This window comes from Tenrec ecaudatus, chromosome 16 (assembly GCF_050624435.1).
Source record: "Tenrec ecaudatus isolate mTenEca1 chromosome 16, mTenEca1.hap1, whole genome shotgun sequence".
Classification (NCBI taxonomy): domain Eukaryota; kingdom Metazoa; phylum Chordata; class Mammalia; order Afrosoricida; family Tenrecidae; genus Tenrec; species Tenrec ecaudatus.
The window spans coordinates 78,319,650-78,441,545 of NC_134545.1; the positions used below are offsets into that span (position 1 = coordinate 78,319,650).

At 46.2% G+C, this 121,896-nt stretch overlaps 1 long non-coding RNA gene across 1 annotated transcript; it reads left to right on the forward strand.

The window, feature by feature from the left end:
* Positions 1 to 3,127: 3,127 nt before the first annotated feature.
* Positions 3,128 to 121,689, forward strand: LOC142429918 (uncharacterized). Its single transcript, XR_012780439.1, has 3 exons — positions 3,128 to 3,336; positions 58,645 to 58,711; positions 121,586 to 121,689. It is a non-coding gene; the product is annotated as an uncharacterized LOC142429918 (long non-coding RNA).
* The last annotated feature ends 207 nt before the right edge of the window (positions 121,690 to 121,896 follow it).

A 121,896-nucleotide genomic window follows, 5' to 3' on the forward strand; every position in this document is an offset into this window, starting at 1 on the left:
TCTTGCTAGAGTACAAAGAAAATGCTTTGGAAAATGATGAGGGCAACACATGTACAAATGTGCTTGACACAATGGATAGATGGATGGATTGTGATAAGAGCTGTAGGAGCCCACGATAAAATGATTTTTAAAAAGAAATCTCTTGCTAGATACAAACACAAAGAAATGCCGCTGGCCTTGCTTCTCTAGAGAATCCAGCCTCACATACCGTCTCAGCGAAAAGAGTGCTCTTCAGAACAGCCTGTCGCTCGCCCTACTAGCCAGAAGGTTGCCACCAAATTTCTTGCATACAAAAATCCTGGAGCCAATTAAGGTTGAGGAGTCATTGTACTGTATTTGTTTGAGTGCCGGCCCTCATAATCTCTGTCAGGGCACACCCTGAATCTGACTCCGGCTGTGCATTATTCGGTGAGCGTGGCGATGGGGTAGCGATGGGGAAGGAAGCCCGAACAGAGGTTCGTGGAAGGCAAGGTGCAACTCCCTAAACAACTCCCTTTCTTCCTGCATGGTCTGAGGATATCTGCTATTTCTGTGGTTTGGGAATTTTGTTGTTTCTTTCTTTGTTTTATTTTGGTCACCGGTATGTTATTTTTCATTAAGAAAAGAGATTTTATTTGGCATATGCAGAAAAGAGAATCCCCAGATGGGGGATGGACAAGCATGTCACCAGAACAATGCCTGCCGAGCTCTCATAGATCACGTCTTCTCTTGTGAGTGGCTCCGTTCCTATTTCTATTGGCCCAGGCTTCTCCTCAAGTGCCCATCAACCACCACCCTTACTGAACTCCGACCCCGTGGCTGCTGCGGATCTGGGCCCTGATTGCTGGAATTCACTCCTGATCCTCTGCATACAAAGGATAGTCATGCTGGGGTGCTAGTCAGGAGACTGTGCGAAACTCTCACTCTTCAAAATATACATGTTGTTTAACTTTACTCAGTGTAGGCCTCCTCCGTCCAACATCACTTCTCTCACTCCTTCTTTGAGGTCCCTGCTTCTATTTACCCTTCTTTCTTAACCCTTCTGAGCTTTGTCTTGGGGTCCATGCTGCCCTTTTGATCTCAAATGGTTGACGACTCTAAGGTATTCATACTTCAATAGAATGATTGTCCCCCTTATATTGTTTGGATGAAAATGGAGCCAGGGAAGGGGGCTTAGCGATAGACTTCCACTAGTCTCTCTTCAACTAATACGCCTGGATTCTTTTAGTAAAGAAATATTGAACTCAATAATCTATTTAACATAATAAATATTGACTCTTCTTATTTGAACCTAGTTTAGGTAAAGAATTTTGTAGATGAAGTAATTCAATTGAATGTCGCTGCAATGCATGCTAAGAAATCAATGCACACATTGGCAACCTTAGGCAAGCATGCATGTGAGGACTGTTCTCTCCGCCAGTTCTTGCTCCGTCTTCACCTCTATTCACCAGACAAATTCGTCCTGAGTCCGATTGTGCTCATACCTGCACCATGATGGCTTCTCCCACGTAGAGGGACCATGTCACATTTCGTGTATTTTATTTTTCTTGAAATCACATTTGATGTGTTTGTGATCATGGCATTGAGAATAAGAACTCCTGCTAGCTCACCTAGTTCTTGGTTGCTCTTGAAGTCTACGTTGAAGTGAGCTATACTGAAACAGTTAAAAGTGTGTATGTATGCAAAAGGCTATGAGAGCACTCAATAAAGATTTACCAGACCTTCAACTCCTCAGGTACGGGCATAGGATATTCCTGGCTTACTTGGAGAGGGGTGGGGAATTCAGCGAAATAGGAACAAAGATAAGGCTGCAGAGGATGATGTGACCCTGGTGATCTGGGTCTTAAGGAAGGGTGGAAGTACATTATTGTGGACCAATGGGGACCTTTGAAAATAACACGATACGATTATTTTTTCACCAATGTAATTCTGGGCATGGTGAGCGCTAATGGATGGTTTTTGTATGATCCTATCCTTTGTGTGTTTCAGTTGGAAAGGGCTAAACTTCCCCATTGGTATTGTATCTGCCAATCAAATTGGCAGTCCTACAAATCACACGTGGACACAGTCCTACAAATCACATGCAATTTAGGGATGCTCTCTTGGCCAGAAACCAGAAGTGGAATGGAAAACTTTATTGTGGTGTAAGAAATTAGGGTCTAGGAAAATGTCTCAGGTTTTTCACCAGGAAATGTTAAAGTGAACAACAAAACACAACAAAGTGAACCAACTGGAAGGCCAGAGGACAGGGTTGTGTCCAGAAGTCATGTGCCAAGAGACAAGAGAGAATTAATAGAAAGGTTGGGAGCTAGCCAAGAGGTTGGGAAGTTTTGCAAGTGTCCAGAAGCAGTTTCTTTTAAGATTGCAGCTGGTAATTTATGAAGATCTTTGTTGCTTCTAAGGGAATTCTTGAAAAAGTATTATGGTGTGAACTTCAGAACAAGTAATTGTTAATGTGTACCCCCCCCCCATGGTTTCTTTGGGTAAGTTCCTTAGTTTCTAATCCTCAATCTCCCAAATGGTATAGTCACAATAAAAATACCTCACATGCAGGATGATAAATAATATATTTATAATTATAAATAATATCTGTATAAGCATTTAGTAAAATATCTGAAATGCAATTACTTCCGAACCTGAGCTTTACTATTGTTGTTAACCTGTCCTTTACATTTTTGATTCTCTCAAGAGAGAAAGCTGTCTTGGAGTCTGTTGTCTGTGGATGGGGCGGCAGGTTGTTCACTTTGAAAGGCCATCCCTTTGCCAAAATGAATTCCCTTCAGGGGGTGGATCGGGGTTCTCACGATGCATCTTGTTCGTAGAAGGTACTGGTGGACGTAGGCTCCCGTTGTGGGCTTCCCGGTCTAATGAGGCCTCTGCATAGTGTGACTGTGGGAGGCCTGGCCGTCAGTTTGGTGAATTCTCAGCGTCCACTAAGACTGCTCCTGTTTGCGGCTTGGCCTCTGTGCCTCCCTCCCCCTCCCCTATGAGGAGCCGCACTGTCTGTTCTCTGAGCCAAGCCTGTCTGCTGTTGCTGCTCCCTGGGAATTAGCTGCTTCCCTCTTTTGGGGCGGCGGGTGGAGGGGGGCATATCCTCATAGCGTGGATGACTGCCACTGAGAAATTCACTCTTGCCTGAAACAAGACAATAGCTCTCTGGGCAGCAATGTGAGAAGGCAAATTATAAGCTGAGTGAACCTTGCTGAGTCTTCGGAGTGTGTCTTCCCGGTCAGCCAAGGTCGATACCCATAGGGGGCTGAGAAAGGAAGGGGAACTCAAGTCACCATGAAGTCTTCTAGAGAGCCAGCTGATGACCAGGGCTTTTGTCATGGAAGAAGAATGTACCCAGGTTGTTGAGTAAGTATGGTGAAAGGAAACAAGCCTAATGTATACCATCCCCGATTTTAAGTTATGCGTATCCTCTTGTTTTGGCCAAACCGCTGCCTCTTGGCCTATGTGCAGACAGGCTCCGTTGTTGATTGTTTTTAGCTGTCAAAGAATCAGTTCTGACTCACAGTACAACGGAATGAAACGCTACTCAGTCCTATGGCCTCCTTACAATTATTGTCATGTGTGAGCCTCTTGCTGGAGCCACGATGTCAGTTAATCTTGCCGAGTGTCTTCCTCTTTTGCATTGACCTTCGGTTTTATGAAGTCTGGTCTCCTTGTCTAGGGGTCACTTCTCCAAAGTACAGGCTACAAACCCTCACTAATCCTCTTTTCTAAGGAGCATTCTGACTGTGCTTCTTCCAACACAGTTTATTTATTCTTCTGACAGTTCATGGTACTTCCAATATTCTTCCACGATACCATAGTCCAAATGTATCAATTCTCTTGCAACTTCTTTATTCAGTGTCCAACTTTCACATGCATATGAGGCAATTGAAAATACTATGGCTTGGGTCAGGTGCACGTGAGTCCTCAAAGTGACAGCCTTGCTTTTCAACACTTTAAAAAGCTCATGTGCGGCAGATTTGCTTAATGCAACATGTCATTTTCTTGACTTACAACACCTAATAGTTCCAGAACAGTTCGGTGAAAGCACAACTCCGTGGGGGTGTAACTTGTCTTTTCTCCTCTTACATAATTCCACGCCAGGTCACCTCTTATATTAAAACGTGCTTGACCTGCCTCATTCAGTCATAAGCTGTGATGGCTCCAGGTCAAGTCAAGAAAAGTCAGGTGGACCTGATGCAAAGGGCTTAAGTGGAGAGCAAATGCTATGAGAATGATTGGGGCAGGGAATGTATGGATGTGTTTTATACAATTGATGTATGTATATGTATGGATTGTGATAAGAATTGTATGAGTCTCTAATAAAATGTAAAAAAAGAAAAGAGAAGAAAAAAAAGAAAATGATTAGGGCAAAGAATGTACAGATGGGCTTTATACAATTGATGTATGTATATGTATGGATTGTGATAAGAGTTGTATGAGCCCCTAATAAAATGTTTAAAAAAAAAAAAAAGAAAAGTCAGGTGGAACGCAGTGAAAGTATTTCCATTTTTCTTAAGAGAGATAAATGTACAGACTGCTGTTTCAGATTCCTTTTCATACTGGGATTTGCAACCTGTTCAACCTCACATGATACTGTTTCCAGAACATTATGACAAGAGGGTGACTATGTAGTCATTGTCTATATATATGTGTGTATATATATGTATATCTTGGGAATGCCTTCTTCCATGAAATGTGTACTTAAGTGATGAGGAATGGATAGTGATTCAGTCATAACTAAGCACCTGTGCTCTTTGGCAGTATGTGATTCTATCTTTATCATTTAGGCCTGATCTTCACAATGTCCCCAAGTGTTCTGTGAGTCTGGTTGTACAAAAACCATGGAAATAAGAGCATATCAATCACCACTTAAAATTCCATCAGCTGGAGGACTAAATTCGAACTCTGTGACAAGATCGTTTATGGCTTGGGCACTATCTTGTAGCTTTCATTTTTCATCCTTGGTCTTCCCCATCTCTTCCTAAACACACCACGGACACATACCGCGTGCACACACAAACGTCTGTATCATTAATCTCACCCCAGTGACAGTTCCTGGAAATAATATCATCAGTGTTTACTCAATGAGTGGCCTCATGTTACAGCTTAGGAAACTCATGTTCAGAGAGATAAGGTGTACAAGTGGTCAGGTGGGGCTTTGGGACTAATCAAGAAGGAACTTGGAATTCAAATTTCAGCTGACCCTTATTATCTTTTTAACATTGTCTTGAACTCCATTCCCTGTCCCTGCAGGCACAAAGGTCCCTCTCAGATTTCTGGAATTCCCAGAAGCGTACACACTCATGGTCACCAATGGCTCCCAATCAGCCTTGGGCTTTTTGGGTCAATATTATATTCCACCAAACAAAAGGAAAATATATATACTTAATATGTAAATAAATATATTTAATATATAAATAAAGCTAAAATTAAAATAGAGAGAGAAGAATCAGAGCCTTGAAAACTGTCCAGATTACTTTAAAATAGAAAAAGTACGCCATTGTTTTCTGGAATGGGGCGTCTAGGTGTGGTTTTCTTTGACTTGTTCTGTCCCTCAGGGTGTTAGATGTTTAGGCTAATGTGCTTAGTCTATTTAGGGAAAATTTGAGCCAATATTTCTTCAGGTATTTTTTTCTACCAATTCTCTCTTTTCTCCCTTTGGGGATTCCAATTATATGTATGTTAGATCAGTTGATAATTTCCTATAAAGTAATTAATGTTTTATATTCTCTCTCTTTTAAAAATCATTTTCCCCTCTATCATTTTCTATAATACCTTTAAAGCTATCGTCAAAAATCATTTTCTCTGTATTGTAAACTTTGTTGCAAATCTTTAATGACCTTATTACAGATATTATGTTGTTCGGTTCTTGGTGTTCCATTTGATATTTATTTTTTTAAGAGTTTCTGCATCTTTGCTGAAATTTTCCATTCTTGACTCATTATGTTAATCTCCTCTTACAAGTTCTATAGCATGTATATCAGAGTTATTTAAAATTGTTTGCTAACTCTCACATTTGATCACCTCTGGATGTGTTTCTATTTTCTTTGTAGCTCTTGCTTTTTCATAATCTAGTAGTTGTTGCTACCCGGTCAGACATTGTAGCGAAGCTGTGTTTCATTGTACCATTCTGGTTCCTTCCTCAGAGGAGTAACTGGATTAAGGGTTCCCGGGGGGCACAGCAAGGGAGGAGAAGGGGAAATGGGGAGCTAATAATACAAGTGTTCTCAAATAGACCGTGGTAGTGATTGTACAACATTGATTGATATGATTGAGCTATTGAAATGTACGATATTTGTAGCATGACCCAAGAAAACTGTTTGTACATATATTTAAAATGTTCAATTTAGTTATAGCAGGCAGATGACCTGGTCATAAAAAGGCTTGGTTCATACTTTGTTAGAACAGGTATATTTTGACTTTGTCCTTAGTTTTAGAGTATAGACTAGAAGTGGGATAAAATCCTTACTCCTAAGGCATTACCTTGATTGATTTCAAAGTTGTTCTCTTCCCCCCCCCCCCAATTCCCCATAACTTTCTGGGATTTGAACTCCAAACCTTAGATCTCCATTCCTGGGGAGCTGCTTAATATTTAAAACTGCACTGTTGTCACTTTTCACTGGACTCCTTAGAATCTTTCCCAGCTCACAGTGCATTAAAGGTTTGAGATGAGTTTATATGTAAAATTCTAGGCTCCCCTCTATCATTCACGCTGAGATTTCTCCTTTCAGTTTTCAGTCGCCATGACTGGGGTTCACACATACTGCAAGGGCTCTCTCTGGGACTAGTTGTTTCTAAATTCACAAGAGATGATACGTGCCGTTCAAAAATAAAATCCTCATCTGCCCTCTACCAACCTCACTCTCAAATGCAATAAAAAATTCAGTTGCAGGAGGGGTGGTGGTGAAAGAAACAAAAATGACAACACACTAGATTTGCACTAGAGGTGAAAGGATTACACCTTTTACAGTCAGGCCTTCTGATCCCGAGTCTGCTCTTGGCAGCCTTGGACATGCCAATGAAATCACCTTGGCGCCGTTTCTTCAGGAAAGTGCGGCCTATCCTACTTGCCTCCGAAGTGGATCATTGTGAATAAAACTCCCTCTCTTCCAGGTGGAACTTTCTGTCTGTGACTCAGGTCCCATGTGCACAAGCCAGCCATGCAGCCTCAAATCCAACCTCACTTAGCCCACCATTGTTCATTGGCAGTTAAGGAAACTGAGTCACGGAGAATGCCAAATGTGTGATCTCAGGCAAGCCAATGGCTCCATCTCTGGGGCCTCGGTTTGGCTCCTGAGACACCGGAGCCAGCAATGGCAACCCCAGAAGTCTTCCAAGAAGATTGAACAAGAGCACTTGGTAGCAATTGGATCTGTTGTAGTGATGATTAATTGTGAAATACGTATAAATGACTCCGTGCAGCGTCTGAGGTCTCATCCACTCAGCCCGAGAGGGGCTGGCAGGCTGCAGCCAGAGGGTCACACACCCTGGCCTGGGGACTTGTCCTGGGGAGACCTTCCCTGGGGGTCAGGAAGAGTTCAGCGACCTCGCAAAGCAGTGTGATTTCAGACTCGCTCTAAGGTGCGTCCACTCCTCTCCCCTCCCCTCCCTCTGCCGGTTATTAAATGGTTATTAAACGGGTTGATTTTACAACATCAGTAAAGAACTTTCCTACCCAATTACCCCAGACAATAGGCTACAAAGCAGTTTCCACTATGAAGACTCCGTGTTGGGTTCATTTAGACTGTTTTGCTGTGTCAAGCCCTCTCTGGAGTTCAAAAGTTCAGCCGAACCATGAACTTTGTAATTTCACAGCAGGCAGCTCCACACATAGAGTGGAAAGCGGGAAAACATACCCTCTTTACGGTGGGCTTGTCCTGCTGGATAGACTCTGGTTAGGATGGGGTGTGCATAAGCTAGCCCTTAGTTGCCGGCTCCGAAAGCGCAAGGAAACAAAGTGAAATCCACTGCCCTTGAATTCCCAAGGAGCACGCACTCGGTGACTAATCACTGGTGGACAATCTAAAGCCCGCTAATCTCCTTAATAAATGGTGAAATCTTGTCTCCCTCCTGGTTTCAGGGGCGGCTTTGCTGCCTGTCTGGGACACGCAGCGTATCCAAACAAAAGGGTCACGACTGGATGTGTTTGTTGAAGTTAGAACCCACAGTCTCATGTCACTCGGGCTGGATGTGACCTGGTCACACAAGTGTAGGCGGAGCGAAAGTTTTACAGGCAAGAAAGCAGAGCTGTGCTTTCACCTAGTTGACTATTGATAAGCACCCCGCTCCCCCCCCCCACAAAGGAAGTTCAAGGGCCCCTCATTTTGGAAACCTTTTGTTTGCTCAGCTTCCTGTTCAAGTGTAAGGCAAATGCGATCACCAACTCACGGGGGAGGGGGGCGGTGTTCAGGGTGTCTTTCAGCTTTTACCCAGTGAAACCCTCACTCTGTGAAGGAGATTGTCTGTCGCCGGCACTGAGGCTTGGCTTTTCTTGCTGGTTTTGACGTGGCAGTTTGCAGAAGTAAAGGGACAACTGGAGGTGGACAATCAGAGGAGAAGGGACAGAAGGAGCCCATAGGCAAGATGTGTTTGTGTACAAGTGTTGATATGCTCCTCTGCTTAGGAGGAGGCTGGTCTCCAGGGTCACGAGAGAAAGGCTAGGCTTGGTCATCTGTGTATCTGTGGAAAGGACAGGGTGAGAAGGTCACGTCCTGTGACAGACGGCTCCTTATGAGTTCCGTGGAACTGGTTTCTCGAAAGCAGCATCCCCTCGTCTGGACATTTCTCTCAAAGTGACCAGGATTGTAGCTCTAAACAGCCCAGGGCACATTTTTGAACAAACAGCTCAGAGGAGATGACCTTGGGGTCTCCCCATGTCCTTCCCGGCGTTTCCCCTTTCACTTCAGTAAGTTGCTGGTGAAACATCCAGCCATCTCCAGACATAAATCATCACAACACATTTAGCGCCTCCCGCCGAGAACCCTGATCATACAGGGGGAGAGTGTTGTGAAGACTGGAGTCGGGTTGACCTAGTTAAAGGTGGTCTGTCTTCCTGGTGGGGCTGGGCGGCTGGCAGGGAAAACAAGATTCCCTGCCCAGATGTTGTAGCTGTTTCTGGGTGACCTGCCCTGGATGGCGGGCCTGCATGGCTCTTGCTGAGGCCAGGGTAGGAGGGAAGTTGGTGCGTTCTTGGGAAATGCTTGTAGGGTAGGACTATGGACAGGAGGATTTGTCCATTCAGAAGGCATGAAGGGAGAACTCCCTTCCAGGGACAGATAGCCAGGGACTGGTCAGGGAAGGTCGGGGGGTGGGGGGAATGGCCTGGACCCATTGGTCTTACCCGTTGGAGGACAGTTAGAAGGGGCTATGAGTTCTCAAAGGACAAAAGTCCTTTGAAAATCCTGTGGATGGGAGGCATCGAATTTAGTGTTGCTACCACATAAATGCCACAGATGCGAGGGTCTAGCAAGCAGGAAGGTCTTTTCTCACAGTTTGGGAGGCTGGAAGTTCAAATTCGGGGGCTGGCTCAAGAGCAAGGCTTCCTCTCTCTGTTAGCCCTGGAGGACGGCCCTTGTTTTGGTGAGTTCTGCTCCTGGACAATCGTCATTCGTCTCTCTTCCCCCTTATTTGCTTCTTTCACTTGTTTGTCTCAGGTCTTTCATGTCTCAGAAGGGAGTGACGTAAGGCATAATTCATGACGAAGCCCATCGCCATCGAGTTGGTGCTGACTGCTAGCTGCCCTACAGGACAGGGTGGAACTGCCCTCGTGGGTTTCCGAGACCGGCACCCTTCATGGGTATAGAAAGCCCTGCCTTTCTTCCGAGGACGGCTGGTGGTTTTGAGGTGTAGACCCTACCAATCGCAGAGTGACCGTTTTCCCACCAGGGCTCCTGACTTACCTTATGCCCATCCTGTCTCATTAACATAACCATTTGTAGATGGAATTATAACCCCAGACATAGAGGTTAAGATTCTGGGGATACAATTTAATCCATCACAAGAGACACTGACCTTGAGTGACCAGTGGTGGGATATTGGGGGAAAAGATAACCCTGATGGGGGCACAGTATGAGGTCATCAATATGATTGCAATGTGATACACACAGTGGCATTGACTTTGAATGTGGATGTTTTGTAGGTCAATGTTTTAGTGCATCTACTGTAACCATCATGAAAAATGAAACCGACAACCCCAGTGGAGCACAATTGTACTCTGACACACATGGGACCGCCAGGAATTGGAATGAACTCGGACAACTAGTTTCTCAGGATTTTGCACACGCGTGCACATGCTTGCACCCGCGTGCGTGTATGTGTGTGCGTGTGGGTGTATGTGCGTACATGCTGGGAGGATGTGCAAAAAGGTACAACACATCAGATACAAAAAGAAGTCACATGTTCTCTGAGCTTGGATCCCTAGTATATTTGTGTGATTCTCCTGCGTATACTCGTGTGCATATCACTCTGAATTTGCTATCGGGGCCCAAACACAAGTCTCCATGACTAGCATTGCCTTGCCATTCTCTTTGTGCCAACATTATATACATATATAATTAATATAATGGGATATGAAATATAATCCTCAGTGATGCAATAGTTAATATTCAACTGCTATCTGAAAGGTTGGTGGTTCAAATCCACATCACGACTCCTCAGAAGAAAGATTTGGTGACCTACATCTATAAAAATTACAGCAATAAGCTCATCGTTTTCTTGTTTCTATAAAAACTCCAGCCAAGAAAACCTTGTGGGACAGTTCTCTGACTTGTGGGGTCCCTGTGAGTCAGAAGTGACTCACTGGCACCCAGAACAGCAACAATAGGAAGGTCTTGCAAAACATGTGTGAGGATCTGTGGTTCATGATGGAGAAACCGGAGGCGCAGCGGGTCCACTGTGAAAGTGGCAGGGCTAGTGTAGCAGTGGCGGAGCAGAGACGTCTGCTCTTCTCTAACTCCACAAAAGGTAAGAAGAGTCAAGATCAACAGTCCCGGGCTGACTTCCGTTCTCCAAACCTTTTTGTTTTTTAAACCAGTTCTGACACCTATCATTCCTACCACCACCACAGGCACTCAACTTTTCTGCTGGGTGTGCTTATCTGTGGTGACGGCCCCACAGACTCACAGACAATACTCATGACGATGGGGCTCATGAGAGAAATAGTAGATTACAATGTAGGTTCAGGAACACTCAGTATGTAGTTCTTCGACCAGGTTAAACTCTTCTCAGGCACATCTCCCTCTGCTTCTTGGTTTCCAAGGGGTCTCTTGGGCCCACCCAGCTGCTGCCCTAAGTGTTCTGAAGCTCTTTAGACCTGCCGACAGGGCCCGAGAAGCCCCCGCTCTCTACCAGCAAGCCTTCTGCCCAAAGATGCTCGGCTTTCTCACTCAGTGCACCATCTCCTGATTCTGCTGCCTCTGCTGTTCTCATTCCTCAGCCACCATTTCTCACAATTTCTCACCGTCTCTCCGGTGGTGTCCCTCTCTCTTTCTCTGTCTCCTGGGTCTAGGCGGTTCTTAGCACATGGATCCTGGGGACAAAGTTTGTACTCTGCTCTTGATGCTTTTTCTTTGTGATCATGGGGTCCTCCTTCCTGCCTCCAGAACAACTCATTTTAAACCAGTTCAATGGCAAAACCGACCAATCCCCACATTATGTTTTCCTATTTCTATTACATGGTCCTGTCCCCACAAGGGTGCCATACCACTTATTTATATCATAAAGGGATATCCAGTCCCCCTGGTGGGCTACACATGCAATAACCAGGACCATACCAAGTCATTGACAGCATCTTAGGTAGGCTGAGGCATCTAGGTGATGAGTATAAAGGGTTGCTTTTGTGGGGATCCCCAGGGTCTCCTGGGAGGATTGCTTGGGTCTGTACCTCTAGCCTGCCCCCGGGCTGACCTCCTTTGGCAAAGATTGTAGCAGCGTCCCTCCTACAGCCACCACAGGCAAGATGGACTCCTGTCCAACAGGGCGGTGTAATTAAGAACATAGCTCTCTTAAAACGGACTCATTGGGTCACGGGCAATGTATGAGACTTGTCAGCAAGCACCAGTGAAAAGGGAGCTTAATTTGATGCACATTTTCCCCCCACCCCCCAATTTTATATTTTCAGAGACATTTACCTGCCCTTCATGGTACCAAGCAGAGGCCCCAGATAACTGTTTGAATCATGGGACATGCCCTCCAAATCAGAGTGGATTAGACCCCAGGGTTGAAAAATAGGCTGGGCCTTTTGGGGAGATTTGGCTTTGAGCAACTGATGAACTGAGTGAGCATTTAGGAGAAACTGAAGCTGACAAGGTAGGATTTAGAGGAGTTGAGAGACAAGAAAGCCATTCTAGATAATGGGAACAGGGTGACCACGTGTCTGGGCTGGCAGCTGGCCGCTGGAAGTTGAATAGGGCTTGGCTCCTGGTGGGGTGAGGGTATGTCCTTGGACACAGGATAAGGAGTTTGGCTTATAGACTCTAGAAAGCCATTGAAAGTGAAATGGTAGGCCAGCGTAACAGGGAACACCTTTTTACAATTTTAGTCTAGTGGTAGTGTGCAGAATAAATTGGAAGGATGTGAATCTGATAACTAATTAATGTCAGACAATAATAAAATTTCATAATCACCGTTTGGGCTGCTTCCTGAGCTAACACAAGGATGATTATTACATGAGCCACTGCGTCTGCTGTCTCCTCTGTTCTCCAGCTGATTGCTGGTTTCTATTCATTCACCACATATTATTTTAGCGCCTCTTATATTCTAGCAACGTGTTTGTCCCTCTGTTTAGCACTAACAGCCTTCTGCGTCGTATAGCAGCTCTTTATATGTCTGTCTGCTCCCGGAGGAATCCGCATCTTAAACTTGGGTTTGTTTCCTAGAGCATGCCTGGACTAAGATTGCTGGAGCCAGAGAGATCTCTATCAAAGAAATAGCAACCCTGCCTCTAGTTCCTGAACTTGGCTTCCAGGGTGGAATCTGTTATTAAATAAATAAAGTCTTCACCAAATTAAACAACTTGTAATGACCCAGGGAAAAATATTTCAATTCACAGAATAAAGTCAAGAGAAGTGCAGACATTTCAGCTACGCAGCTCTCCGGGAAGAAGCTAGAGCAGGAGTGTTTGATGTGATTTCACAGGTACCCTTGCAAGCCTCCTGTGCAGTGTCCTGCGGAAGAATGGCATCCTGCCTAGCAGACTGAGTTTGCCCGTGCTTGCAGATGAGAAAACGAGCAGAGCCCTGCCTCCCTTCCTTCACCCGAAATGAAGTGAGCCTCTCAGGTGCTGGGCATGATCCTAGACCTCGTGTGGGACAGCCTCAGGAGACAGACAGGTCAACTAACCCGGTGTGACGGAGCGTCTCACGGAGGTAGATTTGAAGGAGCATTGGGAAGAAACCATCAGTTGTGCCCGTGGGGGAGTAGAGGAAGGGGTGGTGGGTAGACTTCCTGAACGGGGGACGATCAATTTGGATCAGGCCTTTGAGAAAGTTGGATGCAGTTGGGCGGTCACTGGAGGGAGGAGAAGAACATTCAAGTCAGAGGAGACAGCAGGAACAAAGAAACAGAGGCATGGGTTCTAGTTCAGTGAGGTGCCAGGGTTTTCATCGAGGCTGTTACTGGTGTCTTCGTCAGCACCATGACAGGACAAGAAGCCCTGTAGCACAATGGTTAAGCACTTAACTGCTAACAGAAAGGTCAGCAGTTCCAACCCTCTAGAGGAGGGTTCTGTGGGAGAAGAGACTTAGTAACCTGCTCCAGTAAAGACTAAACATGAAAACAAAAATCAAACTCACTGCCATTGAGTCAGTGCCAACTCACAGCAGCTCTATAGGACAGGGTAGAACTGCCCCTGTCAATTCCTGAGACTGTAACTTTAGGCTAGAGCCTAGGCAGCCTGCCTCCCAGGCAGGTTTACTCCATCCTACAGGGTAGCTATGAATCAGAATGGACTCAATGACACACAACAGCACCATAGGAGGCATTCCACTCCTGGTCACACTGCAAACAGTCTACACCCTGCTCCTTCTACCCCTCACAGTGAAGCAAGGGCTTCCAACCATTTCTAAAGGACCCTGTACTAGCCTGCAGGAGAGCCACTGCAGGGAGGTTGAGGATGAGGCCTGAGGGGGAGGCAGGCGCCATTGTTGCATGAGCTGGAGAATAAAGAAGTTGAACCTTTTCCTTGAAGAGTCAAAAGAACTAGTGAAAAGTTTAGACAAGGGAATGACTTGATGGGCTCTGGGTCTGTAAAGCTTACTCTGACAACAGGCTTCAAGAGTTCTGGGTGGTGCAAATGACTAAGTGCTCAATGACTAGAAAGGCGGGAGGTTCAAATCTACCTAGGCACACCTTGGAAGAAAGGCCTGGTTAATCTGCTTCTGAAAGGTTAACCCCCAAAATCCATCGCTGTAGAGTTGATTCTTATAGTACATCCAGAGGGCAGAATAGGATTTCCAATGCTGCGAATCTTTATGGAAGCAGACTACCACATCTTTCCCCCAGTGGGTTCGAACCACTGACCTTGCTGCCAAGCGCTGTGTACTTAACTAGTGTGTCATGGGACTTCTTTCTCAAAGATCACAACCTGGAAACCCTATGGAGCGCAACTGTGAGTGGATGACCATGACTGAAAATGGATCCTTCACAAGCCATTTTTGGCTTGTAGACACAGACTGAAGACTAGGTTAGAAGAAGCAAGAGGCTGAGGCAGAACCATACAAAGGAGAATTCTTTTTAAATTTAATGTGGTTCTGTTTGTACCAGGATCGCTGGTAACACAGTGAGTGACTCACTGAGCTGGTACCCCAAGGGTGAGCTGCTTGAGTCCACCAGCCCCCCATATGGCCTTCTGTTTCTGTAAGGGTTAGAGTCTTAGAACCCATAGCTGCGTCCAACAGAAGGAAACCCTGCTGGTGGTGCGCCGTCCTCACAATTGCTCTTGGGTTTCAGCTCATCCATGCGGCCATGGTGTTGATTCATCTTGTTGAAAGTCTTCCTCTTTTTCACTGTCCTGTTATTTGACCAAGCATAACGCCCTCCTCCATGGACTCGTCTCTCCCTATTAACATGTCCAAAGTCCACGAGACGCAGTCTCTCCATCCTTGCCCCAGTATACAAGTTCCTTGTTCTCTCCTTTCTCTTGGCCATTCACTTGTGATTTTCAAAGAATGGAGCTTCTTCCTCGTGAATTGCTATGCTTCCTGGAAAAGTGTACCCCCCCTCCCTCCCCAAGTGGTTGTCAATGGTAACAGCTGTCATAGCTTGTGGTCTCGTGTGTCCTCCACTGGGTCCTGTCTGACCTTACGCTCTCATCCCCGTTGAGCCCAGTCCGACTCATAAAGCAGCACCATGGACAGAGTAGACAACCTGTGGGTCTCAGAGGCGGTCAATCTTTACCGGAGTAGAAAGTCTCCTCTTTTGTCCATGGAGTGGCTGGTGGGGTCAAACTGCCGATGTTATGGTTTGCAGCCAAATGCATAACCCACTATATCACCAAACTAAAAAACAAACAAAAAAATTTACTGCCATCCAATGGACTCTAATTCATAACGACCCTATGGGACAGAGTAGAACTGCCCTTCTGGGTTTCTGTACAGAAGTAGAAAGCCGATTCTTTTTTCCCTAGAGCCACTGATGGTTTTGAACTGCTGACTTTGCAGATTGTGCAGCCCCGTGTGTATCCCATGATGCCACCGGGAAGGCAGGAATGGTGATACCTATTACATGGGTGAGGAAACAGACATAGGTCTAAATCTAAACCCAGAACTTTGAACCACTATACTGTACGAACCGGGAGTTTGGGCTGGCATTTCACTAGGAATTTGAAAACCAACCAACCAAAAGCCAAATTGTTGTACCCACCGAAGCATCTCCGACACATGGGGATTTGTTCTCCCCCAGCTTCCTCTTCCACTTTTCTGTGTCTTGAAAATTGTCCCCTGCGAGCCTGTGTTAGGAGCACCTTGCCTTAATGTGAAAGGCCCCAAGCCTTTCATTCCTCTTTGGGGAATATTTTTTCCCCTTTTTAACTCAAAATCACTCGTTGCCCCAACATCTTTAGCCAAGATGTTCTCATTGTCTCCGAGCCAGAATAAGCTGGCCCGGTGCGGAGTCCCCGCCCGCTGGGACCCTCGTGTGCTTCCGCTGGCCTGCGAGTGCTAGACCGGCCATCGCCTCCTGCAGCCCGGCCTGATTTATTGCTCCCGTCTCTGGCCCTGGCTCTTTGCTAAGATTTCCTTCCAAAATCTTCCCCGCGGATCCAGGAGGGTCCATGTGCGTTTTCACTTTGCCCCTGTTGACGGAGAGCTTTGGGCAAATGCCCTGACACCACCCACGCCCACCCCTGTCTGCAGGAGCCATCTCTAATCTGTCAAACCCAGATCTGTCCTCAGGCTGTGAAAGGTGGCACCTTTCCAAAGCCACTTCCGCCTGCTGCCCCTGGCCGCCGGCCCGCGGCTGAGCCACCCGCTTCAGAGCTTGGGGCCGGAGCCCAGCCTCTGTCTCCTGCGTGAGATCTCCTGGTACTCGCCCTGGTCAATTGCATCAGGGATCTCGTATGAAAAATGTAATAACGTTTGCTCAAGAGAACAAGAGAAGTCATTTATTTTGGCTCCGCCATATCGATTCAAGGAAATCTCTTCTTTCTTCTTTAAATTGTTCCTGGAGTCAGCAGCGTCCTTAGTGTGCCACTGCTTGCCCAGGGCAAACCCATCTTCCATCCAACACCCCTTTTCCAGAAGTGGGGAACCACTCAAGCAAAATACCTTCCCCCAATTAGTGAAAGTCTCTTTTTGAGGATCGTTCATAAAAATCAGGCATCAATTTGGGGGTAAATTTACATTTCAGAAGCCAAAGTATAGACTGGCTTTTAAGACAGGCAAGCCTCACTCACACAGGCCTTCCCCGGTGGTTGGTGGTTGGCCGATCACCGCAGAGAGGCGCTGTGACCCAGGCCCGTCTCCCGCTCCCGCTCCCGATAGTTCACAGAGCCCTGTGGTCCCTATGTCACTCCTGCGAGATTAGTATTGTTATTTTTGATCTCTGTGGGGATTTTTTTTTCTTTTAGAACTTAGAGACTGTAAAGCTGGACTTTGAGTTTCCATGAGAACAAAAGGACCCCCCCACCATCAAAACAAACAAACAAACAACAATAAGAAAAAACAAACAAAGACAATTCCCTCACCTGGTCCCAGATTTCAGGGAGCTCACACTTGGTCTTGGATCACCTTGTTTCAGCTATTGCCACTCAACTTCTATCTTTCGGAGTGGTGGGGAGGGCAGGTTATGTGAGAATTCACATGAATTCTTGCCATGATTCTGATCAGTCTCATGCCTGGCTCACAGAGATGGCCAGGTCGAAATAGTGAACTAAGAGTTTGGTCCCTTTGATGAAATTCATAGGGTTGGGTTACGGTTTCAACTCCACAGCTTCAAATTGTTTTGACTTAGTCAAATAATTGATTGGCTTGATTATAGATGGACATTTCTATATGGCTATTTAAAGTCCTTCCATTTTTCTGAGAATTACTGCTCTTTTTGTTCTATTTGGGCTTATATTCCTTGTGATAATTTTAGTCAATTGTTGACCGTTTGGAGTGCCAGATTCTTTGTGTGAAAAATGGGAGTGATATGCACCTTGCAGGCTTGTGAAGATTAGAGGCCGTATATGTATGGAGGCCACAGCAGCTGTACGTGGATCAAGAGGCATTGCCTGGTTTAAAATTAGGACAGGTATGTTAGGGTTGTACCCCCTCACCATATGTATTGAATCTGCATGCTGAGCAAATCATCGAGAAGCTGGCTTCCATGCAGAAGAATGCGGTATCAGGCTTAAAGGAAGTCTTATGAACAATCTGAGCCATGCGGATAACACCAAACATGCTTGCTGAGAGTGTGGAGGACTTGAAGCACTTACTGATGAAGATCAAGGATTGTAGCCTGATGTATGGATCACAACTCAATGCAAGGAAGACAAAAATCCTCACAACTGGACCAGTTGGTAACATCATGAGAAATGGAGAAAAGGCTGAAGTTGTCAAGGATTTCATCTTGTTTGAATCCACAATCAGTGCTCATGGAAGCAGCCGAGCGATCAAGCGACACATTACATTGGGTGAATCTGCTGCACAAGTCCTTTTCCAAGTGTAAAAAACTAAGGATGTTACTTTGAGGATTAAGGTATGTCTGACCCAAAGCATGATATCTTCAACTGCCCATTTTCAATTGCATGTGAAAGTTGGACTTTGAATATAGAAGACTGAAGAAGAATCGATGGGTTTGAATTGTTGTCCTGGTGAAGATTATTAAAAATACGCAGGACTGCCAAAAGAACAAACAGATCAGTCTTGGAAGAAGCACAGCCAGAGTGCTTCTTAGAGGGAAGGTTGGTGACACTCCATCTCGCTCACGTACTTTGGACATCGTGTCAGGAGAGACCAGTTCCTGGAGAAGGACATCACCCTTGGTAAAGTAGAAGAATAGGAAAAAAGAGGAAAGCCCGCAACCAGAGAAAACGACGCAGTGGCTGCAACAATGAGCTCACGTATAAGACAAATTGGGAGGATGGCGCAGGACCGGGCAGTGTCTCACTCTGTTATCCATAAGATTGCGGTGGTTGGAACCCACTTGATGGCAACTGACAACCTAACAAGAGCCCTGGCGGTGTAGGTTGTGGTTAGGCGTTTTGTGCCTAACGGCAAGTTCAGCTGCTTGAAGTCAAGTGCTCCTCGGGAGGAAGGTGAAGCTTTCTGCGCTCATAGAGGGTTCTAGTGTGGGACACCCACAGGGAACATTCTTCTCTGACCGACAGGGTCACTATGAGATTCAGAATCGATTCAATAGCAGTGGGTTTAGTCTACTTATTTTCTAAACAGTTTTTTGGCACATAATTCACATATCATACAATCTAATCGTTCAATCATATTACAAAAAGTTTTATTACAACAAAAGGTTGTAAGCAACGGATTGATTTAAACAGAAAAGGAAGTCATTGAAAGGAAGCATATAGAATCGTGGAAGGTGGTGCACACAGGCCAAGATCACTAGGCAGGGACAAAGGCCTTTATACGCTAGGAACCATGGGCAAATCCACACTGCAGAAGCATCCCGATACCATCAATGTTGAGCACTGCTGCCACCGCCGTTGCTGCTGCGGCAGAAGAAATTCTTTCTTTATCTTGTTTCATGAATCACCAGCTCCCAATTCTGAGTCCAGGGCAGGGTCGTCTGCTTACCCATGTATACTATAATGGGACAATAAGTGCCTGACTTTTAGAAGCAAATATACTTACTTCCACGGCATATATGATGGGGGAATTTCCTACAATGGGAAGGACAGTCAGGCACTAAGATGGCCCCAAGGCCGTCCAATGTCTACCACATTGAGATGTTTGAAAATTATCGCCCACCCTTGACTTGCCTGAGCCTCCCTGACCCTGGGGTATGTGAAGTTTAAAGAAACCCTAGTGGTACAGATGTTAAAATGCTCTCCTGCAAACCTGCCGGAGACAGGGATGACAGGCTGTCCTCTGATTTGGTAGTCACACCTCAGAAGGCCCCTGGGCAGCTCTCGTCCTTCAGAGCTGCTGGAGTCGGAACAACCGGATGACAATGGGCTTGGCTTTTTGGTTCTCTGTGGTTGTTATTTTAAAATTGAAGCTCTAGAGCAGACAGATCCCAAGTAAGTCCTGGAATTCAGCAGCTATATATTTGTCTTTATATCAATATCAGTGCTTATAATCATAACACAATAATCCAAGCAGTGTTTACTATCAGATGAAAGACATATTAATAGTGTCCCCCAAAACTTGGTTACCAAATGAATGAGGAGAGCTAGAGGTTAGAGAGTCATGGAATATCTGGATGGACAGTATTTTTCAGGTTGTCTGACTTACCTCTTCATGCATGCAGGAGAACACGATACTGCGGACTCCATTGACTGTCGCCGATATGTCACTCTGTGGCTCTACCCTTAGCTGGAATCTAAACTTACAAAGCGCTCTGCGGTAAGGAAAGTAACTGTCCTTTAAAAACAGCACCAAACCAGCAGATAGGCAAGAATTGGTGCAACCCTCCTGGAGGGCAATTTGACAATATGAATCAAGGGCCTCAAAAATGTTGATATATTTAATTCACTGAGTTTTCCTTTAGAACTCAATCCTGGAGAAATATAATCAGGTGTAGAGAAAAGTTATGTTACAGGATGTTCATTTATAACAGGGCAATTTATACTAGAAAAATATTGACTCTGATTTTTTAAACTACATACCCACACCCACCTAGATTTATATTTTAAAATAACTAATATGAAATCCACCAATCATGAAATTAACACCGGGTAGAGGAATTATTGCTGATCATTTACATGGTTCCCTCCCACCTCCCAATTACATTTTCTTGGGTGTTCCACAACTTTCTACGATACACATGTATTTTTTTGATAATTAAAAAATGATGTGCATTACTTTTCAAACTCCATCAGGTAATGTCATCCGAAAGGAAACCAAAGCAGGAAAAATTAAGCCAGTTTTCAGTGGGGGAAGGGCTGTTCCATGAATCCTTCGGGGTCATCTGGGTAAAGGACAAATTAAAACCTGAAAGTTGAAAGTCAATCAGTGTGTCTTAATGGCCCTACTTGGGGAAAACTTCAGTCATTTCCCTTGCCTGGCACTCTTGTGGTCGGAGGATGAAATCCAATCATGGGGTCAGTTGGGTTTATACATTCCATGGCAAACCAATTTGGCCATTTCTCTGCATTTCCCAAAAGTTCTCTGACTTCCTAGACAGGAATTGTGAGCACAGGGAGGTCTTTATGCGGGCTCCCGCGGCACATCTGGTTTACAGCACGCAACCGGATGGGCTTCCTTCCATCGGGGGAGGGGCCCGAGGGGACACCTGAGCTTCTGTAGGTCGAAGGAGCTTCCCCAATGGAGGCTCTATTTTGTCGTTAAATGATTCAAGTTGAGATTTAAGTATGTGTTGGTGGACCCACAAGGTTATTTATATTTAGGGGAATATGCTTTCCATTAGTCTGCTCTGCTGACCTTTAAGTTCATTGCTCAGACCAAAGACTCTCTGGACAAGTTGTTAGTTGGTTTCTGTCCCCATCATGCATTACATGAATATTTCTTGAGCATCTATTTTGTGCCCTAAATGGTGCTCTGCACCGAGGAGGCACACATGTGGTCCCTGCGCTCACGGAGCTCATTTCCATTAGTAAGAAGGTACATTGCACCAGGGGAGTCAACTTGTACTTGGGGATAGACTGATGACTTTCTATGCTAATTACCATACATAGTCGTGTATAAGCCGAGTTTTTCCAGCAGTTTTAAATGCAGTTTTTCTGGTAATAGTTGCCTCGACTGATATTTGGGTTGACTTATACTCGAGTATATAGTAACTTCAGTCTGTTGTGTGGTCCATTCATCCACCTTCTTACCTGATATATTGACTTCCTGTTTGTGCCTACCATTCTCTGAACATGCTGGGTTGAAAGAAAAACTCTGAAAAATACCTGTCTGTGAGCCAAATAAGAGTGAAAGGGAAGATATTGATGGGAAAAGGTGAGTGGCTGGACTGGTCCAGGGTCGAGCTTAGAGAAGAACAGGCTGAGCTGGTCGAGTGACCAAGGCTAACAATGAGAAAAGAAGAGAAGAGAGACAAATGCCACTGCAGCCAGCTCAACATTTGGTCAACCTCTTTCTAGGAACTTCTCCCAGCTGGGCTTTTGCTCATTGCATTTTGTTAGTCTGGGTGGACCAGAGAAACAAATCCAGGGAGACTCGGATGTGTATAAGAAAGAGCTTTATATAAAAGAGCAATTGTGTATTGAGAAAACATCCCAGCCCAGTCTAGATCGAGTCCATAAGTCTGATATTAGCCCATATATCTGATACCAATCTATAAATTCTTCTTCAGACTCACCCAATACATGTAATGATGCTGGATGCAGGAAGATCACAGACCAGTGAGTGGAAAGTCTTGGGGATCCAGTGGGTGGAAGCATTTCAGTGCTGGCTGGGGCCTTCATGTGGCTCCTCCAGCTCCAGGGCTCTGGTTCTCATTGTAGCTCCATGTGTCTTGTCAACAGGAAGACGAAGCAGAGAGTCTGTGTGTTTCTGGTCTTCAGTGAGCTATTTATCTCCATGGTGCCTCCAAATGAGGTCATTAAGCTGTGACTTGATTGACAAGCTAGACTCCACCCCTTCACAAGTTGACACCAGATTATTTAACTACTACGACACTGTTCTGGAAGATTCCCCTTTCGTTCCCTATATTTTGTTGAAACTCTGGGAGAATAGCTCCTTTCCCTGTTAGTTGGTTATAATTGTTAGTTGCTGTCGAGTTGAATTTTGATTCAAGGAAGCCCCTGTGTGTGCAGAGCAGAGCGCCCCACAGGGTGTTCCAGGTAAGGCAGATCACCAGGCCTGTCTTCTGAGATGCCTCTGGGTTGGTTCAAACCACCAAGCTATTGCCTAGGAGTTGAGTTCTTAATCATTTGTGCCACCAAGGGACCCCTTCCCCCTTTTTCTATCTCTATCAGTCTCCCGCCACTAAAGCATTCTCTTAATCAAAAAGGCCTCTCTGCCTTCACTGAGGCCCTGACCTATACAAGCAGTTCAATTGCTGGTCACATCATAGGACGTGTCTCTTGAAACCGCACAGCGAAGCCTCACTGCTGAAACGCTCACCATACTCTGTAAGAGTTGATGTCCTTTACAGTAATGGCTGCAAGACTTTGTGAATGCCGGCAATGATTTTTGCATTTATCAAAGATAGATGAAATCAGTCCCTGGCAAGTTTTTGGTGTAAATGCTTGTGGCAGTTACATAATCGGTTGACAATTTGAGACTATTAAGAGTTAAGGGGTGGAGTTTAGTCTGTCAATTAGGTCGCAGCTTGATGACCTCATTTGGAGGTGCTAAAGAGATAAATAGCTTACTGAAGGCCAGACACACGTTCACTCTCTGCAAGACGTTCCTATTGATGAGACATATGGAGTTACTCTGATGGAGCCAGAGCCCTGAAGCTGGAGGAGACACATAGAGACCCACACCAGCACTGAGATGAGTTGCTTCTACCACCATAGGAACCACAAGACTTCCCGCCCACTGGCCTGTGATCTTCCTGCATTTAGTGTGATTGCATGTGTTGCATAAGACTGAAGAGGAATTTATAGACTGGTACCAGATATATGGGTTAATATCGGACTTACAGACTTGATCTGGACTAGGCTGGGATGTTTTCTTAATATACAATTACTCTTTATATAAAACTCTTTCTTACACACCTATAAGTGTCTATGAATTTGTTTCTCTAGTCAACCCAGACTAATACAATGCTTGATGCCATTCATCAATATTTTTTTTCCAAAAATGTGCTACACTTTTATCTCTATCTCTGGTACAAGGCAGTCAAGGTCATGGTAGGAAACAGAGTTAGGCTCAGATGGTTCACATGAGGAGCGTCTGGGGGAAAGGACCACTTACAGAGGGGTGAGCAGGACTTAGGGAACCCACAAGGGAAGTTGAAGCATCTAGAGGCTAACACCAGTGGAGATCCATTCCTGCCCTTGCTTGGGCCTGAAGGGACAAGAAGAGGATGACGTGTTACTGTGACATTGAGAGATGCAGCCAGGGAGGAAGAGACCATTGGGAAACCTAGGCTTGGACTGATGCAACCTCTGCCAGACTAGGGTGTCGAAGCAGAACAGGAGCAGGGAAAGTCAGACACAGACCTAGCATCTTTCCCACGGCAAGGCCCAATTCTTCTCCTTCCACCTGCTAATCTCCATTGAAGGTACCCAAGCAGAAGCTAGTCAGAGGTGAAGGCAGGCAGATGACGCAATCTTAGGGGGCAGCTTCCCAGGGCACAGAATAGATTGGGTGGAGCAGGTGTGAGTGGAATTCAGAGAATAACCCACGTGGATATTAAACTCGCTCTCATATCCACAATATGGAATTACTTAGAGCCTTGCTTTTGCCTCACTCTTGCAAAATGCCATTTGATGGGTCAAACCTCCCAAGAGTTGTGGGTGAGGATGATGATTTTTTCCAATAAATGATTTCTGAAAATCTTGGCAGGTTGCTCCTGTGACATTATCATTTTCATTTATTAAAAATATTGCTGGGCACCTACTATGTATGGAAACAATTGGGAGAAGGCCCCATTTGCTCTCTGCCCCCATTCATGGGGATTATTTTACCTCTCATCTTTCAAAGAAATTCCAAATAAACCTTTCCAGTTAGACTAGTGTTTATGCAATCCCATCAGCTTTACTTTTTTGGTAAATCCCAATTTTATTTGACTTGATAGACTATCCTGCGCAACTGGACCCAAAGACTCTCAGGATCTAACAGAAACTTGATAGTTTTTTCTGGGCTACACGATTCAAGTGGTTGGTGGCCCTATTTTTTTTAAAAAAAGAAGTCCTGGCCAGTGCTTTTATTTTATGAATAACTTTCAAAATAAAATATATTTTTGTTGAATATAGACTATTTTACCAAGAAAATAGAACTTCCTAAGAATTCATCTACATTGGTGGCTTTCAATTTTTTTTTAAACTGCAGCCCACAATTTAAAAAATAGTTATATCAGGGTGCAGTGTAGCACTAATGAAACACACAACATTCCCCTAGTTCTTTAATGCTTCCCCCCAACCCCCTCTCCCGCCCATCATGACCCCAGTTCTACCTTACAAATCCAGCTAGATCAGAGCATGTACACTGGTACAGTTAAGAGCTCTCGACACATGGAATACAGGACAGATAAAGTCCCCAAGAACAGCAATGGGAGTAGCGGTGCCATGAGGATAGAAGGAAGGCAGGAGCAGAAGGGGACAAAGGGAGAACCTATTGCAATGGCTGATGTATAGCTCCCCTCGGAGGAGGACGAACAACAGAAACATGGGTGAAATGAGACAACAGTTGGTGTAAGATATGAAAATAAAAATAATTTATAATTTATCAAGGGTTCACGAGGGTGGGAAGGTGGGAGAGGAAGGGGAAAAAGAGGAGTTGGTGCTAAAGGCTCAAGTAGAAAGAAAATATTTTGAAAATGATGATGGCAACATATGCACACATGTGCTTCATATAGAATGATGTGTGGATTGTTATAAGAGCTGTAAGAGCCCCCAATAAAATGATTTATTAAAAAATAAATAAAAAAAATAGTTATGTCTTAATTAAGCTTCATGAAACAATACCTACTAAACTGACCTTGTTTGCAGCATTCTACTATTTTCTACCCCATTTCTTTAAAAAATGCAGATATCAACTCACAGCGTAGCAAAACAGTATAAACTGATTTAATACTTTATTAAAAAGATGCACCCTCCCCCAACAGACTGGACTAGAAAACGCTCCTAAGGGCCAGCAAACGATCCTTGAACTAACTACAAGCTTTTCTCTTGTGAAAAAAAAAAAAAAAGATGCACCCTGCAACCTGGAAAACAATGTTCTACATAATATTTTGAAAATATTTTAAAAACAGACCCAGAATTGGAATGCACCATATATCTAACCTGCCATTGAGTCCATTCTGACGCATAGAGACCCTCTGAACAGGGTAGTTTCTGAGGCTGCAACTCAGTAGCATCCCTCTCCTGAGGAGGGAGGTGGGTTCCAATTGCTGACCTTGAGGGTGGTAGGCCAGGACGTAATCCATTTGCCACGCAGGGCCCCATGTAGTTAGTGGTTAAAAAAATCCAGTTGTTATCAAGTAGATCTGTTTCCAGTCATGAGGATTCCATGCTTTGCTGAGCAGAACTGTACCCCCAGGATTTTCTAGTTGGAAATAGACCACCAGACCTTCTTCCCCTGGTGCATGAGTGGGTTCGAACTGCCAATCTTTGGGTTCATAGTTGAGCACTTGGCCGTTTGCACAATCTAGAACCTCCTAAATTATCATAGGCTTCATCAGGCATGTCAATCTCACCATTTTCCTTTTATTTTCAGGAGGTCAGATGGGTTTGACCAACATCACTCTTCTCTTTCCCTCTTGTCCCCACCCCTTTCTGGCCAAGGGTCCTGCTTGGACTGCCAGTTGGCTGTGGCTGGAACTGATTGGCAGGAATGACGGACAGCAGTGGTTTACCAAACCCTCTTTGTAAACACAACCAGTGTGTTTGAGTGTGTGTTTCCTTGTTTAATTTGAAGAAATCTGCCTAGGCTTGATGTGCATCGTTGGGGAAAGTTTTCACCGCAAAGACCGTGCAGGTGGTCCTTGGTGGGCACCTGCTTCAGGAAGACTCATTGTAGAGAGATGGGTGGGTTTAGATGGAAAGGGTGTCTTATCCTACCCTTGAGACTAATGGGAGAAAGGGTCAAACCAAGCAGGGAGGGAAACATTGCTGTCCAGCAAACTCTGATCTATAAGAACCCTGTAAGACAGTGGTACTCAACTGTCCTCATGCCCCAACCGTTGAATACAGTTCCTCATGTTGTGGTGACTCCCCAGCCATAAAATTATTTCCGTTACTACATCATCACTGTCATTTTGCTACTGTGATGAATCAGGTGACCCTTGTGAAAGGGTCATTTGAACCACAAAGGGGTCACGACCCACAGTCTGAGAACCGCTGCTGTAGGATGGAATCTTGACGGAAACAGCCTGTCCCATCTTTCTCCTGCTGAGTGGCTGGTGGATCGGAAATACTGACCTTTAGGTTAGCAGCCAAACACTTTACCCACTGTACTACCAGTGCCCAGGGGTGGGGGGCATAAAAATGATAGCTGCTATTCATGTTAAAACCGTTCTCTATATTATGTCATTTGATACTTATAACATCCCAGTGGGTAGGTATGATTTCCATTTTAGAGCAGAAGAAATTAGTAGTGTGGTAGTTACATAATCTGGTGTCAATGTGAGGATTCCGAGTGTAGGGGTGGAGTCCAGGCTGTCAATCAGGATATACCCAATGAGGCCTCTGTGTGGGCAAGGCCTTCCCCTAAGGATTCTGGGAATTCCTGTTTTTTCTTCCATGGAGGCGGGAGATACTTCTCTCTCTCAGCTGACTCCCTTGGAGACTTACTCTGCTTACTTTTGGTGAGACATCCCTGAGGAGAAGCCACATGGAGACCCCTGCCAGCGCTGAGATTCTTACAATACCACTGAATCCAAAGACTTTCTACCCACTGGTCTGTGATTGTCCTGCATTTGGTGTTATTGCATGTGTTTTTGAGTCTGAAGAAGACTTTATAGATTGGTATCAGACATATGGGCCAATATCGGACTTATGGACTTGGATTGGATCGGGTTGGGATGCTTTCTTAATGTACAATTACCCTTTATATAAAACTCTCTCTTATACACATATGAGTTTCTATGGATTTGTTTCTCTAGTCTACCCGGGCTAACACATTAGTATTGCCCCTTTTTCTTTCTTTCCTTTCTTTTTAAGCGCAAAGAAGTCAACTGCCACTGAGTTGATTCGATGATTTGTAGTGGCTGATATGTTAGAGCAGTTTGTAAGACCTTGCTTTTCAGGTTCCTCTTGGAAAATCTCGGCGGGGGTGGGGGTGGGCAGTAAGGTAGCGGGACAGTGAAAAAGAGGACGGCCCTCAGCAAGAGGGCTGCAGCGGCGTCAACACTGGGCTCAGACGTCACAATGTTGAGATGACACAGGCAGTGTTTCATTCTGCTGTACACAGGGTCCCTGTGGATTGGAACCTACTCGATGGCATCTAACCTAATGGACTAGGACCTCCACCTTCCATTCAGTAGCCAAGTATATTCAGCCTTTAGATCAATATTTAGGGACTTCAATATTGCCCTTTAGGGAGGAAGAAACTGAAAGTCAGGGAGGTTTAGTGACATCCTAAAGATACCAAAGTAGTCTCTGAAAAGAGTTAAGAATCACTTACATCATTTACTCATGATGCCATAATTCTTCATCTTTTGGCTCTGTTCTGGTAAGGTCAAGAGGGACAGATATAAACATTTCTCTTTGCTACTTGAACGTTAGGTGTCAGATTCAAGGGCATAAATTCCCTTCTAACCACTGGGGTTGTGAAAAGTGCCATCCCTGTGTCAGATTTCTCTGTCAGATTTGGAATTCCAGACAAAATAATTGGAAGCTAGAGGACTATCATTCCATCTGATAATAAAACAAACACACTTCTAAGAGTCATTTACATGGTCTTTCTATATTGCATGGTTCCTATGGGGGGGTGGGGGTGGTGCACATACATTCTGAATGACATTTTTGAAATACATTTAATTTTTCAATTAGCCAATGCATTTGTCTAATATAGCTAAAGTGTGATACCATGTCTGGTTTCGTTTTGCCCTCAAATGAAAATGCATCCCTCACTCACATTGCCTAGGGAAGGACAATGGAAGCTACTCAAATAACCCCAGATTGGAGGCTTTGTCTAGAAATGATAGAACAGGTATGGGGTGGCAGGGATTGCTTCTGGAGCTGTCAGGAAGACTTGTTGAGGCTGCTTCAGAAATTAGCAGAGATGTGATGCTCTGAGAATCAGGGATGAATCGGAGGATGGCCATTTAAGAGACAACTCTTGGTCTCGACTTCTATGGAGCAAAAGGGAATGAAGGGACTCAAAGGGACTTGCAGAAGGAACTAGGCCCTGGAACCACTAGCAACTTCTCTCACCAAAATCGGATGATACCTGGCTACCACTACCTACTGTTCTGACCAGGGACTTAATGGAAGGTCCTGGATAGAGCGGAAGAAAAATATAGAACAAAACCCAAATCCCTACAAATAAGCCAGGCTAGCTGGACCAATAGCAACTCGAGGAATCCTCTGAGATTCTTGCCCTCAAATAACCTTTGAACGTGGATTTGAAATTCCTTTGTGGATCATCTTTCAATAAAATAATAGATTGACGTATAAGGTAAACACCAGCATCTGTGAGTCTTGGGCTCCACTCAACAATTAACTGGATGAGAGCAGACTGTCAACATTTACCCCAAATCAGAGCTTCGAAGGCAAGAAAGGGAAGGGTAGTGAGATCAATGGAAACACAACAAGCAGAATGGAAGTAATGAGAAGGCAGGCGCATGGTTGAAAGCGTAATTGCATCATGACTCTATTCAATACTTGCCTCAGGAAGGGAACCCAGGAGACACGGGTGCTAATGCAAAATGTGGTGAAGAAATTAGATGGTGCCTGGCTATGGGATAAAATGGTGTCTGGGGTCCTAAATGCTCGTCTCCAAACCAACAGGCTTCTATAGGAGATGCCAACTAAGTCCATGTGGAAAGCTCACAGCATCAGTCACGGAAGGACTGTAAATCATATCACCGGAAGGCAAAGGAGGAATTAGTATCAGGCCCTAACTTGTGAGAATCCGTTTTGCGGAAGGCTGTGGATGACAGTAGGAGTCCAAGATTCATTTGTAGGAACAACATAGGAAACAAGTCTCTGGTGAATTCCCTCTATCCACAATTGAGGGATGGGAGGAAAGTGGTTACTAAACAGAGTGTATTGGAGAGATGAGTATAGAAGATCAAAGGCATCAATCTGACTTGAACAGTTAAAACTTTGTCAGTTGATCCCCCTTTGATGCATGCTGGACCTGATCTGGTTTTCAACACTTTCTGTATTTTTGTTTGTTCATGTTAGAGTGTATCTCAGGGGAGTTATGTCATTGGAGGTCACCCTCATGAAGTTGTGTTGTATGTTTTATGTGTTTCTGTATATGAAACCCAGGATTGATGACCATATAGGGACAGCAAGTAGAATAAGGTTTTTGGTGGGAAGGGTGGGTACAGTGGTGGTAGAGTGTAAAAGGGAGACAACCAGGAAGAAAAAGAGTGTTTGAAAACTGATTCTGGTATCAATTGGACAATTCCGCTAATGTGATTGAACTATGGAATGATGTGATATATGTATTTACTCCAAATTAATAATAAAAAAATTAATGTAATTGATGGTATGGAACCATTTGTTTATGTATTTATACATTGCTAAAGGGTAACTTAATTGACAGTGTAAGCATTTCCCTAAAACACAGACCCCCAAATAGAAACAATAATGACAAAGGAAGAAGCAGAGCATGTACATACAAGACACTATGGTAAACCCGATTAATTCAATAGTGCTCAGCAACCGCTATGGGCTGTTCGAATCAGAGCTGCAGTAGAAGAACCCAAATAGAAATGGAGAAAAATGTGGACCAGAACCTCACATTTCTAAACAACAACAACCACCCAGGCTTACTGGATTTGTTAGAACTAGAAGACCCCGAGACAGTCTTCAAACTTTCAACTGAAACGATCCTCTAAGGTCACTTTGTAACTAAGAGAAACCAAACCCAAACCCACTGACCTCTACCTAGGGTGTCCAAGGCTGTAAGATTTTACAGAAGCAAGTAGCTTCCACTTTCTTCTGAGGCGTTAACACCACCACGACCCCGAGTCCTGTCACCCATAATTATTGTGCTCCTTTCAAAAATCATCTCTGAGACCGAGCAGTCAACAGTTACCGTCAAGTAAAGATGAGAATATGAGAGGTCAGGGAAACTAGATTAATAGAGATGGAGCAACCAGAATAGAAATAATGATAATGTCCATGCATTGTGAAGTATACAGCCAATGTCACTTCAATAATTTGTGCAGAAATTGTTGAATGAGAATCCACCCTGCCACAAAAACCTGTACTGAAAACACAATAAAATATTTCTAGATTTTTTAAAACATTGTGGGCAGCTTAATAGTGTTAATATGTTTTGTAAAGATTTTCTTTGAAACTTTGCTTACCTGAGCCAAGAGAATGCCAAAGCAACAGGTTCACTGTCAAGGCCAGAACCAAATACACCTTCATGGTACTTAGACTTACCAACTGTCTCTTTATTTGACCTTGTTACCCTATGTTTGACAAGTGAACCAAGCAGCAATTTTTTAGCCCAATAAATATTTGTGTTATGCAAACACTAGAGAAATATCTCTCTGCATTTTAGCTTTTCAGGACTTAAATTGTCCGTGAAATAACCATTTTGCTCATTAAATTCTCTAAAAAGCAAGGCGAATCAGTTGAGGATTATAACTTGAGATGTTTATGTGGGAATAGGGCTCTTTTTGGGTTCTGTCCCCAAACACTAAGCAGGGATGATAAAGTTGCAAAAGAAAAAATAGAACGAAGGATCCACATACAATGAAAAAAATATTTCCCTTACATAAGCAACCGGAGTTCCAGAGTTGGACCCACAGAATCAAATGCTTGTAGTGGCTGGAAGGTACTAAGCATCTTCCATCATCCAAATGGCCCTGGAAACTCCTTTCATGTTGCTGCTCAGAGAGATGCCCCAAAGATTAGTGCTTAGAACAGTCAAGGCCATGGTTGGGTGCAGACGCCTCCTCTGAAAAGCATTCAGTGACTTGCTGCTCTGCTCTTTGACTTTGGAAACAAAGTCATCTTCATTATATTTGACACACCGAGGAAAAGAGAGATGGTCAGCCTTCTATCAAGCCTCCTTTCCAGCTACCCACCCGGATAGTCTGGCTTGGGGGAGGGGCCACCGTGGCTCCGGTTCTCCAAGCTATTGCTCAGAAAGCCAGGAGACCAAGGACCAGTGTTTGGGGTCTCACCAAGGGTAACATGAAGGGGTCGACAGCCATTTCTTGGGCAAGTCATCTGAAAGGCAGTCTCTGGATTTCCCCAAACAAGTTCCATGTTCTTCTTTGTCTAGCCCCACACATGTGTAAAACGCAGGGCAGAAAACCAGGCTTGGACCCAGCATGGAGAAATGTTCTGTCGATAGAAATGTTGGGGTGATTACAAGGGCGACTCTCATTAAGTGGGTTTTACTCTCGTCCAGCTGGACATGCACAAGAGTTGGTTTTATAAAAAGTATTAACTTTTGTTCTCCTTTAAGTTTAGCCAGAGACCTCATGGAGGTCTAAACTAAAGCCAAGCTTGATCTGTTTTCATTCAACCACTGTTGATTTATGGCTTAGCAAAAAATGTCTGAGAGTGTTTTTAAGCTTTTCTTTCATTCTTTCTTTCTTTCTTTTTTTTTTTTAACTGCCAAGGACTCTCTCACATCTCAAATGCAGCTGAGGATTATTTCTCAGACTTTCAAGGGACAAAGCCATCTTTGGAATGGATGGGATTTCATGGACGCTTCCAGTCCCAGTGAGAAAGCCTGTGCAGGGTGCTATATGAGGAAAACCCAATGTGTTGGGAGGCTGTACAACATTTCACATATGTTGGCTTGATTCTCCTTGAACAGAGACTAGGACAGAAATAAGCTAGGCTGGCTGGGGAGGTGGTGCATCTTTGGAGTTCTCACCCTTCTTTCTTTTAGTCTGTGTATTAGACATGGTTCTCCAGAGAGATAAAACCAGATTGCTGATAATTATATATATGTATAAAGACAGATATACAACACAAGAAATGAACAGTTAAATTATAAACAGATATATAATACAAAAAAATGAACAGTTAAATTATAAAGCAGTACAAATGGCTCAGTGAGACTCACTCCTGTGAGAGAGTTGTGAGACACTGGCAGTCCTTCAAGTCTTGAGGACCATCAGGTAGTCCTCTGTAGAGAGAGCTAGGCTATCCCAGCACAGGCAGCAAACAGCAAGGCAGGTCACCAACTGTCAGCCAGGTCTCCAACTGTCAGTCCCCAGCTCAAGAGATGTAAATTTCAATCGTGTGGTCCTAAAGGGACCTCAACTTACAGCGACACAGTCCACAGGCTAGGTGTCCCACAGGTAGTGTAGCCTGTAAATCGAGGCACAGAACAAGCAAGGCAGCTGCACACTGGTCTGATGATCAAAGAGTGAGAGATAAGAAAGGCGAGGCTCAACGAGCCATTTATCTCTCCGCCCTTCAATTAATCCCACTTGTGTTTATCGGCCAGGCTGGCAAAATAAACTATTTCAGTCTGTCTGACTTCCTTCTTCGTTACCAACCTCCTGCTCTTAAAAACAAAATGATGTCATAGCTTTGTGGGCGGGGGTTATGGAGGCAGAGGCCTTGAGAGTAAGTGGAGAGCAAAAAATGGGTATGGGAAAAGGGAGGATGCACTAACCTATTTCCCAGAAAGTAAGACACATCCCCCGAAAATAAGACCTACTTACAGTTTTGCCTCGCTAAAATATAAGGCATCCCCCCAAAATAAGACCTCCCTGAAAATAAGGGTTTAGATTGTTATGATGATGTTCCAGAAGATGATGACATGACTGTCATTGAATCAATGAGTAAATGTCCCATAGATTGTTGCACATGGAAATAATGGTAGTAACAAGGAATTCTTGATACTGTAGTATTCACGGTTTGTCTGGTTATGCTGGTTTGTGATGACAACTACTACTGTACTGTATACAGGTAGTAAATTTCCTTTTTATTGTTGTTCAACAATAAATGTGTACCGTATTCTTCTTCATGAAAAATAAGAAATCCCCTGAAAATAGACCTAGCACATCTTTGGGAGCAAAAATTAATATAAGACACTGTCTTATTTTCGGGGAAACAGGGTAGAATGGATTGTGGTGATGTATATACAACTCTTTCTCTGGAAGTGCATGGTAGCTGAATTATACCACAATAAAATTATTGGAGGGGGTAGGGGGAACCAATCGCACAAATCTCTCTTCATCGCCCAGACAAAAAGCAATCCGTGGTGAATTTTCTGCTCTACCTGACATGTTACACAACGAGGAACAAGAATTGGACGAAGCAGCAGTTAGCAAACAAGAGAAGAAAACCAAGACTGCGTCACTGGTCCCTCCTAGATCTGACATCGTAAGAAGCCGACTCAGTTCACAATCAAGGGATCCCTTTCTGCATCCCGTGGCATCCCATCCCGGTGGAGGGACTCCACCATGCACACACTCCCGGTTTATTCTGAGAAGGTTGTATGGCTTCGTTCTTCTGTATGAGCACAGTCTTTCCCATAAGATATTAAGCTCAAGGGGCGCAGGAAACTGATTGTGTATTTTGTCTTCTTGATTTCTGCTATGATCTCCCAACCTCGCATATTGAATACAGAGACTGTCAGAGCGCTCATTCGAAGAAGCACAAGTAGAAGACATGTTTATTCCTCATGCTGAACACAACCAAGTCCATAATCCCTGCCGTTAGATTCTACCCTCTTCCTGAAGGGTCTCTGGGCCTGAAGGAAAGGCAGGCTCTGCCATGAACTCTTTAGTTAAAAATTTTATTTATTAATGTAATTTTATTGGGAGCTCTTATAGATATCATAACATTCCATAATTCAATCACATCAAGCAGCATTGTACAATTGCTACCATAATCTGTTTCAAAACATTTTATTTCTTCTTGAACGTCTTGAAATCAGCTCCCCTTTATCCCCTCCCTCCCTCCCCCTCCCCACCCCCAGGAACCCTTATTTGTTTTTGTCCTATCTTACACCATCCCATATATCCATTCACATACAATTATGTTGTTCACTCCCCTTGAGTGGCGTTATACAGCCATCAGGTCTATCAGCTCACCCTTCCCTCCGCCTTCCCCTACCTCCAGGGAACCATTACTCCTGTTACTGTTTCTGAAGGGTTATGCATCTTGGTTTTCATGTATTGAATAATCTTATACAACTGAACATATGTAAACCTAACATGATTAATGAGGTAAAACAATAAAAATCATAATAGTAAGGGGAGGAAATATTAAAGAACTAGAGGATAGTTATGTGGTTCATCAGTGCTATACTACATCCTGGATTTAACATCTCTTCCATGTGGTTCTTCTGAGAGGGACTGTCCAATTAGCTTACAGGTGGATTTTGACTCTCCACTGTATGCATGCTCCTTCACATCAATTGGTTGCTTGTTTTTGAACTTCTGATACCAATTCCCATTGACACCTCATGATCACACAGGCTGGTGAGCTTCTCCCATGTGGGCTTTGTTGCTTCTCAGCTAGATGGCCGCTTGTTTAACTTCAAGCCTCTAAGACTCCAGACCAGGCATCCTCAAACTATGGCCTGCGGGCCACATGTGGCCCGCCGAGGACATTTATCCAGCCCTTTAGTGTTTTTGCCCCATTTGGTTTTTTACATCAAAAAAGATATGTGCAGTGTGCATAGGAATTTGTTCAGAGTTTTTTTTTTCAAACTATAGTCTGGCCCTCCAATGGGTCTGAGGAACAGTGAATTGGCCCCCTGTTTAAAAAGTTTGAGGAACCCTGGCCCAGATGCTATATCTCTTAATAACTGGGCACCATCAGCATTCTTCACCACATTTGCTTATGCATGTATTTTGTCTTCAGCAATCATGTCAGGAAGATGAGTATCCTACAATGCCACATGATTATAACAAACCTTTCTTATTCTTAGCTAAGCTTTGAGTCTGCCATTAAACCCTTGTGTGCCAAGTGCATCAGGAAAAATTTTTGTGAAAAAATGTTTGGTGTGTGTGTGAAAAATTTACTGCTCTTACAGCAGCTGTCCTGAATGTTAATACACATCCAATACTTACACGGCCTTGGCTGAGACTGAGAGTGACTGACTTTCCTTCTAATGCTTTAAATTCCTTCCATGGGTTTATTTTTTCAGCTTCAAGAACAGGCTCTGCCTCTTCTCTTGTGACTACAATGTGCTCCTCAGAGACCAAGGCCACATCTGTGCTGTACATTAGCTTCTCGTCCCAGACATCATTTTGGTTGAATACGAGGCAGTGGTGTCACCGGTGTGTGTGTGTGTTTGTGTGTGTGTGTGTGTGTGTGTGTGTACGCTGTCAGAAGGAGTGACACCCAAATGACCCCAAAGTCCAGGGCTGCGGTGTTGCAAGCGGCAGGACCACTAAGGCAGTAGCGTCACTAGGGTGATGGCACCTGACACCCAGTGCAGTAATTTGCCATCAACAAGCTCCCTCTCTCCCTGGGCCCTCCCATCATGGTGGGGCCGGCAGGCTGCTGTGCTGCCTTTTGGAGAAGGGTCTCTCCGCCTTGGCCAATCCGACAGGGAGAGAGGCTGCGGGGGGCGGGGGGGGGGAAGGGAGGGGAGGAGCAGTGCTGGGCCATCTAGGCCTGGGTGCCCTTGCCCACCACGGGGATTTCCAGTCACCTCCCAGCCCACCGGGGTGGGTGGTGTGGCACCATGAGTTGCCACACCAGGTGACAGCAATCCTAGGGATGCCACTGATACCAAATAATGGATGACAGGGCATCCTGACCCCAACCACAAATGAACTAAACGGAGCAGAATCGTGTTTAAGTACTTGCCCCCCTCGTCCAGGAGAAGGAAGTCAAATTCCTGGCATAAACACGTTTGGACCAAGCATGACATTGGTATTTATAAATGAATTTACAAGAATAAAAGTAGCTGCCATTTACATTCTCCTATGTACTGTAAAGTAAATACTATCTCATTTAATCCTCACAGCAACTTTAAGAGTAATTAGTATCGACGCCAAGGTTTTATTGCTGTTGAATTTGTGCCACCCACATTCCGTCTGACTCATTGGGTTGACGTGGGTTCCGATGTCTTTGAGGTGGCTGCCTTGTACTAGGTGAAGGCTTTGCGATGCTTATTATATCTTAGGAGCCCTTGTGGCTTAGTGGGTACGCATTGGACTGCTAACCTCAAGGTCAACAGTTCAAAGACAGCAGCCACTCCAAGGGAGAACTACAGGGCTTCCTGTTCCAGAACTCACAGGGGCAGTTCTATCTTGGGTGGATGTGAGTCATCAGGCAGTGAGGGTTTTGTTTTTTTTTAATTTTATGTCTTATCTGTGGTTGCTGTATTAGTTGTTATAGGAAAGGCATCCTCAAGATTCAATAACTGAAAGAACAATGGCTTTCCTTTCTCCTTCGTGTAAAAGTCCAGGACGCAGCGTTGAGGTTGGTTGGTGGCGACGTTCGATACGGGTTTGAAGGTGCCTTCGTTTCTTCCATATAGGCATTCTTTTACCATCTCCAGGTCTGACCTGGTCTTAAGATCCAGGATCAAAGGGATATATAGCGTTCTGCTTACTGCTGAGAAAGTTAGTGACATGGCCATGTTTAATTTAAAAGAAGATCGGGGAATCTAATTGGCTGGCAGCCATGTGTGTAGCAACAGTTTCGCACTCGGAGAGAAAGGATGAACAGAATTTAGTGGAGAGTTCCCAGTGTGGCAGCGCCCTGGTGGCGCAGTGGTTAAGTACTTGGCTCCTAACCAAGAGGTCTGCAATTCAGACCTATCCCCTGCTCACAGGATAAAGCTGTGCCGTCTGCTTCTGTAAGGCTTACAGCCTTGAGCGTGCTTTGTACGGTTCTCTGTAGGCCCGAGTAAGAACCAACCCAATGGTAGTGGGTTTCGTTTCGGTTGCTACGTCTACTACATTATTTGATATGTAAATTAAACTAGATTAAGCAAAATTGGAGAGCAAAATTTATGTCTTATATATGTTTGTGGTTAAACAGATGCCACAGAAAGAACAAGTCCTTGGCTCACGCACCCCCTATTGTGTGTTGTGGTAGACATCGCTAACCCACCATCACACTCTTGCCTGCTGAACCTGGATATGCCCTCAGGATTCTTTGAGGAAGCATGGTAAAATCAGGAAAGGTGCGCATCAAGGTAGCATCCGCTCACCCTACTTATTCAATCCGTGCGCGGAGCGAGTCATCAGAGAAGCTGGACTAGATGAGGGCAGTGCAGCATCAGGACTGGAGGAAGGGTCCTTAACATCCTGTGTGTGTCAGTCTGGGTCTTGAGAGAGACAAATCCACACAGACTCATGTGTAAGAGAGAGTTTTATTTAAAGGTTAAGTGCACATCAAGGAAACTTCCCAACCAGTGCTGCCCAAGCCCACAAGTCCAACATTAACCCATTAACCCATATGTCCAACACTAATGCACAAAGCCCTCCCACATCTCACAAAACAGACACAATGACGCCGACTGCAGGAGGAATGCCGAGTCAGTGACCATGTGAACATCTCAGCGCTGGCAGGGGTCTCCACATGGGTGCTCCTGCACCCAGGGCTGCATCGGGGTAGGTCCATGTGGCTTCTCCTCAGGGATGTCTTGCAGGAATTGAGCCTTGCCAGCTGAAGCAAGGAACTGGCTAAGACAGCTGCACTCCGGTCCGACCATCAGAAAGCAAGAGACCCGAGAACTAGAAAGGCGAGGCTCACCGAGTCATTTATCCCTCTGCCCTTCAATTAACCCCACACGTGTTTATCAGCCAGGTTGGCACAATAAACTAAACTACCTCACTGTGATATGCAGATGATACAACTTTGTTGCTGAAAGTAAGAAAGACTTGAAGCACTTGCTGATGAAGATCAAGGATTGTAGCCTTCAGTATGGGTTACAACTCATTGTAATGTAGACTGATGGTGCTCAGCTATCAAGTAGAATAGCCTCTGTGGGACACCTGGCTATCAAAAGATATAGTGTCTGGGATATATATATATAAATTATATATATATATAATTTTTAAATTGTTTGTCTGGGGTCTTAAAGACTCGAAGATAAACAAGCAGCCATCCAGCTGAGAAGCAACAAAGCCCACATGGAAGAAGCACACCAACCTATGTGATCATGAGGTGTTGATGGGATCAGGCATCAGACATCAAAGAACCAAACAATCATATCATTGAGAATGAGGGGGAGTGTGGAGTGGACACCCAAAGCTCATCTGTAGGTAACTGGACATCCCCTTATAGAAGGTTTGCTGGGAGGAGATGAGCCAGTCAGGGTGCAGTGTAGCAGTGATGAAACATACAACTTTCCTCTAATTCTTAAATGCTTCCTCCACCCCACCCCACCCCCACTATCATGATCCCAATTCTTCCTTACAAATCTGGCTAGATCAGAGGATGTACACTGATACAGACAGGAACTAGAAACACAAGAAATCCAGGACATAAAACCCTTCAGGACCAGTGGTGAGAATGGTGATACTGGGAGGGTTGAGGGAAGGTGGGGTAGAAAGGGGGAACTGATTACAAGGATCTACATATTAACCCCTCCCTGGGGGACAGACATAAAAAAAAGTGGGTGAAGGGAGACATCGGACAGTGTAAGACATGACAAAATAATAATTTATAAATGATCAAGAATTGAAGAGGGAGGGGGACGGGGAGGGAGGGGAAAATGAGGAGCTGATACCAAGGGCTCAAGTAGAAAGCAAATGTTTTGAGAATGATGAGGGAAACAAATGTACAAATGTGCTTGACACAATGTATGGATGGATGGATTGTGATGAGTTGTATGAGCCCCTAATAAAATGATTTTTTAAAAAAGAATAGCGTCTGTGGTATCAACTAAGCCCACAGAGAAGAAACACCCCGACGTCCATGCACCAAGGATTGCAAATGATATCATCCAAATCTGGAGGAGGGAAAGGTATCAGAGCTTAAATTATGAGAGCCTGATTTGCAGAGGGTTACTGACAGTGGAAGCCCAAAATACACTTGCAGGATCTACACAGAGAATAAGCTTTCAGCGATTTCCCTCTAACCCCAACTGAGGGATGGGAATGAACTGGTTACCTGGAGAGACTACAGCAGAGTAAAGTGATACATCTGACTTGAATAGGTAAAATCTTATCATGTGCTCTCCTCTCTGATACACTTTCGGTTTGATGTGGCTTTAAAATATTTCCTGTGTGTGATTTTCATATCGGGGTTTATCTCTGTTGTATTTTGTCATTGTGGTTAGCCTCCTTGAACCTTTGTTATATGTTTTTCGATATACGAAACCAGATAGATGAACCTATAGCGACAACAACTAGAGTAAGAGTTCCTGGTGGGGGAGGTGGGGGAAGTGGGGTAGGTGGGGGTGGTGCAGTAAGGAAATGCTGATATCAAGAAGTTCAAGAAGGAAGAAATGTTTTCAAACTGATTTTGGTAGCAATTGTACAATACTGCTTGAGGTGAGGGAACGATGGATTAGCTCCTAATAAAATGATTTGGGGGGAAAGAAAAAAAAAAAAAGAAGACCCAAATCTTCCTGGGCCAACAGGTAACATGATCGATGGAGAAAAGATACAGCTGTCAAGGACTTTGCTTGGCGTGGGTCCACCAATCAATGCTCAGCGAAGCAGCAGTCAAGAGATCAAACGACGCGTCATTGGGCAAGTCTGCGGCACAGACCTCTTTCGAGTGTTGAAGAGCCAGGATGCTCCATTGAAAACTAAGATGCACCTGCCCCGGGGCCATGGTATTTTCCATCACCTTATATGCATGTAAACGGTGGACATTAAATAAGGACAACCTACGAAGACTGCATACATCTGAATTATGGTGCTGGCGAAGACTGTTGACAGTATTGTGGATTGTGAAAAAAAGCAAGCAAACAAACAAATACATTTGTCTCAGAAGTCCAGCCACAGGCTCCTTAGCGACAAGGAAGGTAAGACTTTGTCTCACATACTTGCCATGTTGTCAGGAGAGAACAGGCGCGGCAGAAGGACGTCGTGTTTCGTAAAGTGAAGGGGCAGCGAAAAACAGGAAGGGCCAAGATGGATGGACACAGTGACTGCGCCAACAGGCTCAAACCTAAGACCAGTCATGAGGGTGGCGCAGGACCTGGCAGCGTTAACGGAGTGGCCATGAATCGGTACCGACTCCGCGGCTCCTGACAGCAACAAGGAGCCAGGTGACTGAGGCTGCAGGTCCTGGAATTACACTTTGGGCACCACTGCCTTATGGTAACTCATTGAGAAATCCATTAAACCCCGTGTTCTTCTACCTACCCAGCTTCTCAGATGGGGAGCTGGGGAATCAGAACCCGCACCCTGATCGTGTCAGGGCTGCGAATGGAAACCAAGACTATTTGAACCCAGGTTCTTGCTGCACCTGCTGAGGATGCTGCCTGCCTCTGAACAACCAAGCATCTTACTCCTTGTTGACAGACAACAACCCCCCAACATCCGACACCCAAATAAAAGGTGTCCGAAAAATCCCAAGAAAACCTGAGCATCGGCAGCCTTTCTGCCCTAGGTGAGGGAGCCCGGTGTGCAAAGCAGAGCAGAGGTGAAAGGAGAGTGATGTGGCTGCAGGGAAGAACGCCTCAGTGTGGCGCCCACCCTCCCCACCCCCCAGCCGCAGACTTGAACTCTCCGTTGTTCCCTCTGCCAGCGTTTATTTGGGTTTATTTGGCATTCCGTGGGTCTCTTAAGCCACAGTCATTAGGATGGCAAAAGAGAGAGAGAGAGAGAGAGAGAGAGAGAGAGAGAGAGAGAGAGAGAGAGAGAGAGAGAGAGACAGAGAGAGAGAAAGCTTTCTTCAATGTTGACTTTTCTTTCAAATTCATGACGATGTGGTATCCTTCGGAATGACTGTTTTCGCTCTCTCCCTCGTGTGAATTCCCAAGTAAGTAGCCAGTGATTTCAAATGCATGCCGACTGCCGTGGACAGCTGCCAGAGAGGAGGGAAAATAAACTGGTGACAGGAAGTGTCACAGTTCACAGAAAGGGCAGCGAGGATCGAGTGGAGCGGGAGCCTGTGACACTTCTGGGTCCACACGCTGAAAGACTTACCCGGACAGTCTGGGCAGCTACAAATCTTGGGTAATTCATTAAGGGGAACTGCTCCCAGAAATATTTCTCTCCTCTCCTAACACCCTTTGTCTTCTCATTTCCAAACTCCGGGTTCATTGCTATGTCAAGCCAGCCTGGGTGGGTGTCTCCAACCCACCCCTTCGTTCCTTGATGGAGCACGCACGGCCAATGAATCCTTTGACTTTTAAGTGTTTTAACAGGCTGCAGAGGTCTCCAAGCCTTAGGGTCTCAGGATGGATATATGATCGGTGTGAACTAGAAAACAGCATGGAGGGTGGTGGAGACGAAAGTGAATCCTATGGAATTTTGCCCAGACACTGGTTTACAAAGCTGAAAGAAAAGTTCAAAGGCTAAACATATAGAGAGTGAGTCACAGATGATATAAGATGATGGAGCTGAAGTCAAATATATCAAGCATATCATTACAAGTCATTTGAATTGATATTTTCCTATTAGCTTTCTCTCTCTCTCTCTCTCTCTCTCTCTCTCTCTCTCTCTCTCTCTCTCTCTCTCTCTTTCAGTTTGGTGAAAGCAGCAAAATCCAGTCCTCTGTTCTACATGAGATTCATCTAAAACAAAAATATCCACACGTTTAAGAAAAAAGAGATTAAGAAATGTTTTTGAAATAAAAGGATAGAGAAAGATATATAAGAAAATTAAACTGAAAAAGCGGGTTGAAGTCTTGATAGCTGACAGAATGGACTTCAGAATAAAAACATTAAAAGATAACAATGGGAACAAGATGAAGAAAATGCTCTAAAACTGATTGTGGTGGTGATTGGACAACTCTTTCCCCCTTGTCTTTGTTCATATATTACTGTCCCGTCTACAGATTACCCAGACAGATACAATTATGATTAAATCCAGCCCATTTTGCTATTTTGCTATGAATTACCTAGTTTCATTCCTTTTAAAATTTTGTCAAAATGATGGTATGTTTGTGAAGGTCAGGGACTGAGATATTTTATTTAAGGTGTATGTCCTTTAAAAAAGAACTTCCCATACATAAATTGCGTAAAGCACATTTGTACATTCATTGCCCTCATCATTCTCAAAACATCTGCTCTCCACATAAGCCCCTGGCATCAGCTCCTCATTTTCCCCTCCCTCCCTACTCCCCTCTCTCTCATGAACCCTTGATAATTTATAAATTATTATTTTGTCATATCTTGCATTGTCCAACATCTCTCATCACCCACTTTTCTGTTGTCCATCCCCCAGGGAGGAGGTTATATGTAGATCCTTGTAACCGGTTCCTCTTTTCTAACCCACACTCCCTGTACCCTCTCAGTACCACCACTCTCACCACTGGTCCTGAAGGGATCATCCGCCCTGGATTCCCTGTGTTTCTGTACCAGTGTACATCCTCTGGTCTAGCCAGATTTGTAAGGTAGAATTGGGATCATGATAGTGGGGAAGGAGGAAGCATTTAGGAAATAGAGGAAAGTTGTATGTTTCATTGTTGCTACACTACACCCTGACTGGCTGTCTCCTCCCCGATCCCCTTCTGTAAGGGGATGTCCAGTGGCCTACAAATAGGCTTTGGGTCTCCACTCCGCATTCCCCCCCTCATTGACTATGATATGATTTTTTGTTCTGATGATACCTGATACCTCGTGGTCGCACAGACTGGTGTGATTCTTTCATGTGGGCTTTGTTGCTTCTGAGCTAGATGGCCACTCGTTTACCTTCAAGCCTTTAAGACCCCAGATGCTATATCTTTTGATAGCCGGGCACCATCAGCTGTACAACCCTTCTTAAGGTGAATGAAGTATTGAATCATGTAGTATGTGAATTACATGCCAATAAAACTACTACCAAAAAAGTATAATCCAAAGGGGAAGTTCTACCCTGTCTTATAGGATCAAGATTGCAGCTAGTGTACTAATCTTATGACTTTTCTTTCTAACAATCAAACCCAAAGATATAACTAATCATAAAAATCTGATAAATCAAATGGCATGAAATATACCTTGGAAAATGTCCTCCCAGATGCAATAAGTTGTACAGGCGAACATGGTTGTAGTAACAAACCATCTAGATTCCCCCCTCAATACATAACAAAAAGGATGAGATTTTACATATATCTTTACTGCTCTTTGAGGTGTTCTTGGTCCTCCACAAAAAGCTGTTATAAATTTTCCTTTTAAGCAACTGGAAGACCATTCTGTAGTTACCTTTTCCTCCCAGCCCTTAGATACACTATGCATAGCACAGCCACAGACTGCCCTGCCCTGTGTTTCCCTGACATGGGTCTCTATGATTTGAGCCCAGACGTGTGGACAATATGTCCATCCATCTTTTGTCCACGATGTCCTTCACCAAGACACAAAACCTGCAGGCTGTAATTTACCAATGCAACTGCTTTTGGGTGTTTCCTGTTCCATAAAATGGACCATTTGATCTAAAAAGTAAAAGTATTAAAGGAGACAAAGAACAAGACTGTAAAACGATCAAAGCAACAATTCAGGAATATCCAAGCCAAACCGAACTGGCTGCCCTTCAGGCAATTGTGACTTGTAGAGACCTCCTAGGGCCGAGTAGACCTGCCCCTGTGGGTTTCCATGGTTGTAACTCTTTATGGGAAGTAACTAGGCTCATCTTCCTCCAGTGGAGGGGCTGGTGGTTTTGAACTGCTCACCTTTCAGGCTAGCAGCCCGGCAACCCAATGTGTAACCCGATATATCACTAGGGTTACGTGACAGTGAAACCTGCAAAGGCCAGAGCAGATGTTGAGAATGCAAATGTTTTCCACTAACGCGGCGGAAACGTGGTAAGAGCGAACTCAAAAGCAGGGCACTTCGGAGGCCTGGCACAGGCAGTGTGCTGAGTTCCCACTGTCACAAGGTTCACTGTGAGGGGCAGTGGGGTCCCTTTCAGAGAAGCAACTGGTTTTGAAGGTAATATAGGACGTAGCAGAGCTAGATGTCCTTGAATACCGGCCTTGTGTTGAAGACAATACAATACAAGCTCCAGAGGAGCACTCTGGCGGTACGGTCGTGATGAGCTGGCCTCCTAACGGGGAGATCAGCCGTTTTAAGCCACTAGCCACTTCACGAGAAAAGACCGGACTTTCTACTCCTGTAAAGAGTTACAGCCTCAGGGGAAGGGGGAGCGGGGAGGGAGGGGGAAAAAGGAGGAGCATATACCAGGGGCTCAAGTGGAAAGCAAATTTTTTGAGCATGATGAGGGCAACAAATGTACAGCCGTGCTCGACACCATGGATGTCTGTGTGGATTGTGCTAAGAGTTGTACAAGCCTCCAGTAAAATGATTTAATAAAAAATAGTTTAAAAAGAGTTACAGCCTCAAGCCCCATGGGGACAGACTACTCTGTCCTATAGGGTCGCAAAGAGTTGGCATCAGCTCAATGGCAGTGAGTTTGATTTTGAGAATGACTAAAATTTCAGAAAGAATAAAACTCCACTCATCATAGGAGAGACCGTCAAATGGTTATGTGCTGACCTAGTAGGCAAAAGGTTGGCAGTGGAACCACTCCAGTGTCTGGGAGACAGTTCTGGCAGTCTACTTGCCAAAGGTCACAGCCTTGAACACCCTGTGAAACACAGTTCCACTCTGACACACCTGGGGTTACCCCACCAGGAGTCGGAATCCACCTGTTGGCAACTATCCACAATAATACACGCATCTTGCTCCATGTTAGATGAAGTGATCAGTAAGGAATTAGGTTAAAATATACAATCAAGACGTAGGCCTGGTAGTGGAGTGGGCTCTCTGTAGGACTGCTAACTACAAGGTCAGCAGTTTGAGCCCCCTAGCTGTTCTGAAGGGAAAAGACGAGGTTTTCTGCTTCTGTAAAGACTGGCAGCCTTGGAAACCCACAGGGGGAAGGTCTAATCTGTCCACGGGGTCACCAGGAGTCAGAATTGACTCAGTGGAGTGAGTTTGGTGCATTTTTGTGTCTTGGTTGGGTTTTTTAAACACACGATCAGTAAGATTTTACATATATCTTAGTCCCCAAAGTTAGGATAGCACCTTCTTAAATGGACCACAAAAGAAACGAGTCAAGAACATAAACACTACCCAAATGCTCTAGTCATAATACGGAGAAAAAACTAACAATTTCTGGCAGAATAAAAGACAAATGTTCACTTTATCTGAAATTAAAAAGAAAAAAAGAACATGTTAATAAGCTGCTTGCTGGTCAGAGGTAAAAGAACAATATGATGTTATAGAATTTACTGAAAGTAACGATGGTAGAAATATAATTAGATATGTTTAAATATATTAAAAGATAATAGAAACATAATAAAAGCATTAAACATACTCTACAAGTTAGCTAAAGTTATTTATTAAAGAAAAACATTGAGAATTAAATATTTCTTTTTAGGAAAAAATGAATCAAATATCTCACTCAAACAACTAGAAAAGAGCGAGAAAGCTGACAAAACGATCTAGGACGAAGAGATGCAAAGATGAAAACAGAAATGAAAAGAACACAGACAGTAAAACTAATAAATAAATCAAGGCTGAAACAATCAACAAGCTGTCCAAACTAATCGAGAGAATAATAAGCGGGGCAAAGCAGAAACACACGGACTGAGCAGTGGTGGCAGTGGCTATTGGAATAAGCATCAAAGCAGAGGAAGCCTAACAGAAAAGCATGAGATTGTTTTGTTCGATTACCTGCAGCTGTATTTTAAAACCCAAGCGACGGAATAATCTCCTTGAAAAATGCAATTTACCGACATGGAGCTCAGTGGAGACAAAGTCTTAACTGACCGATTGCCACCGAGGAGACAACAAAATTAGCTGACGTGATTCCTTGCCCCAAAAGCACCAGGAGCAGACAGAGAGCATCGTAAAGTGGATTGTGGCAGATGTCCTTAGGTTAAGATGTGACACCTTATCATGTGATGAGCTCCCTTTTGACCCTTTTAAAAGTTGTTTCCGTTTTTAATATTTTCTATTTTTTTTAAATTATTAAATAATTTTATTGGGGGTTTGTACAACTCTTATCACAATCCACACATACATCCATTGTGTCAAGTCCATTGGTTCATTTGTTGCCACCATCATTCTCAAAACATTTGCTTTCTACTTGAGCCCTTGGTATCAGCTCCTCATTTTTTCCTCTTTCTGCTTTTTATAATTGAGGTTTTTCTATATTTTATTTAGTCATTATAATTGGTTGTTGCTGCTTGTTGGTGGCCTCCTGTTTATGTTTTGTATGATTTTCTGTGTACAAATTCCAGACCGTAACTGGATTGATAATTGTCTAGGGGCATGATAGGGGAGGATGGGGGAAATGAGGAACTAACAACAATGAGTTTCAGAAGAAAATGTTCTGAAATTAATGTGGTGATGTGTGTACAAACTTCTTATTGTGGTTGAATGATTAAATTGTATGATATGTGAGGTATATGGCAATAAAACTGGTAATAAAACAAGCACCAGGCCCAAATGGTTTCACAAGGGAGTTCTACCAAACATTTTAGACCCAATCATTCCAATGCTACGTAAAAAGCAAAGAAGAGAAACGATGTAATTTGATACAAGCAAGGGACTGAAACATGTAACATGTGTGCAGATCCTTGAGTTGGTAAGACACATACCAACGAACAATGATATTAAAAAGAAAACCACAGACCTCGTTGGTCTGTTGGAGGAGGGAGACTACCATACCATGAACTCCCGAAAGAACCCCAGATCTGCCTTGGGAGGAGCCCAGGAGGAATGCTCTTTAGAAGCAAGGATGGTGAGACGTTGTCTCACCATACTTTCGAGGTGTTATCCAGAGAGACAAGTCCCTGGAAAGGGCCTCACTACTTGGAAAAAAAGCGGGGCAGTGATCCAGGAGAGCATCCTTGACCAGATGGGTTCACAGAGCGGTTACAGCAATGGGCTCCAACGTCACCACTGTGCGCATGGTGCAGGAGCGACGGGGCTTTGTTCTGTTCCGGATAGTGTCACCGTGTGTCCGTGCTGACTTGATAGCACACACCAACAAAGTTCTTTATTTTTCAAAGCTGGCCATTCAAGGAAAAAAAAATAAAAGAATCTAGTGTTTATCTTGCTTTTCTTGAATGAACTCATTATGATAGTAAGTTTCTTTTTGCAGAAATGTTCCAGCTAATAGCTGAAAAGTACTGATAGATTTAAAATAACGCTATTTTGTAAACGCTAATGAATTTTGTATGTCTGGGTTATAATCTTCCAAATCTGCTCCATTATCCAAACACAAGATGAAGGGGAATTACATGTCTCCCTATGGAAGTGTATCACACCATCCACGGTGTACTCTTGGCACAAAATTAAACCTGAGTGAAATCTGGTCAAGCCTCTAGAACAGCTCATTTACAGGAAACAAACAGTACAAAGAAGCATGTTAAGTCAGCAACATCCAAGCTGTGGAAACTCTGTAGAGCAAATGACTCTATTCCCTCCAAAAACTCAATGACAAGGGAGTACAAAAGGGATGGATGCGCCTTGGATTCTAATTCAAACAAAGTGTAAAATTAAATACTGTAACCACTGGGGGAAATTTGAACACTGGTAAGATGGTGACATGAAGCGATCATTGTGAGACCCTGAGTGATACACACTTGGGTAGTGCTGCCTTGGGCGCTCACTGAAAGGTTGGAGGTAGTTCAAGTCCACCTGGAGTCACCTCGGATGAAAGACTGATGGTCTAACTCCACGGAGCACAGCTCTGCTCTGACATACCAGGGGTCACCGTGAGTCAGAATTGCCTCAATGGCAGCTCCTTACTCTGTGCATGTGTATTTTTTAAGCATTTGTGACTGGCTGTTAAAGTGTGGCATCCGTGTTAGTACTATATTTTTAAAGAATGAAACTATGTATGCATTTCAGAGATACATTTTGAAATATTTAGAGGTGACATGATATGATGCTGAAATTTACTCCAAAATATTGGAAAAGGGGAGTAGGAGAAAAATAGATGGAATTATAAATGAAGTAAGATTGTCCATGATATGAGGGAGACTGGGTGGGTAGGTGGGGGAGGGGGACAATGTGCTGATAACAAGGGCTCAAGTAGAAAGAAAATGTTTTGAGAATGATGATGGCAACAGATGTACCAATGTGCTTGACACAATGGATGGATGGATGGATGGATGGATGGATGGATGGATGGATGGATGGATGGATGGATGGATGGGTGGATGGATTGCGATAAGAGCTGTAAGAGACCTAATAAAACGATTCAAAAGTAAAGATTGGCCATGAGTGGGTAGGTCTTTAAAGAAGTAGAGTGATGAGAAGATCTGGGCCCTGACTATAATATCCTTTTTACGTTTGCACGTGTTTGAAATGTCCCCAAATAAACACTTCCTGGCATTGCGCTGTTGAAGGACTCCCCGTGAGAGGTGGGTGTAAGGAGCTCTGCTGGTGTCATGCTTACACCTTGGGCTTCTAACCGCAAGGCCAGCCCTTTGAGTCCCCCAATTGTCCCTCAGCTCCCACAGCAATTACGACTCAGAAATCCGAAGGGGCCTCGCTGCTATCCGTCAAATTGACTCCAGTGCTCCGCTTTGTTTTATCCATGATGGTTCTTTTTATCCTTCATATTTTTCGATCTTTTCCAAGAATTTTCACAATGACAGTGAAAAGGCATGATAAACATTCTTTGGGGGCAAGAAACCGTTACAAAAATGAGTGGCCAAATGTCTTAGAATTACATTTCGGAACGCTTGAAAACATTCAAGGTAGCCTGTTGGTGCAACTGGTTGCTAAGCAAAAGGTTAGTGGTTTGAACACACGCAGCCACTGTAGAAAAAGAACTGTTTTTCTGCTCCTGTAAAGATTACAACCTAGAAAATCCTAGGGACCAGTCCTACTTTTGTCACATGGAGTTGCTGTGAGTCAACATTGACGGACTTAATGGCACCCAACCACGCCATTTACTGAGTGCTTATTAAGTGGCAGGCCTGTAAGCGGGCTTCACAAAGTTCATGGAAGAAAATCCATGATCATTTAGTTCCATTTTCCCCTGAGCTTTTTGAAGTGCCCTCGTATTCTAAGCTCATATGTGCATTAACTTATGTCGTCTCAAAGCTATTCCTGTGTTCCTCTTCGAGATAGGAAACAGATGCCCACAGACTTAAAATAACTCACTCAAGATAACACAGCTGGTACGAAAGAGGCCAGGATTTGAACCCGGTCTGGCTCCAGATCGTATCCTCTAAACCGTGATGTTATCCCTACCTTCTGACGAGGGTAGCTGGTTAACTGAACGCTGGCATCCTCCCCCTTCTCCAAATAGGAGCTGCGCCTAGGTGCTGGGGAGCTGCGCTGCTCTGAGTCTGCCTCGCATTCTGGCATGGTTAGTCGGGGACCCTGGGTGACAGTCACTGTTCTCTGAGCTTCAATTTTATCCTTTGTAAAATGGGCCAGTTGGACTACTTGGGGCTGACTCTTTGGCACTGTCAATTAAGTATTGGATTGCTAACCGCAAGTTTGGCGGTTCAAACCCTACCAGCTGTTCTGAGGGAGAAAGATGAGGCTGTCTGCTCCCGTAAAGATTTGGAAAGTCTATATAGGTTTGCTATGAATCAGAATTAACCAGATGGCAGCAGGTTTTATTTGTTTTGTTTATTTGGTTTTGGTCTTACTACTTATTCGCTGTGTAATCATGGGCAAGTTGCATAACCTTTTTTTTTTTTTGGTAACTGATATTTTATTAGTTGTTTTGAGGATCAGGACAGAGAAATGATAAACCATTTGTACATAATTCTTTTTGTTTGTTTGGGGTCACACTGGCTATATTTCTGATGTTTGGGGTTGGGAGGGGATGTGAGGAGAGGCAGATTGTCCACTCTACTCCCATCAGCTGAGGATGTCCTGGGAAACTGACTTTGCTTGGTATCCACAGCCAAGGGAAGACAAGAGCTCTGCTCCAGATCGCAGGCCTGCAGGGACACTTTTATCAGGTTGTCACGGGAACGGGTTGGGGGGGGACAGCACAGCTGCAGGTAGCAGTTCAAGGTCTTACAAGATAGTAAACCTCTCTTGCTAATTGGGCTGGCAGAGTTTGGAGATGTCTCGGAAGAGTCAAGGTCTTGTTTGGAAAGCCAGGAGAGGGAAGCGGACAAGGGGTGGTTGGTGGCAGTGGCTAACTCGGCGCCATCTTCCCAGACGTCAACCTGTACAACTTCTTTGAACTCAGTTCCCATTCCTGAAAAAGGGATTATTAGTCAAGCTCACAGGGCAGTGAAGAGCAAGAAGAGAGACCAGTGTGAGGTACCGTGCCTGGCGCAAGATAGAGAAAAATTGTCATCCTCCTGATTCCCCTCCTTAGAGACCCTGGAGGAGTCCTGGTGGAGTGCAAGTGGTTAAGCACTGGACAGTTGTTTGAACCCACCAGCTTCTCTATGGGAAAAGAAGTAGCAGTCTGCTTCCATAAAGACTGGCGACCTTGGAAACCCTATGGGGAAATTCGACTCTGTCTTATAGGGTCACGGTGAGGAAGGGACCAATTCAACAGTAGTAGTTTTAATTTTGATTTGGGCTTTGGCTTTGGCCTTGGTAAGAGACCCTGAATTGGAGAGGGTTGGGAAGAGGGGTCATTTTTCGAGGGCAGGCATACAGGCCTGGCAGGGGATGTTGACGACCTTGCTGTGCACAGGATTTCAAGGTAGCATAGGCAGCGCACAGAGTGAGGCCAGAATCTTGAGCTGCAGAGAGCCTCAGTTTACCTGAGCAGTATGTTTTTTTCTGGGGACCGATCTCCTGATAACAAGTCCAAAGTACGAGAGACAAAATTCTGCCACCTTCATTTTTTAAGGAACATTCTGGTGTACTTTCTCCAAGACTGGTGGTTTGTTCTCCAGCAGGCAGTGATCTTTTCGATATTCTTTGCCAACATAATATTTCAAATAAACCAATTCTTCTCCAGTCTTCCATATTCTTTGTGGTGTCTACATTCATATGGGATATTGGTCTATAATGGTCAATTCTGGTGATATCTTTACCTGGATTAGGTATCAAGGTTATACTTGCTTCATAAAATGAGTTCAGTAGTATATTTCCCTTTTGATATTTTTGAAATAGTCTATGTAGAGTTGGTGCTACTCTTCTCTAAATGACTGGTGGCTAAAGCCATCTGGTCCTGGAAGATTTTGATGTTGGGAGTTTTTTAATGACCAGATCTATTTCTTCTTGTGTTATATGCCTGCTGAGGTTCTCTACACCAGTCTGTGTTAATGCCGATCATTCTGCTAGGTTTTCAAATTTGTTACAAAACAAGTTTTCACAATATTATGTAATTTCCCTTTAAAAATTTCATTTGACTCACTTGTGATATCTAGGTTTTCAAATTTGTTACAAAACAAGTTTTCACAATATTATATAATTACCTTTTAAAAAATTTCCTCTGACTCAGTTGTGATATCACTCATTTCATTTATTTGGAATATTTGTTTTTCTCCCTCTTTTCCTTTGTTAGGTTTGCCAGTGGTTTATCAATTTTGTTAATTCTTCCAAAGAACAGATTTCTTGTCTTGTTGATTTTCTTCCTATTGCTTTTTAAAATTTTTCTGATTCCTTTATTTATGCTTTAATCTTTATCCTTTCTTTTCTTCTAGGGTCTCTGGATTTGTTTTGCTTGTCTTGTTCCAATTGTTGCAGACTCTGTGGTGATTTTCTCTCTCATTATTCTCTAAAGCCAAAAATCAAACGCAGGACCTTGGAGTTAATTTTGAGTCATGGCAACCCGATAGGGCAGAGTAGATCTACCCCTGTGGGTTTCTGAGACTGTAAGCGATTATGAGAGTAGAAAGCTTCATCGTTCTCCTGAGGAATAGCTGGTGGTTTTGAACTGCTTACCTCAAGGTTGGCAGCCCAATGGGCTGTATGCCACAAGGGCTCTAGACATTTACAAATTGTTTCCCATTCAGTTGAGGACAGACTAGCAGAGTGAATATTATTAGCATCCTCATGACTGGTGAGTGGAAGTGCTGTCAGGATTGGAATCCACATTTGTCAAGAGTTCCAATCTATGCTTTTTTTCCCATTACCATCTTGCTCTGATTTTACACAAGTGGAATATTTTTATGTTGTGCACACTAATATCTTACGATTCTATTTAGCATGAAAATGCATAAGTCATCAATCCAATAGAGTTTTTAAAATCGTAAACTCCATCCAGGCTCAATGCAGCAACAAAAGCAAGACCAGAAAAGTAAAAAGAATTGATAATCTACCCCAAACCCACCACTCAGCATTCAGAGTCAACCATAATGAACATTTTCTCATCTTGTTTACCTTTTTTGAAAAACTGTTTGTAGGTTTGTCTTGTCTATTGAGGAGCTCTGGTGGTATGGTAGGTATGCTTTGGGCTGCCATCTGCATGGTCAACCATTCAAAGCCACCAGCGGCACAAGAGCAAGAGGGGGCTTTCCCGCGACCAGTTACAGACAGAACCACCAGGGGTCGCTCTGAGTCAGCACTGACACAGTGGCAGTGAGGCTTATCTAGTGACACCTGTGGGAGCCAGACCTTGGCAGGCTCGTCTTATTTGCCTCGGTCTTGTACGTTTTCTCCCTTTAATATGATTCAGGCTTACCGCTTTTCCTTTACTCATTTTGGGGTACAATACTTGATTTTTCTTTGTCTAATAGGTTTTTGCATTACTCTAGCTCTGGATCCAACTGAAAGCAGGCAGTAGTAAATAAATGTATTAAACCTAAAAATTACCCAAATAAAGCAAACTGACCTTAGCTGTAAGCTTGTCAGAGTACAGAGTCAGACTATTGAGATTGGCCTCTGTCAGTCATCTCTGACTCTCGGGGAACATTTGCTACATCAAGAGTCTTTTTTGAAGAAAGTTCTATGCATCTGTTTAGTTGACATAAGTGAGCTGATAAGGTATTAGTCCTGTGCAACTGACTCAATCTCCTCAACATACTGTGTGCCGGGTTCTCCATGGGTGGCGTTCATCAGGATATCATTTTTTTATGACTGAATAGTGTTCTCTTAGTATATATGCATGGTGTGTATCCACTAATATTGCTCCATGTTTTATGTTTCGAGAGGCATTTTTAGGGATCCCTGGTAGCAATGTCAGCAGTTCGAAACCACCAGCCACTCCTTGGGAACCAAACAGAGCTTTTCTACTCCCATTAACAGTTACAGTCTTAGAAACTCACAAGGGTAGTTTCACCTTGTCCGATAGGATCGTATGAGTCAATCAGCATCAAGTTTGAGGGCTTTTTGGAAAGGCATTTTCGGTGATTGTAAGTGGTGGGGTGCATAATGGTAGAGTCTGGGGATAATGCTAGACATTTTGCAGTGCACAAGACAGTCTCCCATAACAAAGAGTTATCCAGCCCAAATATGAACTGCCTGAGGTTGAGAACCCCTGGTCTGTCTGATGCCCCTAAATGAAGAGGCTTTGTCTATGTCAGAGACAGGCAGCTGCCGCCTTCTAGTCTCCATAGAAACAAAGCAAAAAAAAAAAATGCACAGACCCAGCTTGACTAAGTGGTGAGGGAAAGCCCAAAGCTTTGACTGTGTCCCTGAAGGGGCCAGAAGTCCATGTCCGTGGGGCTGGGCTCCAGCATGTCCCTTTCAATGCTTTTTTCTCAGGAGTCACTAGTTGACCTTTCATCCAGGGTCACTACCAGACCAGCAGAGTGGGAGACAAGCTGGGGCTAGCATTCCAAGAAGACAAGAGTCTGGATTTGGGATAAGTCAGAGACCAGAGGCACCATGGAAATTCAGAGGACACCTAGCCCCCCCTAGGGTATCGCTGTCATTGGCCAGAAGCATCCCTGCAAAAATGAGGATCTGGGGCGGGGGATAGTCAATGCCTCAGTTCCCCTGTCTTTCCCACAGGAACTGGGTAGGAGAACTGGCTTCTGATGAATATGAGAATGGGATAATGGAGATTCCCCTCATGTGGTACCTCAGGCTTGGAAAGTGGTTTCCGGGTCCCTAGTCAAGAAGGAAGATCTGAATTATTCTGACCGCTCGTGATTGGGGGGGGGGGGTTCTCCAGAGTATGGTGGGGTACAATCATTGCTCTTACCTGGAAGAGGGAAGGAGGAGGGATGCCCAGTTGGATCAAGGGGGACTTAGGAAGGAGGACTAGGTGATGGTGGTCGAGGATTTAGCCCCTGATAAACAATCCATGTGACCTCAACCCAAATGTAGCATGGGACAAAAGACGAAGAAGAGAGCTTGGGATGGCGGGATGTAACGACATTTGCACCCCAGCACACTCTGTAGCCGGAGTCCTGTGCTCTCAGGCAGACAGTTTTGCAACATACTCATGAAATAGACTGGAGATTTTCAAAATAGACTCCACTGGAGACCAGTTCTGGGGAAGAGTAAGCAGCTATTACAAGGGAGAAAGAACCATAAGACAAATTATGTTTGGAAAGAAATATTTAACTGGATTTTTGTTTCAACAGCAAGATTTGTTAGAACCTTTAATACAAGGTTAAGTCAAATAAAAATACTGCTACACAATCATAGAAACATTTATTAAACAAAGATATCAAACGCAAAGCTATTGCTTCTTGACATAGCCTCATCTAGTTCTGAACACTTCCGTAAACCTCGTTTCCATGTTCCTGGCCCTTCCCTGAAGAATGCTCTGCTCTTCAACTCACACCACGCCCAATCGGTGGCTTTAGCATCGTCCAAGGACTCAGATTGCTTTCCTTTTAAGTGTTCGTTGAAGGGAACAAAAAGAAATCTTAAAAGGAGAAGAAAAAAATAATCAAGGCTATAAGGTGGATGAGAGAAGGGTTCCCGGTGAAATTGTCCTAGGACTTTCCTGGGTGCCCGCAAAGGTGAGCAAGTGCATTGTTGTGATGGGGGAGGGGGGAGCTCCACAGTGCAGTTTTCCTAACTTTAGTTTCACGTATGAGGCTTTCCAGGGGCTTAAGACGCCTTCCTAAGAAGCCCCCCTGCTTGTCCTGTGTCTTTCGAGAAAGTCTATCAAGATGATACCTTGAGCATCCCAAAATAATCACGAAGCCCTTCCTGGGATGACCTCTCTGCCTTGAATTTACCTGGCCCCACAGATCCCCTTGAAAGCCCCTGTTTTGATTGGACCTCGCTCCCTGGACCATACTACGGTCAATCTAAGGTTCATTCTTGGTTATGATGTGCTCTGTGAAATCACCTTGGTAGCTTTGATCTTGCTCAAAAGATCAGCTCTTTGTGGTAACGAATCCTCACACGACACTTTTGGTGCTCTGCCAGTCTGCTGAGGTCATGAGGTCCACTTGCTGTAGGGAATGCCAACCATGTGAGATCCCAGCTTGCGAAGCGATCACAGCCAGGCTCCTTCGGTGGCGGTCTTCCCCCGGTTTCTGGACAGCAGACACGGTTGCCTCATTGGTCAACGTTGCCAGTGCTATTTCTCTTAGCTCATCTTTGAAGTCTTCTTAACCATCCAGAAAATACTTGACCCATCGAAAACCTGTAACTTTCTGTGGAGCGGCATCCCCATAAGTGTGTTGCAAAGCTTTAATGATTTGAGAAAATGTTCACTTGAGTTTTGTTAAAAAAATTGAGATTAGCCCTGACCTTGCTGTCATTTCCCCCCTGTCCCCACTGCACAAAAAGAATCCACTTTTCTCATAAGGCGCTATAAGGAAACTAAATGTTATTCCTGAGGGAACTTGTCTACAGCCGTCCACGGACAGCTTAAGTATGCTTTGTTTGGAATAAAGCATGCATACCTGAATTGGCATCCTAGTAGAGATACTTTGTTGACTTTCTCTCTCTTTTCTTTAAACTCTCTTATTCCAATATGGACAGTTCATCTTTAAGAAGAGTCAATGAAAATGAGCATTCAACTTGATTGGGTCACTGGAGTTTTTCTCGGGAGCATCTTGCAGGATGCAGTTTGAAGTATGTTGACCTACTCAATAGATGAGCCCGTGGTGGCGGGGAGGGGGGTGGGCAGTCACAAAGTTGGTGTATGCAATAGATAATTGTCATGGAAAATTCTGAATCTGCATAATTTCTACTTTCACATACCAATGCTAAAGAAAAAGGTATCAGTCTGAATCATTCTGAGTCAAGCTGTAAGTACCCTTGAAGAAAGGCCTGGCAAGCTACTTCTGAAATAGCAGCCATTGTGTACTCTAAGGAGTGAAGTTCTACTCCGACCCACGTGGGTTTGCCATGAGTAGGAACCAAACTCAATGGTGACGGTGACCAACAACCTGACAGTCACCAACAATGTACCTCTCATTTCCTAGGCCTTCCCGCTATCGCTCATACACTTGATTTCCTTGGATTTTGAAACAATTCTCGAAGTTTATACCATTTCCTAGGAGTGACCGACAAACGCTCTGACATTGATTACATAACTTTAAATAAGATAATTCTAGAAAGCACCACCGGCCTCCCACCATCTTTTGACATCTATCCCAGCCCGCCAGCACAGGGAGCTCTTTAAAGGGTGCTTATGTGTGTCAGCAGTCTAACGGGACTCAGAGACCCTGGAAAAGTCTCCTGGCTCTCTGAGAGGAGGACCGAGGACCTGTGGCTAATTTACTGTTCACATTTAACCCAAGTGGAATTTATTAGTTTGGATTCCCTTCAAAACATACCCAGAAACAGATAACTTCTTTGAGGGATAGCCCCCAGAAGCCTGAATGAAAAAAGGGAAAAGTGAGAGAGAGCCAGGAGGAAAGTCAGAAACAGGAATGGTGATGAGCAGGTTATTATGGGCAACTGAGGCACAGTCTCACGGGGGAGCCTCTGAGAAACTCTGGGCAGCAAGCTCTGCAATTGTGGGTGGAGCACTTGTCTACCTGTCCCCCTTTCTCACTGCTTGAGGAACGCCCCTTTGTAGTTCCCCAGGAGCCGGAGAAAGCCTTCAAGCAGAATCGAGACGTAGGCACTCCAAGTGGGATGCTGTCCATGGGCTGAAACTGCCTGCATTGCAGTGGTGGGCCAAGAGGATGGGTGTGGCCGTCGACGGTGTCTACAACCATAAGTATCCTTGGTTGTTGTGGTTGTGGTTTTTCTCACTGCCATCAAGTCAATGCCAACTCCTAATGACCCTATCGGACTGCTCTTGTGGTTTTTTAAGACTATAACTCTTTACGGGAGTAGAAAGTCAAGGTTTGCTGGTTTCGAACTGCCGACCTTGCAGGTTGCAGCCCAACTTGTAACCACTATGTTACTAGGGCTCCGTTTATTATTGAGACCGCACCGCTGCTCAGTGCATGAGTCTAGAAGGCAGGTTCATATCTCAACAGAGATGTTATCTCTTAATAGTTTCAAGACCTTGGGCAAGTTCTGTAACCTCGCCGAGACTCAATTTCCTTTCTTTGTAAAATGGACACGAGGTCAGGACCTACTTTCATAAAAACACTGTGAGTATAAATGAGTTCAGGTTTATAAGCGCCAGTCAATAAACATCAGCTAGTGTTGTTAAATATTACAAGGAGGAGAAGGACCAGTTTCGGAAGCCAACAGGCTAGAGTTTCAATTTCAGCTTTGTGCTGCAAGACTTTGGGCAAGTTGCCTAATTGATCTGAGTCTCAGTGTTTCCATGAGGATAATCAAATTTTGTGTGAAGTCTTTGCTAGTTTTAACTTTTCTCCACAGCATAAAGGAATTTTCCTGGAGGTGCCCTGTGATGCCCCCGCTCCCTCTGGGCTCGCTGTTCCAGGTGGTTCCCCTGAAACCCAGTCTCTCTAGAGCCCGGGAAGAATGCAAAGTCTGGTGGATTTGGTGTGCCTCTCTTTTTTCTGTGCCTGCTGTCCCCTCTCTTCTCACCCTCTGTCCCCTCCACCACCTTCTCACCCCCTACCCTGCATATGACTGGTGTTAATAAAGCCCAAATCCCGGAAAGGACAGGTAGGGTCTGGGCCACAGCCTGGGAGCTCAGCCACTGCATTTGCGTCTGAACTGGAAACGTGGCCTCGGCAGGCAGGAACTTTGGCATCAACCTCCTGGAAAGGAACTGCAGACCATTTCAGTGGGCTCGGTAGAGCTGCCCTTTTCTGGTTTCTCCTTGTTCTGGTCACAGCGAGGTGGTGAGGCAGGTGCTCACTGGAATGACACTAACTGCCACCCTTTCTACTCCCCCATGGTTTTGAGCAAGGGTGAACTGAGGGTCTGACCAACCGGCAGAGGGTGTGAGGATGCCTGCCACAGGCGTCCCCCCCTAAGCTAACTTCCATTTCATTTTCATTTAAAAATGGATGCTCATGTCAGTTATTGGAATAGCTTTGGTGTGTGAATGTACTTTTACAACTGTACCTTTTATGAAATCCCCACACAGATCGAGTATCACCGGGGAACGTTTCGCCTCCGAATTGAGGGATGTTGCGAGTCCTCGAACAAAACATGTAAGTGATGTCAACCGTCTCATGAGGCTAACAATAGTATGTGTCGAGCTGCTGATCTTTTAGATCGGTTGGGTTAAATAAAATATGTTATTGAAATGTTTTTTTACCTACTTTGGTTTTACTTAACCAAGTGGACCCATTAAAGCCAACCTTTCCCGTTGTGTCTCTCCCAAGTCTCATGGGCTTGAGGCAGAAGTACAGCTGCCCCATCGGGTTTCCAAGCTGCAACTTGACCTTGTGGAAGCAGACTGCCACATCCCTCTCCCAGGGAGAGCCTTCGGGGGTTCAACCAATGACCTTTGGGTTCATAGTCCAGGCTTAACCACTACACCACCAGGGCTCCCTAGATGGTCACTAGGAGATTTAAGATGGCGCCTCGGGCTCTTCTTAAGTTTCTGTTGGACAATCTGCTCTGAATGCAGAGAAGCGTCAAACATTAGATGCCCTTGGGCATGCTGTAGCACAATGACTCATTTCCAATGTGAAGAATTGGACCCGGGAGGCGTTTAAATGACCTTCCCAAGATGTGAAGCTGGGACATGCCGAATAAGCCAACGTGCCTAAAAAAGAGGCCACGGACTGAAAGCAAGTGGTTACAGGCATGTGGTCCTCGAACTAAGGAGTTTCAGAACTGTATTCTTCCCCGAGAAGCACTGTTGAACCAGGATGTTTCCCTTGAGATTGCTCCGAGGGGCACATGTGCTTTTCCGGCGTCTATTCCAGATCTGAATGGGTGGCATCGGGGATTTCATGTGGGGCTGCTAACTGTAAGGGCAGCAGTTCAAATTCACCCGCTTCTCCCATAAACAGTAACAATCTTGGAAACCCACAGGGGCAGTTCCACCCTGCCCTCTAGGGTCTCTATGGTCAGAACTGACTCGATGGTAGTGAGTTTGGTTTTGGTTTTGGTTTGATCCTGTTCTGGGGTCCGGATACTTAAGGACTTTCCAGGGAGGTCTGCTCTGTTGAGGAACAGTCTCTCCTGGGCCATGTGGGCTCAGGAAGAAAGCTGGGAGGAAGGAGCCTGAGCCATGCCTCATCTTCTAGGTCTGGACCCAGCAAAGTGCTGCCAGCTGCCCTGCCCGTGCTGTGTGCTCAGAAAGGGCTTTCTTTTCTGTTCAGAGACCATGTCTGCCCTTGGCGGGCAGAGTTCCCCGAGGCTTACTTAGTGCAGGGCCTCATTTTAGCAGGTAGTACACAAACCAAAGCAAACCCATAGTCGTCGAGCTGATTCTGACTTATAGTGACCTATAGGACAGCAGTTCTCATCCTGTGGGTCTCGACCTCTTTGGGGGTCAAGCGACCCTTTCACAGGGGCCGCCTGATTCATAACAATAGCAAAATGACAGTGATGAAATAGCAATGAAAACAATTTTATGGTTGGGGGGTCACCGCCACATGAGGAACTGTATGAAAGGGTCGAGGCATGAGGAGGGTTGAGAACCACTGGTCTAGGACAAGGTAGTCCCACCCCTCTGAGTTTCCAAGAGTGTTAACTCCTTATGCAAGTAGCGGAGGCACGTTATGAACTGCTGACCCTGCGGTTAGCTCAGGGTGCAACCATGAAGCCACCAGGTAGCATCTCTCCCATTGCTGGATCAGTGACCCTCTGTGCGTTGCCAGACTGTAAATGTTTATGGGAGTAGAAAGCCCAGTCTTTCCTGTGTTGCTGCTGGTGGTTTCAAACTGCTGACCACAACCACTACACCACCAGGAAGTATAGGCTCTGGATAAGCTCGATGAATGAACCTAGAGAGAGCCAATCAAGGATAGGCCAGTAGACCAGAGGATGTACACTGGTCCAGATAGGAACTGGAAACAGGAAATCCAGGGCGGATGATCCCTTCAGGACCAGTGGTCAGGGTGGGGATACTGGGAGGGTATAGGAAGGGTGGGGTAGAAAGGGGGAACCAATTACAGGGATCTACATATAACCTCTTCCCTAGGGGATGGGCAACAAAAAGTGGGTGAAGGGAGATGTCAGACAGTGTAAGATAGGACAAAACAATAATTTATAAATTATCAAGGGTTCATGAGGGAGGGGGAGTAGGGAGAGAGGGGGGAAAATGAGGAACTGATGTCAAGGGCTTAAGTGGAGAGCAAATGTTTTGAGAAAGATGAGGATAACAAATATACAAATGTGCTTTATACAATTGATGTATGTATGGATTGTGATTTTGTGATGAGTTGTATGAGACCCCAATAAATGATTTTTTTAAATCATTTTATCGGCCAGAAGTGTGTGTGTGTGTGTGTGTGTGTGTGTGTGTGTGTGTGTGTCCGGGACCGAAGGTCTCCATCCTAGTATCTTAAAAGCTGGTGAACATTAGGCCATCTTTGATCTTCTGTCTTCACCTCACCCACCCATTTCTCTTGCTCACCTCTCCTCTCTCCTTTCCCTCTCTCCCCTCCCCACCCTGCCCTCTTGCCTCCCCTCTTCTTCTTTCCTAAGTCTGTTGCTATGGCATTCCACACACTGGTTCCCCTCCCTCCCTGGGCCTGTCTAGGCTGTCAACAGGTCCCAGGGATCCAGGACCAGGATCAGGCCTCCCTGGAAATTCCAGGTCATTGGAAGGGAAATGAGAAGAGCAGGGAGGTCAGCGGGGGCAGCCTGCCAGGCGGCGGGCGGAGCTGTGCCCAGGCTGCAGCGCCATCAGGGGTGGGCGGGCGCTGCTCAGGCCGAGCGAGCGAGCGGGCAAGGTGGCTGGGGCCCGGCGCTGGACGGGAACCTCCCGCAGGCGCACCGCCAGGGGACAGCTCACAGCCTGTCCTAAGCTTTAATTTTCTGGGAAGGAAATCTCTTCTTCAAAGGGCTTCTAATTCCTTTCCCCCCAAAGACAAAAATTCTCCTCCTTAAGGTATTTGAGCGTTCCCTCCAAGTATTCCTCTGGCCGCCCTGGGGAAACGCTTCAGACCAGATGGCTCAAGGACATACACATGTGCAGGGCAGCTGGGCTGTTCCCTGGGAGCCTGGGGTTTTGGGGGCCCTGCAGCGTTGGCTGCCTGCTAAGGGGTCCCTGTCGATGTCCCACCGCCCAGATTCCTGAAAAGAACCAGGGTTGTGGGGCCTCTCTCTCACTCAACAGAGCTGTGGCCCGAGGCAGACAGTCCTGCTCTCTGCTCTCAGTTTCTCAGTGGCACAAAACTCCCAAACCCAAACTCACTGCCATCGAGCGATTCTGACTCATAGTGACCCTATAGCACAGGGTAGAACTGCCCCTGTAGGTTTCAGAGACGATCATTGTGTACCAGCCTAGAAAGCCCCGTCTTTTTCACAAGGAGCTGGGGGTGGTTTCGAACTGCTGACCTTTTGGTTAGCAGCCTAATATGTCACCTCTGTGTCACCAGGGCTCCTAGGGAAACAAGGCCATTGAATTAAAAAGAATTCTGAAGTCATTAAACTTTCCAATTGTTAAATAATCTAATATATTTTAAAATAATCTAATACAATTTTTCAAGAAAATAATTACTCAAAATAGCTCAAAAAATTAAATAAAAACAGCAGTTCATCTTTAATGCTAAGCCAAGGGGTATCCTAGGATGACATTGATTTCTTGTATACCCTTTTCCAGTTCCATAGAATTAATTACTGTTCTTTATTTTCATGTTTACTTTTTCTCTTTGCTTTTGGGTTTCTTTGAACCTTGAACTAAGGCTTCCCAGCTCCTCCGATACACCAAAAAAAAAAACCCAAAAAAGCTTCTCTGTATGATTTTCCCCTCAGTAAACTTGAAGGCTACGCTCTCATTGCATTTCCTCATTGGCAGAGCATCGGCATCCCCAGTCTTCCTTCCTTTCACACCCCTCTGGGGCCTGGGGCTCTCTCAGCAGGCCGTCCCTGAAGCTCCTGGTAGCCTCCTGTGGCAGTCACCTAATGTGGTGTCAATTTAAGGATGAAGAGTGTAGGGGTGGAGTCTAGGCTGTTTATCTGGTAATAGCCAATGAGACCTCTGTGTGGGCATGGCCTTCTCCTGAGAATTCTGGGAAATCTGGGACTTACTCCTTGGATGCAGAAGACACTTCTCTCTCTCTCTCTCTGCTACTTCCTGGGAGATATTGCAGAAGACAAGCCACGTGGACACAACCAGATCTCTGAAGCCGGAGAAGCCACAGAGAGACCCCTGCCAGCACTGAGATGCTTACAACGCCACTGGACCCAAAGACTTTCTACCCACTGACTTGTGATTGTCTTGCATTTGGCTTCATTGCATGTGTTTTGAGAGTCTGAAGAGGACTTTATAGATTGGTATCAGACATATGAGCTAATATCAGACTTATGGACCTGATCTGGACTGGGCTGAGATGTTTTCTCAATGTCCAATTCCTCTTGTATTTAAACCTCTCCCTTATATACACATGTGTGTCCATGGATTTGTTTCTCTAGTCTACCCAGACTCACACACCACCTGTCGGCATGCTACCTGGAGTCTTTGGCTGGACTCCAGTGTTCAGCCACTTTCCCTCACCTGTCCTCTCCAAAAGAAGACCGTGCCACCTCTCAGCGTTCAAAAAGCAAGGAGGAGCTGAGATGTTACGCTTGACCTGGGCTCTGCCAATAGTTGGAGCTGGGATTCACGATGCGGTAAAAAGCTTGAGCACAATTTGTGGGCTTTAGTTAGCCCTGGTAGTTGCGGGAATACGTTTTGGGGTGTCCTTTGAGCCTCAAGTTTGATGGTGACTCAAAAGAAGAAATGAACGGGGAGGAAACAGAACCCTCTCAGCATCCTTAGCCCCTGTGCATTTGCTTTCACTCGGACCAGCCTTGTGGTCAGTGCTATGTGGTCTGTGGCCTTGTGAGCAATGCCCCGACAAGCCTTTGGAAAAACCAGTGGCCCTTGAGTCAAATTCCAATTCTGGGAGTGCCCATGAGTGTCCCCTAGACTCCAGAGGGTTCTCCGTGTCTCGCTTGGGGAAAATAGATTGCCAGGTCTCTCTTCTGAGATGCCTCTGGGTTGACCTGACCTTCCAGCCTTTGGTTCGTGCAGAGCATCAACTGTTGGCATACCCAAGGACTCCTTGTTTGGAAAATGCTGCCTGAATTTTTGCTATTACTGCTGGAAACCTTATCCCCTATGGATCCATTTTTAAAATGCATGCTCTCTCAGAGGATAAAGACCTTAAACTGCGTTAGGGATTTGCACTTACTTGAGTGGGAATTTATATTGACTGCTTACCAGAGAGTGAGGGGGATGGGCAGTAAGGAAATCTCTTCCCTGGGGCTGTAGCCCACCACACCCCCTGCAGTAGAGCTCACATTCCAAACACCTGGCTTGCAGAAGGCTACTTAACTGCACTTTGATTTGGGCCACAAATTCAGTTCATTTTGACTGTCCACTGGCACTATAAGAAGCTTTGCCTTGAGTAGAGTGTGTTTGAAAATCCCCCAAGGGAACTTTTCCAGGGCGTGCTTTAAAAAAAATCATTTTATTAGGGGCTCTTATAGCTCTTATTAAAATACATACATATATCATGGGGTCAAGCACATTTGTACATATGTTGCCATCATCATTTTCAGAACATTTTCTTTCTGCTTGAGCCCTTGGTATCAGCTATACCCCTCCTCCCACCTCCCTCATGAACCCTCGATAATTTAGAACTCTTTTTTTTTCATGTCTTACACTACCTCTGTCTCCCTTCACCCACTTTTATGTTGTCCAGCCCCCTGGGAGGGGGTTATAGGTAGATCATTGTGATTGGTTCCCCCTTTATCTCCCCACTTTCCCCTTACCCTTCTGGTATTTCTACTTTCATTATTGGTCCTGAGGGGGTTAATCTGTCCTGGATTCTCTACGTTTCCAGCTCTTATCTGTACCAGTGTACATCCTATGGTCTAGCCAGACTTGTAAGGTAGAATTGAGGTCATGATAGGTCATGATAGGTCGGGGGGAGGAAGCATGAAAGAACTAGAGAAAAGTTGTACGTTTCATCGGTGCTACACTGCACTGTCTCTTCCTTGTGACCCTTCCGTAAGGGGATGTCCAATTGTCTATAGATGGGCTTGGGTCTCCACTCAACCCCACCCCCGCCTCATTCACATTGATATGATTTTTTGTTCTGGGTCTTTGATGCCTAATACCTGATCCCATCGACACCTCATGATCACACAGGCAAGTGTGCTTCCTCCATGTGGGCTTTGTTGTTTCTCCGCTAGAAGGCCACTTGTTTATGTCTGGCAGAATCGGGAGTTAGCAGGGCAGGCGGGCTAGGAGATAGAGCTGGTGTAAACACTTCAAGGACTCGAAGAGAGGCCAGACCCCTTCTCCCTCCTTTCTCCTCTTCCTTCTCCTCCCCTTTGATGGCCTTCAGGCCCAGGTGCAGAAGGCTAACTGTTACTCATAACTTTGAATGCTGTTGCTTATTCTAGCTCTGCAGACAACAAAGTTACAGTGGAAATTTCCCCAGCTACTCCCTCCCTCCAAACTCAGGTTAGAAAACTCTCCACCCCTCGCCTGCACAGGGTGACTTCAAGAGGCCCCAACTGGAGGTTCATCAACCTCACCCAGGAGTTCAGGATGCTCCTGTTCCTTCCTCTGCTCTCCCTTCCCTCCCAGAGCTCTGAAATAAACCCTTGAAACTATTTTCTACCTTCTCTCTCTCTCTCTCTCTCTCTCTCTCTCTTTCTCTTTCTTTCTTTCTTTCTTTCTTTCTTTCTTTCTTTCTTTCTTTCTTTCTTTCTTTCTTTCTTTCTTTCTTTCTTTCTTTCTCTCTCTCTGCCGCCAAGTCAACCTCACAGTTTATTTTCAAGCCTTTAAGATCTCGGACGCTATGTCTTTTGATAGCCAGACACCATCAACTTTCTTCACCACATTTGCTTATGCACCCGCTTTGTCTTCATTGATCGTGTCAGGAAAGGTGAGCATCAAAGAACACTGGGCTTTTAGAACAAAGTGTTCTTGCATTGAGGTGGTACTTGAGTAGAGGCCCAGTGCCGGGGCATGCTCTCAATGGGACTTAGGACACCAGGGGTGCATGGTCTGGAGTCATAACCCAGCCTAGATGGTCCATGGGCCTTAAACACTTCTCTAATGTACACCAGTGCACAGATCCCAAGCAAAGTCCTTTTCCCACTTCCACAGTCCCACCTGCAACAGTGATTGATTCATCAGTTGACAATTATGATTTTGCGATTGTTCCTTTGGTCTCTGTGTTAGTGTAGTGGTTACTTGTTGGGCTTCAGTCTGCAAAATTAGCTGTTCAAAACCACCAGCTGCTCCTTGGAAGAAAAAAAGGGGTTTTCTATGCCTGTGAAGACTTACCATCTCGGAAACTCACAGAGGCAGTTCTACTCTGCCCTATAGGGTCACCATGTGGTCGTGAGTCCTTTGGGCACCATTATGGCCTGATGCTGATGGTCTCCCTCATCCAGATAGTGTGTCTTCATATTGTCTTTGCCCCGTTTAAGACTTGGATCTCTAGAAATTTTGAGTTGGTTTTCCCCACAGAACCCTACAGAGTTAATCCTGGACCCTCTCTTGGCGGGCACATCATGGAGAAGCAATCCATAGGAGGGGACCCACATCTTTGTGTGAACAGCAGAGCCACGCTCCTTCTCTGTCCCTATCCTTCACCGGCATTCCGCACTCCCTGCACAGATATGGAATTTGCTGGCTTCTCTTTTCACTACAGCAGCATAAGGCATATATCAGAAAGGATGGAGTCAGCTCCTCTGTCCTGTCCTGCCTGTGCATGGCCCACGCAAGAGAAGAGCTAGCTCAGTTTCAGCAGGTTACAGAGAAAGTCTGATCTTGTCGGCACAAGGATGCCAGCACCACCCTGTGGCACCTCATTCGCAGGGGAAGTCTGCCCTGACCCTGCAGCTGCTCTTGCACACTCTGCCTACCCAGGGCTGCCTGGACAAGCGCCTGTCTGGGCGGCTGGAACTTGGAGCAATGAGAGCTTGTTGGGGTTCTTTCACTGTCCGCCAACTCACCCAGGAAAGACCATCTTCCCATGCAAACTAACCTCCTCTCTAAGGGAGAGAATGGACATGGAAGGTTGATCCAAGACTGATGAAGTTTTGACTTTGCAAGGTGGTATTCAGTCTCCATTGTAGTTCCATTCTCTGTCTCAGTTATTTTCCCTTCTCACCTCTAAAGGTCTCTCTCCGTCTCCCTTGCTCAGTCATTTCTTTGTCCCCTTCTGCTTCTCATGTTCCCCAAGCACACTTTCCCCTCGGAAAGCCACGATGACAACAAAAACCAGCTTCAGTCAAGTGACTCTAAGGCATGGTGATCCCATTTGCTTCAGAATGGAACCGGTCTTTCAATGGCTGGGTTTCTGAAAGTAGATCGCTAGTCCTTTCTTTTAAGGCTCATCTGGGTCAACTTGAATCTCCAACCTTTCATGGAGCAGTTAAGTGCATTAACTGTCTGTATCACTCTGGGACCGCTCTAAAAACAAGTGTTCACACATGGAGGCAACTCTCAACCCGGGAAGGTCAGGTCTGGGGAAATTGATTCAGCACTAGCTCTGCAGAAACCCGTATGTTCTTTTGAAGATGTTTTCAGATCACATGGAGGAGGTAGGAACTGACCTGTGTGCTTAGCAGCATGGGAACCCTACTACTGCCTCAGTGACTGAAAGCAAGAGTTTGCCCGAATTAGCAACATGAGTCTCGGCCCTCCAGTTTGTTGAGTGACTATAGCCTCTGAGTTGGAACCAAGTCTACAGAGACAGGAAGTGGTGAGCATAACCTTGAACGTGTAGTGCATGCTTCATAGGTGCTTGTTGTGGCTGTTAGAGTAGACCCACCCTTGCGAGTTTCCTCTGCTGTAATCTTGGCAGGAGCAGATCGCAAGGTCTTTTCTCCTGCAAGCTGCTGAGTGGGTGCAAACCACCAACCTTTGGACTAGCAGCCAAGAGCTAACTACGTGTGGCATGCCACCAAACCAAAATCCCACTGCCATTCCAATTCTTTTTTTTTTTAAATCATTTTTGGGGACTTGTACAACTCTTATCACAATGCATGATCCATCCATTGTGTCAAGCACCTTTGTACATTTGTTGCCATCATCATTCTCAAAACATTTGCTTTCTGCTCATTTTTCCCTCTCCCCCTCCCACCCTCCCTCATAAACCCTTGATATCAGCTCCTTCATTTTCCCCCTCTCTTCCCGCTCCCCTTTCCCTCATGAACTCTTGATAATTTATAAAGTATTATTATTGTGTCATTCAAATTCTATAGGATGGGAAAGGACTTCTCCTTGGGTTTTGGAGACTATAAATCTCTCCAGGAGAAGGCAGCCTCATCTCCCATTGAGTGGCAGGTGGGTGTGAACCATTGACCTTGGGATTAGCAGCCCAGTCACTTAACCCACTGTGCTACAAGTGATCCTTACATGTGTCTTCCGAGTTCTTTTATTAGAAGCTTAGTTGCACCTACCTGCAGATCACTTTGAGAGTGTAAGACAAAGAACCAGTCCAAGGAGCTTTAGAACCATGCGCTCTAATTGTCTACTTTAATTGTGGGAGGTAGACTAAGGGTTACGAACTGCACAGGTTCTTGACTTTTATTAGACAGTGATGGTCAGTAGTGATTGTGATAAAGTCATTCTGCAGTAAACAAGCAAACGAACAGGTATTTGGGGGAAGCAGGATCTTAATGTGGGAGAAGGAAATATGAGTATGAAATGGGGGATGTATGTAGAAATATTTACATATGTCATGATATCTATGACTTTCTCCCAAATGATTTGAATGGGAAGTAGATGGAGCGGAAAGAGGTAGAGCGAGATAAAGAAAAACCACAAGTATGATAAATGATTGAAAGTATCATGGATAGACCTGTCTTGGTAGAAGTACAGTCAGAATGTTCCTTAGGGGCTAGGATGGCGAGGCTTTGTCTTGTGTGTACTTGGGACATGTTATCAGGAGAGACCAGTCCATGGAAAAGGACGTCATATTTGGCAAAGAAGAGGGGCAGTGAAAACAGGAAGGTCCTCAATGAGATGCACAACACAGTCGCTTCCGTAACAGGCTCAAACACAGCAACAATTGTGAGGGTGCTGCAGGACTGGGCAGTGTCTTGTTCTGTTGTACGTAGTGGAGTCACTAGGAGTTGGAACAGACTTGATGGCGCCTAGCAACAACACGGTAAAGTGATAGTCACTAACAGTTTTAGATAAAGTGTAGATAGGCGTTCATTGTACTCTTTTTCTTTTCTCTAAAAAAAGTTTTGTAGGCTTCGTCATTTTCTAAATAAAATGTTGGGCAACAGCAAACTTGTGACTAGAAACAAATGTATGGATGCTTATTCAAGGCAAGCCAATCAACCCAGACCTCATGAGGAAGCGCTCAGTTCCATCAGTCTGGGTATGCCTTGATTGGTACACTGAGGGGGAGCAAAAACATATGTTGAACCCTATACATGATTAGTTCCCAACCACCAGCCATTGGTATTTGGTTCCTCTTGTTCCCCCAAGATGTAGTGGGGAAAGAGATCGCCCCTCAGAGTGATGGGGACCCATCTTGTCGGTCTGGGTTTTTGTGGTGGTATCAGACGACTCTTCTCAAGCAAGTTTCTGTCCATCCAACCTTCATCCCATAGAATGCCACATGCCCAGAGGAACATCTCCATCATTTACAAAAACAAAACAAACAAAAACTCCCAGCCATTGAGTCTATTCTGATGTATAGTGACCCTATAGGATAGGGTAGAACTACCGCTATGGGTTTCCAAGATGGGAGTAGATAGCCCCAACTTTCTAAGTGGAGCAGCTGGTGGTTTTGAACTGCTGACCTTGTGGTTAGCAGCCCAGTGTCTAACCATTATGCCACAATCACCTTCCTTCAGAGCCTTCAAAAACAAATTTCTGCCCCCCTAAACCCACCAGCTGTTCTAAGGGAGAAAGATGAGGCAGTCTGTGGCCAAAAAGATTTTCTGCCTTGGAAACCCTATGGAGCTGTTCTGTAGGGTCTATATGAGTTGGAATGTCTGGGGCTTGGGCTTTTCTGCCATATTCCAAAGGGCATATTGGGATGCCTTTGGGGAAGGAAGAGAAATGACAGCCAGTGTATTAACTGGTTACCTTTCAGCTAATGTTGTGCATGCTCAAATAAAGATACATGGGGCTTCAGCAACTTCGTGAAAGGATTCCGTTATTTTTCCATGCCATTTTCCCACAAACTTTTTAAAGCCCCTTCATATTTAGAGAACTACCCCCAAACCCACTGCCACTGAGTTGATTCCAACTCATAGTGAATTCATTCTTTACAGGAGCAGACAGCCCTCTCTTTTCCCCACTGGGGGGCTGATGGGTTTGGGCCACCAGCCCTGCAGTTAGTGGTTTAGCTATTGACCTGCCCATGCCACCAGGCTCCTTCGTGAACTGCCCAGGTATATCTGATTTAGAAATGGATTTTGAAACAGGGGGCCTTTAAGGAACTTCCTCACCCTTCGTGCATCTCCGCTTAAGAATCAACCATGAAAATCGAGAGAGGCTTCAGCAACAAAAAGCATCTTCCCTTGGATCCAGCTATTCACGATGGTTAAGTGTCTGATGTCTAAGATTCAAAGCCTGAAACGTTAAGTAATACTTAGTGCTTCGGAGTGAATTAAATAATCGGGCGACAGCTTGGGTCTCGAAGGCTGGAAAGGTACTTTCACATGTTGCAGACGGCGGGTCTTTGGATCAGGAATGTGGTCTGGGTGCCGCCCAGGCAGAGCTTGCTTGTGCCAGGCTGGCAAGCTCTGCGCCTGGCCCGGCCCCTGTCTCCCCTGGCTTCTGGGAGTTTGGTCTCTGCCATGTGGGAAGGAAGCTGTCTAGGTCTAGAAATAATACCAAAGCACCAAATATATCTGTGAACGCTACAAGTCTCACATCAGAGATGATTTCCAAAGGAAATGGAAATGGCTTGCTCTCCTTCACTCCCACCTGCCCTCGCCACATTGCCCAAAGTTAGTCCTTTTTAGAAGTGAGGGATCTGGGTTTCAGAAAGGGTCCTCTGTGCCTGGGAAGTGGCAGAGGCCGATTTTAATCGGTGATTCTAGGTCCAGAGGGGCACTGGTGTACCCTACAGTGTCTCGAGCATCTCCCTGCTGGAGCTAACACCTTTCGCCCCATTTTTAGGCAGACACGAAGATAATGAAAGTCAGCTATTGGACGAAATTGAAACAGCCAAATGGGCTATCGGGTTATTTAGGACAAGCTCACGATGGCAAAGATAGGTTTGATCAATTTTAGGATTTTCTTCTCGTTATTACTTCCGTGAATTGTTCCCTCTGAATGAATCCTTGAAAGTCATCCTTGAAAATCAACTCATGTATAAGAGAGAGTTTTAGATAAAGGGTAAGTGCACATCAAGAAAACACCCCAACACAGTGCTGCCCAAGTCCACAAGTCTAACATTAGCCCATAAAACCAACACCAGTCCACAAAGTCCTCCTCTATCTTACAAAACACGCAATGACACCGACTGCAGGAGGAAAGCCAAGTCAATGAACGTGTAAGCATCTCAGCACTGGCAGGGGTCTCCACACGGCTGCTCCAGCATCCAGGGCTGCATCGGGGTAGGTCCATGAGGCTTCTCCTTGGGGGTGTCTTGCAGGAAGTCAGCCTTGCCAGCTGAAGCAGGGAACTGGCTAAGGCAGCTGCACCCTGATCCAACCATCACAAAGCAAGAGACCGGGGAACTAGAAAGGTGAGGCTCACTGAGCCATTTATCCCTCCGCTCTTAATTAACCCCACATGTGTTTATCGGCCAGGTTGGCACAATAAACTTTACCTCAATTGTCATGAGCATGATTTCTTTCTTGTGATCAGGTTTCGCCCGGTTGGGGAAAACTAAAAATTAAAAAACAAACAACCACAAAGAGGAGAAATCATTTAAAATCAGTAGCTTGTCACTCCTTTAAAAAAAATGGAGGTGAGGATCCAACAATAGGCAAGAGATCTAAAAGCCCTGAAAGCTTGTTGTTGGGGGCCGTCAAGCCAGTTCTAACTCACAGCGACTACGCACAATGGCACAAAGCCCTGCTCGGTCCTGAGTCACCCACACCATCATTGTATGTTGGAGCCCATTGGGGTAGCTACTGTGTCGGGCCACTGGTAAGGACCTTCCTCTTTTTCACTGCCCTTCTACTTGACCAAGCCGATGTCCTTTGTCAGAGAACATTCTCTTTTGGAAACATGTCCAAAATACATAAGACCAAGTCTTGCCATCCTTTCCTTGCTTTTAAGGAGCATTTTGGTTGTACTTTTTCCACGACAGATTTATTTGTTCCTTTGACAGTTCGTGGTGCTCTCAATATTCTGTACCAGCACCATAATTCAGATGCCTAGATTCTTCTTTGGTCTTCCTTGCTCAATGCCCAACTTTCACATGCACAGGAGGCCATTGAAAATAAGATGGCTGCTGCCAGGTGCACGTTAGTCTTCAAAGTCACATCCTTGCTTCGCGACACTCTAAAGAGGCCTGAGCAGCAGATCGACCTACTGCAGCGCATCCTTTGATTTCCTGACTGCTGCTTCCATGAGCATTGATTGTGGGTCCAAGCAAGACATAATCTTGACCGTGTCAACCTCTTCTCTGTTTATCTATTGGTTACCTTCTGGTCCAGTTGTGAGGATTTCTGTTTTCTTTATATTGAATTGTAATTCATACCGAAGGTGGTCATCTTTGCTCTTCAGCAAGTGCTTCAAGTCCTCCTCACTCTCAGCAAGCAAACTTGTGTCATCTGCATATCCAAGGTTATTAATAAACTTTCCTGAGATCTTAGAAGTTATAATCTAGTGTAAAAATCAACTCATTGCTATTGAGCCGATTCCAACTCACAGTGACCCTATCAGACAAGGTAGAACTGCCCCTATGGGTTTCTGAGACTGTAAATATTTCCTGGAGCAGACAGAAAGCTTCCTCTTTCTCCTCTGGAATGGCTGGCAGGCTGGAACTGCTAACCTCGTGGTAGCAGGTCAACCTGTAACCTACTCTTCTCCTATAGGATTACTATGATTTGGATTCAGGCCATAGCAGTGTGGAATGAAATGGAGAAGAGTCATTGGGTAAATAAATGTAACTTTAAATATTACTCATCAAACACAATGATCTTTAGTGAAACACTAATGTACGTATTTCCATTTATAAGACTTTTAATCGTGGTTTAGGAGACAGTTTACAGAACGGATGTTTCCCATTTAGTAATTTATACTCATTTTCTTTCATGACATTAGTCCAATTCCTCAGCAGTACTCTTCCCACTTGCTCCCTGTGATCCCCTTTCCACCCATTTCCATTAGTGTGTCTCTTCTGCCCCTTCCTGCTCAAGCAGGGAAGAGGCCAAGGGGCCTCCTGGCTGAGAAGTTGAGGAGGACCAGAGATACATACCTGCCAGCATGAATATGAAAGGACACTAAAGACAAAAGAACTGTATCTTTAACATTTCTGAGTCTGACTTATAACCTGTTAACTTCTTTGATAAACTCCATATTCATGGGTATTGTGCATGAGTTCTGTGGGCTCACAGCGACAAATTATCGCATCCAGCAGAGAATTAGAGTGCCATGGGAGGGACAGTTGGTGTCAGAGTAGAGTAATGAAGATTGGAGGGTGTAGACATGTCTGACCTCTCTGAGCCAAACCACACTCACTGTTGCGGAGTTGATGCAGACTCATAGACCTCTGCATCAGTGAAATGAACCTTGGCCAATGTAGAGGAGTAGCCAGAGGAGGTCAGATGCTCACTGCACGCCACTTTCTCGGTGATGCACGTGGATAACACACTTAACTACTCTCCAAAAGACTGGGTTTCAGGTTCACTCATTGGCATCTCAGAGGAAAGGCCTGCGATCTAGAAGGAATAGGAGAGCATATCTGACAGGTTCTCTCTCTCTCTCTCTCTCTCTCTCTCTCTCTCTCTCTCTCTCTCTCTCTCTCTCTCTCTCTCTCTCTCCCCCTCCCTCCCTGTCATGACTTCCCAGTTTTTCTCCATGAATCTGCTCCCTCCCCGCTCCCCTCATGTTTTTTCTGTGTGGTTACAACTTCTTCCTCCCAAAACCTCACATGACATCTGGGCCACAAAGGTCACCCATTCTCAGTTCAGCCTGGCTTCTCAACACCCCCCGCCCCAAAGCCTGCCAGTTTGCCCTGGAGATGCTCAGTTTAAATTCATGAGAGAAGAACAGGACTAATCTGGCTTGTTTTTCAACATATAAGGTATGAATTGCTGGTCTACCCATGGGTGGCCTCCTCATTGGGTCTGACATCTTTCCTGTGCCAACTGGTTGTTGGCACCACGAGATGGAATAAAACTGACAACGTAGGACAGCGGCATCTGTAAGTGAGGCAGAGTCTCCCCAAAGGCAGTTTGGGGCAGGTTTTGGGGATTTCAGGTTAGACTCATGTTAGTATTACGGTGGTATTTGTTCTCAGTTGAGGATCTTTGGGTGTATGTATCCTTGGTTCTTCCTAACCCACCTCAGTGTACCTGTTGAGTCCTGGGTTAAATAAGGGAATGGAAGTATTACTCGAGTCCAGCGCTGGTCACAGGAAACCGGTTTGCTTTTTCTTTGTAACCCTTGGGTGCCTGGGAACACCAATAAAAGCAAGATAAGAGGAGGGGAACAAGGCTGTCTGGTTTGATCTCCTCGCATCCTCGACAGCTTTGCATCCCCATCTAGTGGCAACGTTCAGAGGAAGCTTGGGCCAGAGAGGACTTTTGGAGGTGATAAAAGGAGAGGCAGTCCACTGGAGCATTTTCTGGCCTGAGGTTACAGTGGAACATCAGTCAGAGAGCCTTATCTGCAGGCTTCTGCTTACACAGAAGATCAAGGGGTGACCTAAGCATGGCTAGTGAGACTTGGATTTAATCTATTTGGAGAGGATGGCTGGAGCCATAGGGAAGTTTATGAGGCCTCAAATTCAAGCCTCAAGTTTTTATTTTGTTGGAGAGCTGTTAGCTGAGAATTACAGCCTGGAAGTCCAAGGAGCTGGTGAGAAGATGGAATGCTTAGTTCCCGAGGCAGCAGGAAAAACAGGAAGGGCAAATGACGGACCTGTGGTTTGAAATTGGAGGCGTGACATACAGTAGGTTCTGTGAAGCCGGTGATCCACAAGATCTACCTGTGCTAATAGGAAAGTTAGGTAAGCAAGAAGTTGAGGGCACAGATGGTGGGGTCAAACAAAATCTTCTAGAACTGCCTGATTTTGGTGAACCATTGTGATCCTCCATTTCCTCATTGGCTACTTCTCAGGATTGTTGGCAGAGTCAAATATGATGTTATCTGTCATTTGGAAATAGTAGATATTATTAAATGGACTTCCATGATGATCATCAAAATATTTGTCATGGCCATTGACGAAAGTGACAAAACACATTACCATGCACTATTTCCCTTGGCTTTCTCCGTTCAGAACTGCATTTCCTGACCACAGCAAAGAGCATAAATCAGGCGAGAGGAAACCGCTTTCAGTACTTCCTCTGAGGTTAACTCTCTTTCTGTAATTCTCTTTAATCTGGGCTCAAGCCTTCTCTTCTGGGGTTGACAACTAACACTCCTGGGGTGGAGACTTGAATAAAAATTCACACTAGATTTCTAGATGACTGATAGGACTTTATTTCTTCTTCTTCTGAGAAATGTTTTTGGTGGTAAGCATAGGGATGGGAAAGAGACGATAGCATCTTAGATATTTAAAGGGAACAACATGCAAATGAAAATGGGTCAAGGGTACCAAAAATGAATCCCTTCCTTGTTCTTCAAAAGGTGCTCTGTTGTTAAATTCTATGGTCTCCTTCCAAACAGCATCATGTGAACTAGCACGTGAAAGGAAAACTGCTTCCCATCAGTCTTTTTGCTCTGCAGCCCCCGCATTTACTGCCCACAGAATGCCTTTGGGCATCAATCCTGCTGGCTTCATGAGGAACCAGTGTGAGAAGAACACAATTTGGAGATCCATCTCCATATCTAATCAAGGAAAAGATTACATTCAACCCCTACTTCAGACTTTGGAGAAGGCAGATTTAGGTGAGTGAGAGAATTGTCTTCAGATGTAACTGTGGAAGTTGGCCCAGACCATGGGACTTAGGTATGTAAGAAGAGTGGTTGAGTTCCAGGCAAGTAGATTTTACTTTTGAAAAATGGAGCATTTTGCAAAATTGCCTTTTTAAAAATGGTATTCCAAACCCATTTTACATATTTCAAAAGGTGTAATGTCAGAAGTTGATGTGGGTGTAGATGAACAAAAGTCACTTGAAAAAAGTAGACATTTACACATGTCATCACCCAAAGGCTAGGAAAGAAAGAAAGTACCAAAGTGGATGTCAGAAGAAACTATGAAATGTGCTCTTGAATGGAGAGTAGTTAAAGTGAATGGAATAAATGGATAAAATAAATAAATTGAACAGAAAACTTTAATGGGCAGTGCAAGAAGACAAAGTGCCATATTATAATTAAATGTGCAAAGTGCTGGAATTTGAAAACCAAAAAGCAAGAGCATGTTCAGCATATCTCACTCTGAAAAACTGAAGACCAAATTCAAGCCTGGAGTTATCGTGAAGGTTCTATGGGTGAAATAGTGAGTGATGCAGGAAGCATCAACAAGAAGATGCTTTTTGTCCCGGTGATAAAAAGAATGGGTGAACATTCCACCATTACAAGAGGTAGCATATGACCAACAACCGATGGCATTGACGGAAGAAGTCTAAGCTGCACTTAAAAATTTGTGTCCCTCCCCCACCACCACCACCCCCAAAAAAACTTTAGTAATTGATGAAATACCAACTGAAATGTTTCAATAAACTGATGTTCTACTGGAAGCACTCACTAATCTCCATCTAGAAGTCTGGAAGGCAGCTAGCTAGCCAACCAGCGGGAACAGATCCATATTTGTGCCCATTCGAAAGACAGTTGACTCAACAGAATGCAGAAATTATCGAACAAGATCATCAGTATCACAAGCAAGCCGCAAAGAGCGCTTTGAACAGCACATCAACAAAGAGCTGTCAGAAAGTTACCGTGGACTCAGACGAGGATGTGCAATGAGAGGTCATGTTAATGACGACATCAGATGGATCTTGGCTGAAAGCAGAGGAACCAGAAAAATGTTTACTTGTCTTTATTGATTATGAAAAGGTGTTCAACTGTGCGGATAGCAACAAGCTATGGGTAACATTTTGAAGAATGGGAATTCCAGCACACTGGATTGTGCTCATGTGGACCTACACTTAGACCAAGAGGCCGTCATTCTCATGAACAGCGGCCACTGCATGGATTAAAATCAGGAAATGTGTTTCTCGAGGCTGTATTTTTTTCACTCTACTTAATTCAATCTGTATGTTGAACAAACAACTCCAGAAGCTGTCTTGTTATGAACAGACCACCACTTCCGGACCAGAAGAAGACTCACTACCAACCGGAGAAATGCAGAGGACCCACCTGTGCTGGATGAACACGAAGACCATTTGAAGCACTTGAGGATGAAAATCAAAGATTACGGCCCTCGGTATGGATTGCAAGTCAATGTAAAGAGAACCCAAATCCTCACACCTGGACCCATCGATAACATCATGAGGAAATTAAAAGTTGACAAGAATTTCATTTTACTTGGACCCACAATCAGCACTCCTCGCTCGAACCAGCAGTCAAGAAATCAGAGGACACAGTACAGTGAGAAGTCCTGCTGCAGCAGACCCCTTGAAGGGCTGAAGAACAAGGATGTCACCTTGAGGACCGAGGGGCGCCTGACCCAGGCCTTGGTGTTTTCCATCACCTCGGATCCATGTGAATAGTGAGCTAGGAACAAGGAAGGCCTGAGAGAAACTGATGCATTTGAATTGTGTGATTGTTGACTGCTGAAAGTACTGTGGACTGTCAGAAGAACAGACCAATCTATCTTGGAAGAAGCTCAGCTGGAATGCTCTGGAGAAGCAGGAATGGAAAGACTCTTCTCATATACTTGGGACATGTGATCAGAGAAGACAGTCCCTGGAAAAGGACATCTTGTTTGGCACAGGAAGGTCCTCAGCGAGATGGGTTGACACGGTGGCTGCAACAATGGCGCAAAGATCACAACCATTGTGAGGAGGGGTCGGGGCTGGGCAGTGTTTTGTTCTGTTGTGCACAGAGTCCGAACAACAAGCACCAGGGCACAGCCATCCGCCTGGGAGATATGTGCCCGAAGACGCTCCTCCACATACGCACTAGGCGGAATGTAGAGGAATGTTCCAGACAACACTGTTTGTTTGCAAGAGCCCCACCCTAGAGATAACCAACCACCTGGTCATCAACAGAATGGGTATATTCGTGATCACATTTTCACTCATGGCTGATTATCTGGTGATGAAAATGAAGAGTCTGTGGATGCAAACAAAATGGAAAAGTCTTAGGAATATAGTGTTTGTAGGAAAAAGGTAAGTTGTAGATGACAACATGTATAACATTTCTATAAATTCAAAATGAAGGTTTGAATGAAACAACATATTAAGGAAGTAACTATAATAAAATATATTTTAAGTAATAAGAAACTTTATACATAATAGCCCCAAAGTGGAAACAATCAAATATCTTTCAAGAGATGAGTGGAGGAAGAAACCGTGCAATATGCCAACAATGGAGTGTTATCCAGGAATCAAGGAAATGAAGTATAGACACATGCTACCACATGGATGACCCTGGAAAACAGTATGCCAAGTGAAAGGATCCAGACGCAAGGACGAATGTGCAAATAAGCCAAGGAAGTGGACTGGTAGCTGCCTAGGGCTGAGGGCAGGAAGAGAGGCGGGGGCTGGGGGAACGGGCAGTGTCTGATAAAGGGTCCGGACTGTCTTCCTGAGGTGATTAAAAAGCTCTGACATTGATGGTGGCGGCGACTGCACAATGTGTAACTACATCCAACACCATGGCGGCGGGGCAGGGGGGTTGTTGCGCTGCCTGAAGTTTTCAGCGGCTGTCTCCTCACAAGTGGGAAGCCGGGTCCTTCTTTGCCATCTGTTTCTAGTCTGGATGCTCCGCTGACACCTGTTCCCCACTGGGTAACTCTGCTGGCCTTTGAAATACCAGCGACAAAGGACGGGCTAGGGCAGGAGACCACGGAGGTCCTCCACGGCGTAGGAAATGTTGTGAGGTTCAGTGTTGGTGCATGGGGAGGTGGAGTTATACAGGTATTCTTGATTTTTAAAAATATACTACATAATTTATATAATTTTTCAGAGTCACAATCTTGGGCTCTTAATCTAAAATGGCATCCCCATCATGGACTCTTGCAATGGTGTAACCTCACCTGGGTTACAGCGGTTTCTCGTTCATCTCCCCCCCCGTAGAAAACAAGCTCCATGACAGCAAAGGCTTTGTTCCACTGCTAGGTAGTCTGCCTCCGCAGTGTCTAGCATGCAGGAGGGATGCGGGAAGTACATATTGAACGGATGAAGGAATAGCCGGTTAATGAATGTATGCCGGGTTTGCTATCCCAGCTCCATCCTGGTCTAGTTACAGCATCTTGAGCAAGTGTCTAAATATCTTTGCCACTGCCTCTTCGTTTATGCCGAATATAATAACCCTGAGAATAAAAGAATCCCTCGTAATATAACAAGGAGGCCCCTGGCTGCTAACCAAAAGGTTGATGGTTCAACCCTACCCAGTAACTTCGCAGAAGAGAGACCTGGTGATCTATCTGCTTTAGTAAAGATCATGAGCCAGAGAATCCTCGGGGGCCGCTCTGCTCTGTCACACGGAGCCGCACGAAGTTGAAAAGGGACCCCTAACAACACCCACGGAGACCCCGTAGGACAGGGCCCGCATGCGCTCACAATGTCCCAGGGTGGAGACGTGCCACCATTTAACTGGTCTTCTGTATAGGTGTCTCTAAACAGGGCTTCTATATAGGTTGTAAACGTGTCTAGTAAAATGGTCTCCTATGTAGGCTATTGACTAATAGGACAGTCATGCAGAACCTTGTACCTAATGTCATTTCGCTCTTGCATGAGTGTATCTCTTGGTGAAAGTTCTGGCGATGGGATTGTTGGGTCGACAGAATGAAGGATTAGCAATGATCAGCAGAGCTGGGCCACGCCGAGAGGCGTGGCTCTCTGACGGGCTGGCCTTGCTTATTTAGTCACGAGGCTGCATGGTTGGCTGGGCCACTGGGGTGGCAACGATTTCTTTTGTGACCTGCGAGGCCCCTGCTGCTCCTGCTTGTCTAACTAAGTAGCAGACACATTTGCAAACTTCAAAATGTGCATGCAAAATATTCCCTTTTCTATCCAATTGGTCGTCCAAAGAAATGCTCTTCTAACTCCTCTTTAAACTATGAGCCTATTTTCGATGACCACTATAATATATATTTGCTGGATGTTTTCGGCCTTTAGAAAGGTATCTGGAGCATAATTTTCAAATGTTTCCAGTGTACTTTTTTTTAAAAGTGTGGTCAATTATTTGAACTCCCCTTATACATATGAAACTTTTCTGTAATGATTGGGTTGGGAAAGGTCAATAAATATTGTATTTCTCTCTTTCTTTTTAACTTAATTGATGCTCCCCCCCCTTTGCCGTGTTGAGTCTAGTCAATAATCCACATTCTACAGCCATTCAACTGTCAAAATGTTTCAAAAGTAACAAAACGAATAGAAGCGTCCTTGTTCTTGAACTTATTTCTGTGTTGCCCTGAACTGTACGTGAACCCTCTTTGCTTATAAAAGCAGCAGCTGTTCATGCGATTGAAACTATGGTTCATTACAAGCTGACCTCGGATTCAGGAGTAAGACTTCCTCTATTTTACTACGACTATTCAGACAGGGACTGGAGATAAACAATCATCAAAATCAGGATGGAACTTGACTGGGAAACCTCTATGTTCTTTGGCAGAATTATAGCAACTCTCGGATTGCCAGGAGTGAGGCAATGTGAAATGACCCTCCAGCGCTCCTTTCTGAAACGCAGTGGGCCCAGGCTGCCAACTCCCAGCAGACAAAGGCTGATTGTAATGACTTCTTAAGCATATACTTATAGAAACATTAATTATCACCCACCCGATTTTAAACATTTACAGAGAGTCGAGATGAAAGGTCCCTTTATACCCATTTTTATATTCCCCTTGCAAGAAACTATGATTACAGAGTGGGGTTCCCCCTGCCCCCAACCCTATCCTCCTTGGAATTCCTATTTCTAGGTCTTATTCCTAAAATACTACGTTTAGTGTGAGGCTTACATGATAATGCAGTCAGATATCAGAAGAGATGAAGTGACAGCAGGAACGAGGAGTGGAGCCTGCCCACAGTGTGGGAGGTATGGATGCTTGGCATGGAAATGTGAGCGTTCCATTTGCTAGGGTGCCCCTGGAAACCGAGTCTAGATGGAGTTGGCTAACGTCGACAGCACTGCCTTTCCTGCCCATCAAAGTCTTGGGGTGGAGGTGCTTAAAAAAAAACACATACTACTTTCTAGCCCCAGAGAGTTTGACTCAATAGGTCTGGAGCACGCCAGGTAACAGCTGGGGGAGTTGGGCAGTTTGGAGGCAGGTGGCTCAAGGCCACACCTGAAGATGGATTATGTCCAAGCTGTCACTCCGAAAACCACCTGCTCTATGTTAACTCAGCACACATTTATAGTCTCACTTTCCAGACCCCAAACCAAACCAAACTTACTGCCATTGAGTCAATTCCGACCGGTAGTGCTCGAGGAGAGGCTGATGGTTTCAGCCATCTATCTGGTGTTCTCTGCTTTCAGCCAAGATGCATCTGATGTCAGCAATGATATCCCTGTTCCCACATCCTCTTCTGAAATGGTTTGAACTTCTGGCAGCTCCCTGTCAATCAAAGTTCTGTTACAATAGTTTTAAAATGATCTTTACCAGCATTTGACGCATATGTAATACTAATTATACTGTTCCTTAATTTCTGCCTTCCTTTGGACTCTTTTTGTCATAATGGGTGCAAAGATAGACCTGTTGCAGCTGGTTGGGCAGCAGGCTGTCTTCCAGATTCCTTGGCATCGACTCGTGTTTTCCTCTAATGCCTCCAGTCTGGACTTCTTATTTCAATAACATCATAACATCAGTTCTTATTCACATGCTTTCTTTTGAAGTGGTTGCATGTTGACCAGTTCTTTTTCTTGCAGTGACTATATTCCCTCCATCTTCTTTTGATGTTTCTTGTATCATTGGCCATGGAATCCTTCAATACTACAACTCAAGGCTTGAATTTTTCTTCATTTCTTTCTAATTAATACATGCAGAGTATACTCTTCCTTTGTGGTTCTCTAACTCCAGGTCTTTGCTTATTTCATTATAATACTTCACTTTGTCTTATTAAGCTGAACCTTGAAACTTTCTGTGTAATTATTTTATTTCATTCTTTCCCTAGGACATTATAAATACAAGCTCTTAAAGTTTGTATGCATGATAACCATGAAGAAAATATACAAAAAATGTACAAAAAAGGAAAAACATGAATAACAAAAGGCTCACAACAATAAAAAAGCAAGTAGTATTAAAAGATAAAGACAAAGAAGACTTAACATAGGAAATAAATATGTCACTTCTTATCAATAGTTACAGTGAATGTAAATGGATGTGCCGATCAAAAGGCAGAGATGGCAGAATGGATTTTTTTTAATGGATTTTTTGTTACCAATGCAAATCATCGGTATTTTCATACTCTACTGTAGTTACTACAGCTATCTCACAGTACAATTTACACTCGCATGCTTGAAAAATGCGGGAAGTTATCGGACCCAATGCTAGATCTTAATTATTGTATTAATGTATACAAAATCAGGGAAGTTATCAGACTCATCGCTAGCTCTTAATGCAATACTGAATGTTAGGAGAGGGTTTGGTTTACAGCATCCTCTTTTGAGATATAAAAGAACAAATTAAGCAAGTAGCCAAAAAACCAGATGGGAAGAGATGGATGTGATGCCGCATGAACTTTCCAAGGAACCAGTTAAACAGAAGCTGAAACGAGACAAGACCCTTTCCCCAGAGTCAACACAGAGAGACCCTCCCCTGCATTAGGAAGTCTAGCCTGCTAACCTGTGAGCAGATACACTTCTATTTGTGAAAGTTATCCACTTGTCTTTCTGTTACAGCCTCACTAAATAACTAAGATATCAAACGAGCATTTTGTCTCAGGTTTATCTCAAACCCCCCGTCTCCCAGAACGTCTGGCAAGATGGCGGGCTTTTTCCATCCATGTTTGCCAGAGACGGTCTTCTTCCTGCCATCCAGGGTAAACAACACCGTAACTCAGCCAGACCCTCGCTTTCCTTTCCTACCATCCCAGCCGTTGGGGAGCCAAGATTGGCATCTTGTTGTCACAGACTCTAAATTGTCTAAAACCTTTACATACCAGGAGGTGGTCTGGAATCGTATCAGAGGCCATAAAGAGGACAGCCAGCAGAGATAGGGGAGAGTCTTAAACAATTAGCTAGAAAGAGGGAGCCACAAAGGGAAGTGGAGCTGCAGGTGCCCAGGCATTCCAGCTATGTGCCTAAGATAACCCCTGCATGGGATGGCCGTGGGGGTTCAGTCAATCTGCTGCCTGCCGGATAGGTTTGATTTGCTCTATTTGGAAATTGAGTGTCTCTTCCATTCTTGCCTTCTATGCAGGGACCCCAGGTTAGATTCCCGGTCAATGGAACAACTATCACACAATTGACTGTTGCTATGTATGACGCTGGATAAGTTTCAGCACAGTTTCCAGATGAAGATGAACTAGCAACAAATGTCTGGCAGTCTACTTCTGGGAAGCAGTTGATGTGGTTGCACTGTGGCTTCCAGCTGACCATGAGCGTGGCGCAGGACCAGGCAGCAGTCTCTTCCTTGATGGATGGGTTCTGTGATTTGGTCCAGCGGTAGCTGACAACAATAAGCACAGATGACTGCATATGATCAAGAAGAGACTAAGTGTCAAATCATTTTCTTGAAGAAGTATATCTCAAAACTCACTGCCCTTAAATCGATTTCCGTTCACCGCGATCCTATAAGACAGTGTAGAACTGCCTCTCTGGGTTTCTGAGACTGAACTGCTCGTCTTTCTCTCAAAGAGCGGCTGGTGGTTTCAAACTGCTGACCTGGCAGTTAGCAGTCCAACACATAACTCACTAGGTCACCGGGGCTCCTAAGAAGTGTGTAGACATGGTCCTTACTTAGCGAAGTGACCAGAGCATTGGGTCACTTTCTCACTACGCTCTAAAGAGGGTCGGTCTATGTCTCTGCCCTAGACAAGGAGAGAGTTCTCATGTCTAGGCCTCCTAGAGACATTTCAGAAGGGAGCCTGGTAGTGCAGTGGTTTCCGCTGCAAGTGAAATGGTTAGTGATTTAGACTTTCCAGCCACTCCCAGAAGAAAGATGCGGCAGTCTGTTTCCATGGAGACTCAAAGCTTTGGAAATCCTATGGGGACGTTCCCCTCTGTCCTATGAGTCAGAATGCAGGTAATGACAAGAAGGGGTGATGATGGTGGAAAGTGCTTTCACCAAGGTGTTTAAATTGCTCAATGTTCTGGGAACATCCCTCAAGACAGGCGAGTCGTCCGCGGCCTTGATTTGTGCAGCCATTGCTGAGCACTTGGGTGGTTTCCATGCTGACTCTTCCAGGAACTGATACGCAGGGAGCTTCTGATCCCACGGCCTTCCCCTCTGGTGCAAACGCATTCCTACGGGGGGCGGCCCTGGGTCAAAAACACGCTCATGGAGTTGAAAAGCCAATATTAGAAAGTGCTTGTGTGAAGTTCTGGGTAATGACAGTTACCTCAGAGGCAAATACCTCAAGTACTTTTTCTGTGAACACTCTATTTATCTGTTCTGACTCAACTTAAGGGTTCACAAGTCTTGCAACCCAATTTTCTCGGAGATTGACGTTGCGGTAAGCAGCAGGAATCCCAGGAGAACCTGTCAAAGGAGAGAAAAGGCCAAGGCCAGGGCAGCAGGCAAAACGACACTGAAGAAACCAACATAGAAAAGACATCTTGAGACCAAAGAAGGTGTGTGTGTGTGTGTGTGTGTGTGTGTGTGTGTGTGTGTGTGTGAGAGAGAGAGAGAGAGAGAGAGAGAAAGAGAGAGAGAGAGAGAGAGAGAGAGAGAGAGAGAGAGAGAGAGAGAGAGAGAATTAGTTTCTACCTGAAAAAGAATGTTGCAATTTTTTTCTTTGAAAAAACTCATCATGCTGGCAACCAGCCAAGCTCTGCTGAGAAAAGCAAGATGTTCAAGCAGGAATAGCCAGAGCCTACGGACGTTATCTCTTGGTTGGAAGCTGAAGAAATCAAGCACAGAGGGGTTACATGATTTACCCAAGAACACACAGAGAGTTAGATGCATGGTGGGGAGCAGAGCCTGGCTGTTCTTCCCCCTCCCTGCCTATTTTTCTCCACCTATCCCTCTATAAATTACTCTGCTTAAACAATATGGATTATTCATTCAGAGTTGGAACATCATTTGCTCATTTCACCGAGTTTAAATAGAGATGACAGGGTCTATTCTTAACGGTTAACAATCAAAACCAATTATGACCCCTTATTTTCCTTCATGCCAAAAAACACACACTGTCCTTGACAGAATGCACTGTTTTCATTCCCCAGCCAGTGGGAACAATCACGTGGCAAAAATACCTCCGGAGAAGATGGATACTGCCTATAATCAAGTAAACCCAGTTATTCAGGCTTGTAGAAATAACACTATGGATACACAATAAAGAATAAATATAGCTCAAAGGATACTGCATTCAAGAGCATGACTCAGGGCACGAGCATGTATGTTTAGTCCGATGATGAGACCGGCTCCAACAAGTTTAATTTTCTTCTGCCCCTTGGGCAGAAACTTCTGGATGCTCCTTGGTGCTGAACCCAAATTCCTCAAATTGTCTAAGCTAAATTACATTAGACTAGAAATTGTATCCATTTTGCCCCTGTAGCAGAGGAAAATGTAGTTACAACCCCCCTCTCAGCATCGACCCAGTTAATTTCTCATCCATCCATCCACTCATGTGCATCCATCTATTCCCCTGTGCATCCATCCATCCACCCATCCACGCATCCTTCTATCTAGTCACCCATCACCTAGCATTTGTTGTACTTCCACCCTATCGGAGTTCAATGATTGCATTTTAAAATAGCTTCCTGGTGAGAACTATCAACGGAGTCTTGCCTTGTGGCTTTACATTACCCCTGGGTGCTGTTCCGTGTTCATAGAGAGGGGCAGGTACAGACAAGCCTCTAAGGTATGGTTTAACTGTGGGATCTAGGTGGCTCTCTTCTCGTTCTTGGTGATGCTGTTGGCGGTAGTGGTGGTCTGTGCTGTCAGGTTGGTACCACTCATAGCAATCCCATTAGGCAGAGTAAAACCAGCCCATTGGGTTTTCTAGAGTGACATCTTAATGGGAGCAGATTATCAAGTCTTTGAAGCAGTGGTGGGTTTGAACAATTGACCTTTTGGTTAGCAGTTGATGGCTCAACTATTTTGCCTCTAGAGTTCTTCTTCTAGGGAGTAGACATAGAGAAAGGAAGCAAGAAGAACAATGAACATAGCAACCCTATAGAGTAGACCTGGACCCTGGGGTTTCCTTGGGTGGACATCTTTATGAGAAGAGAGCGACTGCCTCATCTTTCTCCCGCAGGAAAGCCAAACTCACTGCCACCAAGTCAGCACTGACTCATCACGACCCTATTGGTCAGAGTAGAAATGTCCTTGTGGGCTTTGAAGCTGTAACTCCTTATGGGAGCAGAAAGCCTCATCTTTCTCCCTCCGAGTAGCTGGTGGCTTCAAGCTGGGAACCGCTACATCACCCTGGAGCAAACTCAGGTTTGCTCTGAATTTGTGTAAGTCAGGGCTGGGGAACCTTTTTTCTGCCCAGGGCCATTTCAATATTTATAACCACATTTGTTGGCTATGTAAGCTTATCAACTTACAAATGAATCCGCTATATTTGATCAAGCATGTCACTTACTTGCCCCTAATACAATGACTGGGACCAGTTCCCTTTTGTGAGACGTGTGATGTTGACTGGTATGGATGCTTTCACTGGTCTTGTAGGGTCTGACAGTCCCCAGTCCTGGTGGAAGCACTGCCCACATTGCTTGTTTGATGGTCAGAAAGAACCCAAATGCATCGGAATGTATGCCCTACCTTAAAATGGCATTAGGCTTCCACTGTGGACTTCCGCCTCCCTCAATCAAGGGTTTTAGAGTTAAGATCTAGTATGAGGGGGTCTTCAAATGGTTCAAGGAAAAATTCCATTGTTTTTTCATTCCACTTTTCCTAAAGACTTTTTGAGAGGCTTCCAACGTTCTATCGGACATGAACGCCTCTCTGTCTAACCTTGCAATCTTATTCCAGCATCGTTCTTCCTCTGGTTTCGGGGCAGATGGGATGTCTTCCTTTGAACCAGCGTCACCCTCCTGGTGGTTCTTTTGACAATGCGTTGTCTTTGATCAACAATAGAAAATTATACCATTCCCCCCCCCCCTCAATCTCTTGCTGGTCGATTTAGGATTAAATGTCTGATCATCCTGAGCTAGCAAGCAAAGTCCTAACATTACTACAGCTGTGAACAGTGTAATTAGGCAAATGGGAATGTCCCCCATTGTTAAGAGTCCAAATACAGAGGGGAATAAAGGAGAGCCAGCTCCAAAGCAGCACGCTCCTATTTTTACGGTTAACTTTTGTCAGTTGGTTTTATCGCAGTGCATCCACCCAGTGAATGTAAATGTTACAGATGTTATGCTTTAGTGGCTTGGCCTTAAACTATATTTTAGTTTTCTCTCTGGGCGTTGCTGTTAGGCACGCAGGGTTGCTATGCCATGTTCTGGAGTCGATGGTGGCTCAGTATAGAAGTCTGACGTTCCATTCCGGAACCTGGGTATCATTCCCAGCCAACGCACCTCACGCTCAGCCACCATCACTAGTCACCGGAGGCCTAAGTGTTGTTGCTATGATACTGAGTTGGTTTCAGCAGCATTTCCAGACAGCAAAAGACTTGGAAGAAATGCCTGGTGATTGATGTCTGAAAATCAGTCAATAAAAACTCGATGTATCACCATGGTCCAATCTGCAACTGATCATGGGGATGGTGCAGAGTAAGGCTGGGTAGATAGCAGCTAACAACAGCATGCCATGTTTTCATTTATGTACCCATTTAAGGGATGCAGGACTCTAAGGATGGCACAAACATTAGGTACTTGACTACTAGCCAGAAGGTTGGCAGTTCAAACCCACTCAGAGATACCTTGCAATCCAGGCCTCCTCATGTATCTCTGCCTTGAAACCCCTTTGGAGTTGGTCTACACTTGGGAATGCCAGGAATTGGAATCGACTTAAGAACAACTAACAACAACAACAAAATGTGTAGTGGGTTACATATTGGACTGCGAAGCTCAAGGTCAATAGTTTGAAAGCACCTGTCACTCTGTGGGAGAAAGATAAGACTTTTTACTCCCATAAAGACTTAGTTAGCTTCTCATAAACCCACAGAGACCGTTCTAATCTGTCCTTGAATACTGCTATGAGTAGGAATTGGCTTGATGACGGGAAGTTTGGTTTTCAGATTTGAGTAAAAATTATCATTCTCTAATCAATTTTTTTCTTCTACCTTCTGCTGGAATCTCGGTGGCCTTACAGTTCTTCCAGCTGAATCCCAGGATCACAAACTCCTCTCCAGAGAATCTATGTACCTTTATTGAGCACACCTGAGAGATGACTTGGCATTCTAGAGTGGGCATGGGGCACAGGCATGGGACAACTGCCTCTCCATTCCTACCCTGCTCTCAGCCTTCCCAGATGTGCCCATGTGGATACAATAGCGTCTAAGTACCCCGTGCAAAGGCTGAGCTCCCCGCTGTCCGGGGGCTGCTGCTGGGGGCTACCTGCTTGTTCTCAAACAGTTCCAGCATCAGATGAAAGAAAGTCTCATTATCCTGCCCCCCAATTGGGAGTTCCACACAGTGCATGTAGGTGACATGGTTGCTTCATTTAGCAATTCTGAAAAACTCAAATGATTTTGCATGAAGCTCTTTAATTCGTGTCAGGAAAATGGTCAATTGCTGTTTGTATTTGGATGGATGGATGGATGGATGGATGGATGGATGGATGGATGGATGGATGGATGGATGGAGAGGTGAAGGATTTTGATCAATGACTGGTTTTCCTGGATGAGTTGGTGTCAGTGGAAGCACTGTGAGGGGGTGGGGGGCATCCTTCAGAGAGCTAAGGACTGATCTGGGAGATCAAGTGTCTTCTCTGACCCTTGTAAACTGGGTGACCTTGGGCTCTTCCGTTACTCTGAGACTCAGTTTTCCTCATCTGTAAAATGCCAGTTGCCACAGGACTACATGTAAAGCACACAGCACTTCAGGGCCCCGTCTGACACAGTGAGTGTTCTGTTACATCGCCCTGGCTCCGAGTATTTAGATCCATGGTCTACAGGTGTATTTTACTTGGACTTTATAGTGTTTCAATATATGAGTGGCCAATTGGTAAAAGTCAGAAAATTTCACATATTTTGGCTTTGGGTTCCTCTCCAAAAATCTGGCAGCACACAGCTGCTCTGGCTGTCTTTCAGGCCACAGACATCTCTAGGTGGGTGGCAGCTGTCCCTTGGGATGGGCAGGTACTGTTCCCTTTGCTGCAGGTCACACCCAGACCCCTTTGTGTTTCACATCCTCTGCCCGGCCCAGGAGATTCCGATGCCTGGTTTAGATTATCACCCTCTTGTTCTCCATGGGAATAACCTCTAACACAGTTTCCAGAGGCCCTGGAGTCAGGATTCCCACTAGACAACCTGAACTTCAGGGCAGATGATGGGGGTTCACGGTCAGCCTCTTGAGCTGGGAGCTTTAAGGTGGGAGAGGTCTTACCCAAGCATGCTCCCACCCCCACTGCTTCCCATTTCTTCCAATGCTCTGCAGGGAGGCCCAGTAGGCCTTGGCATAACTCTCAGTGTGGCCAACCGGGTGCACAGGGAGGGCATCCTCTTGAGGGTGTCTTCCTCAGTCTTCTCTCTTCCAGGGTGGGTGCACCTTGACCCAGATGTTCTCCATGACTTGGCAGCTTCTAGCACATTGGTGGAGCACACCACAGTAAAACTACAACACACCACAGAACCAGCTGAGAATAAAAACTAGTTACCATTCAGTCCAGTCTACTCATGGCGCCCCCTAGTGCCGGAGTCAAACAGGGCTCTATCGAGTTTTCAATGACTGATTCTTTAGGCGATCTCCAAGGGCTCTTCGAGGGAACCTCTGCGTGGTGGACTTGAAGCTCCAACTTCTCCAGGAGCAGCTGTACCGCCCAGAGACTCTCACGCATAATAGCTAACTCTATATAGAACTTTAACAGAGAACGCCCACCCTCTGCCAGCCACTCAGTGTGGGCTCTTTTGCTCAATCATCCCGAGGCTTCGACGCAGGCAGCACAGTACCACAATCTGAAATGCCATCAAGCCAAAGGCCAATTTATTGTTGTAACAGGACCTAGATGGATCTAACTTGAAGCTATTTTCAGTCTTGACTTACCCTGTTTCATACAAACACTCCCACATTTTGCTGCAGAAATACCAGCGTGTTTGGTTCCAGGGTACTTCCCCAGACACCGCTGAAGGTGTAGTGGTCATGCCTACAACTTCCTGAAGGACCTGTTTCCAAGGGTGTCGGCCACGTCATCTGTCAAGGGAAGGAGGGCACCACTAACTGCGCCAGCCACCTCCTCAGCTTTTGGTGGTCGAATGTAGGTCTACACAACCCTATAACAGAAGTGCAATTGGTCTTATCTTGCTGACGAGGAAGCAGAAGCTCAAAGAACAGATGCGCTGTCCACGGTGCACTCAGCCAGTGGAGGAGGCTGCTTTCGAGCCAGGTCGGTCTAACTTTCCGTGGAATTTTCATCACATTCCTTGTTGTGGAATCCAGGGGTTCTTGCAGTGCTCGAAGGAGCACCTCTGGTCCTGGTGGTGCCATGCTGAAGCGCATGATGGCTGCCCGACGCTAGGAGGTGGGAAGTCACCAGTCACTCCACAGAGAAAGGAGCGGGGAGGTTGCTTCTAGACAGATCACGGCCTACCAAACCCTGCACGGTCTTCTCGGCTCCACAGGGCCGCTCTGAGTCAGAAAAGGACACAAGGGCTGTTGATAGCAGCAACATAGCCCGCCAGATTTCCCCGCTGTTCTTCATCATTCTCTCCTTCGGCTCTCACATTCCATCGGCAGCCATTGGCATGAGAGAGGGGCCAGAAAAGCTTTGAAAATGTTGTTTACTGTCCCCTAATTCCCATTTCTCGGGGGAGGGTACCAGCCATTCAAAAATGCCCATGATTGCAGGCTTTTTGTAGGATCTCAACTCAGTGGCCTGTCTCACCCTCTTCCTGCTGTGGCGATTTCTGCATGGAGGTGCAACATTTCTCTAAGGAGACTTTTTTTTTTGTAGCCCTAATAGGTCTGGACCCAGCATTCCCATCCCTCAGTTCCTGGGAATGAGGTCTGCCCCCTCGTCCTCCCTCCATCTCTCCTGGATAAATTGTTTCACCCCTCACCCAGGGCATCCAAGAGCAATCAGAAGAACTTGGGGGCTGCCTGTGTTGGGGAACTCTGGCCTCACTGAAAGAGTTGAGGGTATGGCTTTACCAGCTCAGGAGACCGAGGGAGGCACGGACACCATGCTTTTCGACCTTCCATTGCTGGGAGAAAATAGCTCGTGGTGAGAAATACAGTGCCTTAGGAAGTCAGCTGCCTGTCATGGGTCCTGATGGATCCCCTCTCTGCCATCCATGACAGGTTGCACGGAAGCAGAGAGGAGAACTCTGGAATCTTGTATTCCTCTCCTATGATCTTTAACCCTCTGATTTGGGACAAGGCACTTAAATTCACTGAAACTTTATTGTCTGAGAAATGGGGCCAATAACCACCAGCTCTGCCTATCTCAAAGGACTTCAGGGTGACACCCTTTGCAGACATCCCATACAATTATCAAGTGAGCCTGAGGGCAGTGGGTGAGTTATGGCTAGGGATGAGCAAGAAAGGTTGCAGGAAGTTAGCTCTACAAAGAGATGAGATCAAAAGTTCAGCCGATTGAACTCCAGCAGACCTTGACAGATGAGCTTGGGTTTACACGCAGATTCCCAACACGTATTCCCCTTTCCTGCTTCAAGATGATTATAAATTGCCCGGCTTCAGAAAAGAGTAGGGGATTTGGTTTCTGTGGGGTCGTTTACTTCGAGTGAATTTTATGCCGTCACATTGTGGCCAGCACAAAGCATACTGCAGAAGTAAAAATCAAGAGAAGCAACAGATAGCAGAAACAAGGCTGCCCCCACTTCTCCTGTGAAATGTCCAGAGACAGATTGTCAAATAAGCTTTCTTGTTTTAGAAAATGCAAACTTTAAGCGAGTTGCAGGGGATAAGAAAATTAAAAAATATAGCCGAAAAGAAAAAGAATCTGCTATGGAAACACAACTCCTAGAAAAAAAATAGATTATGAACTGAGCTGAAAGGAAACACAGGGCAGGTTCACTGGCATTTGGAAGACTGCTCTAGTGGGGAGAAGGTGAAGGGGCAAGGCCACAGAGGAGAAGGAATACGAGGGTTGGTAGTCAGAGCTGTGGATGATGGGAAAGGGAAAATCATTTAAAAGCTCTGGAAACCGAAATTCCTAGCGCCCCAGGCACCTCAACGGTGTGGGCTCCTTTCCTAGCATCGGCATTGGTTGCGCTCTAGCTCTCCGGACAACAGAAGCCAGAAATTCTCTGAGCAGAAGGAATGGGAGAGGGAGGTACCAGGAGCTCTTGAGTGAATCATTGACCACTTCAATCTTCTCTCCTTATACCACAATATTGCTTACTGGCCCAATTGGGAGGCACTTGTTTACTTTCTGTTGAGACGTAACCCCTACTGACGGATGGATTTGACCTTTGATCTTGGTCTTTGATCTTCACCAGTAAGTGATCTTCAAGCCCCTTGCTTTTCAGCAAGGTTGTGTCACTCGCATAGGGCATGCTGTTGGAAACGCTCCTTCCAGTTGTGATGATGTATTTCTCTTCATCCAGTCCCAAGTCTCAGGTTATTTGTCAGAAGACAGTTTGGTTAAGTCCGGTGAAAGAATACCATCCTGATGCATACATTTCCCCTGATCTTAAACCAGACTGGATCCCTGGCTTTGTGTGAATGGCTGCCTCCCGGTCTATGAACAAAGCTGAGGGGTCTGGACTACCCATTATTTGCAAAATTATTCATAATTTGTTATGATCCACACAGGTGAATGCCTTTGCACAGTCAATTAAACTGTATAAACATCTTTTTGATACTTTCTGCTTTGGGCCAAGGTCCATTTAACAGCAGCAATGATATCCCTTATTCCACATTCTGTTCTAAATCCAGTTTGAATTTCTGCCAGTTCCCTGTTGATGCATTGCTGCAACCATTTTTAAATTATCTTCAGCAGAATTTTACTTGCATGTGATCTGAGTGATCTTGCTCATTCGGTTCTGCATCCCCCTGGATCCCTTGCTATGGAAAGGGCACAAAGATGGAGCTCTTCCAGTGCGTGGGTCAGATAATCGTCTTCTAGAGTTCTTGGCATAGATGAAGGAGCGTGTCCAGTGGGGCATCTCTGTTGAAACATCTCCTTTGGGATTCTGTCCATTCCTGGAACCTTGCTTTCTACCAGTGCCTGCAGTGCAGATGGGACCTCCCTCTTCTGTTCTTCAGCGGGTGATGCTCCCTGAAATGACTGAGAAGCACCCGATCTTTTTGGTACAGAGACTCTCCATGCCTTCCCTCTTCTTAGATGCTTTCTGCATCTTCCAGTAAAAATTCACTGCCATGGAGTCCCCTTGACCTACAGTGGCCCTACAGGCCAGAGTAGAACTGGCCCATGGCTTTCTGAGGCTGTGAGGCTTGATGGATGGGAGCAGAAAGTGTCATCATTTGCCTGCGGAACGGTTACAACTGCTGGCCTGCGGTGAGCAACCCAACCAGTCATCCATGATGTCACCAGGCTCCTATGTTGTTCATAGCATTCCTCCATGTTGCCTTGAGAAGTTGATTTTTCCTTCATTTAGTCCAGCTTGAGAAATGCCAAGTGTGTTCTTTCCCCTTGTTTTTCCTACTCGGGGTCTCTGCACATTTTCGGGGGTGGGGTGCCTTTTCACATTTCATTATACTTCACTCTGTCTTTCGAGCCACCCTTTGAAATCCTCTGTGTATCATACGTCATTGTTCCATCCATTCACTCTAGTTACTCTAGTTCAAAGAGCAGGTTTCAGAGTCCCTTCTGACATTGATTTTGGTCTTTTCCCCTGTCTTGGATAACATCTTGCAATTCATCTAGGGTTTGGTTCTTGGTAGTCAATAGCATCAAATGTATACTTGACTTGGTCTCTAAATTTAGGTGGGATATACTCGAGGTCATACGTTGATGCTCATGGACTTGGTTTAATTTTCTTCAATTTGCATTCGAACTTGTGTAGGAGCAACTGATGGTTTATTTTGCAGTCAGCCTTTGACTTTGTTTTGGTTGATGATATCGAGCTTCACCACCATCGTTGTTTCATAGATGTCACTGATTTGATTCCTGTGTAGTCCATTTGGCTAAGTCCACAAGTATAGTCATTATTTATGTTGCTGAAAAAAATATATATTCCAAAGACTCCACTGCTCTTTATATAACCAACCCCGTATTTTCCAACTACTGATCTTTCTGTTTTGTTTGTAATTTTTGCATTATTTGGATTGTATGTGTGATCAAGTTCAGATGACAGAAGTTGGGTTTTAAAAAAACCCTTCAATTTCTTAATCTTTGGCTTTGGTGGCTATAGAGTACATTTGAATGATAGTGGTATTAACTGGTCTTTCTGATAGCGTATGGATATTATCTTATCAATGACAGCATTGTACTCCAGGAGAGGTCCCGAAATGCTCTTTGTGACTATGAACGTAACAACCATTGTGCTTCAGTTTGCCATCCCCACCATAGTAGACCATGTGATTGTCCCCTCAAAATGGCCAAGACCAATCCATTCCGGCTCCCTAATGCCCACAGTATCCATCTTCAAGCATTCCATTCCATTTTGACCACTTACAAGCTTCCTAGACTCATATTTCTAAATTTGTGCGAGTCTCAAATCTGCGGTGCTTGGTGCATATAAACAGAGCAGCCAGAATGTGGTTTAACTCTATTTTAAAGTCTTGACACAAGTCTAGAACCCATTATTTAATTTTACAGCTGCCTTTTCTAATATCTTTTCTATAACCTTTGAGCCCACCTAATCAGACAGGTATACCTTAAAGCAGTGGTTCTCAACCTTCCTAATACAGTTCCTCATGTTGTTGTGAACCCCCCCCAACCATAAAATTATTTTTGTTGCTACTTCATAACTGTAATTTTACTACTGATAGGAATTGGGAGACCCCGGTGAAAGGGTCGTTCCACCCCCAAAGGGATCAAAACCCTCAGGCTGAGAACCACTGCCCCAAAGGAAACATACCCCCAACCCCCTCTGGTCTGCCCAGTGTAAGATATTGTAATCTATTCCCTCCATGGTCAAACAAATGCTAGGCTGCATTAGCTTATGCCTGAAGGGTGTTGATGCGCAGCATTGTCAACAAATCTTTACAACAATGGAACTCCAAGAACTGGCAAGAGCGAGAAAGCACTTTTAATAGCAAGTTCACAGAAAAACCCGCCCCGCCACCGTCTTGTGACCATCCTGCTCTAAACGGAAGCGTCCTGTGCTGCAGCTCTGTGTCCTACGCCCCCCTGTATGTCGTGTGGCCCTGCCGAGTGAGGGCTGACTCATAACGACCTCCCGCCAACGTACTGCCTTCGTGTTGATGGCACTCAACGTGACCCCATAGGACAGGGCGGAACTGCCCTGTGGGTTTCCAACACTCTGACTCTTTCTAGAAGAAACCCCCATTTTCTCCTACAGAGCAGCTGGTGGTTTCAAACGACTAACAGCAGTTACCGACCCCGCACATAACCTCTCCACTGCCAGGGCTCCCCTTGCACGACCCTGTGGTGTCCTCCTCGATGACCAGCCTCGACACCACAACTGTCTGGTTTTTGCCTTGGTGGGTGGTGCAAGCAAGCGGTCATCTTCTCTTTGAACTTGGATGTTTTCCCGGCAGCCATCTCTGGACTGTCGATGAATGTCTTGATTTTCTTTTACAGAGTGTGATTCTTCATCCCAGGCCAGTACAGCCATATTCTGAATTACTGATCATGTTTACAGGTACTTCTCATTGTGCGTCCTGTCACACCTGCCACTGAAGGACTCTCCTGGGAAGACATAGCCTCTCCCCAGCCATGCATTCAGTGTCTTCCTGTCTGAGTCGTGCCGGAGACAGGGTCCCACTGCTCTTCATAAGGCTTCTGCTGGCCGCATTTTTTAGACTTTGCCAGTTCTTTCACCCTAATCTGTCTTAGTCTTGTTCTCGGGCACAAAAGGAACTCCAAATCTAATTTAAGGGGAATATTAAGTTTTAAATGGGAAGAGATGAGACAAAGGCAGAAACACAGCCTTTGCATGAGGGAGACCAGTAGCACAAGGTGATGATAGTGTCTAATGGCTTGTGGAGGTTTGGAGACGTGAAAAGGACATGGGAGGGCAGGGGAAACAAACTGTCACAGAAGCAGGACTGGTGAAAGGAAGGTACATTCACAGCTACAGGTGGGGCCACAGAAGAGGGCTAGGACCAGGAGGACACCTGTATGATGTTAGACCAGCGGTTCTCAACCTGTGGGGGTCGGATGACCCGCTCACAGGGCTCGCCCGAGTCATAACAGTAGCGAAGTGACAGTGATGAAGTAGCAACGAAAATGATGTTCTGGTTGAGGGGTCACCACCACATGAGGGACTGTATGAATGGGTCGCGGCATTAGGAAGGTTGAGAACCACTGTGTTTGACAGAAGGATTTATAGGATTGGTTTGGGGTCCTCTGACCAAGGCAGTCGGGATGTGACGCATGCCCACATGACCCTAGCTTTCCAATTCGCAGTAAAAGCACACCCCAGGGGGATGCCACTGTGCCTTGACCTGCTTGGGCACGGAATATAATCCACTTTCTAATGCACGCTGCCTGAGGGCAAAGGTGCTTTCAGGCTGCTACTTCATGGTCCAGAGGAAACTCAATGGAGCCTGGATGTATGTGGAAACTCCCAGATGGACGTAGGGTGTCCGCTGTAAACCATCGTCTTGGCAAACTTAGGCCTCAGAAATGCAAGCCCGTGTTGTCTGGAAGTTCTCTGGAGACGTGTTGACCACAAGTGGCCCTGCTGGTATTTGAAATGCCGGTGGCATCATTTCTATGACCCCAGCAACACATAAGCCACCATAGTATGACAGACTGACAGACAAGTGGCGGAGATTATATTTATATATATGTCCCAAAACATGGTGAATATGTATATATATATGTCACAAAACATGGCAACAGGGTTCCAGTTCACACAGGCGCAGATTAATTCCAAACACCAAGTGCTTAAACATATCTCTGACCAGTGAGTGGCTGCAGAGAAGTTCCCTCAGTAGGTTCCAAAGGGCTCTACTAAGTCTAAAGTCCCTGCCATTGAGTCGGTGCGGCCCTTGCTAAGGTTTCTGAGGTCGTCGGTCTTTGTGGGTACAGACAGCCTCACCTGTGGTAAGCAGTACAACACCTACTCAACAGCGCCACCAGCAGGGGAGCTTCCCGGCCAGTTAAATTCAAGGCAGAAGAGGTCTGCTCAGGTGACTACTGCCCTTTCGTGCGCGTGTGTGATATTCCAAAGGTGTAATTGTGATAGATTTTTTTCAGGGGACACACGACAGTCAGGGAGCCTTATTGTGCAGATGATTTGAGAAAATGGGAAACTCCATTTTGAGGGACAGGAAAGTTGCACCGAGGAATATTTTCCATCACGACAATGCACCTGCGTATTCCTCAAAAGTAGCAAGGGTTGAGTGAATCCTGGCAGTGCAATGGTTAGCACATTGGGCTGCCAATCTCAAGGTCAGCAGTTTGAAACCACCAGCTGGTCCTTGGGAGAAAGATGAAGTTTTCTACTCCCGTAAAGAGTTACAGTGTCCGGAACTCACCTGGGCAGGTCTACCCTGTCCTATAGGATTGCTTTGAGTCAGAATTAACTCGATAGCAGTGTGGTTTGGCTTTTGAGCTAGGGTTGTCTTAATGATGATTTCCTTGGGAAACCTCATCCCATCCACCCTACACCCTGATCTTGCCCCATCAGACTTCTTGTTCCCCAAACTCAGAGACCATTGAAAAGGAACGAGGTGTGAGTCCCTTCAGCATGGTATGATATAAATAAAGAATGCTGAATTCTTGGGGGGAAGAGTTCTCACTGCCATTGAGTTGATGCTAACTCAGAGCGACCCTTCGGGACAAGGTAGAACTGCACCTTCCAGTTCCTGAGACTGCAACTCTTTCCAGTGTGGAGCAGCTGGTGGTTTCCAACTGCTGACCTTGCAGTGAGCAGCTCAATTTGTGACCATTACTCCACCAGGGTCGGGTTAGAGAGATGAAACAAAACTTTCGGAATGTATAGACCTAGGTAATAGATTGAGAAGCAATAGATTCGCAATTTGATTTTTAAAAATACTAGTGTCTATGATTTTATGACAATTTTTGGACGCATCCTTGGGTGTGCATAAACCCAGGCCAAGCCCTTTGTCCTCAAGTGGATGGATTCATAGCGTGTCTATGAGGCAGAGCAGAACCATGTCACTGGAGTTTCTGAAACTGTCGATTTTATGGGGAGCACCAGCCTCATCGTTCTCCCTCAGATAGAATCATAGTACATGTGCACAGTATGTTCTGCAAGAATCGACACTAAATAATGAGGGTTACTTTTATTTTTATACTCTTCTGTAATGTTTGCGTGTTTATTTGTGTGTTACTTTTGTAAGTTCTAAGCCAAATAAGAGACTGATATTCCAAAACAAATCAAGCTCACTGACATCAAGGAGATGCCAACTCACAGCGCCTCTCTGGGACAGGCTAGAGCTGCCTCTGTGGATTTCCAAGACTGTAACTCTTCAAAGGAGTAGAGAGTCTCCTTTCTCCTGTGGAGACGCTATTGGTTTCGAGATGCTGATCTTGACCATTATTCCCAAAGGACTCCTAGACTGGGTACTAGTCGGATTTATTACACACCGGAGGCTGTGGTGAGCTCATTCCTTCTCACCCCTGACCTGTTCTGCTATAGTTTATTCTCTGGGGCAATAGGGAAGGAAGCCAGCCTGTACCTAGGGGTGACCTTTCAAGTCTGTATCACTCAGGGATGGGATCTTCTTTTCAGGGAAGTGTGGTGGGGGTGGGGGGTGTCTCTACACCTCTTTAGGTGTGTTCTGGCTGTGGCCATTATGTACTCCAACCAGGCCCGGGAGAGGTGGGTTTCTGTTGCTGCCAGGTGGGCATCCTCCATTTGAGCGGGGCTTGTGATGGAGATGCTGAGGGGGGTGGGGGAGGGAGCTGCAGGGGCGCATCCTCCTCCGACTGGTGTAGGTCTGCAGAGTTGGAGAGGCACACCCTCTGGCCAAGCGTGGCACCCAGATTTGTCCCCCTCTTCCTGAAGGGGGCCCAAGAAAGAGGGGGAAATCGTTAACACCAAGGTGGACCCTCATTCACAAGGGACTGTGAACTCCTTCATGACTTGGCATTTCAAACCTCCCATCCTTAATTGTGGACTGCTGGCCTTTGTCTCCTTTCCACAGAAAAGCAGAGGATAGAAGTCAGTGGAAGGAGGGGCAGGGGAGTCCTCTTTGGGATTGCTATCTATAATTTCTACCTCAGTCTGCTGCAATTAAAACCCCAAGCTGGTCCTGGGGATGGGTGGAGGTGTCACCCCAGTGGGAGTGGTTGATTTCCTCCCTAGCACTGTTCCTGTGGAAATCCTGACAAGAGCAGAAACTGTTTTTCTCCCACGGAGGGCTGGCGGGTTTAAGCCAGGTGACCTTAGGGTTAGCAGCTCAACGTGGAACCCACTATTCCATGAGAACTCTTTGGCACATGGCAGACAGGCAATAAATAAGAACTCAACACACACACATAGTCTATTGGCATATAATTCACATATCAGACAATGTGAGTGCAATCATATCGAGAAGAATTGTATAATCATCACCAAAACCCACATTAGGACATTTTCTACTTTCTGGTACTCATTGTTATTAGCTCCTCATCGCCCCCCTAATCTCCCCTCCCATGCCCCCCAAAAAACTATTAATGTAGTTACTGTCTCCTGGATTTCAGGAAAATAATAACAATAACAAATACCATTACAAACCTGAATAGAAAAGAAAGCAGAAAATATTAATAAGTAGAGCAAATTCAAAATTAGCCAAAAGGGAGATCACATGGTAAGGTGTTAAATTTTAACGTAGCAGCCTCTGCGATAAGCCACTTTCAAATTCATGATGGGAAGGCTCTTCATATCCCTGGCCTATGGTCATAGGGGATTCACCAGAGGATTAATCCACATGGATTTTCCCCTTGAGTTATTTTTTTAACTGAAACAACTTTAAAGTCGGTCAAAAGGGAGATCAAATGACAAGATCTTACATTTTAATGTAAGGACATCTGTCATAATGGACTTTACAGTGCCGTCTGTCTGATAACAAGGCCAGTCACATCCTTCAACTGTGGTCAGAGGCTTACTCCATGTGGCGACCCTGCAAATGGATCTTGGGCTTCCGCTGTCATCCAGAGTCTCTACAAACTGAACGCTCACAATTTAAACCCTGATACCATGTCTTCTTTCAGGTTTGGATTTTATCATTTATAATCCTTGGATCACACATGCCGGTGTGCTTCCTCCATGGGGACAGTATTTTAAGACCCCAGATGCTATTCTTTCTGATAGCCGGGCACCATCTCGTTTCTTCATCACATTTTGCTACAACACCGTATCTTCAGTGATCTCTTCATGAGAGTGAGCACCAAACAGGACCAGGCCTTAAGAACGAATTGTGCTTTGATTGAGGATAGAATTAAGTGTGAGCCCCAAATCATTCCGTAAACAAAAGCTTTGATTGTTACTGTTATTTTATTTTTACCATGTTAAATTTCTAATCTCAAAAAATCACTATTTTTTAGGATGCTAAATCATATTCTCTCTCTCTTGCACACACACACATACACATCTCTCTCTCTCTCTCTCTCTCTCATACACAACTACATATTTTAAAACACAAAGGTTCTGGATTTGGTAATGCTTTGGGTTGTCAAAGGCTAAAATTCTTAATCTGCAGAATAATAACTAAATCAAAATCAAACTCGTGGCCATGGAATCAATTCTGACTCATTGTGACAAGATAGAGCTGCCCCCGTGAGTTTCCGAGAGGTGAAACCTTTAGTTGAAAGAATAGGAGGTTCCGTTGGTCTCTTGGGGATCGGTTCGTGATTTGGAACTGCTGACCTTGCAGTTAGACCAATGTCTCACCCCTTCGACAGCAGGGCTCCTTTCTCACCACCGACAGGTAACGGCTACTATACCGATCTCAGTGGGCCTGCCACTGACTCACTCACCCCCTTTGGGAAACACTGCTCTCGAGTAAAGAGTGAAGACTTTGGGACAACTGATTAGGAGACATGTTTGCCTCCTTTCTGGGTCCTGGCAGCAGCACTGCTCACTAACTAGTTGCTGTCAACTCTGTCCTGGTGGCTCCATGTGTGTCAGAGCAGAACTGAGCTTCACAGTTTTTGTCAATGGCTGTTTTCTTTGCTGGACGGTTTGTTTTTGAAGAAGTCAACTGCCAGGCCTATCTTTAGAGGTGCTGCTGGGTGGAGTCAAACCTTCAACCCTTGGGTTAGCAGTGAGCACTTTGCCTGTTTGCATGCCCAGAGACTCAAGCCAAACCCAAGGTGAGCTTTGACCACTGTCTCTGGCTCTTATGAGAGTTAAGAGCGGCGATGGGGAGATGGCATGAATGAGTGCTTGGTGACATCAAAATGGTGTGGGTGGGCCCTCTACTTCATGGGTAGGAAAGGAGCCCTAGTGGAGCCCAGTGGCACTGTCTGGTAAGCCTTGGACTGCTAGCTGCAAGGTTGGTAGTTCAAACTCCCCAGCTATTCGGAGGAAGAAAGATGAGGCTGTCTACTCCTGTGAAGATTTACGGCAAGCCCCAGAAGCTGTAGGATAGAACGTGATGGTAGTGGTCCTTTTTATGTTGATCAAGTGCATGGGGACAACTGTCGCCCACACAGTGGCCTTCTCCTTTCCCACCACCCCAACATAGGACCAGGCCTTGGTGCCCTCTGCATCTAGCTGCTTGCAGGAGGGTTGGCGATGGTTTCAGTTGACGGCTTACATTGAAGAGCTGGCCTAGTAAGTCCAAAAATAGCAATGTCAATCCTGAGCAAAAGCACGATCCAGAATTTCACTGGTGGACATTCACCAGAGGAGAGATGGTCTAAAGAGCACGAGTGGTACCATGCTAACGTCTGTCTAGTTACCCTAGATGGCTTGTTCCGTGAAATATAGCTATTCCCTTCCTTGCCTGCTCTCTTGGGTACATGGGGCTCTTGCTGATAGGTTCGAATGCTTTGTAACTTAAGGAAATTCACATTTTGTCAAGCAGAGGTGGCAAACACTATTTCTGAGTGTTCTTTATCTAGTTCTGTGGATAGCGCTCAGTTCTGCCATACATGAAGAATACATTTTATGTCGTCAAATTGACCGATTGTTTCCTTTGGCTTCAGAGTTTAGGTGCTGCTTAGCAAGTTCTCCACCACTCACTGACTGTAAATTTATACCTGTTTTTCTTTGAGACATTTGTGGTTTCATTTTAAAAGTCTAAATCTTTGATCCAACTGTAATTTATTTTGGTACAAGGGCGAGGAAAAGGTCTAGCTTTTTCATTTTTATCAACTGATTTTAAGTGACCCACAAAGGTTTCCTGAATGTTCTTTCTTTTCTCACTAAACTGAAAAATCCACTTTTATCAAAGATAATTTTTATGTGCATTTCAGTCTATTTCTGGCCCCTGCTATTCTGTTCTATGGTGTATCTATTTTTCCTCCCCTCTAAATTAAGTGTCGTTGTTTTGGAGTGTATTTTAATATCTAGTGGGAAGTACTCTTCCTTGTTCTCCTTATCTGAAATTTCCCTGTTTTCATATTTAATTTTTCCAGATAAAATTTAATATGGTTTGGTCAAGCCTTTTATCATTTTATCTTTTAACACACACATCACCTCCTCTCCTTCAGTTCATTGGTATTTTCGTTGGAAAGGCAGTGGGGATATGGATTAACTTAGGGAGAAATGCTATGCAAAAGAAAGGCATAGCTTCCTATTTACTACAGTTTTTACTCAATTTCCCCAAAGAATTGCCTCTTTTCTCCTACTCTGGCAAATACAAGGAGCACTGCTGGGGCTGCGGGGTGAGCATTGGGCCACTAACCCACAAAAACCAAACTCACTGCCACCCAGTCCATTCCAACTCATAGTGAGCCTATGAAACACGAGATAGCTGCCTGTTTCGGCCTCTGAGGCTGTAACTCTTCACAGGATATCAACGCCTCATCTTTCTTCCTTGGAGTAGCTGGTGGTTTTGAACTGCTGACCTTGCAGTTAGCAGCCCAATGTGCAACCCCCTACCCCACCAAAGGGATTAAAACCCACCAGTGTTTCAGGGGTGAAAAATGAAGTGAATGCTCCCACAAAGATTTACAGTCTTGGGATCCCTATGTAGGTTCACTATGAGCTGGGAAAGGTACCCTGGTGGCCTGATGGGATACACACTGAGCTGCTAACCAAAGGTTATGAGTTTGAACCCGCCAGCTGCTCTGCTGGAAAAAGGATGAGGCTGCCTGTTTCTGGGAAGATTTACAGCCTCAGAAACCCACAAGGGCAATTCCCTGCCCTATGGTGTCTCTATGAGTCAGAATGGACTTGCTGGCAGTGAGTGAGTGATGGTCAGAATCAATTTGATGGCGATTGGCTTGGGAAATGAATATTTCTCATGTTTTATAACTTCCTGTATGACTTTGGAGTCTCAGGGTGGTACAAACAGGGAATGCATTTGGCTGCTAAGGGAAAGAAAGCTTGGCAGTTGGAGTCTACTCCGGTTCCTGGGAAGAAAGGCCTGGCGATCTCCCGGTGAAAAATCAGCCACTGAGAACCTATGGAGCCCAGGGCTACCCAGGTATACGTGGGCCCAGGAGGTGGTTCGGACTCTGCTACAACTGGCTTTGGTTTGTGTGACTTCAGGTAAATCCCCGGACCTCTCTAGCCCTTAAAGAAGGGAGTCCAGCTCAAGTCCCTTCTTCTCACGCTAGCAGAGGAATCCCTGAAGTCCTCCTTAACGACATGCAACACGTGGGCAGCTTTGCCCTCATTGCATTTTCATGAGAAAGACCCAGGGTCAGCTCAGTTTCGCTGGTCCCAGCTGTGCAAACAGCCCTAATTGGAGCCCTCTGTGAGTCCCCTGCCCCCTCCAATGAGACTCCAGCTGCTCCCCAGAATCTCCCTGAAGCTGGACACCCAGGCAAGGAGGGCAGATTGAGTCCCCACCCACCCCCAGCCCCCAATGCCGGCTGCCATCAAGTCAGCTCACGGTGCTCCCAGCGGCTCCCCTGTGTGCCTGAGGATAACTATTCTCAGGAGGATTTTCAAGGGCTGGGCTTCTGATCGCCAAGCCTTTCTGCAGAGGTGCCTGTGGGTGGCCTCCAACTGCCAGCTTTTGGTTAGCAGCCAAGCACATTGACCACTTGCACACATGCACGTGCACACACACACATCAAGCAGCCATCTTACTTTCGCACCAGGCCTGTGCCAGGCAGTGTACCCATTTCCCAGGGCAACTTGTGTTTCAAAGCTGACTCTAAGATGGGTCTGGTCTCCAAGGACTCTGAGAAGAAGAATCTGTCCAGGGCTTCTGGTCTCCAGTGTTATGAAGACACAGCCCTGGCTGGGGGCGAGATGATAACAGGTGGGCAAGGGCATCCAGAGAGCAGAAGAAGACCGGAGCTGGCCAACCTGGAAGGAGCCCTGGTGGCACTGTGTTTAAAGCGCTCGCCCAGGTGCTCCATGGGACACAGACACAGCTGTACAAAGCCAGAGAGCTTTCCATCCTTAGAAACCCTTCCGAGGTCGTTCTCAGACCTAGAGGGTCGCGCTGGGCTGTGGCGTTTGGACAGCCCGGTCGCCAGTTCATCCTCCAACCCGTGTGGAATCTCTCCCACACTTTGCCACGGGCTGGGCACCCCGCTGGGTTGATGGCTGGGTGACAGCCTCGCACTTCTGGCTAATTCCAGGGGAGACTCATTTACACATTTACTGTTTAGCCTAATTGTTTCTTTAATTGAAAGCCAGCAGATTAGCGCGGGTTGCTTTCCCATGCAAAAGAGGCTTGAGTGAGAAGAAATAAGCCAAGGGCATTAGGGGAAAAAAACAAAAACCCAAAACCCAAACCCAGCTAGGGTTTAGGCTGGCTTTGGGGCAGGCAGGCTTTGTGGCCCCAGCGCTCTTGCATCTTAAAGTATTTGAGTTAATTTGACTGGTGGGGTGCTTAGTTGCCCAAACCCTGTAATAGGATTGCAGCCGGCTCCTTTCAGGCCCTACAAGGATAAGAAAGGACGGGCTAAGCCTTCTTTTCTCGAAGGAAACAGCCTCCACACTAGTGCAGGCCAAAATAATTAAGTAATTAGCAAAGGCATTTGTCAAAATGCCCAGTGGGCCTGACGAAAATGACAGCTCGGAGGAGGATGAAGAGCTTGCAAATAGCATTTTCTCCCAGCTCCAGGCTGGGGTCAGGCCTGGAGCCTGCCAGGAAAACGCCTGCCGGGGACTCTGGGGTCCTAGCTCAACCTTTGGGGTTCAAGTTCACTTCCCTGTGGCAAAAGCCGAGCTCTTATTTCTAAGGAGGCTTTCTTTGAAAGGCCTCTGGAACATCAAAGAGTAAGTGAAAAATACGGGAGTCATTTTCCTTTTCAAAGGATTGAAACCATTACGCAGCCAAGTCCACGGTGGGGAAACGCATTTGTGGTTCTTGAAATGAAAAGACTGGGAGAAAGAGCTGGAGGTTACACGCAGCCATTGACGCCGGCAAGCCGGTAAGCTTACGCTGTGCCTACTGTGTGCTGGGCAGATCCCTGGGTTTTCTGGGCTTCTTGAGAACTCCGCAAAACTCCAATTATTCAGAGTGGTTGTTGCATTTGTATACTGAGAGGCCATTCTGATCGCCCCCCACCCCCCTTGCGCGTGTCTACACACACACACACACACACACACACACACACACACACACACCCACCAACCCACCAACCCACCAACCCACCAACCCACCAACCACCACCACCACCACCACCACCCACCCCAATGGCTTGAAGTAGGCGCCACCGCCCTCCGAGGCTTATGAAATGAAAGCAGAGCAGGGAAAACAGAAGATCAACCCTTGGCTAAACTTAACACGATTGGTGAAGCCTGTCGTTTCCCCTTTGATGGAGATAAAACTACTTTCTGGCTGCAAAAAGTCTGGGCCTTTCTTCACCTGAAGCTGTGAGGTTTTATAAAAAGTTAAACTAGAAGAGTTAGTGTTTTTATTTATTTTTTTTGCCCCTTTACATCAGGAGGTAATGGCTTGCTGACTCTCCTGTGCTATCAGGGTAAGATGCAGAACAGCTGGTGGCAGATGGGGACAGGTCACATCAGGCTGCTTAGGGTGGATCATCTGATTTCGTGGAGAAGCAAAACCTTAAACATAGAAAGATGTCTGTTATTCATTTTCCTCTTCAACACGCCTGGTAGAGGCTTTGTCCTCCCATGCCTACATCTGTCTCTGCAACCCAGAGACCGGAAGAGCTGGATGGTGCCCAGCTGCTCCTACCCACGGCTCTGAAAAAGATCCCCATTGGGAGAAAAACATGGAACAAAGCCCCAAATCATAAAAGAAGTCCTGGTGAGCTAGAGACTGGTGGAACGTCTAAGACTAGTGCCCCAAGGGCCAAGGCACTTTTCACCCCCCCCCCTAATCCCCAGGTGAGAGTAACCAACCCTTTAAGATCCGAGGGCAGCATCTGCTCAAGAAGAAAGCACAGAGGGTTAGGAGGAAGTGGGATCCATGTTCAGACGTGGAGGAGGCTACGATGAATGAGGTGAAACAACAGTTGATGTGCTTTGTAAGCCTTCACCTCATTCACCATAAAAACGAAAAGCAACCACAACACCGTCTTTGTCCTGAAGAGGCTCCAGTGTTAGCTGGCATCGAGCCAGCTCCCACGCACGGCCAGCCCGTGCGCAACATCCGGCGCCATTCCCATGATCACGTGGGAGAATCGATGGGGGAGAATCAATGGGCTGGTTTGGGGACATAGATGGCCACGCCTTTCTGGGTGTTTTAGTCTGGACGCTCTACTGAACCTGGCTCAGCGTCTTAGCAACATGCAAGCCTCCACTGACAAATGAGCAGCCACAGGGCAGGAGGGAACCGGGGTCTCCTGAGTGGGAGGCAAGAATTCAACCACAGAGCTGCCCGATGCTTCATTGCTGCTGTCGGCCGAGGCAAGGTTGACCCATCAGTGTTATGGGCATGAGATTGAAACATGACACCAGTCATCACCGTGTCAATTCTACGCTGGGCACGGGTCTCTCATTCATTGCTCACAACAACCCTACGATGTGGGCATTTGTTTGTTTCCTTTAATGGATGGGGAAAGTGAGGCTAGGTCCGGGAATTGAGAGCTGAGAAGCCATATGGGGGGCGGAGGGGGAACAGCTCTAGAGTCTAAGGACCTGGGCTCGACACCCAGTTTTGACTTGTAGAGGTCAAAAGGAATTAGAATGGAGAAAAGATCAGTCGATTTAGAAACTAGGAGCTGGTGGGAGAGGGGAGTTGCCAGAGTGGACTAAGAATGGGGACAGAGTGTGAAGAGTGAGCCTTCCCAGCGTGGCTGTGGGGAGGGAAGAAGGGGGAAACATCATCACCCAGCCAGTCGGGAAGCTTCCAACAACCGGAGGAAGGAGGGGGAGACCTGTAGGTCTGAGAGCGCAAAGAGGGGAAGTTTAGAGATGCCAGAGAGGGGGAATGTCTGAGAAACACAGGCTAGTCCTGGAGGAGGTCGCCCAGAGAGAGCTGTTCCAGTACAGGATGCCCGGGCCTTATCTGACCTCCTCTGGCTTCCCGATTGCCCAGATGCGTGAGTCAAACATGCCTCCACACCCAATCCTTCTTTGCCAACTCAGACGCCAACCGTGCTTCCCATGGTACTCTGCTTCCATGCTGGGTTCAATAATTGGTTGCAATGGCCACATAGGACTGACTGATAATACTCACAATTATGGAGAATTTATTAGGGAAGTTAATTGATGACCACAAGTCAGGATCAGGATGCAGTAAGGAGACAGCCACACCTCTCCCCAACCAGCAGCCCAGTCTTTCTCCTGTCCACAGCCTCTCAGCCATGTGGTCGCTTGGCTTCTGCCTCTGGGAGCCTGAAAGCCAGCTAACCTGCCCTCTGTCTCACAGTTCCATAACCTCAGCCGCAATGAGGCGAACTTACCCCACGGCCTCAGCCCTGATCCTCTGAGTCTCCGGGTCATGGTCTTTGGTGCCTCTGGTCTTGGCCTCCGCGGCTTCAAGTAGAATCCTCCAGCGTGCTCTTCGGATGGTCCTGGGATTTCTCTCAGTGTCCGAGATGACGCTTCTAGACAGAGGAATGGTTTTGATGGAGGTGTGGTTTTTATAGTTCACCAGAGCATCCTCCAAGGAAACCACACCCTAATCCTATCTCAGAGGACTCCCTCTAAAATGGGATTGGAGTCTAAAGATACATCCTACCCTAATCCTGTAACAGAGAACACTTTCCAAAATGGGAATAGAACCACCGGCACAGAGTCCCAAATTACAATACATCACATAAGGGATTGCAGCTAGAAGGGCCGTGCTGAGTACATCTCAGACGTGTCTTGGTGAAGAACGATGGACTGCTACCTGAAAGAAAGTGTGGGGTTGGAGTCTACTCAGTGGCATCTTAGAAGAAAGGTCTGGCAATCTACCTGCCCCCGCCCCCCACGTGAGCTCTGGAAAACAACCTGGAGCACAGTTGAACAGAGTGGTTCTCAACCCTCCTCATGCCTCGACCCTTTCATGCAGTTCCTCATGTTGTGGAGACCCCCCACCATAACATGATTTTCATTGCTACTTCACCACTGTCATTTTGCTATTGTTATGAATCAGGTGACCCCTGTGAAAGGGTCATTCGCCCCCCCCCCTCCCAAAGGCTTGCGACCCACAGGTTGAGAACCACTGCTTAACACATATGGGAATTATTGTGAGTCAGCATCAGTTCAATGGCAGCTGGGGGGGTGGGGCGTTTGTCTTGGGGAGGAAAGCCAGGTGGCCATAGTGGCTCCTGCAGAGAAAGGAGGCAAGGCAAAGGAGATATTGTGTGTGTGTGTGTGTGTGTGTGTGCGTGCGTGCATCTTTTAGAAATGGAATTCGTGTTATTTTTGTTGGTGTATGCATGCACCGAAGAAAACCGCACCAATTCAGCAATTTCAACATTCACACTTTGGTGACACGGATGACATTCTTTGAGAGGTGGGACGAGTCCCACCCTCTTCTTCTGGGTTATTCCTTCCCCCGTGTCATCAAACTCACTGCACCTAAGCTTCCAATTCGATTTTCTGAGTTGCTGCTGTCCATCGGATCCTGTAGAGTTAGTCAGTTCTTAAAAGAGCACCAGGCCGAAGGCAGAGGAGTGAAACTATTGTTTGGCCCCAAGGGTGAGTCAGAATCTCTTGGGTGGCAGTGAGCGGTTTGTTTGGATAAAGACATTGTGGGGGGTATCTTTGGTTGCAGGTTTAAGGTATAAAGCAATGGTTTCCAGGGTTTCTTCAGCATCCATGGTTCCAGAAGCTCTGGATTCCCTGAGTATTTCAAGTTTCATTTTGCGTTTTCCCCTATCTGATCAGAGGGAGTTGACTCTGGCACGGTCAGGGAGGACTGACAGGAGTCAAGCGGAGCGGGAGCGATTGGCTTGAGTACTGTCTAAGGGGGAGCCAAGGCCAAGAATCAGTGAAGACAAGAGCAACTTAGGTGGCGATGCCGGCGTTGGGCCAGCTCTGGGAGAGCTTCAGGTTGTGGTTGGAGTTGGGGAATTTGGATCTCAAGACCCTGAGGGCAGAGCATTTTTCTAGGTACGAATGCTATCTGAGTCAAGAGTGAGGGACACCTAGAGTCAGGGCAGAATGGAAAGCTACAGGATCTTAGAAGGACAAGGATCCAGGGCTCGGGGTATCTCCAAGGGTGTGCCACATACTGGGCAATGCCAATGAGAGCAACAAGAGAATGGTGAACAAGAGATGGTGAACGGGCTGTGCCAGTGCCCAGGCACACTGGGGTAGTGCTGATGGTTTTGTCGCTCCCTCTTCTCCGTAGAGGCAGTGGGAGATATGGGGACTGGGAGGTCAGACCAGCCTGGTTTCTAACTCTGGCTTTCTACTTACTAGTTGTGTAATCTTAGAGAAATCACTTGGTTGATCTCTGAGTTCTGTTTTCTTCATCTACAAAAGTGGGGTGACTGCTTCAGGGGTGTGTGTGGACTGAACAAGGTAACGTTTGCAGACCCTGGGAATAGTGCCTTCCAGACAGTGAGCGGTCAGCGAAGGGCAGTTTTTTGAAAAGACGGAGCTGGATGAAGCCTCAAGTCCTCTGGCCCAACAGATGAGGAAGAGGAGGTTCAGGAAGGTCAAAGATTGGGGAAGGTAGCAGAGGTCACACAGGGCAGACCTTTGGTAGAAATGTGGCAGTATGGAAGCATTCCAGAATCCCAATGTTCCCAGTCAGGTGCTGGGTACAAAGCGTGTGTGTGTGTGTGTGTGTGTGTGTGTGTGTGTGTGTGTGTACGTACAGGTCACAGCTCTCCATGGTGACTGGCACAGAGGATGAAAAGCTTGCCTTCGAAGTATGAAACGCATCCTCTAATCAGGCAGACAAGCAGGCCATCTCTAAATCAGCCTTGCCCATTTCACCATCAACAGCCCAGGCACTGGCCTCTCTCCCTTTTTGGTCCGATAGCCTGAGTCTGCTACCTTTCCGGTCTCCTAAAGCAGGACACCTGGCATGAGGGCAAGCGTCCAGGTGGAAGTTAATATGTCCAGAGTCTGATACAGTGAGGGTGTGCTATAAATACCTATCGCACTGATGAATGAATTTGAATTAGTCCTTCTTTGTTGAGGATGGGGACCTGTCATCTGTTGGCTGTGGAGGGGCTGGGTCACCTGGTCGAGGGGTTAGCCAAAAAATATAAAACCAAGCTTACTCCTCCCTGCCCTCAAGTCCCTTCCCACTCTTTGCGACTGCCCCCTTGGAGTCCCGGAGACTACACATCCTTATGGGAGTAGAGAGCCTCATCTTTCTCCCAAGGGAGTGGCTGGTGGGTTCAAACTGCTGACATTGTCATTAGCAGCCCAGTGCGTAACCCACTCCGCCACCGGGGCTCCAAAGGGGGGTTGAGATTCCACCGCTATCATTAACTAATGACGACTTCTCTCCTGAGCATAGAATCACGCCTGGAAAAGCCAGCATCGACAGCGCTGTGGGTCCCAGCTCTCCAGGGTGAGTGGGTGGGCGGGCGAGTGGCTGGGCGTCCGAAAGAGCTGGAGTCAATGGCATCTGGTGGTTTCGTACGTCCCACACTTGGATGTTTCAGTGGTAGGTGGCCGGTGGTCACCTTCTCAGCACGGTGTCTGCTCTGGGCTAGTCTCTTGTGAGCATCTCGCTAGTCTCAGCAGTACATGTGGGGCTACCCTCTTGCCCTCGATGCTCCTCTGAGTGTTTCTCCAGCCCTACATTCTGCAAGTGCTAGGAAGAGGCCGAGAGACCCAGGACACACACCCTGCCACCCGTCCCCCTTCCCCCCCACCTAACTGTCCACTAGCTGTCCCCCCTGGGAAAGAGGAGCCAAGTCAGCAGTGCCCTGGCTTCATTTAACCCCGAGGGGCCTACCACCTCAGGTGTGCCAGCCCCGAGGGTCGCAGATGAAGGCTTGCCGCGAACAGGCCTGGTTTTTTTTGGGTGGGGCCAGGGAGGGGTACTCCTCACTGACATGGGGGGGGGGCAAAGGCTCTGCGTGGAAATTTAATTTGCAGTTGACATAAGGCAAATTGCTGGCATTTTTTGTTTGCAGCCTGGAATGTAGCCTCGCTGGGCTGCCCCAGACATTCCAGGTGACAGCTTCCATTTGCACACTCCAGAATGTTCGCTTAGAGGAGAGGATAATAAAATAAAAAAAAAAAAGAAGAAGAAGTTAAGTAATTTTACAGGGGGAGAACCCTCAATCATAGTTTAATTCCACTAATTAATATCACCTCCAATTCTCCCTCGCTCTTGTCAGCTACAAAGCAGAAGCAACATATCCCCCGCCCACCTGAGCCCCATGGCATGTCTCCACAAGGTGTATGTTTCGTGGCTTAACTTTCCCTCAGTTCTGACGACCGTCCCACAAACGCATCACCATTGAGATGATCCTGACTCACGGCGGGCGACCCTCTAGGACAGACCAGGGCTGCTCCGTTGGCTTTCTGGACAGCCTCTTATTTTTTATGAGTGGCTGATGGGTTGGAACCGCTGACCTCGAGATGAGCGACCCGTCGCTTAACCCACCTGGCCACCAGGGCTCCTTTAGATGACAGTGCACAGGCTGCTGGTGATTTTTTTTGGTTAGGCTGGGAGGCTCACTCCTCCCTGTGCGTGTGACTGGCGTAAAGGGCTTGAAAGATGCCCCCCGCCCCCCTGTCCCTGCCTGGATCCTTTGTGTGAAACCTGGGGTGCCGGCTCAGAGCTCACTGCCAGGAGTCAAGGCTGGCGCTCACAGCCACAGCGTGCGGGGCAGCGGGGTCTCAGAAGGATTTGTTGAAAGAATAAACGTGTGAATGGAAGGATGGATGGGGGAAGGTGTGGTTTCCAATCCCCCACCCCACCCCAGACCAGAGTTCCTCTGTCTAGCCGGAGACGTCCGTCACATTCCAGGAGGAAGGGCACCCCTCAGATTCGAGTCTGGGGCTGGTCGCCTTCCACTGAAAATATGTCCTGAAGATGCCTGTCTGGGGCGGGGTTCCGTGGAATGCAGACGGGGAACGGACGCCTCCGCGGCGCAGTGGGAACCCGAGGCCGCTGCTGCCATCGTGCGGACAGGCATTGAAACACAGGCGTGCTTGGCTCTAAGGAACCCGTGGCCATGGAGAAGATTCTGACTCAGTGACCCACACCATAGAGTACAACTGTCCCATGGGGTTTTGCAAGGCTGTCATCTCCACGCAAGCAGACGGCCACATCTTTCTTCCGCCACGCAGCCAGTGGGCTCCAAACGGCTAACCTTTCAGCTCACTGTCCAGTGCATAACCATTCTGCCTCCAGGAGCCATGAGATAATTAATCGCAGTGGTCTCTACACCAAAAATCCCAGCCAGAATCGATCCCAATTTTCGGTGACTCTAGAGGATAGCCGAAAACTGATTTCCATGGTTTCTAAGAGCGAAATCTTTGCGCCAGTCAACGACGACATCGTTGCCCTCGAGATCCACTCAGAAACTCCCACTGCCTGCCAGCCACTCCATTCCAAGCCGGCCACCCTAGAAGGACAGTCACACTGCTCCCGTGGGATTCTGAGACTGTAACTCTGGGCAGGAGTAGAAAGCCTCATCTGTCTCCCTCTGACGGCTGGTGGCTTTAATAGCAGAACGCTGGGTAAGCTGCTACACCCCAGGATCTTCTGGAAGATTCTAAGTAGACTCCTCAGCAGCCTCCACATTTCTCTCACAACCTGGGCAGACTCTAAGATGGCAGCCTTCTTGGTATTGGATCAGACCCTCCTTCCAGAACCACCATGACCTGCATGCCCCGTTGAAATAACAACTCACTTAAAAAATAATAAAAACAACTCATTTGTATTGAGTCTGACACACATTGGACATGGGAAACGGAGACGAAGAGTGACAGCCCAGCCTGTGCCTGGCTAATAGTGGGGAAGGGGGAGTCAGGACTTGACACCATGCCGCCCAGCTCTGGACCCAACTTTTGCTCACTACCCCACCCTCTTTCTTCCTATATCTCCTTCTTCCTCTCCCACACCTTCCAAACCCCTCTAGGAAGGTCCCCACTTAGGAAGAATTGGTGTTACAAGAAACCATATTTACCACCATCTGGTGTTTTTGGGGGATGGTGTTGGTGTTGATGACATATCTTCTTGTTAGTAATACGTACGACATACAGGGTGACAACATGTAATTTGTTGGTGTTACATAATTCTCATGGCAACTCCCCCAAACAAAGGAAGATTGAATTTATAACAATACTGATAGGAAAAGGCAATAATCATTAAAAAAAACTAAGAGATAGAGAGGAAGAGGGATTTCCAGCTTAAGTTAGAACTGATTCAGGACAGAGTCCTTGAACAAAACCTCGATGTACGTTGGACCTGGTCATATGTACTTATGACAGTGTCTCCATACCTGTCATCACACCGTATGTGTGCTTGTCCAGGGAGACAAGTGCAGAGATGTTATGTCTGTGCATTAAGCCCAACCCACTGCCATCAAGCTGACTCTGACTCTCTAGGCCAGAGGAGACCTGTTCCATAGGGTTTCCCAGGCTGTCACAGCTTTGGAAGCGGACAGTCATAGCTGTTCTCCCTGCAAACGGCTGCTTCAGGATTCGAACTCACTTTTGGTTAACAGCTGAGTGCTTTCCTGCCAGTGGGCGACCAGCGCTCCTTTCAGAAGCTATAAAGACCCATCAGACTGGGGACAGCCATTCCTAGCACTTGTGTCCTCAGAAATGTGCAAAGCCACAGGAGAGGCGTGGGGTATGTTTCTGGGCTGTAATTTGTGCCTGGCGCTTGACAAAGGTGATGACTGGCGGGACAGATGATTTCACCAGTTATTTCCGGCACTGTGTTTATATGAACCGACCGCCCCAGCATGGCTCAGGTCAACAACTAACCAGTGAAACAGTTGCTGCTGCGTCCGTTCTGACTCATGGCAGCCTCGTGTGCATCAGACTAGCACTGGGAACCATTGGGTTTTCAACAGCTGATTTGTTCCAAGGCAGATCACCTGGCCTTTCTTCGGAGGCATTTCTGGGAGGACCCGAACTTCCACTCACCATCATTCAATATCTCTATGCATACATTTCCTTGCTCCTTACCCTGGAGTGCCTGGCATTGAATTGACCATAGCAGAAGTTACGTGCAGCTGGGCAGGAGGATGGCAGCCTCTCTCTCTCTCTCTGCATTTTTCTGGGTGGACGTGACCACACAGAAACCACACAGGCAGCATTGAGCTGGGTGATACCAAACATAGTTCCAGCAGAGTGCGCCTGACCCAAGCTGTCGATTCAAACTTTGAATCGTCTCAGATGCACATGGAAGTTGGGCACCAAGCAAGAGAGGCTGGAGAAGAATCGATGCGTTTCAATGAGGGTGCTGGTAAAGAATAGTTAGGGTCCTATGTCAAAAGACCAAACCCACCTGGCTGGAAGAAGGTCAGCCAGAATGCTTGTTAGAGGCGAGGATGTCGAGTCTTTCTCGAGGACTTTGAGAGACCAGTGCACTGGCGAAGGACCTCATGCTTGGTAAAGTGATGGGGCGGCGGAAACCAGGAGGACTCGCTTCTCAACGGACCAGCCCAGTGGCTAGAGTCATGGGCTCAAACCTAAGAACAATTGTGAGGATGGGGCAGGAGTGGGTGGCGGCTCGTGATGGACGGACGCAGGGTCCTTAGGGGTGGAACCTGACTTGATGGCTCTTGACAACAACGTGTCCTTTGTGTTTGAAGAAAGTTTATAAATGTATGAAAGTTTGGAAGCCACAAATCAAAACCCAGTCTAAAATGGTTTGTGAAATACACTGCAACATTATATCGGAACAGGACTTTTTTTTTCTTAAGTTCCAGCCTGCAGATCAACCCTTCAGGGTTTCTGTCCACCTCTTTGTGTGTTGGGTCCTCCAGGGGACAGTAGCCACGCACACCCATCGGCCTTTCCTTAATGGAGAGGCAGGGTAACACCGAGTGACTGAACTCAGCCCTTTCTGCTTTATTCAAGAGGCAGCATGGTTAGTGGCCCCCACAAGCTCCTGGTGACACAAATGCTGAACATACTCAGCTGATGATCAAGGAGGTTCTTGCTCTCCCAGAGGAGGCACCTCGGGGACTGGGGGGGGGGGGGAAGCCAGGTGCTTGGGGTGGGGGCGGTGGGGAGGTACAAAGAAATGGGAGACAGCGTTTCCGCCCCGTTGGTGATGGTCTGATCAGCAGCGTGAACCCACAAGCAGCTTCCTGGGGAAAGATGAGGCTCTCATGAAGGTTTACAGCTTCAGAACCCCCCACCCCCACCCTGTAGCCGTTCTCCTCGGCTCTGGAGGGCTGCTCTGGGTTGGCGTTGACTTGACCGCAGTGGGCTGTGTTCTCAGTAAGTACCGGGGTGGTGTCCTGTGGCCATGTGAGGTCATACGTGTGGGGGCTAAGGACACACACAGGATGGGAGCCCAGAGAGTACAGGAGAGCAGGAAAGCCTGGCCAGGGGAGCGAGGGGGACCAGCAAGAGTCAAGAAACCGAAAGGAGACCCGGAGGCCTTGGCAAACCCCTGTACAGTGTCACCAGGAGGTCCGGGCTCAGCACAGGCAGACAGGCAGGCATCCTCTCCGGACCCTCCCACAAGGCCCGGCGGCCACTGGTTTCCCACTGTTCTCTCCAAGCCCTGGCACAGTCCCTGCACAGAGCCTGGCCAGCTGACACTGTGCCCAGGGCACTAGCAGCTTTGAGCTGAGGGAAAGAGTAGTGCAAAGAGGTCAGAGAAAATAAACTACTTAATGAAGCTCCTTACCCACCCGCCCCGCCCCCATAAAGAGTGTTCCAGAGAACAAATTAGGGGTACGCTTTTTTTTAAAGAATATTTTGCATGGCCATATACTTGAACGTGCCAGCCGGTATCCTGTGGGCTTGTGTCCAAGGCCGGAGGGGGAAGTAGGGGTGCTTATGGTGAGGGGAGCCTCCGGAGCCGGTGGGCCTGTCAGAGGCTGACAGAGCACGTGGCCCTGGAGCTGGCTGGGACCCAACAGAGAGTTGGCATGGCTTCGATGCACAGGGATGTCCCCTGCCCCGCCAGACCTCCCAAGAATCCGTGTAATCTCCTTGCCACCCATGCCATTGTCAAAAGTGTGGTGGGAAGAAACAGTATTTGGGAGAGAAGGTCTGGCTGCCCTCCTCCTAATCGAGAGGTCATCCATCTCCCGCCTTCCTGCAAAGGCTGGCCCTTCCACACTCTGCTCTGACTTGTGGTAAAGGTCATTGGAAAGGGCACTTGTCTGCACGTGACAAGTAATTCTCACCACTGCACCAGCTAACGTGAACCGTGGATTTCCTCAATGTTCCCCGAGACGCAAGTATCGGCTGTCACAATCACGGTGACAAACGTGGCGTGTGCTGATTAATACGCTTACATGGGAAAGTATACCCATCTGGGGAGAAAGAGTCATTAAATACGTGGAGTCAATCTACTCTTGTGTGGTCCCCTCGAGGACCACATCTTTCGCTCAAGGAAGAGCTTTGTGGGTTAGCAGTGGAGCACTTAAACCACTGCGCCACCAGGGCTCCTCTGGGGTCCCCTCCTTTGATTTTCAGGAATCCCGGAGGCACGGTGATTACACCCACGGCTGCTGACACAGGGGAACGGTGTGGCAGCCTGCTTGCGAAAGGGTGCACCAAGCCCCAAACTCACGGCCGCCAAGCCAATTCTGGTTCCCGGTGGCCCTCTGTGAGCTCGGAGAGTATAAACCTTTACGACATCAGAAAGTTTTATCTTTCTCTCGTAAAGCAGAGAGTGGGTGTGAACTGTAGACCTTACAGTTAGTAGTTCAACATATAACCCACAGCAGAGCCCAGGCATGTGTGTGTATGTGTATATATATATATTGTTGTTGTGTGTGTGTGTGTGTGTGTGTGTGTGTGAAAGATGAGGCCTTCTAGTCCCGTAAAGAGTTCATCTTAGACACTCATGGGGCAGTGCTACCCATTCTATAGGGTTGCTATCAGTCAGAATTGACTCAATGGCAGTTGAGGTTTGTTGTTGAGTCAAATCTCAAGGTCGGGGATCAGTTTACCTTGGTCTACCAGCGGGTACAGGTGCCGTGTCTGCGGCTACATTGTCTAAGCCTCAATCCTGATGTCACTACTAACTAGTTGTGGATCTTGGAGCCCGTGACTTCTGAGTCTTCTTCACATAAAATTGGGGAAACACCAGGCCCCAGGAGGTTGTCGCAAAGATGTCATGAGGGAGTTCCTGAACCGTGGCCCAGTCCAGCCAGTCTCTGTGGCATTTGGTGCCTGTTTGTACTTTGGAGCCCCTCCCATTCCTGTGGCTCTCAGGATCTCTCTTGCCGTGCCAGAGGACACCCCATGCAAAGTCTGTGGGTGGCAAAAACGACTTGAGCTCAGTTGCTAGGCCGGAGGCTGATGCTTGGAAACCACCCAGTGGCACCATGGAAACCAAGCTGGCGACCTGTTTCTGTCAACACTGTTGTGGTTGCTAGTTGCCATCCAGTCTATCCCCGCTCATGGACAGTCCTGGTGTACACCGGCACTCTCCAGGACTTGCCGTAGCTGTGACCCTCCAGAAGCAGAGGGTCAGACCTTGCTTCGGAGGCCACCCCTGGATAGGTTTGCCTTATTCCGTGAATAGCCCGGTGCTTCCCCTTTTGTGCCACCCAAGATCACAGCCAAGCAAGCCCTAAGGAAGAAGACCCAGGAGTGGAGCCGGGACCATTGATCTGAGATCCCTGTACCCACCTCCTCCACTCAGGAGACAGAGAGCTCAGACACCAAAGACAGCAACAGATGGCGTGAAGCAGTGGCAGAGAAGTTCTGCCGACAGAGGAACCAGAACCAGGAGACCGGCAGGAGACAGGGTGGTGGGCTTCCTGGACCATGGAGTGAGAAAGCCGAATTCCTTTGGGTAGGAGGCTTGCTGGTGGACTGAGTTGTCTCTGAGTACTTGAGTTGGGGTGCTGGGGTTTGTCCACCCATGGAGGTAGGGAGAATACTTTGGGTAGAGAAGGGTGCCTCAATTGGGCCACAAGAGCTTTGTCACATTTGCCCAAGCATGCCAAGTGGCTTTTCTCTGTGTGGGTGAGGGGCCCCAGGGCCCGAGGAAAGTGGGCCTTTGGGCAGAGCTGGAAGAGGCTGTCCTGATAAAAAAGCAAAACTGTATCCTGAGTGTTTCTGATCCTGAACTGTAATCTATTATTTCCCTATGAAATCCAGTGAGTATCATCTGAGTTCTGCATGGCCATCAGAATACATTATTTCATTTCCCCTCCGCCCCCTCCCCCCCAATCCCAACGAGCACAATTCTACTTTAACATACGGGGTCACCCTGAGGCAGCATTGATTTGTGGGCAACAGACTTGGGATTTTGCAAACCGTTGGTCAAGCTCGGTTTGGCCAATGGAAGGGCAGGGAGCAGGGAACAGACAAGTCACTCAGCGTGGTGTTGGGGCTGTGGTAGCATTCCCTCTGGGACCCCTTTCCCTGTCCACAGGGCAGCCACGCTCTTCGCCATCCCTCTTACGGTGCGGAGGCAGCAGCTTTCTGCTTTGGCTACCTTTAACCCTCCCCAGTACCTCCCGTGGCTCGCTCTCTCCATCAAAATACCCGACATGGACTTTGTCTCTTGACCAGACCCTGACCTTCCGAGCTCCTGAATAGCCATGATAAGCAAGCTTATGTGTTGAGCGACATCAAAAAGGACTTCTTAATTTTTAACCCCAGTAAGCTGTCCAAGTGGCCCAATCAGTTTGGGAGGAGAGGCAACTTCTAAATCGTTCAAATAAATAGTGGGTAGACACGAAAGAATAGTGGTAGAGGATAGACGCGCTATAAAGGGTCAGGAGACAAGGAGCAACTCCACAGCCACCAATCCAGTTTAACAAAACAAGCATCGTCGTTGTCTTCAGAGCTGTAAGGCGTTCCTCCTCCCACCTCCTCCCTGTCCCTCCTCCCCTCTGCAAGGATCTCCACACTTGGGCATCTACCGCTCCCTTGTCTCGCCCCCACCCCCCGCAACAGTTTTATTGGCATTAAGTTCACATATCATACAATCCAATGGTTCAATCCCATCAAGAATTGTTGTGCAATCCCTTTGCTTTTTGTAGACTTACCACAGGCCGGTGTCCCCTAGCAATGGTTAGGTTCTATGTTTTTATTTCCCATAAAAGAAATAACATTACTTGTATTCTTCGGTGGCTTGATTGCAGGGCGTGCCCAGCTGGTATTCAAAATGCCGGTCTGTTTGAACTGACCCAAGGGCTCTGATTGAGAAAGACCTGCCTTCTTCAAAGACTGGGGCCAAGGGAATTCTAGGGGGGCAGTTCCACTCTGTCCCATGGAGTCACTGAGTCAGAATTGACTAGGCGGCACACACCAGCAGCAGCAATTCAGACCACAGCGTGTAGTTGCAAGGTAGCTATTGTCACTGTCAACCACAAGGTTAGCAGTTCAAAGCCACCAGCCACTCCAAGGGAGAAAGAGGAGGCTTTCTACTCCCCTAAACAGTGACAATCTTGGGGATTGTCTACCTTGGGGAAGCTCCACCCTGTCCTTTGGGGTCCTGATGAGTCAGAAGCAACTCTGCCAGGGAGCTTGCATGTTGACGGTATTTTAATCTGTGATGATACCTCATCACCCGCTGTCTTGTCATAGCCATGGGCTTCTCACAGTGTTTCCAACCGGAAGGCTGTTTGTCTTCAGGGGCCAGCGTGGCAATGTTTCTTGAGTGTTCAGAGTGAGGAGCGGAGCTTCTGGGGTGGCAGAGCAGCCAGGGACTGTCCCCTTTATTTGTTGTCGGGCCAGTGAGTAGATCTTGACCCTCGGGGACCCCCGTGTGGCCCAGCAGAATCGCCTCTCGGGGTTCTTCAGGAGGTCGTCTTCCCGGGAGCAGTCTTCCTGGTCCTTGCCCATGGCACCACGGGGCTGGCTGCAACACAACTGTGAATTGCAAGGCTCCAGCCACCAGCGCTCCCACACCTCGTTCTCACTGTCACTGCGTCATCCGCAGATGCTGTTGCCGCCGGGTGCCATCATGTCCGTTCTGACTCATAGCGATGCTACGTACCTCCAAAGTCACCGCCATCCGCTGGATGCTGGCTCCTTCCGACCCATAGGACAGGGTAGAACTGCCCCTGTGAGTTCCCGAGACTGACACTGCTTACGGGAGTAGAGAGCCCTGTCTTTCTCCCACCCCTTGATGATGTAGGGCTAAATTGTGTTCTACCCCTTGCATATACAAGTGTATATGGCTTCACACCCCACGGGATTCCTTGCTGTCAGAATTTTTTGTTTAATTTCGCAACAAGGAGGGTGCGAGAGGCGACTTCATGGTGGCTTCCGTGAGTGTATTCCTGCTTGGGAGTGATCAGGAGCAGGTTTTCCATGCTGCCTTTTGGGAGTTTCTGTGCTGAGAGAAGCCTGTCCAAGAGGAGCTCATTGTATTGTTCGAACACCCCAAGGTCACGGCTGAGGTGGGGCGGCTGGGGAGGACAGCGAGGTCGCAGGGGGCGGAAGGTGCCCACCGCAGTGCAGAGTGGAGAGGGTGGGGTATTGGCCGTACTGGCAGAGACAGATGGAGAGCGCTCGGCTCTTAAATCTGCCTTGATTGGAGACACCCCCCCTCCCCCCCCCTGCCCACTGCCCCAGTTACTTTGCAAACAGCGTGCGCGTCAGGGGTCCCTCAAGCAGAAGCCAAGCCGAAGAGGCAGGCAGTGTCGCTGAGGAAGGGGTAAGGAGGGGCCTGCGGAGAGCAGGCAGGCAAGTGTCCAGGTGCAGAAAGGGCAGCTGCTTCTGAACGCCAGCCAACTTTTAAACTGGGAGGTGTTTGGCCAGACCTTCCAACTTTTTGAGTAAAGCTCAAAATACAATTTTTATAGGAATTCTCCCAATTTTTAGACATTGGCTGCTAATTTAAAATGTTTTCTTTTTTAAAGGTCAGATGGAGTCAAACAAACCAGGTGTGTGGTAGCTGGCATTAACCTTCAAAGGCATCTTGGTCAAGAGAAAGGATTCACCCCGGAGCTGCCCAGCAAGTGTGAGTGCTTCTGGGGCTGGCACTTGGATCAGGAGGGAATGAGGGGAAGTAGGGCCTTGATCTCCTGCTGGAGACTGTCTTGAGGGGTCCTTGGGACTGTGCAGAGACGGTGGGGAAGGGCAGCACTGTATGGAGTGACCAGCCCTTCTCTTCCAAGTCAACATTTCATAAGCCAAATCTGACTGCCACTTTCCATCACCTTCCATCTGT